This window comes from Hyla sarda, chromosome 3 (genome assembly GCF_029499605.1).
Source record: "Hyla sarda isolate aHylSar1 chromosome 3, aHylSar1.hap1, whole genome shotgun sequence".
NCBI lineage: Eukaryota > Metazoa > Chordata > Amphibia > Anura > Hylidae > Hyla > Hyla sarda.
The window spans coordinates 438,491,087-438,614,945 of record NC_079191.1 but is presented as its reverse complement, the minus strand read 5'-3'; the positions used below and the strand labels follow the sequence as shown (position 1 = coordinate 438,614,945).

Below are 123,859 nucleotides of genomic sequence, written 5' to 3'. Positions count from 1 at the left end.
TTGTAGAGCTATTTTTTGAATTTTTACAAGGGGTAAAAGGAGAGAATCCTCCTCCCCCCCCCCCCCCCCCAAAAAATTTGTAACCCAATTTCTCTTGAGTAAGGAAATACCTCATATGTAGATGTAAATTGCTCTGTTAGTGCACTATAAGGCTCAGAAGAGAAGGAATGACAATGGGATTTTGGAGAGTGAATTTTGCTGAAATGGTTTTTAGGGGGCATGTCACATTTAGGAAGCTCCTATGGTGCAAGAACAGCAATAAAAACAACACATGGCATACTATTTTGGAAACTACACCCCTCAAGGAACGTAACAAGGGGTCCGCTGAGCCTTAACACCCCTCAGGTGTTTGACAACTTTTCGTAAAAGTCAGATGTGTAGAAAAAAAAATGTTTCTCTAAAATGCTGGTTTTTCACCAAATTTTTCATTTTTACAAGGGGTAATAGGAGAAAACACCCTCAAAAATGTGTAACCCCATTTCTTCTGAGTATGGAAATACCCCATATGTGGATAAAAATGCTCTGCGGGTGAACTACAATGCTCAGAAGAGGAGGAGCGCCATTGGGCTTTTGGAGAGATAATTTGTTTGGAATGGAAGTCAAGGGCCATGTGAGTTTACAAAGCCCCCCGTGGTGCCAGAACAGTGGACCCCCCCCCCACATGTGACCCCATTTTGGAAACTACACCCCTCACAGAATTGAATAAGGGGTGCAGTGAGCATTTACACTCCACTGGCATTTGACAGATCTTTGGAACAGTGGGCTGTGCAAATGAAAAATTACATTTGTGGGGTGTAAATGCTCACTGCACCTGTGGGGTGTAAATGCTCACTGCACCCCTTGTTACATTCTGTGAGGGGTGTAGTTTCCAAAATGGGGTCACGTGTGGGGAGGGGGTCCACTTTTCTGGCACCATGGGGGCTTTGTAAACGTACACGGCCTTCAATTCCATCCAAATTCTCTCTCCAAAAGCCCAATGGCGCTCCTAGTCTTCTGAGCATTGTAGTGCGCCAGCAGAGCACTTTACATCCACATATGCGGTATTTATATACTCAGAAGAAATGGGGTTACAAATTTTTTGTGACTTTTTTCCTATTACCCTTTGTGAAAATGAAAAATTTGGGGTAACACCAGCATTTCAAGGGGAAAAAATAAATTTAAAATTTTCACATCCAAATTACTGAAAATTCGTCAAAGACCTGTGGGGTGTTAAGGCTCACTATTCCCCTTGTTACGTTCCTTGATGGGTATAGTCTCCAAAATGGGGTCACATGTGGGTTTTTTTTTTTTTTGCGTTCATGTCAGAACTGCTGTAACTAAATACCCCATGCTGTAACAGAAATACCCCATATGTGGCCCTTAACTGTTGCCTAGTGATGTCATCACCTCAGGTCAGCCACTACAGCCTAAATTACAATCTCTTTGTTATATACACATATATCTTTATTGGGATATTCTGGGAGAACGAGGTATATTAACAGCATGCTGCCTCTTGCTAAGCAATGACACAGGCAGAGGAACAGACACATAAAATACAGCAGGTGCTGCAACCTCACTGATTGTGCAATAGTATGCCATGAAATTAGATGTTCTCCAACAGATCGGTGCAGGGAACTAACAAGACTGCTATGAAGCAATGCATTCTGGGAATTGTAGTACAGAGTAACAGCTCAATCAGCAATAGGAAAATAAACTACAGAGCAACAAAAAGTGATTTGTGATTTTTGGTGGTAGGCAGGAGTGCAATGTATATATATATATATATATATATATATATATATATATATGATTCTGCCCATTTTTATGTTTCTTTTTTGTTCCTCACATCGGAGTAGTCAGTTGTCTGGGGATTTTTTTTTTTAAGTTATGTTTTTTTCAAAGTTAAATGTGTCCAGGCTTGGGTAAAAAAAAAACAACAAAAAATAAATAAAGAAAAACTGTACTCCTCTAACCCAATCTCCTGCTGCTCTAACAGTGCCTAATTCTTCTGCACTTTCTGGTCTCAGTCTTAACACTGGTAAATGCCCCCTCAGCCAATCACTGGAGGTGGGTCACTGCTGTGGGCTACTTCCTTATGTTGAGACAGAGACCTGATTAATAGATCCCTCCCTTTACCCAAATAGGGAAAGATTTATCAGTCAAGGCCAGAGGGGTGGGGAGAAGCCAATGGGCACCACCCAGATGACACATGGCTCAGACAGAAGGACGACAAGTTTCCTTTAAGTTTATGTAGTTGAGGATTAGACCAGTTACAGACGACTTGTAGGATCATAGTTTTCTTTTTTCACCTGGTAAGTCAGAGTGTATACACGGGAAAGACTGTGCATAAAACTCTGGACAGGTTTTGATAAATCTCGCCCTTAATCTTATAGGATAAACTGGAAACCGCACTTTTTACTACTCTGCATTTGACCACTGTAGGGACTCACCTACTATATCACTGCCCTCCTGCTCCCTTAGATAAGGGAGGCATTATCACTTCAACAACATTCTGTATATGGAGAGAAATACAGACAAACAAAGGGCGGATCTTGGTTGGGAGGGGAGGAGTCATAGCTCTCAGGAGGTATTTGACAAATTATGATTAAAGAAAGAAATATGACCATGAATATATGGTACTGGGCTGGGGAAATAGAAAAAACGTATACTTACTTAAACCTGGTCCGCACAGCTCCATCCAGCCCCGATCTTTTGTCTTCTTCCTGCTCCCAACATGAGTGCTTGGTGCAGGACCTGCCAGCACAGCCAATCACTGGCCAAGACAGGACACAGCTGCAGCCATCGATTGGTCGGTCCAGGACCTACTGGCTCGGCCATTCATCTCAGAAGCAGAAAGAGGATTTGGAGATCAGACAGAGGTGAACAGGATCTGCAGGGGACCAGGGAGAGGCACGTATATGGTGAACCTCGAGCCCTTGATAAAGCCAGCAATCCTGGCGAAACGTCGGGGAGGTTAACCAAGGATGCAGCAGACTAATAGTCACTGAGATTAAGCCTTGATGATGAAAAAGGTTCAACATGTACAGAATTAACTGAGCTAAAATGACACAAATTACACTGCAGGAATATTCAGGTGAGTTAGCATTATATATGGAAAAATTAAAATTTCTGAAGTGCCACATTAACGTCTAAAGGTATTTATTTATGCGGACAATAGTCTCTGAATACAAACTATAAAGGTTTATTTTGTTCTTAATAACTTTGTTTTGTATGAGTTCACCCAATTCTACAACTCATCATGAGAGGTGTAAGACCAACAACCATCAATTCAGGATGCAATAGCAATATAAACATCAATAAGTCTAGGAATGTTAATTGTCCCAGTCCATTCCAGTTACATTTTCCTCATCTTTTTCTTTGGTCGCTGGTTAAACACCGGAGAAGACCCCATGAGACTGTCTGGAGACTGGGATCCATAGCTGGCCTCAGATCCATTGGGGCTTCCAGGCATGGCAGAATCGCTCATCCCAGACATGGGCTCCTCAAAGACGTCATTTCCCAGAACGCTGTGCCCGTGGACCGCCCCTTCCTCATTGTCTTGAGGTTCCATTTTCACCTGCGTAAGGCTCCATAAGGGGGAGGTGTTGACTTCTGACCCTGTAAAACACAACAGAAGGAGGATAAGAGTCTACACACTGCAGAATAAGATGATCGACTTCTCTTAAAGGGCAAGTCCATTCACACACGATTTCTATATGGATACAACGGCCCAGATTGACCTGTCTGAAACCCAAAGCAGCCAATCACAGCTCAGCTTTTCAATCTTATGGTAACATAAAAGCTGAGCTCTGATTGGTCCCTATGGACAAAACCAAACAGAATGATGAATCGGGGTCAATTATTTATTATTCTGAAATTCGAATTCACAATGTTTTATGGCATCTCTGAGGAGTCTTATGTTATTTACAGGATAGGGGATAAATGGGGGATCAGTGGTGGGCCGGCACCAATCATAAGAACAGAGGCCTATTGTATGGTAGGCCACGGCTCCATTCACTGTCTATGGGACTTGTGAACATTGCCCAGTGCAGAGCTTGGCAATGTTCAGAAGTCCCCTAGATTACAAAGAGAGTAGAGCTGCGCAGTATGACCCAATATGTGTATCACGGTATTTTTGTAACTTATGACGGTTCCACGGTATATAACGGTATTTCTTTCACCCCCACCCCACCCCCAAATCATGTTACCCGCCAGCGCTGTTCTACTCCCCCCCCCCCCCACCAGATCATGTTACCCACCAGCGCTGTTCTGCTCCCCCCCACCAAATCACGTTACCCGCCAGCGCTGTTCTGCTCCCCCCCCCACCAAATCATGTTACCCGCCAGCGCTGTTCTGCTCCCCCCCCACACACACACCAAATCATGTTACCCGCCAGCGCTGTTCTGCTCCCCCCCACCAAATCATGTTACCCGCCAGCGCTGTTCTGCTCCCCCCCCCACCAGATCATGTTACCCGCCAGCGCTGTTCTGCTCCCCCCCCACCAGATCATGTTACCCGCCAGCGCTGTTCTGCTCCCCCCCATCAGATCATGTTACCCGCCAGCGCTGTTCTGCTCCCCCCCCCCCCCCACACCAAATCATGTTACCCGCCAGCACTGTTCTGCTCCCTCCCAATTAATGATCAGCCCAGCGGGGTACTACTCACATGTCACCCACAAGCACTGCCCTACTCCTCTTTGTTGCGGGCCGCTAGAACTCATTGTACGCCAGTGGTCTCCAACCTGCGGACCTCCAGCTGTTGCAAAACTACAACTCCCAGCATGCTGGGAGTTGTAGTTTTGCAACAGCTGGAGGTCTGCAGGTTTGAGACCACTGCTGTACGCTGTATCCCTATGCCCAGGCTGCAAAAGATAAAGAAAATAAACGTTAACTTACCTACGTCGGCCTCACGCTGTTCCTTGGGACTGGAACGTCAGCCTATCACCGGCCGCAGCGATGTCCCGCCCCGGCCATTGATAGGTTAAACGCACTGTCATGTAAGAAGCCAGGCAGAGCTCCTTACATGACAGTGGGCTCAGCCTATCACTGGCCGGGGCGGTCGGTGATAGGCTGACGGCTGTCCGACGTTCCAGTCCCAAGGAACAGCGTGAGGCCGACGTAGGTGAGTTAAAGTTTATTTTCTTTATCTTTTGCAGTCCGGGCATAGGGATACAGCGTACAGCAGTGGTCTCCAACCTGCGAAACCTCCAGCTGTTGCAAAACTACAACTCCCAGCATGCCCGGACAGCCGTTGGCTGTCCGGGCATGCTGGGAGTTGTTGTTTTGCAACATCTAGAGGTCCGCAGGTTGGAGACCACTGGCGTACAGTATAGAGTTCCAGCGCCAGCGGCCCCCAACAAAGAGGAGGAGGGCAGTGCTTGAAGGTGACATCTGTGAGTAGTACCCCGCTGGGCTGATCATTAATTGGGGGGGGCAGAACAGGGCTGGCGGGTCACATAGGATTAGTTCCCCAATGTAGGGACAGCGCTGCGCTGCTAATACATTCCCGAGGGGGAGGGGCCCAACCGGTATTGGGGGAAAATTCATATTGTGCAGCCCAAAAAATTAGGTATTCGGTATGAACCGGTATATCGCCCAGCCCTACTCTGAGGCGTCTTATGTTATTTACAGGATAGGGGATAAATGGGGGATCAGTGCTGGGCCGGCACCAATCATAAGAACAGAGGTCGGGTGAAGGGAACGACATTGTACGGTAGGCCACCGCTCCATTCACTGCCTATGGGACTTGTGAACATTGCCCAGTGCAGAGCTTGGCAATGTTCAGAAGTCCCCTAGATTACAAAGAGAGTTTCTCCAAGTATGCTGCCGCTCCATTCCCTCATAGGGACAAGGGGCCTCCATTGCCAGCAGTCAGACTCCCTTACCCCCCTTCCCGATCAGCTAGTTATCTCTGATTCTGTGGTTATGGAACAACTTTGATGACATGGCTCCTTCTACTCCAGCAAGGAAAATATGTATATACACACTGCTATGAGGCAAAAGGGTTGTGGGATTTTGAAAACCCATTTTCATATACAATTGCCATAGGGGGGGGGGGGGGGGGGGGAATGACCTTTCTAGAATATGCCGGATTTGAAGCTAAATTCCGATGCGACTCCACTCCGTACCAGATGACCTCTGGCTGGTATCCGTAGCAGCTCAACTCTTTAGATCTCATGATCAAAGTCAATCGCTGGACATGAGTCAGGTAAATTACTGATGTCCCATGACCCATTGTACACCCCAGGTCCTTAACCTCTGAAGGACAAAGAGCGTACCTGTAGGCCCTGCGCCCGGTCCCGGTCTATAACGAGGGGACCCTGGGCTAATAGTGTGCGCCACCGATCGTTGTGCCGCGCGCTATTAAAGGAGTAGTCCAGTGGTGAACCCAGTGGTAAACAACTTATCCCCTATCCTAAGAATAGGGGATAAGTTTGAGATCGCGGGGGGTTCGACCGCTGGGGCCCCCTGCGATCTCCTGTACGGAGCCCCGACAGCCCACGGGAAGGGGGCGTGTCTACCTCCGCACGAAGCGGTGGCCGACACGCCCCCTCAATACAACTATGGCAGAGCCGAAGCGCTGCCTTCGGCAATCTCCGGCTCTGCCATAGAGATGTATTGAGGGGGCATGTCGGCCGCCGCTATCTGCCCGGAGAGCCGGGGCCCCGAACAGAGAGATCGCAGGGGGCCCCAGCGGTCGGACCCCCTGCGATCTCAAACTTATCCCCTATCCTTAGGATAGGGGATAAGTTTTTCACCACTGGACTACCCCTTTAACCCTTTAGACGCGGCAATCAAAGTTGATCAGCGCGTCTAAAGTTGAAAAAATTGCATCCCGGCAGCTCAGTCAGGCTAATGGGGACCATCGCTGTGAAATCGCTATGTCCCGATCAGCTAGAACACGAGCAGAGGGTCCGTTACCTGCCTCCGGCATCTCCAATCGGCGATTGACTTCTCCATGCCTGAGATCTAGGCAGGACAAGTCAATCCCAGATAACACTGATCATCGGCATGCAGTTCTATGCTGATGAACAGTGTTAGGAATCAATGTACTGCATATTATAGCCACTAGAGGGGGCTATAACATTTATTTATTTATTTATTTATTTATTTATATAGCGCCTACAGATTCCGCAGCGCTTAACATTAACATTGCAAAAGAAAAGTTGAAAAATAAAAAATAAATAAAAAAAAGTTACTAATGATGAATTAACCCCTTCCCTACAAAAAGTAAGAATCACCCCCCCTTTTCCCCATTTTCAAAAAAAAAAAAAAAGTGTAAATAAAAATAAACATATGTGGGATCACCGCGTGCGAAAACATCCAATCTATAAAAATACATTGTTAATTAAACAGCACGGTCAATGGCGTACACGCAAAAAAATCCCAAAGTCTAAAATCGCGCATTTTTGGTCACTTTTTATAGCACAAAAAAAATTGAATAAAAAGCGATCAATAAGTCCTATCAAAACTCCAGATCACGGCACAAAAAATGAGCCCTCATACCGGCCCGTACACAGAAAAATAACGTTATAGGGGTCAGAAGGTGACAATTATAAACGTATACATTTTCCTGCATGTAGTTATTATTTCCAGAAGCGCGACAAAATCAAACCTATATAAGTAGGGTATCGTTTTAACCGTATGGACCTACAGAAAAAACATATGGTGTCATTTTTACCGAAAAATGTACTGCGCAGAAACGGAAGCCCCCAAAAGTTACAAAATGGCGTTTTTTCTTCAATTTTGTCGCACAATGGGAGAAATTTATCAAAACCTGTGCAAAGGAAACGTTGTCCAGTTGCCCATAGCAACCAATCAGATCGCTTCTTTCATTTTTAACAAGGCCTCTGCAAAATGAAAGAAGGGATCTGATTGGTTGCTATGGGCAACTGGACAACGTTTCCTTTGCACAGGTTTTGATAAATCTCCCCCAATGAATTTAGTTTCCATTTCGCTGTGGATTCTTTTGGTAAAATGACTGATGTCCTTACAAAATAAAATTGGTGGAGCAAAAAATAAGCCCTCATATGGAAATTTAGGTGCAAAACTGAAAGTGTTATGAATTTTAAAAGGTGATTAGGAAAAAATGAAAATGCAAAAACAGAAAACCCTGCGTCCTTAAGGGGTTAAAAAAAACACCCCAAAAATTACAATAAATAAATAAAAACATATTACCTATAAGAGGCCACAAAGTTCCGCGTACGGTGATGCCGCTAGTTTCGGCGTCATTTACAACAGTCTGTACCAAGAGGGAATAACTAGAATCTCTGCGCTGCGCTAATCCCCCCGACAGCCGGAGCCAAAACTTTATTCGTATTTGATTATCAGTCACAAATAGAGGGAGAGAGCGCATTACTGTTTACTGCCGCTTCGTCATTAGCCGATTGCAAATATTTAGGAAAATCAAAAAGAGAAAAAAAAAAAAAAAAAAAGGAAAAAAAATATAAAATAAAATAAAAAATCTGTAAAGCTGATTGAAAGGCAAATTGATTTCAACTACAATCCACTCTCACAGGCAAATAAGTGGTCTGCATAGTAATTTTGCCGAAGCATCATTTCAGCTTAATAGTGCGCTTCACGCTGATGGGGCTCCGACCGCGGCTCCACTTCACATTAAATAATGCTAATAGTCTCCGAGAGAAGAGAGGGGGGGAAATAAAAAATCGCACCCGTCTTTCTATCATTATTAATGGCGTTAAATTACAGATACAACCTCTATTACTACTGCCAGATGCTGATTTAGCAGCCTAGAAAATATCCCAAAAAAAAGTTATAAAATAAAAATATTCAGTTTGAAGCCAAAATCACAGGCCTCCGAGTTTTAACCCCTTATGGACCAAGCTTATTTTCACCTTAAAGGGAAAAAAAGATTTTTTTAATCAACTGGTGCCAGAAAGTTAAACAGATTTGTAAATGACTTCTATTAAAAAATCTTAATCCTTCCAGTACTTATCAGCTGCTGTATGATGCAGAGGAAGTTTTTTTCTTTTTGAATTTCCTTTCTGTCTGACCACAGTGCTCTCTGCTGACACCTCTGTCCATGTCAGGAACTGTCCAGAGTAGGAGCAAATCCCCATAGCAAACCTGGTCAGACAGAGAGGAAATTCAAAAAGAAAAGAACTTCCTGTAGAGCATACAGCAGCTTTCTGGCACCAATTGATTTAAAAAAGTTTTCCAAGGGAGTACCCCTTTAACCTGTTCAGGACGCTGGGCGTATGCATAAGCCCTGCATCCCGAGTCCTTAAGGACGTGGGGGGTATGCATACGCCCGTGGGAATTCCGGTCCCCGCCGCTAGCCGGTTTGGGACCAGACCAGAATGCCTGCTGAAATCATTCAGCAGGCATCCCGGCACATCTCCCAGGGGGGGTCCCCCCCCACCCCCATGTCGGCGATCGCAGAAAATCGCATGTCAATTCAGACATGCGATTTTCTGCTATTCCGGGCTGATCGGGTCTCTGGTGACCCCGATCACCCGGAAAATATTGATGATCGGAGCTGTCAGAGACAGCAACGATCATCCTGAGGGCTAGGACTAGGAGTGAGGTCGCAGTGCTGCGATCTCCTCCTATCCCCTGCCATTGGTCAGAACTGATTCTGACCAATGGCAGAGCAGGACAGTGAGTTGCCATGGCAACCCCCAGTTCTGCCCACCCCTGTTTTGCAACAAAACTGAAAAAAAAATGCCATTTTGTAACTTTTGGGGGCTTCCGTATCTACGCAGTGCATGTTCCGGTAAAAATTTCACCTTCTCTTTGTTCTGTAGGTCCACATGGTTAAAATGATCCCCTACTTATATAGGTGATTTTGTCGCACTTCTGGAACAAATCATAACTACATGCAGGAAAATGTATACGTTTAAAATTGTCATTTTCTGACCCCCTATAACTTTTTATTTTTTCCATGTATGGGGCGGTATGAGGGCTCATTTTTTGGGCCGTGATATGACATTTGTATCGGTACCATTTTGGTTTTGATTGGACTTTTTGATCACCTTTTATTCATTTTTTTATGGTATAAAAAGTGACCAAAAATACGCTATTTTGGAAAAATTTTTGCGCGTACCCCATTGACGTAGTTTAATTAATGATATATTTTTTTATAGTTCTGACATTTACGCACACGGCAATACCACATATGTTTATTTTTATTTACACAAATTTTTTTTTTATTGGGAAAGGGGGGTGATTCAAACTTTTATTAGGGAAGGGGTGAAATGATCTTTATTAACTTTTTTTTTTTCCACTTTTTTTTTTTGCAGTGTTAGTCCCCTATGGGGGTTATATAACATGCAGTACATTGATTCAATACACTGATCACTGCCATTGCATTGCAATGGCAGGGATCAGTGTTATCGGCGGTTGATAGCTCAAGCCTGAATCTCAGGCACGGAGCAGTAATTCGCTGATCGGACATCGAAGAGGCAGGTAAGGGCCCTCCAGGTGTCCTGTAAGCTGTTCGGGACGCCGCAATTTCCCTGCGGCGGTCCCGAACAGCCCGACTGAGCAGCTGGGATACTTGCACTTCAGACGCGGCGGTCAGCTTTGAACGCCGCGTCTGAAGGGTTAATATAGGGCATCAGCGCGATCGGTGATGTTCTGCATTAGCTGCGGGTCCTGGCCGTTGATGGCCGCCGGGACCGACCCGATATGACGCGGTGACACCGCTTGACCCCGCGACATATCGTGGGAGCCGGTGGAGGACGTAAATATACATCCTACGTCGTTAAGGAGTTATTAATTAAGGAGCATTAATAACTCTGGGAATCCTGGTAGAAATAACAGACATGGTCGCACATCTACAATCTTGTATAATGATCTGATTGCTTCTCAGCATAATATCAAAAACTAACAGGTTGTTCTTATACGTTTTGATCAAAAAGTACAAAGCCCACTCGCCACGTCAAGGCCACCTATTTAGAGTGGGTCCCTAAGTTCCCTAGCATAAAATGGCGCAGCACTGGGCGGCGACCACCACCGCCACGACACCAGTGCCCACAGGGGGAACGACCCACTGGCAGAGCGGCCCCAATGCCACCCAAACCAGTTTTTTTTTTACCATGTGTCTGCATTCTGCCCCACCCCCTCAGACCAACCCTATATAAGTAGTAGTTAGCTACACATGGGCCATTTCTTTCCTGGCAGCCTCCCAGTCTGACTGAGAGAGCATGGTAAGTGTGCTGTAACATCCTGTTCACACTGGTGTGGTGCTGTGCGGTGTCCGTTGCTGCCGTGGCGCCGTGTCTCCGGGGGGTGCGGCACATAGACTGGTTTGAGTGGCATTGGGGCCGCTCTGCCGGTCGGTCGTTTCCCCCCCGTGGGCACTGGTGTCGCGGCGGTGGTGGTCGCCGCCCAGTGCTGCGCCATTTTATGCTAGGGACGTTAGGGACCCACTCTAAATAGGTGGCCTTGACGTGGCGAGTGGGCTTGTACTTTTTGATCAAAAATGTATAACAACAACCTGTTAGTTTTTGATATTATGCTGAGAAGCAATCAGATCACTATACAAGATTGTAGATGTGCACCATGTCTGTTTTCTACCCGAATTCACATTAATAACTCTGATGCTTTTACTTATGAATTTGATTCTAAGACAGCTTTTTGTGACATATTCTACTTTATGTTAGTGGTAACTTTTCGGCGATACTTGTATCATTTCTTGGTGAAAAATTCAAAAATGTCATAAAAAATTTGAAAATTTAGCATTTTTCTAACTTTGCAGCTCTCTGCTTGTAAGGGAAATTGACTTTCCAAATAAATTATATATTGATTCCCATATATAATATGTCTGCATCATAAAGGTGACATGTTTATACTTTTTTCATTCAAAGTTTTTATTTTAAGAATAAAATTTAAAAAAAAAGAACAAAAAATTAAAGGCAGAAACACCAATCATATAAAATGCATAGTGCAGTAAGTGTCCAAGGACTATAAAAGTCATAAAGCCGTACACTTATCCACTACACTTTTGACTATAAAAAACGTTCAAACTGTTCTTACATATTGTCCTGGCTGCCAAGACACCGATAGCAAAGTATTGGAAGCATACCCCCATCCGAGGATGACCTCTTGGCTAGAATTCGAGAGATTGAATCTCTTGAATCGCTCACGGTCTCCTTAAACAATACTATTCCATTGTTTCTTTCTGTCTGGGACCCATGGGATAGATTCATTGATAGGCAACCTCCTTAAGCCCTTAAGGACCGAGGGTTTTTCCGTTTTTTCATTTTCGTTTTTTGCTCCTTGCCTTTAAAAAATCATAACTCTTTCAATTTTGCACCTAAAAATCCATATGATGGCTTATTTTTTGCGCCACCAATTCTACTTTGTAATGACATCAGTCATTTTGCCCAAAAATCTACGGTGAAACGGAAAAAAAAATCATTGTGCGACAAAATTGAAAAAAAAACGCTGTTTTGTAACTTTTGGGGGCTTCCGTTTCTACGTAGTACATTTTTCGGTAAAAATTACACCTTATCATTATTCTGTAGGTCCATACGATTAAAATGATCCCCTACTTATATAGGTTTGATATTGTCGGACTTCTGGAAAAAATCATAACTACATGCAGGAAAATTAATACGTTTAAAATTATCATCTTCTGACCCCTATAACTTTTTTATTTTTCCGTGTATGGGGCGGTATGAGGACTCATTTTTTGCGCCGTGATCTGAAGTTTTTAACGGTACCATTTTTGCATTGATAGGACTTATTTTGGACTTTGGAATTTTCTTGCGCGCACGCCATTGACCGAGTGGTTTCCTTAATGATATATTTTTATAATTCGGACATTTCTGCACGCGGTGATACCATATATGTTTATTTTTATTTACACTTTTTTTTTTTATTGGAAAAGGGGGGTGATTCAAACTTTTAATAGGGGAGGAGTTAAATTATCTTCACTTTTTTTTCCACTTTTTTTTTGCAGTGTTATAGGTCCCATAGGGACCTATAACACTGCACACACTGATCATTTTTATCCCATAGGGACCTATAACACTGCACACACTGATCTCTTACACTGATCATTGTTATCCCATAGGGACCTATAACACTGCACACACTGATCATTGTTATCCCATAGGGACCTATAACACTGCACACACTGATCATTGTTATCCCATAGGGACCTATAACACTGCACACACTGATCTCTTACACTGATCATTGTTATCCCATAGGGACCTATAACACTGCACACACTGATCATTGTTATCCCATAGGGACCTATAACACTGCACACACTGATCATTGTTATCCCATAGGGACTTATAACACTGCACACACTGATCTTCATCATTGATCACTGGTTTCTCATAGGAAACCAGTGATCAACGATTCTGCCGCATGACTGCTCATGCCTGGATCTCAGGCACTGAGCAGTCATTCGGCGATCGGACAGCGAGGAGGCAGGAAGGGGCCCTCCCGCTGTCCTGTCAGCTGTTCGGGATGCCGTGATTAGCCGCGGCTATCCCGAACAGCCCGACTGAGCTAGCCGGCAACTTTCACTTTCGCTTTTAGCCGCGCGGCTCAGCTCTGAGCGCGCGGCTAAAGGGTTAATAGGGCGCGGCGCCACGATCGGCGCTGCACGCTATTAGAGGCGGGTCCCGGGTTCACTATGACACCGGGCCCGCCGTGACATGACGCGGGGTTACTGTGTAACCCCGCATTATATCAGGAGAGCAGGACCAAGGACGTACCGGTACGTCCTTGATCCTTAAGGGGTTAAAGGGGTATTCCAGGCCAAAACTTTTTTTTATATATCAACTGGCTGCGGAAAGTTAAACAGATTTGTAAATTACTTCTATTAAAAAATCTTAATCCTTCCAATAGTTATTAGCTTCTGAAGTTGAGTTGTTGTTTTCTGTCTAACTGCTCTCTGATGACTCACGTCCCTGTGAGTTCCTATGGGGATATTCTCCCATCATGCACAGCTCCCGGGACGTGACATCATCATTGAGCAGTTAGACAGAAAACTTCAGAAGCTAATACCGTATTTTTCGCCCTATAGGACGCACAGGCGTATAAGACGCACCCAATTTTTAGGGGCAAAATCTAAAAAAATAAAGATTTTGAACCCAATAGTGGTCTTCAACCTGCGGACCTCCAGATGTTGCAAAACTACAACTCCCAGCATGCCCGGACAGCCGTTGGCTGTCCGGGCATGCTGGGAGTTGTAGTTTTGCAACATCTGGAGGTCCGCAGATTGAAGACCACTGGTATAGGAGGTAATACTCACGTGTCCCAGCCGCTCCGGACCCATCACCGCTGCCCTGGATGTCGCTCCATCGCTGTCGCCGCGTCCCCGTCGCTCCGGAACGTCTCTGCTGCCGGCCAGGTATCCTCGCTCTCCGTCGCCGCCATCACGTCGTTACGCACGCCGACGCACGTACGCGACGACGTGATGACGAGGAAGGAGAGCGCCGGCCATACAGGGGATCCCTGAACGGAGAAGACACCGAGGAGGCAGGTAAGGTCCCTCCCGGTGTCCTGTAAGCACTAACCCGGCTATTCAGTCGGGCTGTTCTGGACGCCGCGGTGAAATCGCTGAACAGCCGGGTTAGTGTCACTTTCCCTTCAGACGCGGCGGTCAGCTTTGATCGCCGCCTCTGAAGGGTTAATACAGGGCATCACCGCGATCGGTGATGTCCTGTATTAGCCGCGGGTCCCGGCCGTTGATGGCCGCAGGGACCGCCGCGATAGGGGTGTATTCGCCGTATAAGACGCACCGACTTTTTCCCCCCAGTTTTGGGGAAGAAAAAGTGCGTCTTATACGGCGAAAAATACGGTAACTATTGAAAGGATTAAGATTTTTTAATAGAAGTAATTTACAAATCTGTTTAACTTTCCGGAGCCAGATGATCTAGAAAAAAAAAGTTTTTGCCTGGAATACCCCTTTAATCTCTCTCACCTGGGTTCGTTCTCTTTTCTACTCTCTCTTTCCTGTTCATTGTTTTTCCGTATTCAGTGTTGTCCCCCCCCCCCCCTTTTGTGGTTTGTAGGCGTTGTGTTCCCCATTCCTTCTGTTCCCTCCCTTCTCCTTCGTCCCCCCCGTCCCCCTCCCCTATTTTTTCTTTGTTGTCCTTTGATAGTATTGGATTAGTTGGATTTGTTACTGACTTAGCGTTATTTGTGTCCTCTGTACACATTTTGTTCCACCTTGATGCTCGTATTTTATGCTATGCCTTATGCTGTGTTTTATGCCACGGGGACTTGTTCTCCCTTGACTTTGTCTATGTATGTTCTCTATTTCAAAAAATTAATAAAAACTACAGTTTAAAAAAAATTTCATAAAACCGTAATAAAGGCAACAAGGGCAAGTCAAACATTGCACATAATAACATCCCGAGCACAATAAATTGCGGTAAGAACAGAGTAATGTAAACAGTGGCAACTGACAAAAGGTCCACTGGAAATTGCAAAGACTTAAAAGGGGTACTCCGCTGCTCAGCGTTCCGAACGCTGGAGCCTAGAGAGAGGGAGGAAGGCGCCTCATGTGCGGGATCAGTAGATCTTGCAGGTGGGGGTAGGGGACGGTGATTCCCAAGCCGCTTACCAAAGTTGGTTGTGCGCCCACACACAACAAGGTTAGGAGCAGAAGAGATATGGAAGAAGGTCCACTGCAGCCCTCCTGGGTAAGAGTAAAATCAAAACCGAATGACCAGGGAGTCAGGAGTTTGTCTGGCACAGAGAGGAACCATCAGGCAGCCAAGTGAAATCAATGGATTTATCAGATGCAACGCGTTTCGCTGCGCATGCGCAGCTTCATCAGGCAGGAGCCGGGAGCTCGTGACGTCATAGCTTGTTCCAAATGCTGAGCAGTGGAGTACCACTTTAAGAGAACGCAGGCCCAACACAGTAGGCACAAAGATGAAGCAGCATGTGCCAAAGTAAAAAAAAAAAAAAAACAAACATGTAAATTAGGACAAAAAAGAGGGAGCATGAGAAAAGTAAGGGAGAGAAGGAATCGGGAGGAGGGGGGGGGGTGTAAGGGAAAGGTCAGCGATAGAAGAGACATTAAGAGATGAAAGAGAGGAAAGGAAACTTACAGAGATGGGAGGCCAGAAAAGAAGGAAACATTAGAGAGCCGCGGGGGGCGTAGAGTCCAGAAGCGCCCCATAGCCTGAGGATTCTCGAAATGTTAACCATTCAGACCAAGTTTTAGCGTAACGTTCATTCTCCGCAGGAGTCAGAGCCAATAGCTCCTCCATCCGCTGAGTGTTCGCGATCTCCGCCAGTCACTCAATAACAGTAGGGGGCTCAGGAGAACCCCACCTACCAGGAATCACCATTTTTGCTGCTTGAAGCATATGGCTAAGGAGGAATTTACCAAAAGAGGTGGAAGATAATGATAATTGAAACAATAAGGCCGCCTCCGGTGAGCTAGGAACAGAGATCCCGGTAACCTGCCTGGTAATGCGTAGAACATCCGACCAGTGCTGGGCCAGTATGGTGCAATCCCACCATATATGCAACATGGTGCCCTGTGATAACCCACAGCGCCAGCAAACTGAGGACACTGTAGGATACCAACGATGACGTTGTACAGGGGTCCGGTACCAACGTGACAAAATGTTATAGTTGGTCTCCTGACCCTTATTAGCAATGACAGATTTATGAGTGAGGTGGAAACATTTTGACCATTGGGCGGGAGTGAAACATTTCCCCAGTGACATGTTTTTACTTTTTAAAGACATTAGAGGGCTTCAAAGTTTAGCAGCAATTTTCAAACTTTTCACGAAAATTTCAAAATTAGAATTTTTTTAAGGAACCAGTTTAGTTTTGAAGTGAATTTGAGGGTCTTTATGTTAGAAATACCCCATTAATGGTCCTAATTATAAAAACTGCACCCCTCAAAGTATTCAAAATGACATTCAGAAAGTTTGTGAACCCTTTATGTGTTTCACAGGAATAGCAGCAAGGTGGAGGAGAAAATTCAAGATCTTCATTTTTTACACTAACATGTTCTTGTAGACCTATTTTTGTTCATTTTTGCAAGGAGTAAAAGCCACCCCCCTCCCCCAAAAAAAAAAAATTTGTAACCCAATTTCTCTCGAGTAAGGAAATCTCTCATATGTAGCGCACTACAGGGCTCAGAAGGGAAGGAGCGACAATGGGATTTTGGAGAGCGAGTTTTGCAGAAATGGTTTTTGGGGGACATGTCACATTTAGGAAGCCCCCATGGTGCCAGAAAAGCAAAGGGGAAAAAAAACCACATAGCACACTATTTGGGAAACTACATCCCTCAAGGAACGTAACAAGGGGTATAGTGACACCTCACAGGTGATTGACAAACTTTTGTAAAATTTGGATGTAAAAATGAAAAATTTTATATTTTTTTCTAAAATGCTGGTGTTACCCCAAATTCTTCATTTTCACAAGGGGTTATAGGAGAAAAAGATCCCCAAAATTTGTAACCCCATTTCTCTTGAGTAAGGAAATACCCCATATGAGGATGTAAAGTGCTCTGTGGGTGCACTACAAGGCTCAGAAGGGAAGGAGTGACAATGGGATTTTTGGGAGCAAATTTAGGAAGCCCCCATGTGCCAGAACAGCAAAAAAAACACATGGCACACAATTTGGGAAACTACACCCCTCAAGGAGCGTAACAAGGGGTATAGTGCACCTTAACATCCCACAGGTGATTGACAAATTATCGTTAAAGTTGGATGTGAAAATGAAAAATTAGTTGTTTTTTTTCACTAAAATGCTGGTGTTACCCCAAATTTTTAATTTTCACATAGGGGTAAAAGGAGAAAAGCCCCCCAAAACTTGTAGCCCCATTTTTTTCTGAGTATAGAAATACCCCATATGCGGATGTAAAGTGCTCTGTGGGCGAACTACAATGCTCAGAAGAGAAGGAGCGCCATTGAGCTTTTGGAGAGAGAATTTGTTTGGAATAGAAGTCGGGGGTCATGTGCATTTACAAAGCCACCCGTGGTGCCAGAACAGTGACCACCCCCCCTCACCCGGCCACATGTGACCCCATTTTGGAAACTACACCCCTCACAGAATTTAATAAGGGGTGCAGTGAGCATTTACACCCCACTGGCGTTTGACAGATCTTTGGAACAGTGGGCTGTGCAAATGAAAAATTACAATTTTCATTTTCACAGACCACTGTTCAAAAAACCTGTCAGACCCCTGTGGGGCGTAAATGCTCACTGCACCCCTTATTTCATTCTGTGAGGGGGGGGTAGTTTCCAAAATGGGGTCACATTTTAGGGGGGGGGTCCACTGTTCTGGCAGCATGGGGGCTTTGTAAACACACATGGCCTTCAATTCCATCCAAATTTACTCTCCAAAAACCAAACTTTGCTCCTTCTCTTCTGAGCCCTGTAGTGCATCCGCAGAGCACTTTACATCCGCATATGGGGTATTTCCTAACTCAGAAGAAATGGGATTACACATTTTGGGGGGGCTTTTTTTCCTATTACCCCTTGTGAAAAAGAAAATTTGGGGAAAAACCAAAATTTTAGTGAAAATTTTTTTTATTTTATTTTCATGTTCAACTTTTACAAAAATTCGTCAAACACCTGTGGGGTGTTCAGGCGCACTATACCCCTTGTTACGTTCCATAAGGGGTGTAGTTTCCAAAATGAGGTCACATGCGGATGTTTTCTTTTTTTTTTCGTTTATGTCAGAACCGCTGTAACCAGCAGCCACCCCTGTGCAAATCACCAGTTTTGGCAACAAATGTACATGGTGCCCTCTCACTCCTGAGCCTTGTTGTGCGCCCGCAGAGCATTTTACATCCACATATGAAGTATTTCCATATTCAGGAGAAATTGTGTTACAAATTTTGTGAAAATGAAAAGTATGGGACACCACCAGCATGTTAGAGTAAAATATTAAATTCTTTTACACTAACATGTTGGCATAGACCCCAACTTTACCTTTTTCATAAGGGGTATAAGGAAAAAAAAAAGCCCCCCAAAATATGTAGTGCAATTTCTCCCGAGTACGGAAATACCCCATATGTGGCCCTAAACTGTTGCCTTGAAATACGACAGGGCTCCGGTGTGAGAGAGCGCCATGCGCATTTGAGGCCTAAATTAGGGATTTTCATAGGGACAAACCCAGATGCAAGCATGGTGCCTACTCCCCCAAAATACCCTACGGCAGTGTTCCTAAACAGGGTGCCCCCAGCTGTTGCAAAACTCCCAGCATGCCTGGACAGTCAATGGCTGTCCGGCAATACTGGGAGTTATTTTTTAACAGCTCCGTTTTGGAAACACTGCCGTATGAGACGTTTTAAATTTTTATGGGGGGGGGGGGGGGGGGGGGGGGGAGTTTGATCTGCAGCGGAAAATATGCCGCAGCTCAAACTTAAAAGCAGAAAGACTTGCTGTAAACCCGGGAAGGCTCCTGGTAGATATCAGCAGCCATCCAGTTCCGATCACCGCCCCGTGTGTCGTGGTGAATGGTTACGTCCAGGGTGTACAGGTACGCCCTGTGTCCTTAAGGGGTTAAAGGGGTACTCTGCCCAGAGACATCTCATCCCCTATCCAAAAGGATAGGGGATAAGATGTCTGATCACGGGGGTCCCGCCGCTGGGGATCCACACAATCTCCCTGCAGCACACAGAATTCTAAACAGTATGTTTAGAATGCTGGGTTTCCGCAACCGGAGACGTGACGTCACCCACACCCCCTCCATTCATGTCTATGGGAGGGGGCATGATGTGACGTCACTATGGGGCGTGAACGTAATTAATATTTTTTTTTCTTCTATATTTTTTGATATATTCATCTATTCAGGTTATTATATTTATATTGTATTTTTTAGTGTTTAAATTTTAAAAAGCAAAAATTCTATTTGAGACTTCCTGCTTGAATATATATCTATACACACACACTTTATAGTATTATTATCTGCATTATATAACAGAGTTTTTGAAAATGACAGGTCCCATTTACGGCATTAAAGGGGTACTCCAGTGGGAAAAAAATTAAAATCAACTTGTGCCAGAAAGTTAAACAAATTTGTAAATTACTTCGATTTAAAGGGAACCAATCATCAGATTTTACCCTATATAACGCTTGGTAAAGCGTTATATAGGGTAAAATCTTTATTTTTGCCATTCCCGGGGGACGCTGCTTCCCCCAGGGATGGTGAAGATATGAAGATATGAACTAGTCACCGCCGCCGCCGTAAGTAGTCACCTGGGCGGGGAGCTCTTTTCATCTAATCCCTTTCTTCGGCCGGCAGCGACGCCCCCTCCGCTTGATTGATGGGCCGCGTCATCGCTCTGCTCCGTCTGTTCAGTGAGCGGAACGATGACGCTGCCCATCAATCAAGCGGAGGGGGCGTCGCTGCTGGCAGAAGAACGGGAGTAGATGAGAAGAGCTCCCGCCCAGGTGACTACTTACGGCGGCGGCGGTGACTAGTTTATAACTTAATATCTTCACCATCCCTGGGGGCAGGAGCGTCCCCCGGGAATGGCGAAAATAAAGATTTTACCCTATATAACGCTTTGCCAAGCGTTATATAGGGTAAAATCTGATGATTGGTTCCCTTTAAAAATCTAATTCCTTCCAGTACTTATCAGCTGTTGTATGCTCTACAGGAAGTTCCTTTCTTTTTGAATTTCCTTTCTGTCTGACCACAGTGCTCTCTGCTGACACCTCCGTCCATGTCAGGAACTGTCCAGAGTAGGAGCAAATCCCCATAGAAAACCTCTCCTGTTAAAGACAGTTCCTGACATGGACAGAGGTGTCAGCAGAGAGCACTGTGGTAAGACAGAAATTAAAAAACAAAAGAACTTTCTGTGGAGCAGCTGATAAGTACTGGAAGGATTACGATTTTGTAATAGAAGTAAATTTACAAATCTGCTTTACTTTCTGGCACAAGTTAATTTTTTTTTTTAATTTCCACCGGAGTACCCCTTTAAGACATCTTCCTTCTATGTGATGGCCTTTGTGATTCCTAACATATTTGTCAATCACTTCATTTATCAAAAATGACTCCTTAGCCCAGAAAAACAGCTCTGAAGCCTTGGCCACTAGGTGTCACATTTCCCTGCAAACTGCTGTCAACTGCCTGTCGTCCAGGATTTCTGTCTCTAATAAAACAGACACTTAGACAAAACATAGGAAGTGGGGAAGAGCTTAGCATGTGCTATGGGCAGGAGAAGGAGAAAGCAGGAGAAAATCTGGGCTGACCATATATATACACATATATAATATATATATCTATATGGGATAAGATGCCTGATCGCTTAACGCAGCACCCCGTTACCATCAGCCCCCGGAGAATGTTCGCTCCGGGTCTGATGACTGGCGATCACGGGGCCGGAAGTATTGTGCCGTCACGGCTCAGCCCCCGTGTGACGTCACACTCCGTTCCCTCAATGCAAGCCTATGGGAGGGGGCGTGACAGCTGTCACGCCCCCTCCCATAGGCTTGCATTGAGGGTGCGGAGTGTGACGGCACACGCGGCGGAGCCGTGATGTCACAATACTCCCGCCCCGTGATCGCCAGTCATCAGACCCGGAGCGAACATGCTCCGGGGGCCGATGGTAACAAGGTGCTGCGTGAAAGATCACGGGGGTCCAGAGCGGCGGGACCCCCGCGATCAGGCATCTTATAAGATGCCTTAGCGCCGGAGTACCCCTTTAAGTCTCATAGCACCAGCTAGTGTTACCCCTTTATTGCTGCTGTTTCTTGCATTTCTGTTCAAAATTAATTAACACCTTTTCCCTTTGCATGCCACAAAGTAGTACTGTACTGTGTAAATCATGGCATAAATGTTGTTCTGTAAATGGCTAGGCAACTAAGGAAGGAAGTGCCTGTGTGTGTACTACTGCCAAACAGCTCAGCTGTGGCCCCACGGCCCCTAAACAGGAGAGAATGAAAAAAATTGCTGTGCATCATGATGGAGGCTCTCAATAACAGAAATGAGAAAATTCTAATCCCATTTTTGCCACTTTGAAGAGTTAATCTAACAAGACCATGCAGGTTTTTAAAAATCCTTTGAAAGGAGAGGTACACATTAAACATTAACCCCTTAAGGACCGAGCGTTTCTCAGTTTTTGCACTTAAAATTTTTTCCTCCTTATCTTTTAAAAATCATAACTCTTTCAATTTTGCAGCTACAAATCTATATGATGGCTTATTTTTTGCACCTTTCTACTTTGTAATGACATCAGTCATTTTATCCAGAAATCTACCTCAAAACCCCAAAAAATAAAAAAATAACAATTGTGTGATAAAATTGAAGAAAAAACGCCATTTTGTAACTTTTGGGGGCTTCCATTTCTATGCAGTATTTTTAGGTAAAAATGACACCATATCTTTATTCTGTAGGTCCATAAAATTAAAATGATCCCCTACTTATATAGGTTTGATTTTATCGTACTACATGCTCTAAAATGAATACCTTTAAAATCGTCATCTTCTGACCCCCTATAACGTTTTTATTTTCCCGTGTACGGGGCGGTATGAGGGCTCATTTTTTACCCCGTGATCTGAAGTTTTTATCGGTACCATTTTGTATTGATCTGACTTTTTCATCACTTTTTATTCATTTTTTTCATGATAAAAAAAGTAACCAAAAATACGCTATTTTGGACTTTGGAATATTTTTGCGCCTACACCAATTAACTATATCATTTTTATAGTTCGGACACTTACATACGTGGCAAAACCACATAGTTTAATATTTATTTACACTTTTTTTTTATGGGAAAAGGGGGGTGATTCAATCCTCCTCGCATCCTGCAAGCTGTTCGGGATACCGCGATTTCACAGCGGTGTTCCCGAACAGCAACACTGAGCTAACCGGTAATGTTTACTTTTGTTTTCGACGCTGCGATCAAGTTTGATCGCCACGTCTAAAGGGTTAATGCCAGACATCAGCCAGTCCGCGATGTTCGGCATTAGCCGTGGGTCCTGGTTGCCAATATTTTTACCCATTATATAACTAGTCTATAGTACAGAAGAGAGGATCCTGCTCCTCTATATCTCTATAGTACACCCTCAGAAGAGAGGATCCTGCTCCCCTATATCTCTATAGTACAGAGGAGAGGATCCTGCTCCCCTATATCTCTATAGTACAGAGGAGAGGATCCTGCTCCTCCATATCTCTATAGTACATTCTCAGAAGAGAGGATCCTGCTCCCCTATATCTCTATAGTACACCCTCAGAAGAGAGGATCCTGCTCCACTATATCTCTATAGTACACCCTCAGAAGAGAGGATCCTGCTCCTCTATATCTCTATAGTACACCCTCAGAAGAGAAGATCCTGCTCCTCTATATCTCTATAGTACACCCTCAGAGGAGAGGATCCTGCTCCCCTATATCACTATAGTACACCCTCAGAAGAGAGGATCCTGCTCCTCTATATCTCTATAGTACACCCTCAGAAGAGAGAATCCTGCTCCACTATATCTCTATAGTACACCTTCAGAGGAGAGGATCCTGCTCCTCTATATCTCTATAGTACACCCTCAGAAGAGAGGATCCTGCTCCCCTATATCTCTATAATACACCCTCAGAAGAGAGGATCCTGCTCCTCTATATCTCTATAGTACACCCTCAGAAGAGAGGATCCTGCTCCACTATATCTCTATAGTACACCCTCAGAAGAGAGGATCCTGCTCCTCTATATCTCTATAGTACACCCTCAGAAGAGAGGATCCTGCTCCACTATATCTCTATAGTACACCATCAGAAGAGAGGATCCTGCTCCTCTATATCTCTATAGTACACCCTCAGAAGAGAGGATCCTGCTCCCCTATAACTCTATAGTACACCCTCAGAAGAGAGGGTCCTGCTCCTCTATATCTCTATAGTATATACCCTCAGAAGAGAGGATCCTGCTCCTCTATATCTCTATAGTATATACCCTCAGAAGAGAGGATCCTGCTCCTCTATATCTCTATAGTACACCCTCAGAAGAGAGGATCCTGCTCCTCTATATCTCTATAATACAACCTCAGAAGAGAGGATCCTGCTACTCTATATTTCTATAGTACACCCTCAGAAGAGAGGATCCTGCTCCTCTATATCTCTATAGTACATCCTCAGAAGAGATGATCCTGCTCCTCTATATCTCTATAGTACACCCTCAGAAGAGAGGATCCTGCTCCTCTATATCTCTATAGTACACCCTCAGAAGAGAGGATTCTGCTCCTCTATATCTCTATAGTACACCCTCAGAAGAGAGGATCCTGCCCCTCTATATCTCTATAGTCCACCCTCAGAAGAGAGGATCCTGCTCCTCTATATCTCTATAGTACACCCTCAGAAGAGAGGATCCTGCTCATCTATATCTCTATAGTCCACCCTCAGAACAGAGGATCCTGCTCATCTATATCTCTATAGTACAGAGGAGAGGATCCTGCTCCCCTATATCTCTATAGTACAGAGGAGAGGATCCTGCTCCCCTATATCTCTATAGTACACCCTCAGAAGAGAGGATCCTGCTCCCCTATATCTCTATAGTACACCCTCAGAAGATAGGATCCTGCTCCTCTATATCTCTATAGTACACCCTCAGAAGAGAGGATCCTGCTACTCTATATCTCTATAGTACACCCTCAGAAGAGAGGATCCTGCTCCTCTATATCTCTATAGTACAAACTCAGAAGAGAGGATCCTGCTCCTCTATATCTCTATAGTACACCCTCAGAAGAGAGGATCCTGCTCCTCTATATCTCTATAGTACACCCTCAGAAGAGAGGATCCTACTTCTCTATAGTACACCCTCAGAAGAGAGGATCCTGCTCCTCTATATCTCTATAGTACACCCTCAGAAGAGAGGATCCTGCTCCCCTATATGTCTATAGTACACCCTCAGAAGAGAGGATCCTGCTCCCCTATATGTCTATAGTACACCCTCAGAAGAGAGGATCCTGCTCCTCTATATCTCTATAGTACAAACTCAGAAGAGAGGATCCTGCTCCTCTATATCTCTATAGTACACCCTCAGAAGAGAGGATTCTGCTCCTCTATATCTCTATAGTACACCCTCAGAAGAGAGGATCCTGCTCCTCTAAATCTCTATAGTACATCTTCAGAAGAGAGGATCCTGCTCCTCTATATCTCTATAGAACAGCCTCAGAAGAGAGGATCCTGCTCCTCTGTATCTCTATAGTACACCCTCAGAAGAGAAGATCCTGCTCCTCTATATCTCTATAGTACACCCTCAGAAGAGAGGATCCTGCTCCTCTATATGTCTATAGTATATACCCTCTGAAGAGAAGAGCCTGCTCCTCTATATCTCTATAGTACACCCTCAGAAGAGAGGATTCTGCTCCTCTATATCTCTATAGTACACCCTCAGAAGAGAGGATCCTGCTCCTCTATATCTTTATAGTACACCCTCAAAAGAGAGGATCCTGCTCCTCTATATCTCTATAGTACACCCTCAGAAGAGAGGATCCTGCTCCTCTGTATCTCTATAGTACAACCTCAGAAGAGAGGATCCTACTTCTCTATAGTACACCCTCAGAAGAGAGGATCCTGCTCCTCTATATCTCTATAGTACACCCTCAGAAGAGAGGATCCTGCTCCTCTATATCTCTATAGTACACCCTCAGAAGAGAGGATCCTGCTCCTCTATATCTCTATAGTACACCCTCAGAAGAGAGGATCCTGCTCCTCTATATCTCTATAGTACATCCTCAGAAGAGAGGATCCTGCTCCCCTATATCTCTATAGTACACCCTCAGAAGAGAGGATCCTGCTCCCCTATATGTCTATAGTACAACCTCAGAAGAGAGGATCCTGCTCCTCTATATCTCTATAGTACACCCTCAGAAGAGAGGATCCTGCTCCTCTATATCTCTATAGTACACCCTCAGAAGAGAGGATCCTGCTCCCCTATATCTCTATAGTACAGAGGAGAGGATCCTGCTCCCCTATATCTCTATAGTACAATCTCAGAAGAGAGGATCCTGCTCCTCTATATCTCTATAGTACACCCTCAGAAGAGAGGATCCTGCTCCCCTATATCTCTATAGTACACCCTCAGAAGAGAGGATCCTGCTCCTCTATATGTCTATAGTATATACCCACAGAAGAGAAGAGCCTGCTCCTCTATATCTCTATAGTACACCCTCAGAAGAGAGGATTCTGCTCCTCTATATCTCTATAGTACACCCTCAGAAGAGAGGATCCTGCTCCTCTATATCTTTATAGTACACCCTCAGAAGAGAGGATCCTGCTCCTCTATATCTCTATAGTACACCCTCAGAAGAGATGATCCTGCTCCTCTATATCTCTATAGTACACCCTCAGAAGAGAGGATCCTGCTCCCCTATATCTCTATAGTACAGAGGAGAGGATCCTGCTCCCCTATATCTCTATAGTACAGAGGAGAGGATCCTGCTCCCCTATATCTCTATAGTACACCCTCAGAAGAGAGGATCCTGCTCCTCTATATGTCTATAGTATATACCCTCAGAAGAGAAGAGCCTGCTCCTCTATATCTCTATAGTACACCCTCAGAAGAGAGGATCCTGCTCCTCTATATCTCTATAGTACACCCTCAGAAGAGAGGATCCTGCTCCTCTATATCTTTATAGTACACCCTCAGAAGAGAGAATCCTGCTCCTCTGTATCTCTATAGTACAACCTCAGAAGAGAGGATCCTACTTCTCTATAGTACACCCTCAGAAGAGAGGATCCTGCTCCTCTATATCTCTATAGTACACCCTCAGAAGAGAGGATCCTGCTCCTCTATATCTCTATAGTACACCCTCAGAAGAGAGGATCATGCTCCTCTATATCTCTATAGTACACCCTCAGAAGAGAGGATACTGCTCCTCTATATCTCTATAGTACACCCTCAGAAGAGAGGATCCTGCTCCTCTATATCTCTATAGTACACCCTCAGAAGAGAGAATCCTGCTCCTCTGTATCTCTATAGTACAACCTCAGAAGAGAGGATCCTACTTCTCTATAGTACACCCTCAGAAGAGAGGATCCTGCTCCTCTATATATCTATAGTACACCCTCAGAAGAGAGGATCCTGCTCCTCTATATCTCTATAGTACACCCTCAGAAGAGAGGATCCTGCTCCTCTATATCTCTATAGTACACCCTCAGAAGAGAGGATCCTGCTCCCCTATATGTCTATAGTACAACCTCAGAAGAGAGGATCCTGCTCCTCTATATCTCTATAGTACACCCTCAGAAGAGAGGATACTGCTCCTCTATATCTCTATAGTACACCCTCAGAAGAGAGGATCCTGCTCCCCTATATCTCTATAGTACAGAGGAGGGGATCCTGCTCCCCTATATCTCTATAGTACAACCTCAGAAGAGAGGATCCTGCTCCTCTATATCTCTATAGTACACCCTCAGAAGAGATGATCCTGCTCCTCTATATCTCTATAGTACACCCTCAGAAGAGAGGATCCTGCTCCCCTATATCTCTATAGTACAGAGGAGAGGATCCTGCTCCCCTATATCTCTATAGTACAGAGGAGAGGATCCTGCTCCCCTATATCTCTATAGTACAATCTCAAGAGAGGATCCTGCTCCTCTATATCTCTATAGTACACCCTCAGAAGAGAGGATCCTGCTCCCCTATATCTCTATAGTACAGAGGAGAGGATCCTGCTCCTCTATATCTCTATAGTACACCCTCAGAAGAGAGGATCCTGCCCCTCTATATCTCTATAGTACACCCTCAGAAGAGAGGATACTGCTCCCCTATATCTCTATAGTACACCCTCAGAAGAGAGGATACTGCTCCCCTATATCTCTATAGTACACCCTCAGAAGAGAGGATTCTGCTCCTCTATATCTCTATAGTACACATTCAGAAGAGAGGATCCTGCTCCTCTATATCTCTATAATACACCCTCAGAAGAGAGGATCCTGCTCCCCTCTATATCTCTATAGTATACCCTCAGAAGAGAGGATCCTGCTCCTCTATATCTCTATAATACACCCTCAGAAGAGAGGATCCTGCTCCCCTATATCTCTATAGTACACCCTCAGAAGAGAGGATCCTGCTCCCCTATATCTCTATAATACACCCTCAGAAGAGAGGATCCTGCTCCTCTATATCTCTATAGTACATCCTCAGAAGAGAGGATCCTGCTCCTCTATATCTCTATAGTACACCCTCAGAAGAGAGGATCCTGCTCCACTATATCTCTATAGTACATCCTCAGAAGAGAGGATCCTGCTCCTCTATATCTCTATAGTACACCCTCAGAAGAGAGGATCCTGCTCCCCTATAACTCTATAGTACACCCTCAGAAGAGAGGGTCCTGCTCCTCTATATCTCTATAGTATATACCCTCAGAAGAGAGGATCCTGCTCCTCTATATCTCTATAGTATATACCCTCAGAAGAGAGGATCCTGCTCCTCTATATCTCTATAGTACACCCTCAGAAGAGAGGATCCTGCTCCTCTATATCTCTATAATACAACCTCAGAAGAGAGGATCCTGCTACTCTATATTTATATAGTACACCCTCAGAAGAGAGGATCCTGCTCCTCTATATCTCTATAGTACACCCTCAGAAGAGAGGATCCTGCTCCCCTATATCTCTATAGTACAGAGGAGAGGATCCTGCTCCCTTATATCTCTATAGTACAGAGGAGAGGATCCTGCTCCCCTATATCTCTATAGTACACCCTCAGAAGAGAGGATCCTGCTCCCCTATATCTCTATAGTACACCCTCAGAAGAGAGGATCCTGCTCCCCTATATCTCTATAGTACACCCTCAGAAGAGAGGATCCTGCCCCTCTATATCTCTATAGTCCACCCTCAGAAGAGAGGATCCTGCTCCTCTATATCTATAGTACACCCTCAGAACAGAGGATCCTGCTCCTCTATATCTCTATAGTACACCCTCAGAAGAGAGGATCCTGCTCCCCTATATCTCTATAGTACAACCTCAGAAGAGAGGATCCTGCTCCTCTATATCTCTATAGTACACCCTCAGAAGATAGGATCCTGCTCCTCTATATCTCTATAGTACACCCTCAGAAGAGAGGATCCTGCTACTCTATATCTCTATAGTACACCCTCAGAAGAGAGGATCCTGCTCCTCTATATCTCTATAGTATACCCTCAGAAGAGAGGATCCTGCTCCTCTATATCTCTATAGTACACCCTCAGAAGAGAGGATCCTGCTCCTCTATATCTCTATAGTACACACTCAGAAGAGAGGATCCTGCTCCCCTATATGTCTATAGTACACCCTCAGAAGAGAGGATCCTGCTCCCCTATATGTCTATAGTACAAACTCAGAAGAGAGGATCCTGCTCCTCTATATCTCTATAGTACACCCTCAGAAGAGAGGATCCTGCTCCCCTATATCTCTATAGTACAGAGGAGAGGATCCTGCTCCCCTATATCTCTATAGTACAGAGGAGAGGATCCTGCTCCCCTATATCTCTATAGTACAATCTCAGAAGAGAGGATCCTGCTCCTCTATATCTCTATAGTACACCCTCAGAAGAGAGGATCCTGCCCCTCTATATCTCTATAGTCCACCCTCAGAAGAGAGGATCCTGCTCCTCTGTATCTCTATAGTACACCCTCAGAAGAGAGGATACTGCTCCCCTATATCTCTATAGTACACCCTCAGAAGAGAGGATACTGCTCCCCTATATCTCTATAGTACACCCTCAGAAGAGAGGATTCTGCTCCTCTATATCTCTATAGTACACATTCAGAAGAGAGGATCCTGCTCCTCTATATCTCTATAATACACCCTCAGAAGAGAGGATCCTGCTCCCCTCTATATCTCTATAATACACCCTCAGAAGAGAGGATCCTGCTCCCCTCTATATCTCTATAGTATACCCTCAGAAGAGAGGATCCTGCTCCTCTATATCTCTATAATACACCCTCAGAAGAGAGGATCCTGCTCCCCTATATCTCTATAGTACACCCTCAGAAGAGAGGATCCTGCTCCCCTATATCTCTATAATACACCCTCAGAAGAGAGGATCCTGCTCCTCTATATCTCTATAGTACACCCTCAGAAGAGAGGATCCTGCTCCACTATATCTCTATAGTACACCCTCAGAAGAGAGGATCCTGCTCCTCTATATCTCTATAGTACACCCTCAGAAGAGAGGATCCTGCTCCACTATATCTCTATAGTACACCCTTAGAAGAGAGGATCCTGCTCCTCTATATCTCTATAGTACACCCTCAGAAGAGAGGATCCTGCTCCCCTATAACTCTATAGTACACCCTCAGAAGAGAGGGTCCTGCTCCTCTATATCTCTATAGTATATACCCTCAGAAGAGAGGATCCTGCTCCTCTATATCTCTATAGTATATACCCTCAGAAGAGAGGATCCTGCTCCTCTATATCTCTATAGTACACCCTCAGAAGAGAGGATCCTGCTCCTCTATATCTCTATAATACAACCTCAGAAGAGAGGATCCTGCTACTCTATATTTCTATAGTACACCCTCAGAAGAGAGGATCCTGCTCCCCTATATGTCTATAGTACAAACTCAGAAGAGAGGATCCTGCTCCTCTATATCTCTATAGTACACCCTCAGAAGAGAGGATCCTACTTCTCTATAGTACACCCTCAGAAGAGAGGATCCTGCTCCTCTATATCTCTATAGTACACACTCAGAAGAGAGGATCCTGCTCCCCTATATGTCTATAGTACACCCTCAGAAGAGAGGATCCTGCTCCCCTATATGTCTATAGTACACCCTCAGAAGAGAGGATCCTGCTCCTCTATATCTCTATAGTACACCCTCAGAAGAGAGGATCCTGCTCCTCTATATCTCTATAGTACACCCTCAGAAGAGAGGATCCTGCTCCTCTATATCTCTATAGTACACCCTCAGAAGAGATGATACTGCTCCTCTATATCTCTATAGTACACCCTCAGAAGAGAGGATCCTACTCCTCTATATCTCTATAGTACACCCTCAGAAGAGAGAATCCTGCTCCTCTATATCTCTATAGTACATCTTCAGAAGAGAGGATCCTGCTCCTCTATATCTCTATAGTACACCCTCAGAAGAGAGGATCCTGCTCCTCTGTATCTCTATAGTACAACCTCAGAAGAGAGGATCCTACTTCTCTATAGTACACCCTCAGAAGAGAGGATCCTGCTCCTCTATATCTCTATAGTACACCCTCAGAAGAGATGATACTGCTCCTCTATATCTCTATAGTACACCCTCAGAAGAGAGGATCCTACTCCTCTATATCTCTATAGTACACCCTCAGAAGAGAGAATCCTGCTCCTCTATATCTCTATAGTACATCTTCAGAAGAGAGGATTCTGCTCCTCTATATCTCTATAGTACACCCTCAGAAGAGAGGATCCTGCTCCTCTGTATCTCTATAGTACAACCTCAGAAGAGAGGATCCTACTTCTCTATAGTACACCCTCAGAAGAGAGGATCCTGCTCCTCTATATCTCTATAGTACACCCTCAGAAGAGAGGATCCTGCTCCTCTATATCTCTATAGTACACCCTCAGAAGAGAGGATCCTGCTCCTCTATATCTCTATAGTACATCCTCAGAAGAGAGGATCCTGCTCCCCTATATCTCTATAGTACACCCTCAGAAGAGAGGATCCTGCTCCCCTATATGTCTATAGTACAACCTCAGAAGAGAGGATCCTGCTCCTCTATATCTCTATAGTACACCCTCAGAAGAGAGGATCCTGCTCCCCTATATCTCTATAGTACAGAGGAGAGGATCCTGCTCCCCTATATCTCTATAGTACAATCTCAGAAGAGAGGATCCTGCTCCTCTATATCTCTATAGTACACCCTCAGAAGAGAGGATCCTGCTCCCCTATATCTCTATAGTACACCCTCAGAAGAGAGGATCCTGCTCCTCTATATGTCTATAGTATATACCCACAGAAGAGAAGAGCCTGCTCCTCTATATCTCTATAGTACACCCTCAGAAGAGAGGATTCTGCTCCTCTATATCTCTATAGTACACCCTCAGAAGAGAGGATCCTGCTCCTCTATATCTTTATAGTACACCCTCAGAAGAGAGGATCCTGCTCCTCTATATCTCTATAGTACACCCTCAGAAGAGATGATCCTGCTCCTCTATATCTCTATAGTACACCCTCAGAAGAGAGGATCCTGCTCCCCTATATCTCTATAGTACAGAGGAGAGGATCCTGCTCCCCTATATCTCTATAGTACAGAGGAGAGGATCCTGCTCCCCTATATCTCTATAGTACACCCTCAGAAGAGAGGATCCTGCTCCTCTATATGTCTATAGTATATACCCTCAGAAGAGAAGAGCCTGCTCCTCTATATCTCTATAGTACACCCTCAGAAGAGAGGATCCTGCTCCTCTATATCTCTATAGTACACACTCAGAAGAGAGGATCCTGCTCCTCTATATCTTTATAGTACACCCTCAGAAGAGAGAATCCTGCTCCTCTGTATCTCTATAGTACAACCTCAGAAGAGAGGATCCTACTTCTCTATAGTACACCCTCAGAAGAGAGGATCCTGCTCCACTATATATCTATAGTACACCCTCAGAAGAGAGGATCCTGCTCCTCTATATCTCTATAGTACACCCTCAGAAGAGAGGATCCTGCTCCTCTATATCTCTATAGTACACCCTCAGAAGAGAGGATCATGCTCCTCTATATCTCTATAGTACACCCTCAGAAGAGAGGATACTGCTCCTCTATATCTCTATAGTACACCCTCAGAAGAGAGGATCCTGCTCCTCTATATCTCTATAGTACACCCTCAGAAGAGAGAATCCTGCTCCTCTGTATCTCTATAGTACAACCTCAGAAGAGAGGATCCTACTTCTCTATAGTACACCCTCAGAAGAGAGGAACCTGCTCCTCTATATATCTATAGTACACCCTCAGAAGAGAGAATCCTGCTCCTCTGTATCTCTATAGTACAACCTCAGAAGAGAGGATCCTACTTCTCTATAGTACACCCTCAGAAGAGAGGATCCTGCTCCTCTATATGTCTATAGTACACCCTCAGAAGAGAGGATCCTGCTCCCCTATATGTCTATAGTACAACCTCAGAAGAGAGGATCCTGCTCCTCTATATCTCTATAGTACACCCTCAGAAGAGAGGATCCTGCTCCTCTATATCTCTATAGTACACCCTCAGAAGAGATGATCCTGGCTCCCCTATATCTCTATAGTACAGAGGAGAGGATCCTGCTCCCCTATATCTCTATAGTACAGAGGAGAGGATCCTGCTCCCCTATATCTCTATAGTACAATCTCAGAAGAGAGGATCCTGCTCCTCTATATCTCTATAGTACACCCTCAGAAGAGAGGATCCTGCTCCCCTTTATCTCTATAGTACAGAGGAGAGGATCCTGCTCCTCTATATCTCTATAGTACACCCTCAGAAGAGAGGATCCTGCCCCTCTATATCTCTATAGTCCACCCTCAGAAGAGAGGATCCTGCTCCTCTGTATCTCTATAGTACACCCTCAGAAGAGAGGATACTGCTCCCCTATATCTCTATAGTACACCCTCAGAAGAGAGGATCCTGCTCCTCTATATCTCTATAGTACATACTCAGAAGAGAAGATCCTGCTCCTCTATATCTCTATAGTACACCCTCAGAAGAGAGGATCCTGCTCCTCTATATCTCTATAGTACATACTCAGAAGAGAGGATCCTGCTCCCCTATATCTCTATAGTACACCCTCAGAAGAGAGGATTCTGCTCCCCTATATCTCTATAGTACACCCTCAGAAGAGAGGATCCTGCTCCTCTATATCTCTATAGTACATACTCAGAAGACAAGATCCTGCTCCTCTATATCTCTATAGTACACCCTCAGAAGAGAGGATCCTGCTCCCCTATATGTCTATAGTACAACCTCAGAAGAGAGGATCATGCTCCTCTATATCTCTATAGTACACCCTCAGAAGAGAGGATCCTGCTCCTCTATATCTCTATAGTACACCCTCAGAAGAGAGGATCCTGCTCCTCTATATCTCTATAGTACACCCTCAGAAGAGAGGATCCTGCTCCTCTATATCTCTATAGTACACCCTCAGAAGAGAGGATCCTGCTACTCTATATCTCTATAGTACACCCTCAGAAGAGAGGATCCTGCTCCTCTATATCTCTATAGTACACCCTCAGAAGAGAGGATCCTGCTCCACTATATCTCTATAGTACACCCTCAGAAGAGAGGATCCTGCTCCTCTATATCTCTATAGTACACCCTCAGAAGAGAGGATCCTGCTCCCCTATATCTCTATAGTACAGAGGAGAGGATCCTGCTCCCCTATATCTCTATAGTACAGAGGAGAGGATCCTGCTCCTCCATATCTCTATAGTACATTCTCAGAAGAGAGGATCCTGCTCCCCTATATCTCTATAGTACACCCTCAGAAGAGAGGATCCTGCTCCACTATATCTCTATAGTACACCCTCAGAAGAGAGGATCCTGCTCCTCTATATCTCTATAGTACACCCTCAGAAGAGAAGATCCTGCTCCTCTATATCTCTATAGTACACCCTCAGAGGAGAGGATCCTGCTCCCCTATATCACTATAGTACACCCTCAGAAGAGAGGATCCTGCTCCTCTATACCTCTATAGTACACCCTCAGAAGAGAGAATCCTGCTCCACTATATCTCTATAGTACACCTTCAGAGGAGAGGATCCTGCTCCTCTATATCTCTATAGTACACCCTCAGAAGAGAGGATCCTGCTCCCCTATATTTCTATAATACACCCTCAGAAGAGAGGATCCTGCTCCTCTATATCTCTATAGTACACCCTCAGAAGAGAGGATCCTGCTCCACTATATCTCTATAGTACACCCTCAGAAGAGAGGATCCTGCTCCTCTATATCTCTATAGTACACCCTCAGAAGAGAGGATCCTGCTCCACTATATCTCTATAGTACACCCTCAGAAGAGAGGATCCTGCTCCTCCATATCTCTATAGTACACCCTCAGAAGAGAGGATCCTGCTCCCCTATAACTCTATAGTACACCCTCAGAAGAGAGGGTCCTGCTCCTCTATATCTCTATAGTATATACCCTCAGAAGAGAGGATCCTGCTCCTCTATATCTCTATAGTATATACCCTCAGAAGAGAGGATCCTGCTCCTCTATATCTCTATAGTACACCCTCAGAAGAGAGGATCCTGCTCCTCTATATCTCTATAGTACATCCTCAGAAGAGAGGATTCTGCTCCTCTATATCTCTATAGTACACCCTCAGAAGAGAGGATCCTGCCCCTCTATATCTCTATAGTACACCCTCAGAAGAGAGGATCCTGCTCCTCCATATCTCTATAGTACACCCTCAGAAGAGAGGATCCTGCTCCCCTATAACTCTATAGTACACCCTCAGAAGAGAGGATCCTGCTCCCCTATAACTCTATAGTATATACCCTCAGAAGAGAGGATCCTGCTCCACTATATCTCTATAGTACACCCTCAGAAGAGAGAATCCTGCTCCTCTATATCTCTATAGTACATCTTCAGAAGAGAGGATCCTGCTCCTCTATATCTCTATAGAACAGCCTCAGAAGAGAGGATCCTGCTCCTCTGTATCTCTATAGTACACCCTCAGAAGAGAAGATCCTGCTCCTCTATATCTCTATAGTACACCCTCAGAAGAGAGGATTCTGCTCCTCTATATCTCTATAGTACACCCTCAGAAGAGAGGATCCTGCTCCTCTATATCTTTACAGTACACCCTCAGAAGAGAGGATCCTGCTCCTCTATATCTCTATAGTACACCCTCAGAAGAGAGGATCCTGCTCCTCTATATCTCTATAGTACACCCTCAGAAGAGAGGATCCTACTTCTCTATAGTACACCCTCAGAAGAGAGGATCCTGCTCCTCTATATCTCTATAGTACACCCTCAGAAGAGAGGATCCTGCTCCTCTATATCTCTATAGTACACCCTCAGAAGAGAGGATCCTGCTCCTCTATATCTCTATAGTACACCCTCAGAAGAGAGGATCCTGCTCCTCTATATCTCTATAGTACATCCTCAGAAGAGAGGATCCTGCTCCCCTATATCTCTATAGTACACCCTCAGAAGAGAGGATCCTGCTCCTCTATATCTCTATAGTACACCCTCAGAAGAGAGGATCCTGCTCCTCTATATCTCTATAGTACACCCTCAGAAGAGAGGATCCTGCTCCTCTATATCTCTATAGTACACCCTCAGAAGAGAGGATCCTGCTCCTCTGTATCTCTATAGTACAACCTCAGAAGAGAGGATCCTACTTCTCTATAGTACACCCTCAGAAGAGAGGATCCTGCTCCTCTATATCTCTATAGTACACCCTCAGAAGAGAGGATCCTGCTCCTCTGTATCTCTATAGTACAACCTCAGAAGAGAGGATCCTACTTCTCTATAGTACACCCTCAGAAGAGAGGATCCTGCTCCTCTATATCTCTATAGTACACCCTCAGAAGAGAGGATCCTGCTCCTCTATATCTCTATAGTACATCCTCAGAAGAGAGGATCCTGCTCCCCTATATCTCTATAGTACAACCTCAGAAGAGAGGATCCTGCTCCTCTATATCTCTATAGTACACCCTCAGAAGAGAGGATCCTGCTCCTCTATATCTCTATAGTACACCCTCAGAAGAGAGGATCCTGCTCCCCTATATCTCTATAGTACAGAGGAGAGGATCCTGCTCCCCTATATCTCTATAGTACAATCTCAGAAGAGAGGATCCTGCTCCTCTATATCTCTATAGTACACCCTCAGAAGAGATGATCCTGCTCCTCTATATCTCTATAGTACACCCTCAGAAGAGAGGATCCTGCTCCCCTATATCTCTATAGTACAGAGGAGAGGATCCTGCTCCCCTATATCTCTATAGTACAGAGGAGAGGATCCTGCTCCCCTATATCTCTATAGTACAATCTCAGTAGAGAGGATCCTGCTCCTCTATATCTCTATAGTACACCCTCAGAAGAGAGGATCCTGCTCCCCTATATCTCTATAGTACACCCTCAGAAGAGAGGATCCTGCTCCTCTATATGTCTATAGTATATACCCACAGAAGAGAAGAGCCTGCTCCTCTATATCTCTATAGTACACCCTCAGAAGAGAGGATTCTGCTCCTCTATATCTCTATAGTACACCCTCAGAAGAGAGGATCCTGCTCCTCTATATCTTTATAGTACACCCTCAGAAGAGAGGATCCTGCTCCTCTATATCTCTATAGTACACCCTCAGAAGAGATGATCCTGCTCCTCTATATCTCTATAGTACACCCTCAGAAGAGAGGATCCTGCTCCCCTATATCTCTCTAGTACAGAGGAGAGGATCCTGCTCCCCTATATCTCTATAGTACAGAGGAGAGGATCCTGCTCCACTATATCTCTATAGTACACCCTCAGAAGAGAGGATCCTGCTCCTCTATATGTCTATAGTATATACCCTCAGAAGAGAAGAGCCTGCTCCTCTATATCTCTATAGTACACCCTCAGAAGAGAGGATTCTGCTCCTCTATATCTCTATAGTATACCCTCAGAAGAGAGGATCCTGCTCCTCTATATCTTTATAGTACACCCTCAGAAGAGAGAATCCTGCTCCTCTGTATCTCTATAGTACAACCTCAGAAGAGAGGATCCTACTTCTCTATAGTACACCCTCAGAAGAGAGGATCCTGCTCCTCAATATATCTATAGTACACCCTCAGAAGAGAGGATCCTGCTCCTCTATATCTCTATAGTACACCCTCAGAAGAGAGGATCCTGCTCCTCTATATCTCTATAGTACACCCTCAGAAGAGAGGATCATGCTCCTCTATATCTCTATAGTACACCCTCAGAAGAGAGGATCCTGCTCCTCTATATCTCTATAGTACACCCTCAGAAGAGAGAATCCTGCTCCTCTGTATCTCTATAGTACAACCTCAGAAGAGAGGATCCTACTTCTCTATAGTACACCCTCAGAAGAGAGGATCCTGCTCCTCTATATATCTATAGTACACCCTCAGAAGAGAGGATCCTGCTCCTCTATATCTCTATAGTACACCCTCAGAAGAGAGGATCCTGCTCCTCTATATCTCTATAGTACATACTCAGAAGAGAGGATCCTGCTCCCCTATATGTCTATAGTACAAACTCAGAAGAGAGGATCCTGCTCCTCTATATCTCTATAGTACACCCTCAGAAGAGAGGATCCTGCTCCTCTATATCTCTATAGTACACCCTCAGAAGAGAGGATCCTGCTCCTCTATATCTCTATAGTACATACTCAGAAGAGAGGATCCTGCTCCCCTATATCTCGATAGTACACCCTCAGAATAGAGGATCCTGCTCCCCTATATGTCTATAGTACAACCTCAGAAGAGAGGATCCTGCTCCTCTATATCTCTATAGTACACCCTCAGCAGAGAGGATCCTGCTCCTCTATATCTCTATAGTACACCCTCAGAAGAGAGGATCCTGCTCCCCTATATCTCTATAGTACAGAGGAGGGGATCCTGCTCCCCTATATCTCTATAGTACAACCTCAGAAGAGAGGATCCTGCTCCTCTATATCTCTATAGTACACCCTCAGAAGAGATGATCCTGCTCCTCTATATCTCTATAGTACACCCTCAGAAGAGAGGATCCTGCTCCCCTATATCTCTATAGTACAGAGGAGAGGATCCTGCTCCCCTATATCTCTATAGTACAGAGGAGAGGATCCTGCTCCCCTATATCTCTATAGTACAATCTCAGAAGAGAGGATCCTGCTCCTCTATATCTCTATAGTACACCCTCAGAAGAGAGGATCCTGCTCCCCTATATCTCTATAGTACAGAGGAGAGGATCCTACTCCTCTATATCTCTATAGTACACCCTCAGAAGAGAGGATCCTGCCCCTCTATATCTCTATAGTCCACCCTCAGAAGAGAGGATCCTGCTCCTCTGTATCTCTATAGTACACCCTCAGAAGAGAGGATACTGCTCCCCTATATCTCTATAGTACACCCTCAGAAGAGAGGATACTGCTCCCCTATATCTCTATAGTACACCCTCAGAAGAGAGGATTCTGCTCCTCTATATCTCTATAGTACACATTCAGAAGATAGGATCCTGCTCCTCTATATCTCTATAATACACCCTCAGAAGAGAGGATCTTGCTCCCCTCTATATCTCTATAGTATACCCTCAGAAGAGAGGATCCTGCTCCTCTATATCTCTATAATACACCCTCAGAAGAGAGGATCCTGCTCCCCTCTATATCTCTATAGTACACCCTCAGAAGAGAGGATCCTGCTCCTCTATATCTCTATAGTACACCCTCAGAAGAGAGGATCCTGCTCCCCTATATCTCTATAGTACACCCTCAGAAGAGAGAATCCTGCTCCTCTATATCTCTATAGTACATCCTCAGAAGAGAGGATCCTGCTCCCCTATATCTCTATAGTAAACCCTCAGAAGAGAGGATCCTGCTCCTCTATATCTCTATAGTACATACTCAGAAGAGAGGATCCTGCTCCCCTATATCTCTATAGTACACCCTCAGAAGAGAGGATCCTGCTCCTCTATATCTCTATAGTACATACTCAGAAGAGAAGATCCTGCTCCTCTATATCTCTATAGTACACCCTCAGAAGAGAGGATCCTGCTCCCCTATATGTCTATAGTACAACCTCAGAAGAGAGGATCCTGCTCCTCTATATCTCTATAGTACACCCTCAGAAGAGAGGATCCTGCTCCCCTATATCTCTATAGTACACCTTCAGAAGAGAGGATCATGCTCCTCTATATCTCTATAGTACACCCTCAGAAGAGAGGATCATGCTCCTCTATATCTCTATAGTACACCCTCAGAAGAGAGGATCCTGCTCCCCTATATATCTATAGTACACCCTCAGAAGAGAGGATCCTGCTCCTCTATATCTCTATAGTACACCCTCAGAAGAGAGGATCCTGCTCCTCTATATCTCTATAGTACACCCTCAGAAGAGAGGATCCTGCTACTATATCTCTATAGTACACCCTCAGAAGAGAGGATCCTGCTACTCTATATCTCTATAGTACACCCTCAGAAGAGAGGATCCTGCTCCTCTATATCTCTATAGTACACCCTCAGAAGAGAGGATCCTGCTCCTCTATATCTCTATAGTACACCCTCAGAAGAGAGGATCCTGCTCCTCTATATCTCTATAGTACACCCTCAGAAGAGAGGATCCTGCTCCTCTATATCTCTATAGTACACCCTCAGAAGAGAGGATCCTACTTCTCTGTATCTCTATAGTCCACCCTCAGAAGAGAGGATCCTGCTCCACTATATCTCTATAGTACACCCTCAGAAGAGAGGATCCTGCTCCTCTAAATCATTACAGTACACCCTCAGAAGAGAGGATCCTGCTCCTCTATATCTCTATAGTACACCCTCAGAAGAGAGGATCCTGCTCCCCTATATCTCTATAGTACACCCTCAAGAGAGGATCCTGCTCCTCTATATCTCTATAGTACACCCTCAGAAGAGAAGACCCTGCTCCTCTATATCTCTATAGTAAACCCTCAGAAGAGAGGATCCTGCTCCTCTATATCTCTATAGTACACCCTCAGAAGAGAGAATCCTGCTCCTCTATATCTCTATAGTACACCCTCAGAAGAGAGGATCGTGCTCCTCTATATATCTATAGTACACCCTCAGAAGAGAGGATCCTGCTCCACTATATCTCTATAGTACACCCTCAGAAGAGAGGATCCTGCTCCTCTATATCTCTATAGTACACTCTCAGAAGAGAGGATCCTGCTCCTGTGTATCTCTATAGTACACCCTCAGAAGAGAGGATCCTGCTCCCCTATATCTCTATAGAACAGCCTCAGAAGAGAGGATCCTGCTTCTCTATATCTCTATAGTACAACCTCAGAAGTGAAGATCCTGCTCCTCTATATCTCTATAGTACACCCTCAGAAGAGAGGATCCTGCTCCCCTATATCTCTATAGTACAACCTCAGAAGTGAAGATCCTGCTCCTCTATATCTCTATAGTACACCCTCAGAAGAGAGGATCGTGCTCCCCTATATCTCTATAGTACACCCTCAGAAGAGAGGATCCTGCTCCTCTATATCTCTATAGTACACCCTCAGAAGAGAGGATCCTGCTCCTCTATATCTCTATAGTACACTCTCAGAAGAGAGGATCCTGCTCCTGTGTATCTCTATAGTACACCCTCAGAAGAGAGGATCCTGCTCCCCTATATCTCTATAGAACAGCCTCAGAAGAGAGGATCCTGCTTCTCTATATCTCTATAGTACAACCTCAGAAGTGAAGATCCTGCTCCTCTATATCTCTATAGTACACCCTCAGAAGAGAGGATCCTGCTCCCCTATATCTCTATAGTACAACCTCAGAAGTGAAGATCCTGCTCCTCTATATCTCTATAGTACACCCTCAGAAGAGAGGATCGTGCTCCTCTATATATCTATAGTACACCCTCAGAAGAGAGGATCCTGCTCCCCTATATCTATATAGTACACCCTCAGAAGAGAGGATCCTGCTTCTCTATATCTCTATAGTACAACCTCAGAAGTGAAGATCCTGCTCCTCTATATCTCTATAGTACACCCTCAGAAGAGAGGATCCTGCTCCCCTATATCTCTATAGTACAACCTCAGAAGTGAAGATCCTGCTCCTCTATATCTCTATAGTACACCCTCAGAAGAGAGGATCGTGCTCCTCTATATATCTATAGTACACCCTCAGAATAGAGGAGCCTGCTCCTCTATATCTCTATAGTACACCCTCAGAAGAGAGGATCCTGCTCCACTATATCTCTATAGTACACCCTCAGAAGAGAGGATCCTGCTCCCCTATATCTATATAGTACACCCTCAGAAGAGAGGATCCTGCTCCTCTATATCTCTATAGTACACTCTCAGAAGAGAGGATCCTGCTCCTGTGTATCTCTATAGTACACCCTCAGAAGAGAGGATCCTGCTCCTCTATATCTCTATAGCACACTCTCAGAAGAAGGAGCAGCAGCAGCATGGAGGACAATATACAGCAGTACTGATCACTTTAAGCCGTAAATTCAGCGCTGGGTAAGACAGTAAGCATTCGTACTGTCTGATTGGGGAGTCTCCATTTGTTTCTCACTCTCTCAATTTATGCCCCTTCCATCTCCCTCTTCATTCCTTTCCTCTCTATAGTTTTATATGGAAACTAATCCCTCAATAAAATAAACTTAAATGTAAGGGTTTTTTTCAATTTTATGGGGGGGAAAAAAAAGCTAAACATAGGGACGGTCTCTATGAACCACTTGGTTTTCCCATCTCTATGCAGAGCTTTGCAGCTATTAGAGCTTGTACGTGAGCCTCCCCCGGTAGGATGGTTAAACCTGTCCACACGCCCCCTCCATTTAGGAGAAGGTCCTGCACCACACTAGCCTGCAGGAGAAGGTCCTTTACCACTGACAGAGCGGAGGATGTAGAGTCCTCAGTGCGGGAGCGGAGGGAAGGCGAGCAGGATTTTTATTAACAAATTGGGGGAAACTACTTGGAGCGTCAACCTAATAGGGAAACCCCTTACCTACCAACTGAAGGCTTCTACCTAATAGGGAGAAACCCTACCTAAATACTGGGAGTTTCTAGCTCATAGGGGGCGGGGAGAAATTCCTACCTACCTATGTTCTGGGGGCTTCTACCTAATAGGGGGATTTTCTACCTCCCAAGCTACTGGATTCTACCTAATGGGGGGAGGGGGGGGGAATCCCTACCTAATCACTGGGGACTTCTACCTAATGGTGGGGGAAGGGGAGATTCCATACCTCATTGCAGGGGGCTTTTACCTAATTGGGTGGGATTCCATACCTAAATACTGGGGGCATATCTTAATTGTGAATGTCAGGGTTTCCCGTATCACTTTAATGTTTCATAAAGTCTACAGCTGCCTCTGCTGTCACATGACATTAAAAATAGAGGATGGGTAACTGGTATCGGTAAGTAGTTACTAACTGGGAGAAATTAAAATGGTGGATTTTAGAACATGGTGCTTATTCACATGTTCTATTTTTGATGTTCATGGTAAAAGTCGGTTCGCATCTGTTTAAACAAGATGGAATCCAAGATGGAGACCCCAATATAAGTGAATAGCACACGTTGGGCACCGTTAGTATTCGTCATGTGGCGGATCCGGCAGAGTTGTTATAATGGAGGCCGCTGCTCACTTCACAGATTAACTATTTTTGTCCAACAAAACTGTCAGGACTGAAATCCTGCTTCTAATAATTTGGAAACTAAACCCTATAAATACACACAGTCAGCCGTACAGCTCGGGGCCCCAGATGGCGACAAAAATGTTATATAGAAACCGAAGGTTTTAGTGGCTAAAAGAAAACAGATCAGAAGCTATAGGGATTATATTGTCTCCACCATAGTGTTCTAGGATACATCAGTACTGTGTGTGACATAGTATACTAGTTATATTCTTGTATATAGGAGACCGTATTATACTAGTTATATTCTTGTATATAGGAGGCACTATTATAGTAGTTATATTCTTGTATATAGGAGCAGTATTATAGTAGTTATATTCTTGTATATAGGAGCAGTATTATAGTAGTTATATTCTTGTATATAGGAGCAGTATTATAGTAGTTATATTCTTGTATATAGGAGGCAGTATTATAGTAGTTATATTCTTGTATATAGGAGCAGTATTATAGTAGTTATATTCTTGTATATAGGAGCAGTATTATAGTAGTTATATTCTTGTATATAGGAGCAGTATTATAGTAGTTATATGAATCCAAAAAGCAAGTAAAGAAAGAAGTACCGCACTCACCCACTGTCAAAAGCCGGGAACGGAAGAGGTTTATTTCAGATCATAAGATCGGAATAACAGGTGCAGGACGTGGAGGAGGGAAGAAAAGCCACACACGACTAGTTTCACGCCGGACGGCGCTTTCTCTGGCTGACTTGGCTGCATCAGTTGGCAGGAAAAGGAGGGGTTTAAAACGCCAAACTGATGACGTATACAGATGCAAAAAAGATATTATTAAGGCTCGTACACAGAAAAAAATATATCCAATCGAAAAAGCAAAAAAGTAGGGGGGAGGGGAGGGGGGGAAAAAAGAATTAAAAAGGAGAAAAAATGTATATATCAGGACCAACAAAAGAAAAGAAAACAAAGTTATAAGAAGACACTGAGGTCTTGGCGGTCATTAAGTCCAGTTCCTTCAAGCGCTCTTGTGCGCATGATCCATCTCTCTTCTTTGCGTAGCAATGTTTTGTGACGATCAATTCCTGGTGAGCAGGTTTTAACTCTTTCGATCCCGAAGAAGCGCATAATGTTGGCGTCTCCCGAGTGCACTGAATTGCTTTACTTTTCAAGACCAGTGGTATGCCCAGTGTACAGGGACGGCCATGGGGACGCCAGTAGCATGTTCATTTGCTATTATTTTTCTGGCTATTTTTGAAAGCAGGTATATCTTGAACAATACCAATCCATTCTTCCATCATATCATAAAATACTTCCGTTATGTAGACGACATCCTGATAACCTGGGACAGTACCACCAAGGACTTTGAAGAATTTGTTGCCTTTATAGGGGAGAATCATATGAATATGAAATTTACTAAAAAAATCAGTGAATCTACCATGGAATTTCTAGATGTTCTACTTATAGTCGAAAATAATCAGTTTTTCACCAAGGGCTATCGTAAGCCCACAGCTTCCAGCAACCTTCTGCACTTTAACAGTTTTCACCCCTCCCATACCAAACAGGCTCTCCCCTACAGTCAGTTTTTGAGGCTTAGGAAAATAAACAAAAATGAAGAAGATTTCCAACTACAATCAAAAGATTTATATAATCGATTCCTAAAAAGAGGCTATCCTCCATCTGAACTAAATAAGGCACTTGAGAAAGCCACCAAAATCCCAAGATTGGATTTAGTCAAAAAAACTTATAAAAAAAATCGCAACAAAAAAGAAAAAACTATAGATAATTCCCTACAACCTCAATTTATTTTTTCATTCAGATACAACGTGTTGGCGGACACAATAAAACAAGTAATTAAAAACAACTGGTTTCTCATAGAAAACGATCCTTTGTTCAAAGAAGCAGCGGTTAAAAAACCAATAATATCGTTTAGAAGGAGCAAAAGCATCTCTAATGTATTAGTTCGCAGTGCACTCCCTTCCACTCAAAAAGAAAAGGACTGGCTATCGGCAACAATCCCTTCAGGCAATTACAAATGTGGTAACTGTTCACACTGTAAATTCTTCTTACCTGGTAAAGAATATCAGCTCGCTGGGAAGGAAATAAGAATCACCGACTTCATCTGCTGCAGGACCGAATATGTCGTTTACGCTATAGTCTGCCCGTGTATGTGCTTTTACATTGGATCCACTATTCGACCGCTGAAAATCAGATTCCGGGAACACTTGAGGTCAATTCACACCGGACACGGCTGTGCCCGCCTCATAACGCACATACGATCAGTGCACTCGGGAGACGCCAACATTATGCGATTCTTCGGGATCGAAAGAGTTAAAACCTGCTCACCAGGAATTGATCGTCACAAAACATTGCTACGCAAAGAAGAGAGATGGATCATGCGCACAAGAGCGCTTGAAGGAACTGGACTTAATGACCGCCAAGACCTCAGTGTCTTCTTATAACTTTGTTTTCTTTTCTTTTGTTGGTCCTGATATATACATTTTTTCTCCTTTTTAATTCTTTTTCCCCCCCCTCCCCTCCCCCCTACTTTTTTGCTTTTTCGATTGGATATATTTTTTTCTGTGTACGAGCCTTAATAATATCTTTTTTGCATCTGTATACGTCATCAGTTTGGCGTTTTAAACCCCTCCTTTTCCTGCCAACTGATGCAGCCAAGTCAGCCAGAGAAAGCGCCGTCCGGCGTGAAACTAGTCGTGTGTGGCTTTTCTTCCCTCCTCCACGTCCTGCACCTGTTATTCCGATCTTATGATCTGAAATAAACCTCTTCCGTTCCCGGCTTTTGACAGTGGGTGAGTGCGGTACTTCTTTCTTTACTTGCTTTTTGGATTCATATGAATACTATACCGTTACCTGCACCTCCAGGTCTAGCCTGGATTATCAGTCCACCTGCACAGCCTCGTTTTGTATGCTAAGAACTTTACCTGTTACTAAGGGAAACCACACAATAGTGCCACTCATCTTGTTGGACTGTTTGAATTTTGCTTTTTTTCGGAGTTGAGCACATTGGATTACCTACAGGATCGTTCAATCAGCAACAGCTGTTTATATCACGTTTCTTCCTCATCTCCTCTCTTTTTGGAATGGAAGAAATGGAGGCCCCCCCTGCAGAGGACTCTGGACATTTTTTATCATCAGGTCGAGAGGACGTGGAGGAGTTTTTTGAAAGATGCAATTTAAAGGATTCCATTCAATCTTTAAGCACTAAAACACTTGAATTTAAGATTACACAACTGGCTGAAAAAGAAACTAAGTTATTTTGGTCAGTTCAATCATTAAAATCATATGCAAGATGTAACAGGGTGCCCAGGGGCTTAAGGGTGTTTAAGGAGCCATCACAATTTTTACAGGATGCAGCATTTATCAAGGAATGGGAACAAGCTAATTTACAACACTCGTTCACACTTCTCTCTCTTACTTTAAAACGCAATGAAAAAGAATACGAAAAAGTGACCATGGATCTATGTCGAGCTAGGACTGAACTTAGAACCCGTCATACAGAAAGCCAATACTCAACTTTTATAAAGAAAGTTGAGAAACGTCTCATCCCTATACAATCCGATTTAAAAGAAAGGAAAAAAGATAAATATATTCGGGATAAACAAGATTACGAAGAGAATAAAGTGTTCACATGGAATAAAAATCAGCAGAAGAAAAATATAAAAAAACGCACTTACCCACGTCAAAAAGCCTCACGGGATTATTGGACTACGGAGTCGGACTCCAGTAATTCAGACGAACAAACAGACCTAATCTTAAAAAAAACTCAGAAGAAAAAAACAAGTTTTTCTGATAAAAAATCGCAACAGCAAGATGAAACCGCATCTGCTCCTCAAAAAATGCCAACCTCCGAAACTGGCCCTTTAGGAGGAGAACCAGAAGAGGAAGAGGAGGAAGAAACCGCAAATCTACGAACAGCCAGGAAAAGGAAACAAGTGAAGTGGTTCCCACATTAGAAAAATATTCCGTCATAAATCTCACGCAAGAAACCTTAGATGCCGCAACTCTTAATGTCCTCACAAAAGGCCTTAATTTTTGTCTCCCAGTCGACTTCGATCCAGTCGAATTTGAAATTGATTTATACAAGAATATAAGAAAAATGAATCTTTTCCGTTTCTTCAATAAAAAGGAAGCCGAACCAACTCACGTTGTCACGAAGAAAAATACAAGTACTCAGATCAAAGAAAAAATAGGGAATTTAGGATTTTTCGCCAAAAAAACTCTCACTGATTTTAATTGGGAAGATGTGGCTCTACTCATGAGTCTTACAGAAAATGAAGGACTGGAACACGATTCTCATAAAAGTTCACAAAAAACTTTTTTTGGAGGTGGAGTAAAATCCACTTTCAATCCCCCTATCCAACAAGGAAGTTGTTTGGATGTTTTTTCTAGGCAGGTGTCTAAACAAATGCAGGCATTAATATATCCCAAAGCCTTACCTAATATATCAACAGAGGAAGCCATGGCCTTAAAAAAGCTACAAAAACGCGATGATTGGATTATCAAAAAAGCAGATAAAGGTCAAAATGTCGTAATAATGACAAAGGATTATTACATCAAAGAAGCGATTCGACAACTCCATGACCGCAATACATACACCCCCCTTAAATCTGATCCCACTAACCATATCAGTAACAAAATTAAAAATCTACTAAGGAAGTACACAGAGAATGGATTTTTAAAGCAAAAGGATGCGGAAAAACTCTTACCTGCCCATCCTATTAACCCCAAATGGTACTTTCTCCCAAAAACCCACAAAAACCTGGAGCACCCCCCTGGACGGCCCATAGTGGCCGGAATAGGAGGAGTGACAGAGCCACTCTCACAGTTTGTGGAATGGCTCTTGCACCCCCTATTGGCTGATATTCCATCTTACGTGAAAGATACTGACCATCTTTTATTGTCTCTTGAAACATTAGAGTGGCACAATTCTTATAAATTGACATCAATAGATGTCGAAGGTTTGTACACAAGAATTCCGCAGGAGTTAGGTGTCCTTGCCGTTCAAGAATTTTTGAATAATGCCGAAAAAGATGACCTGTTTGTATCATTTGTCTGTGAGGCACTTCAGCTAATTTTGCAAAATAATTGCTTTACTTTTCAAGACCAGTGGTATGCCCAGTGTACAGGGACGGCCATGGGGACGCCAGTAGCATGTTCATTTGCTATTATTTTTCTGGCTATTTTTGAAAGCAGGTATATCTTGAACAATACCAATCCATTCTTCCATCATATCATAAAATACTTCCGTTATGTAGACGACATCCTGATAATCTGGGACAGTACCACCAAGGACTTTGAAGAATTTGTTGCCTTTATAGGGGAGAATCATATGAATATGAAATTTACTAAAAAAATCAGTGAATCTACCATGGAATTTCTAGATGTTCTACTTATAGTCGAAAATAATCAGTTTTTCACCAAGGGCTATCGTAAGCCCACAGCTTCCAGCAACCTTCTGCACTTTAACAGTTTTCACCCCTCCCATACCAAACAGGCTCTCCCCTACAGTCAGTTTTTGAGGCTTAGGAAAATAAACAAAAATGAAGAAGATTTCCAACTACAATCAAAAGATTTATATAATCGATTCCTAAAAAGAGGCTATCCTCCATCTGAACTAAATAAGGCACTTGAGAAAGCCACCAAAATCCCAAGATTGGATTTAGTCAAAAAAACTTATAAAAAAAAATCGCAACAAAAAAGAAAAAACTATAGATAATTCCCTACAACCTCAATTTATTTTTTCATTCAGATACAACGTGTTGGCGGACACAATAAAACAAGTAATTAAAAACAACTGGTTTCTCATAGAAAACGATCCTTTGTTCAAAGAAGCAGCGGTTAAAAAACCAATAATATCGTTTAGAAGGAGCAAAAGCATCTCTAATGTATTAGTTCGCAGTGCACTCCCTTCCACTCAAAAAGAAAAGGACTGGCTATCGGCAACAATCCCTTCAGGCAATTACAAATGTGGTAACTGTTCACACTGTAAATTCTTCTTACCTGGTAAAGAATATCAGCTCGCTGGGAAGGAAATAAGAATCACCGACTTCATCTGCTGCAGGACCGAATATGTTGTTTACGCTATAGTCTGCCCGTGTATGTGCTTTTACATTGGATCCACTATTCGACCGCTGAAAATCAGATTCCGGGAACACTTGAGGTCAATTCACACCGGACACGGCTGTGCCCGCCTCATAACGCACATACGATCAGTGCACTCGGGAGACGCCAACATTATGCGCTTCTTCGGGATCGAAAGAGTTAAAACCTGCTCACCAGGAATTGATCGTCACAAAACATTGCTACGCAAAGAAGAGAGATGGATCATGCGCACAAGAGCGCTTGAAGGAACTGGACTTAATGACCGCCAAGACCTCAGTGTCTTCTTATAACTTTGTTTTCTTTTCTTTTGTTGGTCCTGATATATACATTTTTTCTCCTTTTTAATTCTTTTTTCCCCCCCTCCCCTCCCCCCTACTTTTTTGCTTTTTCGATTGGATATATTTTTTTCTGTGTACGAGCCTTAATAATATCTTTTTTGCATCTGTATACGTCATCAGTTTGGCGTTTTAAACCCCTCCTTTTCCTGCCAACTGATGCAGCCAAGTCAGCCAGAGAAAGCGCCGTCCGGCGTGAAACTAGTCGTGTGTGGCTTTTCTTCCCTCCTCCACGTCCTGCACCTGTTATTCCGATCTTATGATCTGAAATAAACCTCTTCCGTTCCCGGCTTTTGACAGTGGGTGAGTGCGGTACTTCTTTCTTTACTTGCTTTTTGGATTCATATGAATACTATACCGTTACCTGCACCTCCAGGTCTAGCCTGGATTATCAGTCCACCTGCACAGCCTCGTTTTGTATGCTAAGAACTTTACCTGTTACTAAGGGAAACCACACAATAGTGCCACTCACCTTGTTGGACTGTTATAGTAGTTATATTCTTGTATATAGGAGCAGTATTATAGTAGTTATATTCTTGTATATAGGAGGCAGTATTATAGTAGTTATATTCTTGTATATAGGAGCAGTATTATAGTAGTTATATTCTTGTATATAGGAGCAGTATTATAGTAGTTATATTCTTGTTTATAGGAGCAGTATTATAGTAGTTATATTCTTGTATATAGGAGCAGTATTATAGTAGTTATATTCTTGTATATAGGAGCAGTATTATAGTAGTTATATTCTTGTATATAGGAGCAGTATTATAGTAGTTATATTCTTGTATATAGGAGACAGTATTATAGTAGTTATATTCTTGTATATAGGAACAGTATTATAGTAGTTATATTCTTGTATATAGGAGCAGTATTATAGTAGTTATATTCTTGTATATAGGAGCAGTATTATAGTAGTTATATTCTTGTATATAGGAGACAGTATTATAGTAGTTATATTCTTGTATATAGGAACAGTATTATAGTAGTTATATTCTTGTATATAGGAGCAGTATTATAGTAGTTATATTCTTGTATATAGGAGCAGTATTATAGTAGTTATATTCTTGTATATATGAGCAGTATTATAGTAGGTATATTCTTGTATATATGAGCAGTATTATAGTAGGTATATTCTTGTATATAGGAGCAGTATTATAGTTATATTCTTGTATATAGGAGCAGTAGTATAGTAGTTATATTCTTGTATATAGGAGCAGTATTATAGTAGTTATATTCTTGTATATAGGAGCAGTATTATAGTAGTTATATTCCTGTATATAGGAGCAGTATTATAGTAGTTATATTCTTGTATATAGGAGCAGTATTATAGTAGTTATATTCTTGTATATAGGAACAGTATTATAGTAGTTATATTCTTGTATATAGGAGCAGTATTATAGTAGTTATATAAATCCAAGAAGCAGGTAAAGAAAGAAGTACCGCACTCACCCACTGTCAAAAGCCGGGAACAGGAGAGGTTTATTTCAGATCATAAGATCGGAGTAACAGGTGCAGGACGTGGAGGAGAGAAAAAAGCCACACACGACTAGTTTCGCGCTGGACGGCGCTTTCTCTGGCTGACTTGGCTACATCAGTTGGCAGGAAAAGGAGGGATTTAAAACGCCAGACTGATGGACGTATACAAATGCAAAAAAGATTATTACTTAGGACTCATGCACAGAAAAAATATCCAATCAAAAAAGTGAAAAAATAAGAAACAAAGGGGGGAGGGGAAGTAAAAAGGAGAAAAAAAAAAAAAGATTATATATATATATATATATATATATATATATATATATATATATATATATATATAAAAGGGGTCAGTACTTTCCTCAGGGAGAGGACACCTCTTCAGGTGTAACGGAGATTCAGGTTAGGCCATTTAGCACTCCGCAGGCATTCTGGGTAGGGGAATATGCAAAGCAGCTCATTACACAACCTTTTCAGGTAGTGTTCCCTGGTATCAGCTTAGCTCCTGTTAAGGAATATAAAATATCTCAGGACCAAAAAAAGAAAAAAGGGAAAGTTATAAAAAAAACACTGAGATCCTGACGATCATTAAGTCCAGTTCCTTCAATCGCTCTTGTGCGCATGATCCATCTCTCTTCCTTACGCAGCAATGTTTTGTGACGATCAATCCCTGGTGAGCAGGTTTTAACTCTTTCGATCCCGAAGAAGCGCATAATATTGGTGTCTCCTGAATGCACTGATCGTATGTGCGTTATGAGGCGGGCACAACCCTGTCCGGTGTGAATAGACCTTAAGTGCTCCCGGAATCTAATTTTCAGCGGTCGAATGGTGGATCCAATATATAAGCACATACACGGGCAGACTATAGCGTAAACGACATATTCGGTCCTGCAGCAGATGAAATCGGTGATTCTTATTTCCTTTCCAGCGAGCTGATATTCTTTACCAGGTAAGACAAATTTACAGTGTGAACAGTTACCACATTTGTGATTGCCCAAAGGAATTGTTGCCGATAGCCAATCCTTTTCTTTTTGAGTGGAAGGGAGTGCGCTGCGAACTAGTACATTGGAAATGCTTTTTCTATAAGAAACCAATTATTTTTTATTACTTGTTTTATTGTATCTGCCAACACGTTGTACCTGAATGAAAAAATAAATTGTGGTTGTGGGGAATTATCCATAGTTTTTTCTTTTTTGTTGCGATTTTTTTTATACGTTTTTTTGACTAAATCCAGTCTTGGGATTTTGGTGGCTTTCTCAAGTGCCTTATCCAATTCAGATGGAGGATAGCCTCTTTTTAGGAATCTACTGTATAGATCTTTTGATTGCAGTTACAAGTCTTCTTCCTTTTTGTTTATTTTCCTAAGCCTCAGAAACTGACTGTAGGGGAGAGCCTGTTTGGTGTGGGAGGGATGAAAACTATTAAAGTGCAGAAGGTTACTAGAAGCTGTGGGCTTTCGATAGCCCTTGGTGAAAAACTGATTATTTTCAACTGTAAGTAGTACATCCAAAAATTCCATAGTAGATTCACTGATTTTTTTAGTGAATTTCATATTCATATGATTCTCCCCTATAAAGGCAACGAATTCTTCAAAGTCCTTGATGGTACTGTCCCAAATTATCAGGATATCGTCTACATAACGGAAGTATTTTATGATATGATGGAAGAATGGGTTGGTGTTATTCAAAATATACCTGCTTTCAAAAATAGCCAGAAAAATAATAGCAAATGAACATGCCACCGGCGTCCCCATGGCCGTCCCTGTACACTGGGCATACCACTGGTCTTGAAAAGTGAAGCAATTGTTTTGCAAGATTAGCTGAAGTGCCTCACAAACGAATGATACAAACAGGTCATCTTTTTCGGCATTATCCAAAAATTCTTTAACAGCAAGGACACCTAACTCCTGCGGAATTCTTGTGTACAGACCTTCGACATCTATTGATGTCAATTTATAGGAATTGTGCCACTCTAATGTTTCAAGAGACAATAAGAGATGGTCAGTATCTTTCACGTAAGATGGGATATCAGCCAATAGGGGGTGCAAGAGCCACTCCACGTACTGTGAGAGTGACTCTGTCACTCCTCCTATTCCGGCCACAATGGGCCGTCCAGGGGGGTGCTCCAGGTTTTTATGGGTTTTTGGGAGAAAATACCATTTGGGGTTAATAGGATGGGCAGGTAAAAGTTTTTCCGCATCCTTTTGCTTTAAAAATCCATTCTCTATATACTTCCTTAGTAGATTTTTTACTTTATTACTGATGTTGTTAGTGGGATCAGATTTAAGGGGGGTATATATATTAAGGTCGTCAAGTTGTCTAATCGCTTCTTTGATATAATATTCCTTTGTCATTATTACGACATTTTGACCTTTATCTGATTTTTTAATAATCCAATTGTCGCGTTTGTGTAGTTTTTTTTAAGGCCATGGCTTCCTCTGTTGATACATTAGGTAAGGCTTTGGGATATATTAATGCCTGCATTTGTTTAGACACCTGCCTGGAAAAAACATCCAAACAGCTTCCTTGTTGGATGGGGGGATTGAAAGTAGATTTTACTCCACCTCCAAAAAAAGTTTTTTGTGAACTTTAGTGAGAATCGCATTCCAGTCCTTCATCTTCTGTAAGACTCATGAGTAAAGCCACGTCTTCCCAATTGAAATCAGTGAGGGTTTATTTGGAGAAAAATCCTAAATTCCCTATTTTTTCTTTAATATGAGTGCTTGTATTTTTCTTAGTAGCAACGTGAATTGGTTCAGCTTCCTTTTTATTGAAAAAACGAAAGAGATTCATTTTCCTTATATTTTTGTATAAATCAATTTCAAATTCGACTGGATCAAAGTCGACTGGGAGACAAAAATTAAGGACTTTTGTATGGACACTGAGAGTTGCGGCATCTAAGGTTTCCTGCGTAAGATTTATAACAGAATATTTTTCTAATGTGGGAACCACTTCACTTGTTTCCTTTTCCTGGCTGTTCGAGAATTTGCGGTTTCTTCCTCCTCTTCCTCTTCTGGTTCTCCTCCTAAAGGGCCAGTTTCGGAGGTCGGCATTTTTTGGGAGGCAGACGCGGTTTCATCTTGCTGTTGCGATTTTTTGTCAGAAAAACTTGTTTTTTTCTTCTGAGTTTTTTTTAAAATTGGGTCTGTTTGTTCGTCCGAATTACTGGAGTCCGACTCAGTAGTCCAATAATCCCGTGAGGCTTTTTGATGTGGGTAAGTGCGTTTTTTTATATTTTTCTTCTGCTGATTTTTGTTCCATGTGAACACTGTTTTCTTCGTAATCTTGTTTATCCCGAATATATTTATCTTTTTTCCTTTCTTTTAAATCAGATTGTATAGGGATGAGACGTTTCTCAACTTTCTTTATGAAAGTTGAGTATTGGCTTTCTGTATGACGGGTTCTAAGTTCAGTCCTGGCTCGACATAGATCCATGGTCACTTTTTCGTATTCCTCTTCATTGCGTTTTAAGGTAAGAGAGAGGAGTGTGAACGAGTGTTGTAAATTAGCTTGTTCCCATTCCTTAATAAATGCTGCGTCCTGTAAAAATTGTGATGGCTCCTTAAACACTCTTAAACCTGCCGGTAGCATGTTCATTTGCTATTATTTTTCTGGCTATTTTTGAAAGCAGGTATATTTTGAACAACACCAACCCATTCTTCCATCATATCATAAAATACTTCCGTTATGTAGACGATATCCTGATAATTTGGGACAGTAATATCAAGGACTTTGAAGAATTTGTTGCCTTCATAGGGGAGAATCATATGAATATGAAATTCACAAAAAAAAATCAGCGAATCTACTATGGAATTTTTAGATGTACTACTTACAGTCGAAAATAATCAGTTTTTCACCAAGGGCTATCGAAAGCCCACAGCTTCTAGTAACCTCCTGCACTTTAACAGTTTTCATCCCTCCCACACCAAACAGGCTCTCCCCTATAGTCAGTTTCTGAGGCTTAGGAAAATAAAAAGGAAGAAGACTTCCAACTACAATCAAAAGATCTATACAATCGATTCCTAAAAAGAGGCTATCCTCCATCTGAATTGAATAAGGCACTTGAGAAAGCCACCAAAATCCCAAGACTGGATTTAGTCAAAAAAAAAGAAAAAACTATGGATAATTCCCCACAACCACAATTTATTTTTTCATTCAGGTACAACGTGTTGGCAGATACAATAAAACAAGTAATAAAAAACAATTGGTTTCTTATAGAAAACGATCCCTTGTTTAAAGAAGCTGCGGTTAAAAAAACGATAATATCGTTCAGAAGGAGTAAAAGCATTTCCAATGTACTAGTTCGCAGTGCACTCCCTTCCACTCAAAAAGAAAAGGATTGGCTATCGGCAACAATCCCTTCAGGCAATCACAAATGTGGTAACTGTTCACACTGTAAATTTGTCTTACCCGGTAAAGAATATCAGCTCGCTGGAAAGGAAATAAAAATCACCGATTTCATCTGCTGCAGGACCGAATATGTTGTTTACGCTATAGTCTGCCCGTGTATGTGCTTCTATATTGGATCCACTATTCGACCGCTGAAAATCAGATTCCAGGAACACTTAAGGTCTATTCACACCGGACAGGGTTGTGCCCGTTTTATAACACACATACGATCAGTGCATTCATGCGCTTCTTCGGGATCGAAAGAGTTAAAACCTGCTCACCAGGGATTGATCGTCACAAAACATTGCTGCGCAAAGAAGAGAGATGGATCATGCGCACAAGAGCGCTTGAAGGAACGGGACTTAATGATCGTCAGGATCTCAGTGTTTTTTTATAACTTTCCCTTTTTCTTTTTTTGGTCCTGATATATATATATATGTATATATATATCTTTTTTTTTCTCCTTTTTACTTCCCCTCCCCCCTTTTTTTCTTATTTTTTGCTTTTTTGATTGGATATTTTTTCTGTGCATGAGTCTAAGTAATAATCTTTTTTGCATATGTATACGTCATCAGTTTGGCGTTTTAAATCCCTCCTTTTCCTGCCAACTGATGTAGCCAAGTCAGCCAGAGAAAGCGCCGTCCGACGCGAAACTAGTCGTGTGTGGCTTTTTTCTCTCCTCCACGTCCTGCACCTGTTACTCCGATCTTATGATCTGAAATAAACCTCTCCTGTTCCCGGCTTTTGACAGTGGGTGAGTGCGGTACTTCTTTCTTTACTCGCTTCTTGGATTTATATGAATACTATATTGTTACCTGCACCTCCAGGTCTAGCCTGGATTATCAGTCCACCTGCACAGCCTCGCTTTGTATGCTAAGAACTTTACCTGTTACTAAGGGAGACCACACAATAGTGCCACTCATCTTGTTGGACTGTTTATAGTAGTTATATTCTTGTATATAGGAGGCAGTATTATAGTAGTTATATTCTTGTATATAGGAGCAGTATTATAGTAGTTATATTTCTGTATATAGGAGCAGTATTATAGTAGTTATATTCTTATATATAGGAGCAGTATTATAGTAGTTATATTCTTGTATATAGGAGGCAGTATTATAGTAGATATATTCTTGTATATAGGAGCAGTATTCTAGTAGTTATATTCTTGTATATATGAGGCAGTATTATAGTAGTTATATTCTTGTATATAGGAGCAGTATTATAGTAGTTATATTCTTGTATATAGGAGCAGTATTATAGTAGTTATATTCTTGTATATTGGAGCAGTATTATAGTAGTTATATTCTTGTATATTGGAGGCAGTATTATAGTAGTTATATTCTTGTATATAGGAGCAGTATTATAGTAGTTATATTCTTGTATATAGGAGCAGTATTATAGTAGTTATATCCTTGTATATAGGAGCAGTATTATAGTAGTTATATTCTTGTATATAGGAGCAGTATTATAGTAGTTATATTCTTGTATATAGGAGGCAGTATTATAGTAGTTATATTCTTGTATATAGGAGCAGTATTATAGTAGTTATATTCTTGTATATAGGAGAAGTATTATCGTAGTTATATTCTTGTATATAGGAGCAGTATTACAGTAGTTATATTCTTGTATATAGGGGCAGTATTATAGTAGTATATTCTTGTATATAGGGGCAGTATTATAGTAGTATATTCTTGTATATAGGAGGCAGTATTATAGTAGTTATATCCTTGTATATAGGAGCAGTATTATAGTAGTTATATTCTTGTATATAGGAGCAGTATTATAGTAGTTATATTCTTGTATATAGGAGCAGTATTATAGTAGTTATATTCTTGTATATAGGAGCAGTATTATAGTAGTTATATTCTTGTACAGAGGGGGCAGTATTATAGTGGTTATATTCTTGTATATAGGAGGCAGTATTATAGTAGTTATATTCTTGTATATAGAAGCAGTATTATAGTAGTTATATTCTTGTATATAGGAGGCAGTATTATAGTAGTTATATTCTTGTATATAGAAGCAGTATTATAGTGGTTATATTCTTGTATATAGGAGGCAGTATTATAGTAGTTATATTCTTGTATATAGGAGGCAGTATTATAGTAGTTATATTCTTGTATATAGAAGCAGTATTATAGTGGTTATATTCTTGTATATAGGAGCAGTATTATAGTAGTTATATTCTTGTATATAGGGAGCAGTATTATAGTAGTTATATTCTTGTATATAGGAGCAGTATTATAGTAGTTATATTCTTGTACAGAGGGGGCAGTATTATAGTGGTTATATTCTTGTACAGAGGGGGCAGTATTAAAGCATTACCTGAGGGTTGGGGTGAAGAATCTACTTCCATATTAGAAGAAAACCTCTCGCTTTGGGCTCCTAATACCCCGACTGGCAGTGACTGGTCCCCAGGAGCCAGGTCGCCTTCCAGCTCCTCGTTGATGGGGAAAGTAATATCAGTGAGTGGCTCCTCTTTAATCTTCACAGGCTTTGAGTCTTCAGATACCCGCTCAGGATGAACGATCTTCTCATACTCCTCAGACAGTTGTTTACTGACCTGTGAACAGACAGAGGATTAATCTCCCGTGTCAATCACTGCCGTGCAGAGCTTCCGGATCTCTGATACAACGATAAAGGGTGAGGAGATAATCCCCAATATAATCACTGCAGCAGGAGATACAGACACAGGATGGACACAGTTATAGGAGTTGTCAAGTTTACCGAATCAAGTCCATACACCCTATTAGGGAATTCTGAGTTGATAAAGGGGGGGGGGGGAGGGGAATTCTGCTCAGGATCTTTATCTCCTGGTCAGAGTAAAGAGCAGCTACTATGAGCATATCTCTCTCTCCATGGAGGACCTGTCCTATCCTGCATGGCATAATGCAGACAGTCTATTAATGTGAACTAGCACTATGTAATGCTTTACTTCCCTTGTGGTTGTACTGCAGGGAAGCTGAACCCTTGCTGACGGGAAGCTGAACCCTTGCTGACGGGAAGCTGAACCCTTGCTGACGGGAAGCTGAACCCTTGCTGACGGGAAGCTGAACCCTTGCTGACGGGAAGATGAACCCTTGCTGACGGGAAGCTGGACCCTTGCTGACGGGAAGCTGGACCCTTGCTGACGGGAAGCTGGACCCTTGCTGACGGGAAGCAGAACCCTTGCTGACGGGAAGCAGAACCCTTGCTGACGGGAAGCAGAACCCTTGCTGACGGGAAGCAGAACCCTTGCTGACGGGAAGCAGAACCCTTGCTGCAAGGTTTCCCTACACTGTACACCTGATCACTGAGAGACAAGCAGGAGAAACTATGGCATCTGCTTATTGATGTCAAGGGAGCTAGACTTTGTCCAAAGCAGAGGACTTCTTTAGAGAAAACATCCAGTCCTTTATATTGGGCTACTGTCCCTCAGTTTACGTGCATCTTGCTGATAACCTTTTTTTTTTTTTTTCTAACTTGGTTTTTCCCAACCATTGTGTCTCCAGCTGCAGCAAAAACTACACTCCCAGCATGCTCGGACAAGTGTAGTTTTTTCAACAGCTGGAGGCCCAATGCTTGGGACAGATTGTACTAAGTAGTAGTTTAGTTACCTGTATAATCATTGTAGTCTTGCTTAAAGGAAATCACCATTCACTGACTTCCAGCTGTATCTACCTTATACACAGCAGCCAATATATGAACAAACCACTCTGCAGTGTAAAGCATGGTGGAGTTTTAAGGGGGGGCTGTACTATAAAGCCCCTTTAGGGTAGATTACATATTCTGCTGCAAGCAGACACACAGGGCTAGCCTCCAAACCTTACTGCACACACAGGGCTCCGTGAAATACGCTGCAGATGCGGTATGTGTGGCCCTACTCTAAAGGGGTGCTCCAAAAAATTTAATAAAATTATTTTTTTTTCCCCATCAACTGGTTGCAGAAAGTTAGAGAGATTTGTATATTACTTCTATTTAATATTCTTAGTCCTTCCTGTACTTATCAGCTGCTGTGTACTGCACAGGAAGTTCTGTAGTTCTTTCCAGTCTGACCACAGTGCTCTCTGCTGCCACCTCTGTCCGTGTCTGGAATGGCCTAGATTAAAAGCAAATCCCCATAGAAAACCTCTCCTGCTCTGGACAGTTCCTGATATGAACAGAGGTGGCAACAGAGAGCAATGTGGTCAGATTGGAAAGAACTACACTTCCTGTAAAGCATACAGCAGCTGATAAGTACTGGAAGAGTTAAGATTTTTAATAAAGAAGTAATTTACATATCTGTATAACTTTCAGGCACCAGCGGATTTGATAAAAAAAAAAAAAATACATATACATACTTTTTTTTTCTCTCTCTCTAGAGCACCTCTTTAATAGTGACCCTAAAAAGTCGAATTGATCAAAAGGATTTAAAGGAATTTTTCACCTGTACTTTGCATGACAGAATCCCCCGTACACCTGTGTAGATGGGGAGCGGCGCAGTTCTGTGCTCACCTGCAGCATGTACGTGTGATAATCCTTGATCCGCTGCTGCCAGAACTTCTGAAGAGAGAGGACGCTGCCGATCCCCATCTCATAGAAAACCTGCTCCATGACATCGGGGAAGGGCGTCTGGCCCAGCCGGGCCTCCCGATCCACATTGAACCTCAGCATCTTAGTGAACTTCTGGCAGTACTCGTGGGCGATGTCCGTCAGGGTCTCCAAGACACTTTCATTGGCAGAATCAAATCCGGCGTGGGCGAGGATGGTGGCCACAGACTGGTACATGAGCTGGCGGCACGAGTGGTAAGTGAGCTCTGTCACAGGCTCACCTTTACCCCTGACATCAAGAATAAGGAGAATTTGTTGGATGAACGAGGCGACAGGGGGCAAATCTATTTGGAATAATCAGTCTAACACACTGGAGGAGCTGCCCAGGACTACAAAAACATGGCTGCCTTCTTCCTCAAACAACACCACTGAAGCGCCATTCAATTCTATGGGCCAGTGCTGCAATACCAGACACAACTCATAGAACAAGGCAGGACATATCTTGGAAGAAAGCAGCCATGTTTTAACCCTTTGTGAACACAGCCAATTCCCATTTTTAGTGTTTTCATTTTGGTCTCCTTGCCTTCTAAGAGCCATAACTCTCAATTTTCCATCTACAGAGCCATATGAGGGTTTGTTTATTATGGGAACAACTTTACTTTAAAGGGGTACTCCGGTGGAAAACAATCTCCGGTGGAAATACTTATCAGCTGCTGTATTCTCCGCAGGAAGTTCTTTTCTTTTTGAATTTCCTTTCTATTTGACCACAGTGCTCTCTGCTGACACCTCTGTCCATGTCAGGAACTGTTCAGAGCAGGAGAGGTTTTCTATGGGGATCTGCTCCTACTCTGGACAGTTCCTGATATGGACAGAGGTGTCAGCAGAGAGCATTGTGGGCAGACAGAAAAGAAGTTCAAAAAGAAAGGAACTTCCTCTGTAGCATACAGCAGCTGATAAGTACTGGAAGGATTAAGATTTTTCAATAGAAGTAATTTACAAATCCGTTTTTAAAAGGTTGGTTTTCCCCTGGAGTACCCCTTTAACTTTACCAAAAAATCTATAATGAAACCAAAACAAAATCAGTTGTAGGGTGAATTTGAAGAAAAAAAGAAAAGAAAAAAACAATTGCACTTTACGGCTAAACTAAACATTTGGTGGGTTCCCACCACGATTTTTCTCTACGGTTCAGCAATACTTTAAAAACAAAACAAAAAAAAAACGTATGCAACTGTACAGGAAACCGTGGCCATAGACTTCCCATTCAAAACCGTATTTGCCATAATTCATACGGTTGTATCAGGTTTTCAAACCATACGGTTTTTAACTTTTTTTTTTCCCCGAAAAAAAAAATGTGGCCTACCACGGTTTTTGGTCCTGTTCAAAAACCGCATTTTAACTGTATACGGTTATTTTAACATAGGACTCTATGAGAACCGTATGTTATTGCGGTTCTGTCCGGGTTTGTCTATACGGTTTTTAACCTATTTGCAAACCCCTCCTACTTCCCTTGAAATTTCAGTAGAACAACTGAAACTTTATTGAAATTTTAAAGAAAACAATTTTTCAATATAAAAACTGTATACAACCGTATGTAACCGGACTACTAATTTGTAACCGTTTACTGTTTTAAACCGTATACGGTTGATTTTTAACCTCTTCAGGATGCCGGGCGTATGCATAATCATTCAGCAAGCACCCCGGCACATCGCACAGGGGGGTTCTGAGACCCCCCCACCCCCACCCCCCACCATGTCGGCGATCGCAGAAAATCGCATGTCAATTCAGACATGCGATTTTCAGCTATTCGGGGCTGATCAGGTCTCTGGTGATCCGATCACCCGGAAAATAGGGATGATTGGAGCTGTCAGTGACAGCCCCGATTATCCTGAGGGCTAGGAGCGAGGTCGCAGTGCTGCAATCTCCTTCTATCCCCTGCCATTGGTCAGAACCAATTCCGACCAATGGCAGAGCATGGCAACCCCCCCCCCCCCCCCCCGTTCTGCCCACTTCTGGCTGTCGAGGGGAACATGGGGAAAAGATGGAGGCCGGTACCTGGAGGAAAAGATGCCTGGGAACCGCTGATCGTCGCTGGAGACTGCAAAGATCCTGGCTTAGGTAGGGAAACGACGGTGGGGGGGGAATGAAAGTGAAAGTAAAGTGATCTTTACTGTGGCAACAACTAGGAAGGCCAAACTGCAACTCCCAGCATGCCCAGACAGCCAAAGGCTGTCTGGGCATGCTGGGAGTTGTAGTTTTGCAACATCTGGAGGGTCACAGTTTGGAGACCACTGTTACAGTGGTGCCCAAACGGTAGCCATCCAGATGTTGCCAAACTGCAACTCTCAGCATGCCTAGACTGCCCAGGCATGCTGGGAGTTGTAGTTCTGTAACATCTGTCCCTTCAGATTTAGTAATTTTCATGAAATTTTTGAAAATTGCTGCTCTACTTTGAAGCCCTCTAATTTTTTCAAAAAGCAAAAATGTGTCCATTTTATGATGCCAACATGAAGTGGACATATTGTATTTGTGAAGAAAAATAAAATGTATTTGGAATATCCATTTTCCTTACAAGCAGAGAGCTTCAGAGTTAGAAAAATGCTAAATTTTCAACATTTTCATGAAAATTTACCACCAAAATAAAGTAGAATATGTCACGAAAAAACTATCTCAGAATCAGAATATTCGGTAAAAGCGTTTGAGTTATTAATTCGTAAAGTGACGGTGGTCAGAATTGCAAAAAAGGGCTCAGTCCTTAAAGGAGTACTCTAGTCCAGAATATTCCTGCTCCGTTCTGCCCGGGTTGCAAAATAAATGAAAATGTACCATCACTGGGTTCCCGTGGAGCGCCACTACAGCTGTTCGGTCCTCCGGTCCATCCTCTTCATACTTCCGGGTGTAACAAAGCGTCACATGGCGATCAGCCTATCGCCGGCCGAGGCTGAACATCGCGGTGACCGGCGATAGGCTGAGCGCCATGTCACGCTTCGTTACACCCGGAAGTATGAAGAGGATGGACCGGAGGACCGAACAGCTGTAGTGGCGCTCCGCGGGAACCCAGTGATGGTACATTTTCATTTATTTTGCAGAACGGAGCAGGAATACTCTGGACTAGAGTACTCCTTTAAGATGAAAAAGGGCTGCGTCCTTAAGGCATACGGTTGAGTACGGTTAGGTCCGTTTTTTAGAATTTTTTTTTTTTTTTTTTTAAACGTATCCAAAAACTGTATAGAAAAATCGTGGTGTGAACCCACCCTTATATAGGTTTAGTATTGTGCTACTCTTAAATATATCTATATTTTTTCAAAGAAAATATCAAAATTGTCCTCTTCTGACCCTATAGCTATTCTATTTCCGTATACGGGGATGTATAAAGGTCATTTTTTGCACAGTCATCTGTAGTTTTTATCAGTAGTATTTTTGTTCAAAGAAGAAAAATCTGCAATTCTGGTATTCGTCCCTCCCCTCCCCTCCCCCCCCCCCCCCCCCTTTACTCCATTCACCACAAGGGATCAACATTATATTTTAGTAGTTCTGACAATTACGCATGCAGCGACACCAAATAAAGACTGGCAGGATTTGTCTAGTTTACCATTAGGATTATTATAAATTACAAAAGCGTCTATTACAGGGCCCTTGCCATAAACGTATTGTGCATACATAAAATAGCAATAAAAATTGTGCTAAAAATTAAAGGGGTATTCCAAGAAAACTGGCTCCAGAAAGTTAAACAGATTTGTAAATGACTTCTATTAAAAAATCTTAATCCTTCCAATAATTATCAGCTGCTGAAGTTGAGTTGGTGTTTTCTGTCTGACAACAGTGCTCTCTGCTGACACCTCTGCATGTCTCAGGAACTGCACAGAGTAGAAGAGGTTTGCTATGGGGATTTGCTTCTACTCTGTGCAGTTCCTGAGACACGTGTCCTCAGAGAGCACTTCAGCAGCTCATAAGTACTGAAAGGATTAAGATTTTTTTAATAGAAGTAATTTACAAATCTGTTTAACTTTCTGGCACCAGTTGATTTATACTAATTTTTTTTTCCAGAGGAGTACCCCTTTAATGTTGTTTCCTATTAATTACACACTTAGAGGTATACTGGAAAATTATACTAACCCATGTGTCAGATGTAATCGTCAAATCCAGTCCACGGCTTATAATGGCAGAGATACCTGTCAATCAAAACCTGCAGACTATATAAGACCCAAATTCCATATGGGGACTGCTATATACTGCTACTGAAGAAGGGGACCCCCCCAAAAAAACGCGTTTAGCATTGCTGTATATACCCCAATATCACCAGACCACCTGTATATGAACTTTAGGGTAGTTTCTAATCTGCAGTTACAAATCCTGCGCATCAAATCTGCGCAGGATCTTGTACGCGTAAACGTACCCTAAAGGGGTACTCCGGCCCTAAGACATCTTATCCCCTATAAAAAGGATAGGGGATGTCTGATCGCGGGGGTCCTGCCACTGGGGCAATCTCTCATGCAGCACCCATCTGTCTCAGCTGCAGGGAGCCTTAATCGCTGTGTCTGAAGACTCACGACCACGGGGCCGGAGAATCGTGACGCAACGACTCCGCCCCCTTTTGACGTCACGCCCGCCCCCTCAATGCAAGCCTATGGGAGGGGGCGTGACGCCCCCTCCCATAGGCTTGCATTGAGGGGGCGGCTGTTATGCCCCTCCCATAGGCTTGCATTGACGGGGTGTGACTTTACAAGGGGGTGTGGCTTGATGTCATGACTCTGCCCCCTAGTGATGAAACGCCCTGTCCCCTCAATGCAAGCCTATGGGAGGAGGCGTGACAGCTGCCCCCTCAATGCAAGTCTATGGGAGGAGGCGTGACAGCCGCCCCCTCAATGCAAGCCTATGGGGAGGAGGCGTGACAGCCGCCCCCTCAATGCAAGCCTATGGGAGGAGGCGTGACAGCTGCCCCCTCAATGCAAGTCTATGGGAGGAGGCGTGACAGCCGCCCCCTCAATGCAAGCCTATGGGAGGGGGCGTCACGCCCCCTCCCACAGGCTTGCATTGAGGAGGGCGGGGAGTGACATCACAAGGGGGCGGAGTCGTGACGTCACTAAACCCCCGACCCCGTGGTTGCAAGTCTTCAGACACGGAGCGGTCATCGCTCCGTGCAGCTGAGACAGGTGGGGTGCTGCATGAGAGATTGCGGGGGTCCCCAGTGGCCGGACCCCCACGATCAGACATCTTATCCCCTATCCTTTGGATAGGGGATAAAACATCTTAGGGCCGGCGGGTGGCGAGTGGTGCGGCGCACCTTATCTATATATTCATAGTCTACTAGTGACTGTTCATTTTCAACGATTGAACCATAACTCCTACAGGTGGTCTTAAAGGAGTACTCCGGTGTTTTTTTGTTTTTTTTTTAACCCTCTGTGCCCCGGCTGCCAAGCGAAACAAAACAAACTTTAACTCACCTTCCTACCTTAATATCCAAGTGGAAACAGCTCACCTCCGGACTGTTAGCACCCGTGGATAAGTTTTGGATAAGATTCTTTTATGTTCAGGTAAGTTTTGTGTTTTTATCCTTGCTTTGAATATTTTGCCACCTATCCTGGTTGTTACGTGCTCAGATGTAGTAGATATCTCTGGTCATTCTAAAATTCGCAGGTGTGAACAGGTACTGAGGAATTGTACGGCTGCCATTACATTCCTGGTTTTAGATTTATCAGAATCCAGTACGGATTTTCCATGTGTTCGTTTGCAACATGATCATGTGATCGAATGGTTTTAGTACTTAAAAGTGTATTGTATCACTGTTTAATTACTCTATGACTAAGCGCTAACATGCGAAACGCGTCAGAGTTATACGTGTATTTGCTGCCTCCAATAAAGTATACCCTTGGAACTTACCTGGATGCTGGATATTTCTTCTCTGCACCTTCCTACGTTTCCCCCCCCCCCCCCCCCATTGCGTTGATATCGATGTCCCGTTCTCCGGTCCCCGACTTCTTCCGCTTCCTGTAAGGCGAAGAGTCACGTGACGCTCAGCGTATCACTGGCCGCAGCAGTGTCCCTCTGCGGACGGTGATACGCTGAGCGTCACGTGACTCTTCGAAGAAGTCAGGGACCGGAGAACGGGACATCGATATCAGCGCAATGGGGGGGGGGGGGGAACGTAGGAAGGAGAGTTAAAGCTTGCTTTGCTTTGCAGCCGGGGCACAGAGGGTTAAAAAAAAATTAAACTTAATTTAGAATAAATAATATTTCGCCATATCCTACCAGTCTTTATTAAGAGATATATATATATATATATATATATATATATATATATATATAACTTAACACAAGGGGAAAAAGGGGTGGATTATAATTTTTGATAGTTTGGGGGGCTTTCATTTTATATATATATATTTTCAAAAGTTTTTTTATGCGTCCCATAAGGTTCTTTTTATAAGAAATCAGTGGATTGCTTATACTGATCAATGCTATTTCATTGGACAGCATTAATCAGTTAGATCAGTGCTCTGCCTGTTTTAGGTGAAACAATATGGCTGGTACACAGGTCTTCCGAAGGTCCCAATCCGCCATATTAACTGATCGACACCCTGCGACTGCATTGCAGGGGCACCAATCAGACTACCTAAAACCACGCCGCATGTTATTTGGCCCTATGAATGCAGCGCTATTGATCACAATATTAAAGGGTTACTCCGCTCCCCAGCATTCGCAAAATTCCACCTCGCACCGGAACATTGAATTCCTGAACGCTGTGTGTGGGCTTCCGCCCGCCCCCTCGAGACGTCATGGTCTGCCCCATCAATGAAAGTCTATGGGAAGGGGGCGTGACGGCCGTCACGCCCCCCCTCCCATAGACTTTCATTGAGGGGGCGGGACGTGATGTCACATGACGGGCGTGACGTAACGAGGGGGCGGGCGTGAACACGGAAGCCCACACACAGCGCTCAGGAACTCAATGTTCCGGACGCTGGGGAGCGGAGTAACCCTTTAAAAGGGATAAACAACCAACATCAATGTGATCGCTGATAGCAGCCGGAACCTGATGTGAGCTCTGATGCAAACAATGCACTTTTGGGCGGGGCTTTGCAGCAAAAAGTGGGCAGGGCCACTGCAGCTCACCAGATTCACTATAATTTACACCAGTAGTGGGCGTACGTTATCTGGCATGGGTTTTTAAGGCTTCTACGTGGGATGCACAGGGTCGCCATACCGGTAGAAGTCGCTCTCCGGGTCGCTGTGTCGGAGCTGGAATGGCAGTCGGGGCGTCTTGCAATCCTGCGGTAACAGGTCGTCCGGGAGGGCCGGAGAGGGCGGTCGCTGGGGGAGGGGCTCGCTTTCCTCCACCTTTATTCCTTCCACCGGTTGCTGGTTCTGGGTCTGAGCGGCGGCGATGAGACCTCGCAGTTTGCGGTTGTGCTGGATGAGCTGGATGGTGTGTATGGTGAGGCTGCAGGGCTCCGAGGGGATGTCCAGCATGGTGGTGGCCCGGGGCCGGTTGGCAGACGGCTGGTGCAGCGGGGGCTCCTGCATCTCCACCGTGCGAAACTCCCTCTGCAGGAGGTCAAAGGAATTGCGGCTGGCCTGCCCGGCGGGCACCGGGATCTCTCCCCAGTATCGCATCATTTTTTTTATAAGAGGTCGGGGGATCGTCCAATACTCAGAGACCTACACTAAGCCCATGGATGAAGAATGGTGCAGGTTACCATGGTGATCCAGGAGATAACAGAGGAGCGGCCGCCGTCATTTACCTGTGAGACAAAAGAGACAACACATCATTATTATCCACTTATCAAGCGAGGATATTTACATGGGACTGTACGTAGGAGGAGTCTGAGGGGAGTATTTACATGGGACTGTACGTAGGAGGAGTCTGAGGGGAGTATTTACATGGGACTGTACGTAGGAGGAGTCTGAGGGGAGTATTTACATGGGACTGTACGTAGGAGGAGTCTGAGGGGAGTATTTACATGGGACTGTACGTAGGAGGAGTCTGAGGGGAGTATTTACATGGGACTGTACGTAGGAGGAGTCTGAGGGGAGTATTTACATGGGACTGTACGTAGGAGGAGTCTGAGGGGAGTATTTACATGGGACTGTACGTAGGAGGAGTCTGAGGGGAGTATTTACATGGGACTGTACGTAGGAGGAGTCTGAGGGGAGTATTTACATGGGACTGTACGTAGGAGGAGTCTGAGGGGAGTATTTACATGGGACTGTACGTAGGAGGAGTCTGAGGGGAGTATTTACATGGGACTGTACGTAGGAGGAGTCTGAGGGGAGTATTTACATGGGACTGTACGTAGGAGGAGTCTGAGGGGAGTATTTACATGGGACTGTACGTAGGAGGAGTCTGAGGGGAGTATTTACATGGGACTGTACGTAGGAGGAGTCTGAGGGGAGTATTTACATGGGACTGTACGTAGGAGGAGTCTGAGGGGAGTATTTACATGGGACTGTACGTAGGAGGAGTCTGAGGGGAGTATTTACATGGGACTGTACGTAGGAGGAGTCTGAGGGGAGTATTTACATGGGACTGTACGTAGGAGGAGTCTGAGGGGAGTATTTACATGGGACTGTACGTAGGAGGAGTCTGAGGGGAGTATTTACATGGGACTGTACGTAGGAGGAGTCTGAGGGGAGTATTTACATGGGACTGTACGTAGGAGGAGTCTGAGGGGAGTATTTACATGGGACTGTACGTAGGAGGAGTCTGAGGGGAGTATTTACATGGGACTGTACGTAGGAGGAGTCTGAGGGGAGTATTTACATGGGACTGTACGTAGGAGGAGTCTGAGGGGAGTATTTACATGGGACTGTACGTAGGAGGAGTCTGAGGGGAGTATTTACATGGGACTGTACGTAGGAGGAGTCTGAGGGGAGTATTTACATGGGACTGTACGTAGGAGGAGTCTGAGGGGAGTATTTACATGGGACTGTATGTAGGAGGAGTCTGAGGGGAGTATTTACATGGGACTGTATGTAGGAGGAGTCTGAGGGGAGTATTTACATGGGACTGTATGTAGGAGGAGTCTGAGGGGAGTATTTACATGGGACTGTATGTAGGAGGAGTCTGAGGGGAGTATTTACATGGGACTGTATGTAGGAGGAGTCTGAGGGGAGTATTTACATGGGACTGTATGTAGGAGGAGTCTGAGGGGAGTATTTACATGGGACTGTATATAGGAGGAGTCTGAGGGGAGTATTTACATGGGACTGTATGTAGGAGGAGTCTGAGGGGAGTATTTACATGGGACTGTATGTAGGAGGAGTCTGAGGGGAGTATTTACATGGGACTGTATGTAGGAGGAGTCTGAGGGGAGTATTTACATGGGACTGTATGTAGGAGGAGTCTGAGGGGAGTATTTACATGGGACTGTATGTAGGAGGAGTCTGAGGGGAGTATTTACATGGGACTGTATGTAGGAGGAGTCTGAGGGGAGTATTTACATGGGACTGTATGTAGGAGGAGTCTGAGGGGAGTATTTACATGGGACTGTATGTAGGAGGAGTCTGAGGGGAGTATTTTCATGGGACTGTATGTAGGAGGAGTCTGAGGGGAGTATTTTCATGGGACTGTATGTAGGAGGAGTCTGAGGGGAGTATTTTCATGGGACTGTATGTAGGAGGAGTCTGAGGGGAGTATTTTCATGGGACTGTATGTAGGAGGAGTCTGAGGGGAGTATTTACATGGGACTGTATGTAGGAGGAGTCTGAGGGGAGTATTTACATGGGACTAGGGATGCCCCGATACCAATACTAGGCAGAGAAGTGACTGGAAATACCGGATTATATCCAGCAATGGACGAGTGGAAGCAAAGAAGTAAAAAGCCAGGTAGGTGAATTCAACATTCGCAGCGAAACGCGTTACATCCTTGTTGAACAAACCTACCTGTGTTTTTAGTTGCTGCTTCTTTGCTTCCACTCGTCCATTGCTGGATATAATCCGGTATTTCCAGTCACTTCTTTGCCTTCTATCTCCCAGGATTTTCTTACTTTCTTCATGCTCGGTCCATTGTTGTGTATGAACTCACACAACCTAATCTAGTAAGTGACTGTGGATTGTTCCCTCCCCCACCGCTCTCATCCGGAGGTTCTACACACGGAGCCAATTCTATCTTTCTCTTTCCGATACCAATACTGGACTTATACACAAGAACTTGTACTCGCACAAATGTCCCCGATACCTAATCCGATACCTGACGGAGACTCCCGCTGGCAGGTATCATGGTGATGCAGAAAGCCGACAGCACTCTCCGCGCAAAGCAACTCCAAGGTATGCAGCGCACTCAGCAGCGTCACAGCCAGGACCTGCATTAACTCTTAAACGCCGCGATCAATGTTGAAGGCGGCATCTAAATGTCCTGAGATTGACTGCTGGATAGCTCCGGGATCGGAATCATCTTGGTGAACTCACGATGTCCCAACCAGCTGTGAGGACGGCCGGAGGTCCCTTACCCTGCTCCATTAGTAAGGAGCGCTGATAACACTGATGAGTGCTATGCTGTGGCATAGCATTGATCAGTGTATGCAATCTACAGATTGCATGTAATGGTCCTCTATGGGGAGTTAAAAATTGTGAAAAAAAATGTGTAAAAAATTGTAAATAATTTTTTTTCGAAATTTGAATTACCCTCTTTTCAAAAAGTTTAAATAAAAACTTTAAAAAAATTATATATATTAATATAAAAAAAGCCCTTTCTCTTATAAAAGCTAAAAAAAAAAAAAAAAATACCTTTTTCCCATTAGAGAACAAAAGAATAACACAAAAAAAAACTGTCACGTGACAATGAACAAAAAGTAATAGTAGTTGGTATAAGCGAGTACTTAAAAGTATCAGTACTTGTATTCTGTCAAAAATGGTATCAGGACATCTCTGGGGCTGGATGCAAGAGGGTGAGGGGGAACGGAGTGATGGTGTTTACATGGGACTGCATGTAGGAGGGACCTTAAGGGAGGGGAGTAATGTTTTTTAGGGACTGTATGTTGGAGAAGGCCGAGGGTAAGGAAAGGGATGGTATTTACATAGGACTGATATTATTCATATTGGACTATATATATATAGGAGAAGGCCGAGGGTACGGAAAGGGATGGTATTTACATAGGACTGATATTATTCATATTGGACTATATATATAGGAGAAGGCTGAGGGGTGTTATGCTATTTACATGGGACTGTATGTAGGAGGAGGCTGAAGGGGAGTGATGTTATTTACATGGGACTGTATGTAGGAGAGGAGTGATGTTATTTACATGGGACTGTATGTAGGAGAGGAGTGATGTTATTTACATGGGACTGTATGTAGGAGGGGAGTGATGTTATTTACATGGGACTGTATGTAGGAGGGGAGTGATGTTCTTTACATGGGACTGTATGTAGGAGAGGAGTGATGTTATTTACATGGGACTGTATGTAGGAGGGGAGTGATGTTATTAACATGGGACTGTATGTAGGAGGAGCTGAGGGTAGTGGTTGTATTTGCATGGGACTGTATGTAGAAGGAGGCTGAAGGGGGTGAAGTTATTTGCATGGGACTGTATGTAGGAGGGGAGTGATGTTATTTACATGGGACTGTATGTGGGAGGGGCTAAAGGGGAGTGATGTTATTTACATGGGACTGTATGTAGGAGGAGCTAAAGGGAGTGATGTTATTTACATGGGACTGTATGTAGGAGGAGCTAAAGGGAGTGATGTTATTTACATGGAACTGTATGTGGGAGAGGAGTGATGTTATTTACATGGGACTGTATGTAGGAGGGGCTAAAGGGGAGTGATGTTATTTACATGGGACTGTATGTAGGAGGGGAGTGATGATATTTACATGGGACTGTATGTGGGAGAGGAGTGATGTTATTTACATGGGACTGTATGTAGAAGGAGGCTGAAGGGGGTGATGTTATTTACATGGGACTGTATGTAGAAGGAGGCTGAAGGGGGTGATGTTATTTACATGGGACTGTATGTAGGAGGTGCTGAGAGTAGTGGTTGTATTTACATGGGACTGCAAAAGGCTAAAGGGAGGGAATTTAGTTTTGCATATGTGACAAGATCGGGCAGGTGATACTTATGCGGTCTCTCAGGCTGTTCATGCTGGGACTTGTAGTTCTTTCATACATCCCTGTTCTACACTTATCCTTGTAACATTATTAAAAATAATCTACACAGCAGCGCCCCCTCCCACCACCCGGACATCCCGCTCACCGGCTCCGCCGACTTCGTGTCTTGTGTAGTCGTTCCCAGTCGGTAAATGTCACTGGCAGGGCCTCAAAGCAGAGTAAACGGTAAATCTCAAAGGGCTAAAGGACCTTTGATGATGTCATGGTCATGTGATCAGCAAACATGCGGGGAAGAATAAAGTCCTCGTTCAGCACTTCCTGTCATGTGACCTCACTGAAGGTCCTTTAGCCACTAACATTTAGTTACCCTCTCGTCACATCCATCCCGTGCGGTTGACTGATCACATGACTTTGACGTCACCAAAGGTCCTATAACTGCTGATATTTTCAACGTCTGTTCCATTTGTAACCAATCACGTGACTGTGACATCAAAGGTCCTAAAACTATTAATATTTACAACACGTATTCCATTTGTAACTGGTCACATGACTGTGACATCACCAAAGGTCCTACAGTTCCTAGGATGTTGCCCCTGCATATCAGGTATGTGGGACTTGTAGTGCCTTTTGTTTTTATACTACTTTATTTTATTTTTTTTGATACCCAGGCAGGATTTCTGAGCAGTGGATGTCAGAATGAGTGAGCAGCAAAAGAGAGAGATTTATGAGCCAAATACAGAAGCTAGCTAGACACATAAAAAAGACATGTAAAGCATCTGCATGACCTAGTGCAGTGGTCTCCAACCTGAGGACCTCCAGATGTTGCAAAACTACAACTCCCAGCATGCCCGGACAGCCGTTGGCTGTCCGGGCATGCTGGGAATTGTAGTTTTGCAACATCTGGAGGTTCGCAAGTTGGAGACCACTGACCTAGTGAGTAACATATATTTTCAACAAAGTCTCCTCCAAGAAGGACGCTCTGAATGTGGATCTGATGGCGTCCATGGTTACCAGGGAATCCCAACCCTTGTGATGGACACTCTCATCCTTCTTGGTGTTGTTTCAGTCTTCTCTCTATTTTCCTCTCATTTGCAGGATTGCTCAGGCCTTTGCCCCTCTAGGACAATCCGTGCTCTCAAGGACAGCTTTTCCATCAGAGACTTGGAGCATTAGAGCATTACCTCTGGGTAAAGGAAGAATTTGAGATTTTGTGTAGCCTGGATGACCAGAGTGTGGAGGTAATGCATCGCAGTGTGTACGGTATTCACTACATCGCATGTCTGTCAGACGTTCTCCCATATGTGATTCTGCTCAGTCCTTATTGTTTTCCCTCAGGTCCAGGACTCTCACAGCTGAAGTTTTCCAATGAAGTACAATGGTCCTTATCACCAATGACCGACCAAGGATGGACGATGCCAGAAACCACATGTCTGGGAGGATATTAGACCTCACCCTGGAGATAATCTACTGGATCACTGGAGAGGTGAGAGGTCACATGACGTCTTATCTCTATAATAAAACAGGGAAATGTCTGGAGAGGTGAGAGGTCACATGACGTCTTATCTCTATAATAAAACAGGGAAATGTCTGGAGAGGTGAGAGGTCACATGACGTCTTATCTCTATAATAAAACAAGGAAATGTCTGGAGAGGTGAGAGGTCACATGACGTCTTATCTCTATAATAAAACAGGGAAATGTCTGGAGAGGTGAGAGGTCACATGACGTCTTATCTCTATAATAAAACAGGGAAATGTCTGGAGAGGTGAGAGGTCACATGACGTCTTATCTCTATAATAAAACGGAAATGTCTGGAGAGGTGAGAGGTCACATGGCGTCTTATCTCTATAATAAAACAGGGAAATGTCTGGAGAGGTGAGAGGTCACATGACGTCTTATCTCTATAATAAAACAGGGAAATGTCTGGAGAGGTGAGAGGTCACATGACGTCTTATCTCTATAATAAAACAGGGAAATGTCTGGAGAGGTGAGAGGTCACATGACGTCTTATCTCTATAATAAAACAGGGAAATGTCTGGAGAGGTGTCGGATTCTTAGTGTCTGTAGTGATCAGTGTCTCCCCATACACAGGATTACACAGTAGTGAAGAAGTCGTCTGGTGAGTGTGTGACCCCCCGTGTGTCAGGAGGGCGGGGCAGGATTCAGAGCCCCGCCCCCGAGGAGCCTCCACCTCATTCACTGATACATGAGCAGAAGATCCTAGAACTTACCTCCAGGATCACTGAGCTGCTGACTGGAGAGGTGAGCGCTGCTGGGAATGCTGGGACATTATACAATAAGGGAGGTGTCTGGAGGATGACGGGATCATTGTGTGTGTCAGGTTCCTATAAGGTGTCAGGATGTCGCTGTCTATTTCTCCATGGAGGAGTGGGAGTATTTAGAAGGACACAAGGATCTGTACGCAGACATAGTCATGATGGAGGATCAGCAGCCCCTCACATCACCACTGGGTAAGAGGAGACCTTCCCTGATTGGAGAGAAGAGATCATGTGATCATCACATATAGACAATGGATTCAGTCACTGTCTTTATTTCCTATAGATGGATCCAGTCAGAGAAATCCCCCAGAGAGATGTCCCCGTCCTCTATATTCCCAGGATTGTAAAGAGGAAGAGCAGAATGTCCCTGTGGATCAGTCGGTCATATATAATATACAGGTCAGTCATATATAATATACAGGTCATATATATAATATACAGGTCAGTCATATATAATATACAGGTCATATATATAATAATATACAGGTCAGATATATAATATACAGGTCTGTCTTGGCCCCAGAAGTCATTTTACCCTGATTAGAAGATAAATTTGTCTCCTTTCCCTTTTCTCTTGTCTTCTATGTTGGATCCTCGCAGGAAAGTGATGGAGGAACAATGGATGGACCGGATGTCTTGGTGTCAGTGGATGGTAAGAGCCGCCCGTAAATCCTCGTTCTACCCTATGGCTGTGTTCACACATTGTAAGATGAAAGAAACACTGTAAATCATATTTTTCCAAAGATTTTAATAAAACGCACAGTAATTATTTCCCATGAATATCTCCACCACATTTTATCACCAGTCCGGCATTTATGGCGCCAGCTTCATCACCATACGAGGGCAGGATCGTAACATCTGTGGGGAAATGTGCTGCAGGATGTTATATAGGACCTGTATCCTCCATGAGGAGAGGGATTTAGGAGTAATTATTTCAGAAGACTTAAAGGAAGGAAGACAATGAAATAGAGCAGCAGGAAACGCTAGCAGAATGCCTGGATGTATAGGGAGAGGTATAAGCAGTAGAGGTAAGTGCTCATGGGTGTATAGGGAGAGATATAAGCAGTAGAGGGAAGTGCTCATGCCGCTGTACAGAACACTGGTGAGACCTCACTTGGAGTATTGTGCGCAGTACTGGAGGCCGTATCTCCAGAAGGATATAGATTCTCTAGAGAGAGTTCAGAGAAGATACTAAACTAGTTCATGGATTACAGGATAAAACTTACCAGGAAAGGTTAAAGGACCTTAACATGTATAGAAGAAACAAGAGACAGAGGGAGATGATAGAGACTTTATATACATAAAGGGAATCAACACGGTAAAGGAGGAGAAGAGATTTATAGAGGAGAAAAGCTACCACGAGGGCATAGTTTTAAATTAGAGGGGAAAGGTTTCTGCAGTAATATCAGGAAGTATTACTTTACTGAGAGAGTAGTGGATGCATGGAATAGTCTTCCTGCAGAAATGGTCGCTGCAAATACAGTGAAGGAGTTTAAACATGCATGGGATAAGCATAAGGCTATCCTTCATATAAGATAGGGATAGGTATAAGGCTATCCTTCATATAAGATAGAGATAGGTATAAGGCTATCCTTCATATAAGATAGAGATAGGTATAAGGCTATCCTTCATATAAGATAGGGATAGGTATAAGGCTATCCTTCATATAAGATAGGGATAGGTATAAGGCTATCCTTCATATAAGATAGGGATAGGTATAAGGCTATCCTTCATACAAGATAGAGATAGGTATAAGGCTATCCTTCATATAAGATAGAGATAGGTATAAGGCTATCCTTCATATAAGATAGGGATAGGTATAAGGCTATTCTTCATATAAGATAGAGATAGGTATAAGGCTATCCTTCATATAAGATAGGGATAGGCATAAGGCTATCCTTCATATAAGATAGGGATAGGTATAAGGCTATCCTTCATATAAGATAGGGATAAGCATAAGGCTATACTTCATATAAGATAGAGATAGGTATAAGGTTATCCTTCATATAAGATAGGGATAGGCATAAGGCTATCCTTCATATAAGATAGAGATAGGTATAAGGCTATCCTTCATATAAGATAGAGATAGGTATAAGGCTATCCTTCATATAAGATAGGGATAAGCATAAGGCTATACTTCATATAAGATAGAGATAGGTATAAGGTTATCCTTCATATAAGATAGGGATAGGTATAACACTATCCTTCATATAAGATAGGGATAGGTATAAGGCTATTCTTCATATAAGATAGAGATAGGTATAAGGCTATCCTTCATATAAGATAGAGATAGGTATAAGGCTATCCTTCATATAAGATAGGGATAGGTATAAGGCTATCCTTCATATAAGATAGGGATAGGTATAAGGCTATCCTTCATATAAGATAGAGATAGGTATAAGGCTATCCTTCATATAAGATAGGGATAGGTATAAGGCTATCCTTCATATAAGAGAGGGATAAGCATAAGTCTATTCTTCATATAAGATAGGGATAGGTATAAGGCTATCCTTCATATAAGATAGGGATAGGTATAAGGCTATCCTTCATATAAGATAGAGATAGGTATAAGGCTATCCTTCATATAAGATAGGGATAGGTATAAGGCTATCCTTCATATAAGATAGGGCCAGGGACTATTGATGGGATTCAGATTATTGGGCAGACTAGATGGGCCAAATGGTTCTTATCTGCCGACACATTCTATGTTTCTATGTATCCCAAACGTATCTCTTATTGTATCTAGGCCACAGGGGCCCAACAAGGTACTAGAGCCTCCATGTATCCCAGCCGTATCTCATCTTGTATACAGTCCAGACCAGTGTTTCCCAAGCAAGGTGCCTCCAGCTGTTGCAAAACTACAACTTTCAGCATGCCCGGACAGCCTTTGGCTGTCCGGGCATGCTGGGAGTTGTAGCTTGCAACAGCAGGAGGCAACCTGGTTGGGAAACGCTGGTCTAGAGGCACCCAACAGGGCACTAGAGCCTCCATGTATCCCAACCGTATCTCATCTTGTATCCAGGCTCGATGTCTCCTTTCCTTCTAAATTCCAATAACTCTATAGAAAAACCAAAATACCCCCCAAAACATTTCCTATAGTGGACAAGCATCGGGCAGGAGGAATCTTAGACTCTTCCACCGATACCGCCGGTCACCAGGAACCTTCCTCTCATTGATCACCGATCAGCAAAGAAAGGACTGAAAAGAGGCCTTTGATGGATGGAAGAGTTAATAGAGATAAATGTCTGTTCATTTGTCTGTTCAGAATGTGGTAAATCTTTTCCCATGAAATGTGATCTGGTTTCACATCAGAAAATTCACACAGAAGAAATACCATATACGTGTTCAGAATGTGGGAAATGTTTTACCCAAAGATAAAGTATTCTACAACCAACATAGGCTGCTGCAAGTAAATTCTGCACGGAATAATTCAAAGCAGGATTTCCTAGTGTGTATGGGCCCTAAGTCCTCTGCTGCTCCAGCTCTGCCATCCTTTTGTTACTTTGAGTGATACATTGATTCTTTGCTCAGATATGTTGTTATTTTGCCTTTTCTCTATATGTCTGATTGTGGGAGGGAAATTAAAAAAAATTTTTCTTTTCCCAGGCGACACCTGTATGAGCGGTTTCCATGGACGTCCCCATTTATCTCCCTATTATGAAGGAGAAGATAACAATACCACACAAGCTAAGGTAATAAGTTCTGACGTCCCTTTAGACAGCAGTGATCTATCCACCGATACCGCCGGTCAACGCGAACCGTCTTCTCATCGATCTCCGATCAGCAAAGAAAGAACTAAAAAGAGGCCTTTGATGGATGAAGGAGTTAATAGAGATAAAAGTCCATTTGTCTGTTCAGAATGTGGGAAATCTTTTCCCATGAAATGTAATCTTGTTTCACATCAGAAAATTCACGCAGAAGAAATACCATATACATGTTCAGAATGTGGGAAATGTTTTACCCAAAGATCAAGCATTCTTAAACACCGGAGATCTCACTCAAGGAAGAGGCCGTATTTATGTACAATATGTGGGAAATGTTTTAACTATAAATCAGTTCTTGTTGACCATCTAAAAATTCACACAGGTGAAAAGCCGTTTACTTGTACCGAATGTGGAAAATCTTTCAGTCAAAAAGCACATCTTAGGTTACATCAAAGAACTCACACAGGGGAGAAGCCGTTTCCATGTCCTAATTGTGGAAAGTGTTTTGTTAAGAAATCTGATCTTCTGGCACATCAAAGATGTCACACAGGGGAGAGGCCATTTTCATGTTCCGAATGTGGGAAATGTTTTACCTGGAAAACAAGTCTCATTCAGCATCAGAAAATTCACACTGGAGAGAAGTCATTTTCATGTCCTGAATGTGGGAAATGTTTTAGTCAGAAATCAAATCTTACAACACATATAAGGATACACGTAGGGGAGAAGCCATTTTCATGTTCAGAATGTGAAAAACGGTTTAATACTAAATCACGTCTTGTTGAACACCAGAGAACTCACACAGGGGAGAAGCCATTTTCATGTCCTGAATGTGGTAAATGTTTTAGTAATAAACCCAGTCTTATTACCCATCGAAGAGTTCACTTAGGGTAGAAGCCATTTTCATGTTCTACTCTGTGTATATTCAAAGGCAGTGAATGCTAAAGGGGGCGATACTGAGGAGTGCCGGAATGATCCAGGGGCAGTAGTAGCCTCAGATCCAAATGTTTTTTTTTTTTAACAGAAATAAATGGGCGGTGGAAACATAAAGGTAAAAGAGAAGATTTGTTTAAAAACTGTTCATACGTTTCTTCTGTTGTATAATATAGGGTTAAAGTCGTAATTATCACCTTATTCTGCAAATAAACATAAAATGCAAAATAACCGAGCAGTGGTCAAGTCTCAACTGTGGCAAGCGGTTAAAGGGTTACTCCACTGCTAGACGTCTTTTCCCCTATCCAAAGGATAGGGGATAACATGTCTGATCGTGGGGGTCCCGGGTTCTTGCGGCAATGGTCGTGACGTCCAGCCCCGCCCCTCCATTCATGTCTATGGGAGAGGGCGTGTCAGCCGACACGCCCCCTCCCATAGACATGAATGGAGGGGGGGGCGGGGTGTGACTTCACTAGGGGTGTGGCCCGGAGCACCAGAGTACCCCTTTAACAAAAGTGCAATAAGGATCTAAATATTTTAATACCTTTGATGTCTCCAGATGATGGCCCCGCCCACAAAGCAAAATGTATTATTATTGTTTCAATAAAACAGCGATTTAAAATGTGATTATTTTTATAAATATTTTTGGGCACATTTCTGTTTTTCTAGTAAAGAAAACATACCAGAGCTGGTATAGACTCTATAAGCTAAGACCTATACCTGTGTGCAGATGTAAGTTTTAGTAAATATGGTGGGTGTGCAAGGCCCATTCCCCTACTCATTAGGCCCCACCAGCTGAGTTGGCGAGGGCAGTATATACCCCAAAAAATCCAAAAAATAAAAAACTAAATCGGCATAAATGAAAGTCTTCCCCAATATGTATGTATACATGTGTATGTAGGCAGGTGTAGCAGAGCTGTGTGTGGGTATGTAGGGTACCAGTAAGAATATAGCTGCAGCGGGTGAAATACGTCTTATTCACATCACCATTTTTCTCACTAAATATAGTTTCCGGTGCTATTGACATAAAATTCTGGTAACCACCCTAATAATCCATTTGTTAGTATTGACTGCTTCAATACGCCTCTTGTATGGAGACACTAGTGCCCTGCATTGTTCTGAAGGTATTTTGGCCCATTCTTTCACACAGTCTACAAATCCTGAAGGTTCCGCGGGCCTCTTCTATGAATCGTGATCTTTAGTTATTTCCATAGATTTTTTTAATGGTATACAAGTCATGTGATCGGCCATTGTAGTAGCTCTGATTTCTTTCTATGAAACCATTTGATAATGTTTTTTCCTGTGTGTTTGGGATCATTGTCTTGTTTCATCTTCATCATCCTGGTAGATGGCAGCAGATTTTTGTTACAATGTCTCGGTAAATTTGCACATTCATCCTTCCTTCAGTTTATGTGAAGTTGGCCAGAACCATTTGCTGATAAGCTGCCCCCACCATGATGTTTCCATCTCCAACCTGCACTGTTGGTGTTTTTAGGGTGATGTGCGGCCATTTCTCCCCCATACAAGGTTTGTTTTATGGCACCTAACAGTTCTCTGACTGCACAATATTCCAGGATTTCACCGGCTTTTCCAAATGTGGTGCAGCAAACTTTACACAAGCTTTACCATTATTTATATTCAAAATGGAGTCTTGTGTGGTGAGCGTGCATACAGGCCGTAGTGGAGTGTGGTGAGTGTGCATACAGGCCATGGCGGTGTTTGCTGAGCATACATGCAGGCCATGGCGGTGTGTGATGAGCGTGCATACAGGCCATGGTGAGCGTGCATACAGGCCATGGCGGTGTCTGGTGAGCGTGCATACAGGCCATGGCGGTGTCTGGTGAGCGTGCATACAGGCCATGGCGGTGTGTGGTGAGCGTGCATACAGGCCATGGCGGTGTGTGGTGAGCGTGCATACAGGCCATGGCGGTGTGTGGTGGGCGTGCATACAGGCCATGGCGTTGTGTGGTGAGCGTGCATACAGACCATGGCGGTGTGATTTGCCTTTGTCCACAGTGCGCAACATTATCCAGAAGTTTGCAACCCATGGCACTGTAGATAATCTCCCTGGGCGTGGACGGAAGAGAAAACTTGATGAAAGGTGTCAACGCAGGATAGTCCGGATGGTGGATAAGCAGCTCCAAACAAGTTCCAAAGATATTCAAGCTGTCCTGCAGGCTCAGGGAGCATCAGTGTCAGCGTGAACTATCCGTCAACATTTAAATGAAATGAAACGCTATGGAGGAGACCCAGGAGGACCCCACTATGGAGGAGACCCAGGAGGACCCCACTATGGAGGAGACCCAGGAGGACCCCACTATGGAGGAGACCCAGGAGGACCCCATATGGAGGAGACCCAGGAGGACCCACTATGGAGGAGACCCAGGAGGACCCCACTATGGAGGAGACCCAGGAGGACCCCACTATGGAGGAGACCCAGGAGGACCCCACTATGGAGGAGACCCAGGAGGACCCCACTGCTAACACAGAGACATAAAAAAGCAAGACTACATTTTACCAAAATGAACCTGAGTAACCAAAATCCTTCTGGGAAAACGTCTTGTGGACAGATGAGGCCAATATAGAGCTTTTTGGTAAAGCAAATCATTCTACTGTTTACCGAAAACGGAATGAGGCCTACAAGGAAAAGAACACAGAACCTACAGTGACATATGGTGGAGGTCAGTGATGTTTTGGGTTGTGTTGCTGCCTCTGGCACTGGGGGCCTTGAATGTGTACAAGACATCATGAAATCTGAGGATTACCAATGGATTTTGGGTCGCACTGTACAGCCCAGTGTCAGAAAGCTGGGTTTGTGTCCAAGATCTTGGGTCTTCCAGCAGGACAATGACCCCAAACATACGTCAAAAAGCACCAGAAATGGATGACAACAAAGCGCTGGAGAGTTCTGAAGTGTCAGCAATGAGTCCAGATCTAAATCCCATTGATCACCTGTGGAGAGATCTTATAATTACTGTTGGGAAAAGGCGCCTTCCAATAAGAGAGACCGGGAGCAGTTTGTAAAGGAAGAGTCCAACATTCCGGCTGAGAGGTGTAAGAAGCTTATTGATGGTTATAGGAAGACACTGATTTCAGTTATTTTTTCTAAAGGGTGTGCAACCAAATATTACATTAAGGGTGCCAATAATTTTGTCCAGACCATTTTTGGAGTTTGGTGACATTATGTCCAAATTGCTTTTTTTTTGTCTCTTTTTTGGTTTAGTTCCAATACACACAAAGGGAATAAATGTGTGTATAGCAAAACATGTGTTACTGCAATCCTTTCCTGTGAGAAATACTTCATTTCCTAGAAAAATTTCAGAGGTGTCAACATTTACGGCCTTGACTGTAGGTGGAATATCAGGTTTTTCAAAATGTGATAGTGACCCTTATGGTAATGGCTCGGACAGCGCCGTTCCATAATATGAACCATAGGTGAATCTGGTGCGTACTCGGTAAGAACGCTCTGCAGTGCTGTGATACCCCTATTTGTTGCCCACCCTACCCTGATAGCACTGGGCTAATGTGAAAATGTTCTTGAGTGGGATGGGGGCCAAGCAGGTGCGCTTTGCAGCGCTGGAATCCCTCCATTTTTGTCCCTCTTTACCCTGACAGCACAGGGATAACTAAGGAGAAGTCCGAAGTGGGGTAGGCACCAAGTGCCTCTTACCGGCAATACCAATATCAGATGAAAAGGTAGTCGCTTCAGGTCACGCTTTCTTCAGACATCGCATCCAGCGGAGTGAATAAAGTTCACTGAGCGCGTGCTCTGCTTCCAAAACTTGCGGTCATGATTACAGTAGTGTGGGTCCTCCAGTTATGCCAAGATTGAGGTATAGATGCGTATAAATTCTGGCTAGACGCGTTTTGGGGAACCACGTTCCCTTTTTCAATAGCTGACAGAAGTAGTTGTATAGATAAACCTTTTATAATGTTTTCATAATTCTCTTCCTAAATGCCTGTGTGGTGAGCCACAGGGTGTGAAGGGGAGGTGTATGGGGCAGATGTTGTAGCCCAGGGGCAGGTGTAACACAGAAGGACCTCACAGCTTGCTGGGACTTGAAGTGACTTTGACAGACTTTAGGACAGCCACGCTGACTATAATAGACTTGACTTGACTGTAGGTAGTGACAGCAGACATAGATGACTTACTGACTTGTGGCTGTAATTTAGGCTTGAGACCTCCAGTGGTGTGGATCGCCCCCCAATTCCCAAAGCAGCGCAATCGCGGTGGTGCGATCCACTGCTGAGGTAGCCTGAGGGCTTACCTTATGTCCTGTGCTTCGGCGCTCAAAATGATAAAGCCTGGCAGGACCAGGCTTTATCAATCGAGCGCAGAGCACACAGATCAATGTGGTTTTATACAACCACATTGATCTGTATGAGGAATCAAATGATTCCTCATAAAAGTCCCCTAAGGGGACTAAAAGTTAAAGAAAAAAAAAAAAAGTTTAAAAACACACACATTAACCCCTTCCTTATTAAAAGTTTAAATCACCCACCTTTTCCCAAATTCCATATAAAAAAAATATAATAAAAATAAACATATGTGGTATCGCCGCGTGTGTACATGTCCGAACTATAAAAATATCTAATTAATTAAACTGCACGGTCAATGGCGTACACGCAAAAAAATTCCAAAGTCTGAAATAGCGTATTTTTGGTCACTTTTTATACCATAAAAAAAAAGGATCAAAAAGTGATCAAAAAGTCCGATCAAAACAAAAAATGGTACCGATTAAAACTTCAGATCACGGCGCAAAAAATGAGCCCTCATACCGCCCTGTACGAATAAAAATAAAAAAGTTATAAGGTTCAGAAGATGACAATTTTAAATGTATTAATCTTCCTGCATGTAGTTATGATTTTTTCCAAAAGTCCGACAAAATCAAACCTATATAAGTAGGGGATCATTTTAATCGTTTGGACCTACAGAATAATGATAAGGTGTAATTTTTACCGAAAAATTTACTACAAAGAAACGGAAGCCCCAAAAGTTACAAAATGGTGTTTTTTCTTCAATTTTGTCGCACAATGATTTTTTTCCCCATTTTGCCGTAGATTTTGGGGTAAAATTACTAATGTCAGTGCAAAGTAGAATTGGTGGCGCAAAAAATAAGCAATGATAGGGATTTTTAGGTGCAAAATTGAAAGGGTTATGATTTTTAAAGAGCACCTATTATCAACTAAACTTTCCCTAATCCCCTCCCCATCTGTCCCTGTCTCTAAATCTATCTATCCTAGCGTTCATTTTAATTCTAAACCCCATAAAAATACCTTTTTATGTTCATCTTCGGTAGCTCAGATAGGAGCGCCTGAGAAGGGAGGAAGTGGGCGGGGCCCGGCAGGCGCGACGTCATCTGAAGCCTTGCCGGGCCGCTTCCGCCCTTCTTCCTGTATGCAGGCGGAGTGCAGGGCAGAGACTGTGTGAGGTGGAATTTTGCACGTTTGCATGGGTCGCAAAATTCCACCTCACACCGGCTCTCCTTGTCAGTGGGGGTAGCCTGACGACGACGCTGGCCGGCAGAGTCAGGAGCGCGCCTGGCAGGGATGCGCGCACATCGCTCACTCCCGCCTGTCTGATTGACAGGCGGGAGCTGCGCTGAGTATCAGATTTCGGACTCAGCCGCCAGGCCGGCGTGAGTCCGAAATCACCAAAAAAGGGACTCCTAGGGAGACCCTTAGTGGTTAAAAGTTTAAACACCAAAAACACATAGAAGAATATATTTTTTTTTTATAGAACCCTATTAGAAAAGTGTTCAATATATTATAAACTATAAAATATGAAAAACATTTTTTGATGAGAGGTAATCTTTAAAACGTGAGGAGGAAAAAATGAGAATGCAAAAACAGAAAAATGCTTGGTTCTTAAAAGGGGTACTCCGGCACTAAGAAATCTTATGCCCTATCCAAAGGATAGGGGATAAGATGCCTGATCGCGGGCAGGGGCGGATCCAGAGTGGAGTCTCGGGAGGGGCACTATTAGAGTATTTTGTGTTGGCGGACAGAAAACAAGATGTTGCTTACGGAACTTACAATATTATTAAATGTATCATACAGTCCTAACCTTGTTTAAGACTCTTAGGCCATGTTCACATGTCAGAATAATTATCAAATATACCAACTGCCGCAGAATGGGAAAGTGCTAAAGAGGTTTTTACCATTTAAAACTACAGCTTCCAGTATGACCTAAGTAGTGGTAAGGGGATGCTGCGAGTTGTTGTTTCACCCATCATTACTGCAGAACTTACAAGTGACTCCAGCTCTGATGGGACACACACAGGAGGATACAGAATGATATCAGTGACTACAGGTGACGTCTTCTCTATAGTGAGGAGAATACACAATGATATCAGTGACTACAGGTGACGTCTCTATAGTGAGGAGAATACACAATGATATCAGTGACTACAGGTGACATCTCTATAGTGAGGAGAATACACAATGATATCAGTGACTACAGGTGACGTCTTCTCTATTGTGAGGAGAATACACAATGATATCAGTGACTACAGGTGACGTCTTCTCTATAGTGAGGAGAATACACAATGATATCAGTGACTACAGGTGACGTCTTCTCTATAGTGAGGAGAATACACAATGATATCAGTGATTACAGGTGACGTCTTCTCTATAGTGAGGAGAATACACAATGATATCAGTGACTACAGGTGACATCTTCTCTATAGTGAGGAGAATGTACAATGATATCAGTGACTACAGGTGACATCTTCTCTATAGTGAGGAGAATGTACAATGATATCAGTGATAACAGGTGACATCTTCTCTATAGTGAGGAGAATACACAATGATATCAGTGACTACAGGTGACGTCTTCTCTATAGTGAGGAGAATACACAATGATATCAGTGACTACAGGTGACATCATCTCTATAGTGAGGAGAATACACAATGATATCAGTGACTACAGGTGACGTCTTCTCTATAGTGAGGAGAATACACAATGATATCAGTGATTACAGGTGACGTCTTCTCTATAGTGAGGAGAATACACAATGATATCAGTGACTACAGGTGACATCTTCTCTATAGTGAGGAGAATGTACAATGATATCAGTGACTACAGGTGACATCTTCTCTATAGTGAGGAGAATGTACAATGATATCAGTGATAACAGGTGACATCTTCTCTGTAGTGAGGAGAATACACAATGATATCAGTGACTACAGGTGACGTCTTCTCTATAGTGAGGAGAATACACAATGATATCAGTGACTACAGGTGACATCATCTCTATAGTGAGGAGAATACACAATGATATCAGTGACTACAGGTGACGTCTTCTCTATAGTGAGGAGAATACACAATGATATCAGTGACTACAGGTGACGTCTTCTCTATAGTGAGGAGAATACACAGTGATATCAGTGACTACAGGTGACATCTTCTCTATAGTGAGGAGAATGTACAATGATATCAGTGATTATAGGTGACGTCTTCTCTATAGTGAGGAGAATACACAATGATATCAGTGACTACAGGTGACGTCTTCTCTATAGTGAGGAGAATACACAATGATATCAGTGTATAGAGAAGATGTCACCTGTAGTCACATTATTTTATGTGAGGGGCGCATGACGGGGGCATTATATGTGAAGGGCGCATGATGGGGGCATTATATATGAGGGGTGCATGATGGAGGCATTATATGTGAGGGGTGCGTGATGGGGGCATTATATGTGAGGGGTGCATTATGGGGCATTATATGTGATGGGCACAGCACAGGGGGCATTATATGTGTGGGGCAAAGCACGGGGCATTATATGTGTGGGGCACAGCACAGGGGGCATTATATGTGTGGAGCACAGCACAGGGGGCATTATATGAAATAATGCCTCCTGTGCTGTGCCCCTCACATATAATGCCCCCTGTGCTGTGTCCCACACATATAATGCCCCCTGTGCTGTGCCCCACACATATAAATTATATGTGTGGGGCACAGGGGGCATTATATGTGAGGGGCACAGCACAGGAGGCATTATTTCATATAATGCCCCCTGTGCTGTGCCCCACACACATAATTTATATGTGTGGGACACAGCACAGGGGGCATTATATGTGTGGGACACAGCACAGGGGGCATTATATGTGAGGGGCACAGCACAGGGGGGCCCCCTGCCATGTGCTCTTCCCATATAATGCCCCCTGTGCTTTGCCCTGTAGCCCCTCACATTAAATATTCCCTTTTTCCAAGTTTTTAAATCCCCCTCCCCCTCCTCTATATAGTTTCCCCAAATCCCCTGGGCCCTGAGCATACTATTCACTACTTACAGTATGCGGGCTGCGGGGACAGGATCTCCGGGCGCCGGCGCGATGATGTGACGTCATCGCGCCGGCCTCTAGTGGATCGCGTCCCCGCAGCTCACACACTGTAATCACAGCGTGTGAAAGTTCAGTGAATGGTGGAGCTGGAGCTTCGGCTCCACCATGCAAGGTGGTGGGGCGGGTTCTGCGTGCGGCAATCTCGGGGGGGGGGGGGGTTGGGGCATTGCCCCGTTGCCCCCCCCCTGGATACGCCACTGATCGCGGGGGTCCCGCTGCTGGGGACCCCCGTGATCTTGCAGGCAGCACCCCGTTAGAATCAGTCCCCGGAGCACGTTCGCCGTTGGCTGTCCGGGCATGCTGGGAGTTGTAGTTTTGCAACATCTGGAGGTCCGCAGGTTGAAGACCACTGATCTAGACCTTGGGCATCAGCCTACTCATTATTTACTGATATTTAGTACCACAAAAGCATCACTAGATGGCGGAGTTGCCCATCACATGCAGCTCTATGTAGGGTATATGGGGGTTAACCATTTCACCGCCTGTCAGGATCTCCGAACAAAAGCAAATAACAATAAATAATAATTATTTTTAATATATTTAAGCACATCAAAAGGCTGGCGTGAACAGGAACCATCAGACCCCATTACAATGAGATGTCCCGCAGACAAAGGACGAATCATCTGCAGATTATATATCAGATTTATTACAGTCCAGAACCAGAGGAGACACAAGATCCCCTGCACCCTATTATACAGAAAATCCCCGAAATATAACCCTCAAAGGGTTAAAATAAGAGGAGGAGCCACGCCTCATGGGGATGATGTCACTGGAAGGGCGGGGCCTCGCAGGATTATACCACAGTTCATTGTATGTCATAGAGGGCTATAGGACCTTTGATGATGTCATGACCATGTGATCAGTCACGTGTGTGGGAGGAGTCAGAATTTACGCTGGATGATTAGATGAACATCTACAATGCAAGTACTATATACTGTATACACACAGCTCTGCAGTATATACTGTATACACACACAGCTCTGTACTATATACTGTATACACACAGCTCTGCACTATATACTGTATACACACAGCTCTGTACTATATACTGTATACACACACAGCTCTGTACTATATACTGTATACACACAGCTCTGCACTATATACTGTATACACACAGCTCTGTACTATATACTGTATACACACAGCTCTGCACTATATACTGTATGCACACAGCTCTGCACTATATACTGTATACACAGCTCTGCACTATATACTGTATACACACAGCTCTGCACTATATACTGTATACACACAGCTCTGCACTATATACTGTATACACACAGCTCTGCACTATATACTGTATACACACAGCTCTGCACTATATACTGTATACACACAGCTCTGCACTATATACTGTATACACACAGCTCTGCACTATATACTGTATACACACAGCTCTGTACTATATACTGTATACACACAGCTCTGTACTATATACTGTATACACACAGCTCTGTACTATATACTGTATACACAGCTCTGCACTATATACTGTATACACACAGCTCTGCAGTATATACTGTATACACACACAGCTCTGTACTATATACTGTATACACACAGCTCTGTACTATATACTGTATACACACAGCTCTGTACTATATACTGTATATACACAGCTCTGTACTATATACTGTATACACACAACTCTGTACTATATACTGTATACACACAGCTCTGTACTATATACTGTATACACACAGCTCTGCAGTATATACTGTATACACACATCTCTGTACTATATACTGTATACACACAGCTCTGCACTATATACTGTACACACACAGCTCTGTACTATATACTGTATACACACAGCTCTGTACTATATACTGTATACACACAGCTCTGTACTATATACTGTATATACACAGCTCTGTACTATATACTGTATACACACAGCTCTGCACTATATACTGTATACACACAGCTCTGTACTATATACTGTATACACACAGCTCTGCACTATATACTGTATACACACGGCTCTGTACTGTATACATACAGCTCTGCACTATATACAGTATACACACAGCTCTGCACTATATACTGTATACACACAGCTCTGCACTATATACTGTATACACACAGCTCTGTACTATATACTGTATACACACAGCTCTGTACTATATATTGTATACACACAGCTCTGCACTATATACTGTATACACACAGCTCTGTACTATATACTGTATATACACAGCTCTGTACTATATACTGTATACACACAGCTCTGCACTATATACTGTATACACACAGCTCTGCACTATATACTGTATACACACAGCTCTGTACTATATACTGTATACACACAGCTCTGTACTATATACTGTATACACTCAGCTCTGCACTATATACTGTATACACTCAGCTCTGCACTATATACTGTATACACACAGCTCTGTACTATATACTGTATACACTCAGCTCTGCACTATATTCTGTATATACACACAGCTCTGTACTATATACTGTATACACACAGCTCTGCACTATATACTGTATACACACAGCTCTGCACTATATACTGTATACACACAGCTCTGTACTATATACAGTATACACACAGCTCTGTACTATATACAGTATACACACAGCTCTGTACTATATACAGTATACACACAGCTCTGCACTATATACTGTATACACACAGCTCTGCACTATATACTGTATACACACAGCTCTGCACTATATACTGTATACACACAGCTCTGCACTATATACTGTATACACACAGCTCTGTACTATATACTGTATACACACAGCTCTGTACTATATACTGTATACACACAGCTCTGTACTATATACTGTATACACACAGCTCTGTACTATATACTGTATACACACAGCTCTGCACTATATACTGTATACACACAGCTCTGCACTATATACTGTATACACACAGCTCTGCACTATATACTGTATACACACAGCTCTGTACTATATACTGTATACACACAGCTCTGCACTATATACTGTATACACACAGCTCTGCACTATATACTGTATACACACGGCTCTGCACTATATACTGTATACACACGGCTCTGCACTATATACTGTATACACACGGCTCTGCACTATATACTGTATACACACGGCTCTGCACTATATACTGTATACACACGGCTCTGTACTATATACTGTATACACACAGCTCTGTACTATATACTGTATACACACAGCTCTGTACTATATACTGTATACACACAGCTCTGTACTATATACTGTATACACACAGCTCTGCACTATATTCTGTATACACAGCTCTGCACTATATACTGTATACACACAGCTCTGCACTATATACTGTATACACACAGCTCTGCACTATATACTGTATACACACAGCTCTGTACTATATATACTGTATGAGATGAACTGATTGTATATAACATTCGGGGTTGGGTCATATATATTGGCTGATCAGGTACTTCCTGTCTCTAAACCAAAGCAGGAAGTGCTGATCCGTCAGGAGGTGCATGTGAGCGCTCGCTTCAGGGGACCTGTCTATATCAGGAACTGTCCAGAGCAGGAGAGGTTTGCTATGGGACTTTGCTCCTACTCTGGACAGTTCCTGAGACAGACTGAGGTGTCAGCAGAGAGCACTGGGGTCAGACAGAAAGGAAATTTCCAGGGGAGTACTCCTTAAAGGGGGTACTCTGCACCCAGACATCTTATCCCCTATCCAAAGAATAGGGGATAAAGTGTCTGATCTTGGGGGTCCCTCGGCTGGGGACCTCAGCAATCTCCGTGCCGGAGGCAGTCATGTCCCCTCCCATAGACTTGCATTGAGGAGGCGTGGCTGTGACATCACAAGCCTCCGCCCCGCATCGTCAGTCATCAGGCACGCAGCAAAGTTCACTCCATACACCGGATGTCTGTGGTGCCGCAGCAGAGATTGCTGGGATAAGGATAGGGGATAAGATGTCAAGGGGAAGAGTTCCCCTTTAACCTGTTAAAGGAGAAGTCTCACGTATAAAGAAAAAATTCCTATAATGCCCTGCAAATAAAACAATAAACAGGACTCAGCTGCCTCCGCTCTCCCGATGTCAGAGAAGTGGAGCAAGATACCGAGTGAGCGGAGGCAGGTGAGTCCTGTTTATTTTTAGATTTTATACATGAGACTTCTCCTTTAAGGGCCGATCAGTGTTGGAGAGTCCACTACTTCTGCTAATGTACCGGGAGGATAAGGATAGGGGGGTATGAGGTTTGTAGTGACCTGCACACTGCAGTAGGGATCCTGTGCACAGCTGTATACACTATATATCACCATATACTCCTCTACAGACAAATCCTCTCCATTGTGAGATATTATTAGTCATTTATAATCCATAAACCAGGAGACATCGCCCCTCATATAAGACGTTCTTCCATATGTGATTCTGCTCAGTCCTTATTGTTTCCCTCAGGTCCAGGACTCTCAGAGCTGACGTTTTCCTATGAATTACAATGGTCCTTATCACCAATGACCGACCAAGGATGGACGATGCCAGAAACCACATGTCTGGGAGGATATTAGACCTCACCCTGGAGATAATCTACTGGATAACTGGAGAGGTGAGAGGTCACATGACGTCTTATCTCTATAATAAAACAGGGAAATGTCTGGAGAGGTGAGAGGTCACATGACGTCTTATCTCTATAATAAAACAGGGAAATGTCTGGAGAGGTGAGAGGTCACATGACGTCTTATCTCTATAATAAAACAGGGAAATGTCTGGAGAGGTGAGAGGTCACATGACGTCTTATCTCTATAATAAAACAGGGAAATGTCTGGAGAGGTGAGAGGTCACATGGCGTCTTATCTCTATAATAAAACAGGGAAATGTCTGGAGAGGTGTCGGATTCTTAGTGTCTGTAGTGATCAGTGTCTCCCCATACACAGGATTACACAGTAGTGAAGAAGTCGTCTGGTGAGTGTGTGACCCCCCGTGTGTCAGGAGGGCGGGGCAGGAGCCAGAGCCCCGCCCCTGAGGAGCCTCCACCTCATTCACTGATACATGAGCAGAAGATCCTAGAACTTACCTCCAGGATCACTGAGCTGCTGACTGGAGAGGTGAGCGCTGCTGGGAATGCTGGGACATTATACAATAAGGGAGGTGTCTGGAGGATGACGGGATCATTGTGTGTGTCAGGTTCCTATAAGGTGTCAGGATGTCGCTGTCTATTTCTCCATGGAGGAGTGGGAGTATTTAGAAGGACACAAGGATCTGTACGCAGACATAGTCATGATGGAGGATCAGCAGCCCCTCACATCACCACTGGGTAAGAGGAGACCTTCCCTGATTGGAGAGAAGAGATCATGTGATCATCACATATAGACAATGGATTCAGTCACTGTCTTTATTTCCTATAGATGGATCCAGTCAGAGAAATCCCCCAGAGAGATGTCCCCGTCCTCTATATTCCCAGGATTGTAAAGAGGAAGAGCAGAATGTCCCTGTGGATCATCAGGTAGATGAAGCGGAGATTTCTGTAAATCCTCTATAGATTGATGTCATGGAGCTTTCTCCTAATCTTCTCCAGCAGTGGAGTATACAGTATACGCTCTATATCCTCTTCTCCAGCAGTGGGGTATACAGTATACACTCTATATCCTCTTCTCCAGCAGTGGAGTATACAGTATACGCTCTATATCCTCTTCTCCAGCAGTGGAGTATACAGTATACGCTCTATATCCTCTTCTCCAGCAGTGGGGTATACAGTATACACTCTATATCCTCTTCTCCAGCAGTGGAGTATACAGTATACACTCTATATCCTCTTCTCCAGCAGTGGAGTATACGCTCTATATCCTCTTCTCCAGCAGTGGGGTATACAGTATACGCTCTATATCCTCTTCTCCAGCAGTGGAGTATACAGTATACACTCTATATCCTCTTCTCCAGCAGTGGAGTATACAGTATACGCTCTATCCTCTTCTCCAGCAGTGGAGTATACAGTATACGCTCTATATCCTCTTCTCCAGCAGTGGAGTATACAGTATACGCTCTATATCCTCTTCTCCAGCAGTGGAGTATACAGTATACGCTCTATATCCTCTTCTCCAGCAGTGGAGTATACAGTATACGCTCTATATCCTCTTCTCCAGCAGTGGAGTATACAGTATACGCTCTATATCCTCTTCTCCAGCAGTGGAGTATACAGTATACGCTCTATATCCTCTTCTCCAGCAGTGGAGTATACAGTATACGCTCTATATCCTCTTCTCCAGCAGTGGAGTATACAGTATACGCTCTATATCCTCTTCTCCAGCAGTGGAGTATACAGTATGCGCTCTATATCCTCTTCTCCAGCAGTGGAGTATACAGTATACGCTCTATATCCTCTTCTCCAGCAGTGGAGTATACAGTATACGCTCTATATCCTCTTCTCCAGCAGTGGAGTATACAGTATACACTCTATATCCTCTTCTTATTGGGGCCTGTGGACGCTCTGTAGAATAGTTCTTTGTATAGGAAGAGTCTGTGAGGTAAATAATTGTCATGTTGTGAAAATCCTTAGCGAAGCCTCATATATAATATACAGGTTGGTCATATATTATATACAGGTCATATATAATATACAGGTCATATATATATATATAATATACAGGTCACATATATAATATACAGGTCATATATATAATCTATAATATACATGTCATATATATAATATACAGGTCAGTCATATATATAATATACAGGTCAGTCATATATATAATATACAGGTTGGTCATATATAATATACAGGTCATATATAATATACAGGTCAGATATATAATATACAGGTCTGTCTTGGCCCCAGAAGTCATTTTACCCTGATTAGAAGATAAATTTGTCTCCTTTCCCTTTTCTCTTGTCTTCTATGTTGGATCCTCACAGGAAAGTGATGGAGGATCAATGGATGGACCGGATGTCTTGGTGTCAGTGGATGGTAAGAGCCGCCCGTAAATCCTGTTTTTAAAATGAAACAAATGCAGTAAATTCTTCTTTTCCTTAGACTTTAATGGACCCCATGGTGAACGTGTCACACTGCTGATCAGAGAATCCACGGCCGCAGTGATGTTTCACCTTAGTCGTCTATAGGTTGTGCCGCGCTGTGAGGCATTGAGCGCCAGGAAGAAGACGGCAGCGGCCCGTGCACACTACGGAAATCCCACCGGGAATTATTCAGAGAGGAACTCCACTTGCAGCAGCCTAAAGGGGTGCTCCAGTAGAAAACAATTATTTTAAAACCAACTGGTGCCAGAAAGTTAAACAGATTTGTAAATCTTAAAGCGCAGCTGTCATGACATTTTGGTGCAATAACCTGCAGCCTTTGTACTTTGCAGGTGGTGGGAATAGTAATATTTTTACCTCATATTTGGCGACTTTCATGACTGCAAAAAAGGCTTTTATTCAAAGCCACTGACGGTCAGATAGGCACGGCGCGAGGTACGCGATGCCCCGCCGCCGCCACGACCACCCCCACGCCTAGCAGAATGCTTGGATGTATAGGGAGAGGTATAAGCAGTAGAAATAGGTAAGGGCTAATGGGTGTATAGGGAGAGGAATAAGCAGTAGAAAGAGAGAAGAGCTCATTGTTGTATAGGGAGAGGTATAAGCAGTAGGGAGAAGTGCTCATGGGTGTATAGGGAGAGGTATTAGCAGTAGAAATAGGGAATGGCTAATGGGTGTATAGGGAGAGGTATAAGCAGTAGAGAGAAGTGCTCATTGTTGTATAGGGAGAGGTATAAGCAGTAGAGAGAAGTGCTCATGGGTGTATAGGGAGAGGTATTAGCAGTAGAAATAAGGAGGGGCTAATCGGTGTATAGGGAGAGGTATAAGCAGTAGAAAGAGAGAAGAGCTCATTGTTGTATAGGGAGAGGTATAAGCAGTAGAGAGAAGTGCTCATGGGTGTATAGGGAGAGGTATTAGCAGTAGAGAGAAGTGCTCATGGGTGTATAGGGAGAGATATTAGCAGTAGAGAGAAGTGCTCATGGGTGTATAGGTAGAGGTATTAGCAGTAGAGGGAGATGCTCATGGGTGTATAGGGAGAGGTATAAGCAATAGAAAGAGAGAAGTGCTCATGGGTGTATAGGGAGAGGTATTAGCAGTAGAGGGAGATGCTCATGGGTGTATAGGGAGAGGTATAAGCAGTAGAAAGAGAGAAGTGCTCATGGGTGTATAGGGAGAGGTATAAGCAGTAGAAGGAAGTGCTCATGCCGCTGTACAGAGCACTGATGAGACCTCACTTGGAGTATTGTGCGCAGTACTGGAGACCGTATCTCCAGAAGGATATAGATTCTCTAGAGAGAGTTCAGAGAAGATACTAAACTAGTTCATGGATTACAGGATAAAACTTACCAGGAAAGGTTAAAGGACCTTAAAGGGGTACTCTGGTGGAAAACTTTTTTTTTTTTTTTTTTTTTATGAACTGGTGCCAGAAAGTTAAACAATTTGTAAGTTACTTCTATGAAAAAATCTTTACCCTTCCAGTACTTTTTAGCAAGTGTATACTACAGAGGAAATTCTTTTCTTTTTGAATTTCATTTTTGTCTTGTCCACAGTGCTCTCTGATGACACCTGATGCCCGTATCAGGAACTGTCCAGAGTAGCATAGGTTTGCTATGGGGATTTTCTCCTGCTCTGGACAGTTCCTGATATGGGCATCAGGTGTCAGCAGAGAGCACTGTGGACAAGACAAAAATGAAATTCAAAAAGAAAAGAATTTCCTCTGTAGTATACAGCTGCTAAAAAGTACTGGAAGGGTAAAGATTTTTTTAATAGAAGTAATTTACAAATCTGTTTAACTTTCTGGCACCAGTTCATTAAAAAAAAAAAGTTTTGCACCGGAGTACCCCTTTAACATGTATAGCTTGGAAAAAAGAAGAGACAGAGGGATATGATAGAGACTTTTAAATACATAAAGGGAATCAACACGGTAAAGGAGGAAAAGATATATAAGAGAAGAAAAACTACCACAAGAGGACATAGTGTTATATAGAGGACATAGTGTTATATATAGAGGACATAGTGTTATATAGAGGACATAGTGTTATATATAGAGGACATAGTGTTATATATAGAGGACATAGTGTTATATATAGAGGACATAGTGTTATATAGAGGACATAGTGTTATATATAGAGGACATAGTGTTATATAGAGGACATAGTGTTATATATAGAGGACATAGTGTTATATATAGAGGACATAGTGTTATATATAGAGGACATAGTGTTATATATAGAGGACATAGTGTTATATATAGAGGACATAGTGTTATATAGAGGACATAGTGTTATATATAGAGGACATAGTGTTATATATAGAGGACATAGTGTTATATATAGAGGACATAGTGTTATATATAGAGGACATAGTGTTATATAGAGGACATAGTGTTATATATAGAGGACATAGTGTTATATATAGAGGACATAGTGTTATATATAGAGGACATAGTGTTATATATATAGAGGACATAGTGTTATATATATAGAGGACATAGTGTTATATATATAGAGGACATAGTGTTATATAGAGGACATAGTGTTATATATAGAGGACATAGTGTTATATATAGAGGACATAGTGTTATATAGAGGACATAGTGTTATATAGAGGACATAGTGTTATATATAGAGGACATAGTGTTATATATAGAGGACATAGTGTTATATATATATAGAGGACATAGTGTTATATATATAGAGGACATAGTGTTATATATATATATATATATAGAGAACATAGTGTTATATATAGAGGACATAGTGTTATATATAGAGGACATAGTGTTATATAGAGGACATAGTGTTATATATAGAGGACATAGTGTTATATATAGAGGACATAGTGTTATATATATATATATAGAGGACATAGTGTTATATATATATATATAGAGGACATAGTGTTATATATATAGAGGACATAGTGTTATATATAGAGGACATAGTGTTATATAGAGGTCATAGTGTTATATATAGAGGACATAGTGTTATATATATATATATATAGAGGACATAGTGTTATATATATATATATATAGAGGACATAGTGTTATATATATATAGAGGACATAGTGTTATATATAGAGGACATAGTGTTATATAGAGGACATAGTGTTATATAGAGGACATAGAGTTATATAGAGGACATAGTGTTATATATAGAGGACATAGTGTTATATACAGAGGACATAGTGTTATATAGAGGACATAGTGTTATATAGAGGACATAGTGTTATATATAGAGGACATAGTGTTATATATAGAGGATATAGTGTTATATATAGAGGACATAGTGTTATATATAGAGGACATAGTGTTATATATAGAGGATATAGTGTTATATATAGAGGACATAGTGTTATATATAGAGGACATAGTGTTATATATAGAGGACATAGTGTTATATATAGAGGACATAGTGTTATATATAGAGGACATAGTGTTATATAGAGGACATAGTGTTATATAGAGGACATAGTGTTATATATAGAGGACATAGTGTTATATATAGAGGACATAGTGTTATATATAGAGGACATAGTGTTATATATAGAGGACATAGTGTTATATATAGAGGACATAGTGTTATATATATATAGAGGACATAGTGTTATATATATAGAGGACATAGTGTTATATATATAGAGGACATAGTGTTATATATAGAGGACATAGTGTTATATATAGAGGACATAGTGTTATATAGAGGACATAGTGTTATATATAGAGGACATAGTGTTATATATAGAGGACATAGTGTTATATATATAGAGGACATAGTGTTATATATAGAGGATATAGTGTTATATAGAGGACATAGTGTTATATAGAGGACATAGTGTTATATAGAGGACATAGTGTTATATATAGAGGACATAGTGTTATATATAGAGGACATAGTGTTATATATAGAGGACATAGTGTTATATATATAGAGGACATAGTGTTATATATAGAGGACATAGTGTTATATAGAGGACATACTGTTATATAGAGGACATAGTGTTATATATAGAGGACATAGTGTTATATATATATATAGAGGACATAGTGTTATATATATATATATATATATAGAGGACATAGTGTTATATATATAGAGGACATAGTGTTATATATAGAGGACATAGTGTTATATATAGAGGACATAGTGTTATATATAGAGGACATAGTGTTATATATAGAGGACATAGTGTTATATAGAGGACATAGTGTTATATATAGAGGACATAGTGTTATATATATATAGAGGACATAGTGTTATATATATAGAGGACATAGTGTTATATATATAGAGGACATAGTGTTATATATAGAGGACATAGTGTTATATATAGAGGACATAGTGTTATATAGAGGACATAGTGTTATATATAGAGGACATAGTGTTATATATAGAGGACATAGTGTTATATATATAGAGGACATAGTGTTATATATAGAGGATATAGTGTTATATAGAGGACATAGTGTTATATAGAGGACATAGTGTTATATATAGAGGACATAGTGTTATATATAGAGGACATAGTGTTATATATAGAGGACATAGTGTTATATATATAGAGGACATAGTGTTATATATAGAGGACATAGTGTTATATAGAGGACATACTGTTATATAGAGGACATAGTGTTATATATAGAGGACATAGTGTTATATATATATATAGAGGACATAGTGTTATATATATATATATATATATAGAGGACATAGTGTTATATATATAGAGGACATAGTGTTATATATAGAGGACATAGTGTTATATATAGAGGACATAGTGTTATATATAGAGGACATAGTGTTATATATAGAGGACATAGTGTTATATAGAGGACATAGTGTTATATATAGAGGACATAGTGTTATATATATATATATAGAGGACATAGTGTTATATATATATATATATATAGAGGACATAGTGTTATATATATAGAGGACATAGTGTTATATATAGAGGACATAGTGTTATATATATAGAGGACATAGTGTTATATATAGAGGACATAGTGTTATATATAGAGGACATAGTGTTATATATATATATATAGAGGACATAGTGTTATATATATATATATATATATAGAGGACATAGTGTTATATATATAGAGGACATAGTGTTATATATAGAGGACATAGTGTTATATAGAGGACATAGTGTTATATATAGAGGACATAGTGTTATATATAGAGGACATAGTGTTATATATATAGAGGACATAGTGTTATATATATATATATAGAGGACATAGTGTTATATATATATATATATATATAGAGGACATAGTGTTATATATAGAGGACATAGTGTTATATAGAGGACATAGTGTTATATATAGAGGACATAGTTACATAGTTACATAGTTACATAGTTAGTACGGTCGAAAAAAAGACATATGTCCATCAAGTTCAACCAGGGAATTAAGGGGTAGGGGTGTGGCGCAATATTGGGGAAGGGATGAGATTTTATATTTCTTCATAAGCATTAATCTTATTTTGTTCCAGGAATGTATCTAATCCCGTTTTAAAGCTGTTAATTGTTCCTGCTGTGACCAGTTCCTGAGGTAGACCGTTCCATAAATTCACAGTCCTCATGGTAAAGAAGGCGTGTCGCCCCTTTAGACTAAACCTTTTCTTCTCCAGACGGAGGGAGTGCCCCCTCGTCCTTTGGGGGGGTTTAACCTGGAACAGTTTTTCTCCATATTTTTTGTATGGGCCATTAATATACTTATATACATTTATCATATCCCCCCTTAAACGTCTCTTCTCAAGACTAAACAATTGTAACTCCTTTAATCGCTCCTCATAGCTAAGATGTTCCATGCCCCATATTAGTTTAGTCGCGCGTCTCTGCACCCTTTCCAACTCCGCAGTGTCCCTTTTATGGACAGGTGCCCAAAACTGAACAGCATATTCCATAGTGTTATATATATATATATATATATATATATAGAGGACATAGTGTTATATATATAGAGGACATAGTGTTATATATAGAGGACATAGTGTTATATATATAGAGGACATAGTGTTATATATATAGAGGACATAGTGTTATATATATAGAGGACATAGTGTTATATATAGAGGACATAGTGTTATATATATAGAGGACATAGTGTTATATAGAGGACATAGTGTTATATAGAGGACATAGAGTTATATAGAGGACATAGTGTTATATATAGAGGACATAGTGTTATATATAGAGGACATAGTGTTATATAGAGGACATAGTGTTATATATAGAGGACATAGTGTTATATATAGAGGACATAGTGTTATATAGAGGACATAGTGTTATATATAGAGGACATAGTGTTATATAGAGGACATAGTGTTATATAGAGGACATAGTGTTATATATAGAGGACATAGTGTTATATATAGAGGACATAGTGTTATATATATATAGAGGACATAGTGTTATATATATAGAGGACATAGTGTTATATATATAGAGGACATAGTGTTATATATATATATATAGAGAACATAGTGTTATATATAGAGGACATAGTGTTATATATAGAGGACATAGTGTTATATAGAGGACATAGTGTTATATATAGAGGACATAGTGTTATATATAGAGGACATAGTGTTATATATATATATATATAGAGGACATAGTGTTATATATATATATATATATATAGAGGACATAGTGTTATATATATAGAGGACATAGTGTTATATATAGAGGACATAGTGTTATATAGAGGTCATAGTGTTATATATAGAGGACATAGTGTTATATATATATATATATAGAGGACATAGTGTTATATATATATATATAGAGGACATAGTGTTATATATATATAGAGGACATAGTGTTATATATAGAGGACATAGTGTTATATAGAGGACATAGTGTTATATAGAGGACATAGAGTTATATAGAGGACATAGTGTTATATATAGAGGACATAGTGTTATATACAGAGGACATAGTGTTATATAGAGGACATAGTGTTATATAGAGGACATAGTGTTATATATAGAGGACATAGTGTTATATATAGAGGATATAGTGTTATATATAGAGGACATAGTGTTATATATAGAGGACATAGTGTTATATATAGAGGATATAGTGTTATATATAGAGGACATAGTGTTATATATAGAGGACATAGTGTTATATATAGAGGACATAGTGTTATATATAGAGGACATAGTGTTATATAGAGGACATAGTGTTATATAGAGGACATAGTGTTATATATAGAGGACATAGTGTTATATATAGAGGACATAGTGTTATATATAGAGGACATAGTGTTATATATAGAGGACATAGTGTTATATATAGAGGACATAGTGTTATATATATATAGAGGACATAGTGTTATATATATAGAGGACATAGTGTTATATATATAGAGGACATAGTGTTATATATAGAGGACATAGTGTTATATATATAGAGGACATAGTGTTATATATAGAGGACATAGTGTTATATAGAGGACATAGTGTTATATATAGAGGACATAGTGTTATATATAGAGGACATAGTGTTATATATATAGAGGACATAGTGTTATATATAGAGGATATAGTGTTATATAGAGGACATAGTGTTATATAGAGGACATAGTGTTATATATAGAGGACATAGTGTTATATATAGAGGACATAGTGTTATATATAGAGGACATAGTGTTATATATAGAGGACATAGTGTTATATATAGAGGACATAGTGTTATATATATAGAGGACATAGTGTTATATATAGAGGACATAGTGTTATATATAGAGGACATAGTGTTATATAGAGGACATACTGTTATATAGAGGACATAGTGTTATATATATATATAGAGGACATAGTGTTATATATATATATATATATATAGAGGACATAGTGTTATATATATAGAGGACATAGTGTTATATATAGAGGACATAGTGTTATATATAGAGGACATAGTGTTATATATAGAGGACATAGTGTTATATAGAGGACATAGTGTTATATATAGAGGACATAGTGTTATATATATATATAGAGGACATAGTGTTATATATATATATATATATATATAGAGGACATAGTGTTATATATATAGAGGACATAGTGTTATATATAGAGGACATAGTGTTATATATATAGAGGACATAGTGTTATATATAGAGGACATAGTGTTATATATATATATATATAGAGGACATAGTGTTATATATATATATATATATATATATAGAGGACATAGTGTTATATATATAGAGGACATAGTGTTATATATAGAGGACATAGTGTTATATAGAGGACATAGTGTTATATATAGAGGACATAGTTACATAGTTACATAGTTAGTACGGTCGAAAAAAAGACATATGTCCATCAAGTTCAACCAGGGAATTAAGGGGTAGGGGTGTGGCGCAATATTGGGGAAGGGATGAGATTTTATATTTCTTCATAAGCATTAATGTTATTTTGTTCCAGGAATGTATCTAATCCTGTTTTAAAGCTGTTAATTGTTCCTGCTGTGACCAGTTCCTGAGGTAGACCGTTCCATAAATTCACAGTCCTCATGGTAAAGAAGGCGTGTCGCCCCTTTAGACTAAACCTTTTCTTCTCCAGACGGAGGGAGTGCCCCCTCGTCCTTTGGGGGGGTTTAACCTGGAACAGTTTTTCTCCATATTTTTTGTATGGGCCATTAATATACTTATATACATTTATCATATCCCCCCTTAAACGTCTCTTCTCAAGACTAAACAATTGTAACTCCTTTAATCGCTCCTCATAGCTAAGATGTTCCATGCCCCATATTAGTTTAGTCGCGCGTCTCTGCCCCCTTTCCAACTCCGCAGTGTCCCTTTTATGGACAGGTGCCCAAAACTGAACAGCATATTCCATAGTGTTATATATATATATATATATATATATATATATAGAGGACATAGTGTTATATATATAGAGGACATAGTGTTATATATATAGAGGACATAGTGTTATATATAGAGGACATAGTGTTATATATATAGAGGACATAGTGTTATATATATAGAGGACATAGTGTTATATATATAGAGGACATAGTGTTATATATAGAGGACATAGTGTTATATATATAGAGGACATAGTGTTATATAGAGGACATAGTGTTATATAGAGGACAGAGTTATATAGAGGACATAGTGTTATATATAGAGGACATAGTGTTATATATAGAGGACATAGTGTTATATAGAGGACATAGTGTTATATATAGAGGACATAGTGTTATATATAGAGGACATAGTGTTATATAGAGGACATAGTGTTATATATAGAGGACATAGTTATAAATTAGAGGGGAAATGTTTCTGCAGTAATATCGGGAAGTATTACTTTACTGAGAGAGTAGTGGATGCATGGAATAGTCTTCCTGCAGAAGTGGTCGCTGCAAATACAGTGAAGGAGTTTAAACATGCATGGGATAAGCATAAGGCAATCCTTCATATAAGATAGGGATAGGTATAAGACTATCCTTCATATAAGATAGAGATAGGTATAAGGCTATCCTTCATATAAGATAGGTATAAGGCTATCCTTCATATAAGATAGAGATAGGTATAAGGCTATCCTTCATATAAGATAGAGATAGACATAAGGCTATCCTTCATATAAGATAGGGATAGGTATAAGGCTATCCTTCATAAAAGATAGAGATAGACATAAGGCTATCCTTCATATAAGATAGGAATAGGAATAAGGCTATCCTTCATATAAGATAGAGATAGACATAAGGCTATCCTTCATATAAGATAGGAATAGGTATAAGGCTATCCTTCATATAAGATAGGGATAGGTATAAGGCTATCCTTCATATAAGATAGGTATAAGGCTATCCTTCATATAAGATAGAGATAGGCATAAGGCTATCCTTCATATAATATAGGGATAAGTATAAGGATATCCTTCATATAATATAGGGATAAGTATAAGGCTATCCTTCAAATAAGATAGGGACAGGGACTATTGATAGGATTCAGATTGTTGGGAAGACTAGATGGGCCAAATGGATCTTATCTGCCGACACATTCTATGTTTCTATAGCAAACCTCTCCTGCTCTGGACAGTTCCTGACATGGACAGAGGTGTCAGCAGAGAGCACTGTGGTCAGACAGAAAAGAAATAAAAAAATAAAAAAAGAACTTCCTCTGGAGCATACAGCAGCTGATAAGTACTGGAAGGATTAAGATTTTTAAATAGAAGTAATTTACAAATCTGTTACATTTTCTGGCACCAGTTTATTTAAAAAAAAAATAGATTTCTACCGGAGTACCCCTTTAACCCCTTAAGGACACATGACGTACTGGAACGTCATGTGTCCGCTCCCGATCTATAACACGGGGCCATGGCGTGGCCCCACGTCATAGCGGGTCGGGCCCAGCCTCTAACAACGGCCGGGACCCATGACTAATAACGCGCGGCATTGATCGCTGTGCTGCTCGCTATTAACCCTTTAGACGCGGCGTTCAAAGTTGAACGCCGCGTCTAAAGTGAAACTGAAACCATGCCGGTTAGCTCAGTGGGCTGTTCGGGATAGCCGCGGAGAAATCGCGGCATCCCAAACAGCTGACAGGACAGCGGGAGGGTCCCTACCTGCCTCCTCACTGTCCGATCGCCGAATGACTGCTCAGTGCCTGAGATCCAGGCATGAGCAGTCATGCGGCAGAATCGTTGATCACTGGTTTCTTATGAGAAACCAGTGATCAACATAGGAGATCAGTGTGTGCAGTGTTATAGGTCCCTATGGGATAACAATGATCAGTATAAGAGATCAGTGTGTGCAGTGTTATAGGTCCCTATGGGATAACAATGATCAGTATAAGAGATCAGTGTGTGCAGTGTTATAGGTCCCTATGGGATAACAATGATCATTATAAGAGATCAGTATGTGCAGTGTTATAGGTCCCTATGGGATAACAATGATCAGTATAAGAGATCAGTGTGTGCAGTGTTATAGGTCCCTATGGGATAACAATGATCAGTATAAGAGATCAGTGTGTGCAGTGTTATAGGTCCCTATGGGATAACAATGATCAGTATAAGAGATCAGTGTGTGCAGTGTTATAGGTCCCTATGGGATAACAATGATCAGTATAAGAGATCAGTGTGTGCAGTGTTATAGGTCCCTATGGGATAACAATGATCAGTATAAGAGATCAGTGTGTGCAGTGTTATAGGTCCCTATGGGAGCTATAACACTGCAAAAAAAAAGTGAATAAATACCATTTAACCCCTTCCCTATTAAAAGTTTGAATCACCCCCCTTTTCCCATTAAAAAAAAACACAGTGTAAATAAAAATAAACATATATGGTATCGCCGCGTGTGGAAATGTCTGAATTATAAAAATATATTGTTAATTAAACCGCTCGGTCAATGGCGTGCGCGCAAAAAAATTCCACTTTTTATATCATGAAAAAATGAATAAAAAGCGATCAATAAGTCCTATCAATGCAAAAATGGTACTGTTAAAAACTTCAGATCACGGCGCAAAAAATGAGTCCTCATACCGCCCCAAACACTGAAAAATAAAAAAGTTATAGGGGTCAGAAGATGACAATTTTAAACGTATTAATTTTCCTGCATGTAGTTATGATTTTTTCCAGAAGTCCGACAATATCAAACCTATATAAGTAGGGGATCATTTTAATCGTATGAACCTACAGAATAATGATAAGGTGTTATTTTTACCGAAAAATGTACTACGTAGAAACGGAAGCCCCCAAAAGTTACAAAACGGCATTTTTTTTTTTCAATTTTGTCTCACTTATTTTTTTTTCCGTTTCACCGTAGATTTTTGGGCAAAATGACTGATGTCATTACAAAGTAGAATTGGTGTCGCAAAAAGTAAGCAATCATATGCATTTTTAGGTGCAAAATTGAAACAGTTATGATTTTTTAAAGGCAAGGAGCAAAAAATGAAAATGCAAAAACGGAAAAAACCCCGGTCCTTAAGGGTTTAAAGGGGTACTCCACTGCCCAGCGTTGGGAACACTTTGTTCCCAACGCTGGGTGAACTCATGTTGTCATGCCACGCCCCCTCCCATGGACTTGCATTGAGGGGGCATGGCGTGACTTTACGAGGGGGTGGCCATGATGTAACAACCAAGCATTCGGAACTGAAATGTTCTGGATGCTGGGGCAGTGGAGTACTCCTTTAATGACCACCCGGGCAGTAAGTGCCATCCTTTTGATGCCAATGCAGTTCTTGGCCAATTCCAGAGAAAGATTCTTTTGGCGGAATCTGCATCCGTTGCAGAACCTCTGAAGTGTGAACAGTGTGTCAGAAAATAATGGGGGGCTGCTGCAAGCGGAATTCTGCGCATAATAATTCAGAGTGGAATTTCTGCAGTGCGTATAGGCCCAAAATCCTATGCAGCTCCAGCGCTGTCATCCTCCTGTATTACTTTTAGTCATATATTGATTCTTTGCTCCGATATATTATTTTGACTCTTTGTGTCTCATTTTTGGAAAGAAGGAGAAGAGAACAATACCACACAAGCTAATATAATAACCTCTGATGTAGCAATACACAGCAGCGATCTATCCACCGATACCACCGGTTACCAGGAACCGTCTTCTCATCAATCACCGATCGTCAAAAAAAGAACTGCAAAGAGGCCTTTGGATGAAAGAGTTGATGGACGCGAAAGTCCATTTGTCTGTTCAGAATGTGGGAGATCTTTTCCCAGGAAATGTAATCTTGTTTCACATCAGAAAATTCACACAGCGGAAATACCATATACGTGTTCAGAATGTGGGAAATCTTTTACCAAAAGATCAAATTTTGTTAAACACAAAAAAATTCACTCAGGGGTGAAGCCATATTCATGTACAACATGTGGGAAATGTTTTAACAGGAAATCAATTCTTGTTGACCATCTAAAAACTCACACAGGGGAAAAGCCGTTTACATGTACCGAATGTGGGAAATGTTTTAGTCAGAAAGCACAACTTTGGATACATCAAAGAACTCACACAGGGGTTAAGCCGTTTTCTTGCCCTGAATGTGGAAAGGGTTTTCTTAAGAAATCAGATCTTCTTGCACATCAAAGATGTCACACGGGGGAGGAGCCATTTTCCTGTTTAGAATGTGGAAAAGGTTTTAAGTGGAAATCGAGTTTTGTTCAACATCAGAAAATTCACACGGGAGAGAAGTCATTTTCATGTCCTGAATGTGGGAAATGTTTTAGACAGAAATCAAATCTTACGACACATATAAGGATACACTTAGGGGAGAAGCCATTTTCATGCTCGGAATGTAAGAAACTGTTTAATACTATATCGTGTCTTGTTGAACACCAGAGAACTCACACAGGGGAGAAGCCATTTTCATGTCCTGAATGTGGTAAATGTTTTAGTAATAAACCCAGTCTTATGACACATCAAGAAGTTCACTCGGGGTAGAAGCTATTTTCATGTTTAGAGCTTCTACTCTGTGTATATTCAAAGGTATAGACCCGTGATTGCCAAAGGGGCGATATTGATCCAGCTTTCCAGATGATGGGCTGCCAACAAAGCAAATTGTATTTTTGTTTTAATAAAATATTTTTATACTTTTTTTTTTTTGTACATTTCAGTTTTTTTCTAGTGCAAAAATCACATTCCAGAGCTGGTGAAGACTAAAACCTCCGCCTGTGTACAGATATAAGTTTTAGTAAATATGGCAGGTGTGCGAGGCCCATTCCTTCTATAACTAGTCCCCACCAGCTCAGTTGGAGAGGGCAGCGTAAAACCCCAAAAATACCAAAGCATAAATGAATGATAAAGTCTCCCAAATATGTATGTGTGTATTTGCAGCAGAGCTGTGTATGTAGGGAGGTCAGGGGTGTGGAAATTTTATAAAAAACTACTTGTCCACGGGACTAACATGGAGCAAAATCTACTTGTCCCTCATGACGATCCACTTGTCCCGGCCAATTTTCGCTTTTACGCTCTGATTTTTTTCTTTCTCGCCCTTACATCTTTGCAAAACAATAGTTTTTCTAAAAATCAAATTTTATTGAAGAAAACTGCCACCGAAAATCCCATCACTAGGGGTCCCCATACCTCCGGGGACACTGATGAGTCTGACAGCATGAGGGTGTCCAGGGGTCATGGACACGAGATGGCTGATTGAGAAGGAACACAGCCTGCAACAACACTGCTTTAACACAGAGTTTTAACAAATATGTGCCTCCAGCTGTTGCAAAACTACAACTCCAAGCATGCCTGGACAGTGAAAGGATGTCTGGGCATGATGGGAGTTGTAGTATTGCAAAATCTGTAGGCAAACAGCTGAAGGCAACACTACTGTAAAAAAAAAAAAAAGTTATCCAAACACTGTACCTCCTACTATTTCAAAACTACAAGTCCCAGCATTATAGGACTGGCAAAGGATGACACACATGAATGACACAGGGAGATTTAAGTTATACACTCACCATATTGTCTTTGGTGGTAGAGTACAGGCAATCTCCAATAATCATTGTGTGTGTGTGTACAGAATGAAACCAGAGAGGGTTACAGAGCAGGGCTGCCAGGCTCCCAAGAGCAGTGAGTCAGCAGAGTGAGTGAGAGGGAGGAGTCATCACAGTGCAATCACAGGTCTGCAAGATAATCCAATAAAAGGATTCAATAATAAGCAAGATAATCCAATAAAGGATCTCCCCACTGGGGTTCGCGATGTCACGGCCACATCCCCCTTGATCTTGCACGAGGCACCCGTTTGTAATCAGTCCCCGGAGCGTGTTCGCTCCGGGTCTGATTACCGGCGACTACAGGTCGGGTGGCATGTGACGTCACGCCTCCGCCCCTCAATGCAAGTCTATGGGAGGGGGTGTGACAGCTATCATGCCCCCTCCTGTAGGCTTGCATCGAGGGGCGGAGCGTGACGTCACACGCCTCCCGCCCTGTAGTCGCCGGTAATCAGACCCGGAGCGAACACGCTCCGGGGACTGATTACAAACGGGTGCCGCGTGCAAGATCACAGGGGTCCCCAGCGGTGGGACTCCCACTATCAGCCATCTTATCCCCTATCCTTTGGATAGGGGATAAGATGTCTAAGCACCGGAGAACCCCTTTAATGTATTGCATTAATGTGTTAATAAGCGTTTGTACCTTTAAATCCTGTTGTTAAGCCCAATGTAACCCAGGAAGGTGTAAGTGACCAGGTGATTTGTTGGTGACCTATAGGACCCCTCCAAATTGCTTCCTTTTATAGCAGGGAGGATCTAGCCTAGTCTGAGGTGCAGTTGAGTGAAGACCTGAGAGTGTCTGGTGTTCCTGAGGGAGACCAAGGCCTAACCACGCAGCCACTATCTGTGGAACCCCCTACAGGTGAAAGTCAAAGCCTGGTAAGCATAAAAACAGGGGAGAAGTCTAGTCAGCATAGTCAAGTCTAAAATTAGTACGGGGCTTGCATAATTGAGTCCAAGTCCACTATGTGGTGTCTGGGAGAGTAAACGGTGACTAGGGTGTCACGGCAAACGGCAGGGAGAAATAACGCAGATTTTATGAAGTAAACTGAAGAAACTTTACTTGCAGATTTTATGCAACGGTATTGAACATAACAGTCTTTTTAAGAGTGAAGCGGGATACAGGTTCCTCACAGGTTTGCTGGGACTTGTAAGCAATGAGCTTTTCATGCAGGCCACTGTGCTACTATTTTATAATATTTGAGCTGATAGTAGTCACACAGGATTCAGTAGTTTGAGCTTTGAGCCTCAGGTTTGTGGCTGCAGGTTCTTAGGCTTTGGGCCCAGCTTGAATTGAATTGATGCTGATGAGATGATGAGATGTGCTTGGCTTTGTAGTGCAGGAACAAGAGATTGACTACAGCCCATTTTCCTGCATGTAGTTATGATTTTTTCCAGAAGTACGACAATATCCAACCTATATAAGTAGGGGATCATTTTAATTGTATGGACCTACAGAATAATGATAAGGTGTCATTTTTACTGAAAAATGCACTGCGTAGAAACGGAAGCCCCCAAAAGTTACAAAATGTCATTTTTTCTTCAATTTTGTCGCACAATGATTTTTTTTTCCTGTTTCACCATAGATTTTTGGGTAAAATTACTGATGTCATTACAAAGTAGAATTGGTGGCGCAAAAAAAAATAAGCCCTCATATGGATTTTTAGCTGCAAAATTGAAAGGGTTAGGATTTTTAAAATGTAAGGAGGAAAAAACGAAAGTGGAAAAACTGGAAAACCCTCCGTCTCCAAGGGGTTAAAGGGGTACTCCGCTGGCCAGCGTTTGGAACTAATTGTTCCGAACGCTGGAGCTGGCTCTGGGAGCTTGTGATGTCATAACCCCACCCCCTTATGACATCACACCCCTCCCCCTCAATGCAAGTCTATGGGAGGGGGTGTGACAGCTGTCACGCCCCCTCCCATAGACTTGCATTGTGGGGACAGGGCGTGACTACACAAGCTTTTGGTGCTAGCTCCAGCATTCAGAACACTTTGTTCCAAACACTGAGCAGCGGAGTACCCCTTTAATTTGTCTCCGGATTTGTCTCAGCGTAAATTGACACTTTTTGGGACTTTTGGTTTACACAAGAAATCAAGGTACATTGTGATACTTAGAGTACCCCTTTAACCCCCAAAAAATTGGTAAATACTTTGATAAATTTCCTCCATGGAGAACAGAAATAATGATAAATCTGTGGTATCCTGGTACAGGACCTTGTCCTGTCCCTTGTCTAAAGTCCCCTCAGCTAGAGTCCCTCCATTCATATAGGGCTCTCCTGCAGGTCTTACCCTTGGTCACCTCATGTAAAGTGTGCTTATATTTATTTAATGCATAGAAAATATATGTACAGGACCTTAGTGGTCACATGTTGTGATATATAAAATGTTCAAGGACCTTAGAGGTCATGTGATGTACCCAGAGTTCACTGGGTTCAGGACTTACAGGTTTGCTGACCAATGAGCTTAGTCCAGCCCCTTATTATATAAAGGGCTGTAGTCAATCAATTCTCACTCTTATTTCCTGGCTACAAAGCCAAGCACATCTCATCATCATCAATTCAAGTCATCTAGGCCAAAGCCTAAGCATCTGCAGCCACTAAACGTGAGTTACCAAAAGCCCAATCTATCAAATCCTGTGTGACTACTACCAGCTCAACATTATAATTAGTAGCACAGTGGCCTGCATAAAAGCTCATTGCTTCAAAGTCCCAGCAAACCTGTGAGGAACCTGTATCCCGCTTCACTCTTGAAAAGACTGTTATGTTAAAGACTGTTTCATAAATTCCGCAAGTAAAGTTTCTTCAGTTTATTCCTAAAATCTGCTGTGGACATTCCGTTATTTCTCCCTGCCCTTTGTGGGACGGTTGGTGGTAGGATCATTAACACTTAGAAAACCGCACCCTGGCATCACGACATTCAAGGGTTAATACCACCAGACCCTACACTACTACTGCAACACCCCAGTCACCATTACTCTCCTGGTTCACCACAAATCAACAATCGAAGAAAATAGGTACCTGTGCACTCACCAGGTAACTCTGTCACTTGATCAGCGGCAGTCTCCGGATCAGAACATCCTCGGACAGGAGGGTCTGAACTCCCCCGGCACAACGGTCGCCTCCCCGCTCCCGTCCGAGGATGTTCTGATCCGGAGACTGCCGCTGATCAAGTGACAAAGTTACCTGGTGAGTGCGCCGTATATTTTCTTCTATTGTTGATGTAGGGAACAAACCAAGGTAGAACTAAGGCACTATATGCCAGGGGTATATAGTGAGGAGCTGCAGATCCTTTCATCTATCACCATCGTTCCTAATACGATCCCCTGCACCCTATTATACACAAGATCCCCTGCACCCTATTATACACAAGATCCCCTGCACCCTATTATACACAAGATCCCCTGCACCCTATTATACACAAGATCCCCTGCACCCTATTATACACAAGATCCCCTGCACCCTATTATACACAAGATCCCCTGCACCCTATTATACACAAGATCCCCTGCACCCTATTATACACAAGATCCCCTGCACCCTATTATACACAAGATCCCCTGCACCCTATTATACACAAGATCCCCCGCAACCTATTATACACAAGATCACCCGCACCCTATTATACACAAGATCCCCTGCACCCTATTATACACAAGATCCCCTGCACCCTATTATACACAAGATCCCCTGCACCCTATTATACACAAGATCCCCTGCACCCTATTATACACAAGATCCCCCGCACCCTATTATACACAATATCCCCCGCACCCTATTATACACAATATCCCCCGCACCCTATTATACACAATATCCCCTGCACCCTATTATACACAAGATCCCCCGCACCCTATTATACACAAGATCCCCCGCACCCTATTATACACAAGATCCCCTGCACCCTATTATACACAAGATCCCCTGCACCCTATTATACACAATATCCCCTGCACCCTATTATACACAATATCCCCCGCACCCTATTATACACAAGATCCCCCGCACCCTATTATACACAATATCCCCCGCACCCTATTATACACAAGATCCCCCGCACCCTATTATACACAAGATCCCCTACACCCTATTATACACAAGATCCCCCGCACCCTATTATACACAAGATCCCCTGCACCCTATTATACACAAGATCCCCCGCACCCTATTATACACAAGATCCCCTGCACCCTATTATACACAATATCCCCCGCACCCTATTATACACAATATCCCCCGCACCCTATTATACACAAGATCCCCCGCACCCTATTATACACAAGATCCCCTGCATCCTATTATACACAAGATCCCCTGCACCCTATTATACACACGATCCCCCGCACCCTATTATACACAAGATCCCCTGCACCCTATTATACACAAGATCCCCTGTACCCTATTATACACACGATCCCCCGCACCCTATTATACACACGATCCCCCGCACCCTATTATACACACGATCCCCCGCACCCTATTATACACACGATCCCCCGCACCCTATTATACACAAGATCCCCCGCACCCTATTATACACACGATCCCCTGCACCCTATTATACACACGATCCCCCGCACCCTATTATACACAAGATCCCCTGTACCCTATTATACACAAGATCCCCTGCACCCTATTATACACAAGATCCCCCGCACCCTATTATACACAGGATCCCCTGTACCCTATTATACACAAGATCCCCTGCACTCTATTATACACACGATCCCCTGCACCCTATTATACACACGATCCCCCGCACCCTATTATACACAAGATCCCCTGCACCCTATTATACACAAGATCCCCCGCACCCTATTATACACAAGATCCCCTGCACCCTATTATACAGAATGGAAAACAATAAAAAAATATTTGAAAAAAAGAAAAAAAAAACTCAAGGGGTTAAAATTAGAGGGGAAGGAGGGGCTATGCCTCATGGGGAAGGGGCGGGGTCTCTCGGAATTATAAAACAGCACTTCATTGTAAATCCTAGAGAGCGTCAGGACCTTCGATGATGTCATGAGCATGTGATCAGTCACGTGTGTGGGAGGAGTCAGAATCTAGGCTGGAGCATTATATCAACATCACCTAACAAGTAATAATGTGTATACACAGCTCTGCACTATATACTGTATACACACAGCTCTGTACTATATACTGTATACACACAGCTCTGTACTATATACTGTATACACAGCTCTGCACTATATACTGTGTACACACAGCTCTGTACTATATACTGTATACACACAGCTCTGTACTATATACTGTATACACACAGCTCTGCACTATATTCTGTATATACACAGCTCTGCACTATATACTGTGTACACACAGCTCTGTACTATATACTGTATACACACAGCTCTGTACTATATACTGTATACACACAACTCTGCACTATATACTGTATACACACAGCTCTGCACTATATACTGTATACACACAGCTCTGTACTATATACTGTATACACACAGCTCTACACTATATACTGTATACACACAGCTCTGCACTATATACTGTATACACACAGCTCTGTACTATATACTGTATACACACAGCTCTGCACTATATACTGTATACACACAGCTCTGCACTATATACTGTATACACACAGCTCTGCACTATATACTGTATACACGCAGCTCTGCACTATATACCGTATACACACAGCTCTGTACTATATACTGTCTACACACAGCTCTGCACTATATACTGTCTACACACAGCTCTGCACTATATACTGTATACACACAGCTCTGCACTATATACTGTATACACACAGCTCTGCACTATATACTGTATACACACAGCTCTGTACTATATACTGTATACACACAGCTCTGCACTATATACTGTATACACAGCTCTGTACTATATACTGTATACACACAGCTCTGCACTATATACTGTATACACACAGCTCTGCACTATATACTGTATACACACGGCTCTGCACTATATACTGTATACACACAGCTCTGCACTATATACTGTATACACACGGCTCTGCACTATATACTGTATACACACGGCTCTGTACTATATACTGTATACACACAGCTCTGTACTATATACTGTATACACACAGCTCTGTACTATATACTGTATACACACAGCTCTGCACTATATACTGTATACACAGCTCTGCACTATATACTGTATACACACAGCTCTGTACTATATACTGTACACACAGCTCTGCACTATATACTGTATACACACAGCTCTGTACTATATACTGTATACACACAGCTCTGCACTATATACTGTATACACACAGCTCTGCACTATATACTGTATACACACAGCTCTGCACTATATACTGTATACACACAGCTCTGTACTATATACTGTATACACACAGCTCTGTACTATATACTGTATACACACAGCTCTGTACTATATACTGTATACACAGCTCTGTACTATATACTGTATACACACAGCTCTGCACTATATACTGTATACACAGCTCTGCACTATATACTGTATACACACAGCTCTGTACTATATACTGTATACACACAGCTCTGTACTATATACTGTGTACACACAGCTCTGCACTATATACTGTATACTCACAGCTCTGCACTATATACTGTATACACAGCTCTGCACTATATACTGTATACACACAGCTCTGTACTATATACTGTCTACACAGCTCTGTACTATATACTGTATACACACAGCTCTGCACTATATACTGTATGCACACAGCTCTGCACTATATACTGTATACACACAGCTCTGCACTATATACTGTATACACACAGCTCTGCACTATATACTGTATACACACAGCTCTGTACTATATACTGTATACACACAGCTCTGCACTATATACTGTATACACACAGCTCTGTACTATATACTGTATACACACAGCTCTGTACTATATACTGTATACACACAGCTCTGCACTATATACTGTATACACACAGCTCTGCACTATATACTGTATACACACAGCTCTGCACTATATACTGTATACACACAGCTCTGCACTATATACTGTATACACACAGCTCTGCACTATATACTGTATACACACAGCTCTGCACTATATACTGTATACACACAGCTCTGCACTATATACTGTATACACACAGCTCTGCACTATATACTGTATACACACAGCTCTGCACTATATACTGTATACACACAGCTCTGCACTATATACTGTATACACACAGCTCTGCACTATATACTGTATACACACAGCTCTGCACTATATACTGTATACACACAGCTCTGCACTATATAAACTGTATACACACAGCTCTGCACTATATACTGTATACACACAGCTCTGCACTATATACTGTATACACACAGCTCTGCACTATATACTGTATACACACAGCTCTGCACTATACTGTATACACACAGCTCTGCACTATATACTGTATACACACAGCTCTGCACTATATACTGTATACACACAGCTCTGTACTATATACTGTATACACACAGCTCTGCACTATATACTGTATATACACAGCTCTGCACTATATACTGTATACACACAGCTCTGCACTATATACACAGCTCTGTACTATATACTGTATACACACGGCTCTGCGCTATATACTGTATACACACGGCTCTGCGCTATATACTGTATACACACGGCTCTGCGCTATATACTGTATACACACGGCTCTGCGCTATATACTGTATACACACGGCTCTGCGCTATATACTGTATACACACGGCTCTGCGCTATATACTGTATACACACGGCTCTGCGCTATATACTGTATACACACGGCTCTGCGCTATATACTGTATACACACGGCTCTGCGCTCGCTCGCTCGCTCTCTCTGTCGCTCTCGCTCTGTCTCTCTCTCTGTCGCGCTCGCTCTCTGTCTGTCTGTCGCTCTCTGTCTGTATGTCTGTCTGTATGTCTGTCTGTCTCTCTGTCTGTCTCTCTCTCTCTCTGTCTCTCTGTTTGTCTGTCTGTCTCTGTCTGTCTGTCTGTCTGTATCTCTCTCTCTCTCTCTGTCGCTCTCTCTCTCTCTCTCTGTCGCGCTCTCTCTCTCTCTCTGTCTGTCGCTCGCTCTGTTAGCCCTCGTTCTGTCACTCTATTTCACTGTCTCATTTTGTTTGGATAAAAAAGATAATGTTTTTTCTCGCAGGTGCAGACTGGACGAGCGGCTCCCATGGACATCTCCTTATATCTCCTTATTATGAAGGAGAAGATAACAATACCACACATGCTGAATCAAGAACTTCTACTATACCCTCAGTCTCTGACAGCAGCGCTCTATCCGCTGATACCGCCGGTCATCTAATCCAGAGACTTTCTGTGCATAAGGGAGTTCACAGAGATGAAAGGTCATTTATATGTTCAGAATGTGGAAAATGTTTTAGCAGAACCTTTGGGTCTTGTAAAATTCACACAGGGGAGAGGCCATATTCACATCCTGAATGTGAGAAATTTTGTGGTCATAAGACACATTGTGCCACTGCTCAATTGTACCACTATTGTTAGTGCCGCTAAGAGTGCCAATATTAAAATATGATAGCCTCCTAAACTAACGTTTCGCCCGTATACCGGGCTTTCTCAAAGTAGTGAGGTTTGGATCTCACTACTTTGAGAAAGCCCGGTTTACATGTTTACCCTTTAGACCAGTGTTTTCCAAACTGTGTGCCTCCAGCTGTTGCAAAACTATAACTCCTAGCAACCCAAAAATTGTGAAACTCAAACTCTGCGCAGTGATGAGGTAAGAATGGGAGGTCACCAGTAAGGATTAAGGCAGACGTTATATATCCAGCATGACAGGAAGAACTTCAGAGGTATTTGGAAACAAGAAGGGGGGATCGGCACCGGAAATACTGAGTCTTCACATTAACCTCATGTATTTGTAGATAAAAGTTTAATAACTTAGGCCGTTCTTCCGTTTTAAAGAGCCGTTATAATGTTCCGTTATGAAAACCCTTACAAACTGCCGCTAAAAAAATCCCATTAAAGTCTATGGGATGTTTACATTATTCGTTTTACCCCGTCATAGCCCATTATTAATAACGGGCTATGACAGGTTAGAACGGATAATGTAAACATCCCATAGACTTTAATGGGATTTTGTAACAGCAGTTTTTAACCCCTTCACGATGAGTGACGTACATGTACGGCGCCCGCGAAGTGTCACTTGCCGCGCGGCGATGTACATGTACGTCGCGGGGTTCCGGGAGCGCCGCGTCACCGGTAGCGGTGATCGGGCCGGGATGACTGCTGTTATCTAACAGCAGGCATCCCGGCACAGCGCCGTGGGGGGTCCTGAGACCCCCCCATGATCGCTATGGGCACAAATCGCAGGTCAATTCAGACCTGCGATCTGCGCGATTCCGGGTCATACGGGTCACTGGTGACCCGGAAAATAAGAGGGATCCGGGGGTGTCCGAGTCCTTGAAGGGATAGGAGTTTGGTGGCAGGGGTGCCACCCCTCCTATCCCTGCTATTGGTCGGCCGAGCGACCGAAACGGGGGAACTGTCCTGGGAAGGTCGGCGCCGAAGGTCCCTTACCTGGATCCCGGAGCGCGATCCTCCATGCGGGGATCTTCCAAGTGCGGCGGCGGCAGCAATACATCCGGGTCCTGCTAGGTGAGTTGTTGCCTAGCAACACCCGGAGGGCCACAGTTTACAGTGGTCTCTAAACTGTGGCCCTCCAGATGTTGCAAAACTACAACTCCCAGCATGCCCAGACAGCTTTTTGCTGTGTGGGCATGCTGGGACTTGTAGTTTTGCAATATTTAGAGGGGTTCAGGTTGTAGATCACGAAGTGGTCTCTAAACTGTAGCCCTCCAGATGTTGCAAAACTACAACTCTCAGCATGCCCAGACAGCAGTTTTGAGACCACTGGACAGTGATTTACAACCTGAACCCCTCTAAATCTTGCAAAACTACAACTCCCAGCATTCAGGAACAGCATAAGGCTGTCTTGGCATGCTGGGAGTTGTACTTGCCTGCCTCCAGCCATTGCATAACTACATCTCCCAGCATGTCCTTCCGCAATCAGTACATGCTGGGAGTTGTAGTTTTGCAACAGCCGGAGGCACACTGGTTGGAAAAAACTGAGTTAGGTCATAGAACCTAACTCAAGGTTTTCCAACCAGTGTGCCTCCAGCTGTTGCAAAACTACAACTCCCAGCATGCATGGTCTGTCAGTGCATGCTGGGAGTTGTAGTTTTGACCCCCCTCCCATGTGAATGTACAGGCTACATTCACACTGGTGGCAGATTACAGTGAGTTCCCCGCTTCAAATTTGAGCTGCGGCAAATTTTCCACCGCAGCTCAAACTCCTAGCGGGAGACTCAGTGTAATCTGCCTCCAGTGTGAATGTAACCTAAAAACACTACACTACACTAACATAAAATAAAGAGTAAAACACTACATATACACACGTACACTGCCCCCCCACCCCCCTTCTCCAATAAAAATGAAAAACGTATTGTACGGCAGTGTTTCTAAGATGGAGCCTCCAGCTGTTGCAAAACAAAAACTCCCAGCATTTCTGGACAGCAATTGACTGTCCAAGCATGCTGGGAATTTTACAACAGCTGGAGGCACCCTGTTTGGGAATCACTGGCGTAGAATACCCCTATGTCCACCCCTATGCAATCCCTAATTCAGGCCTCAAATGCGCATGGCGCTCTCTCACTTCGGAGCCCTGTCGTATTTCAAGGCAACAGTTTAAGGCCACATATGGGGTATCGCCGTACTCGGGAGAAATTGCCTAACAAATTTTGGGGGGTCTTTTTCTCCTTTTACCCCTTATGAAAAGGAACAGTTGGGTTCTAAACCAGCATGTTAGTGTAAAAAAAATAAACATTTTTACACTAACATGCTGGTGTTGCCCTATACTTTTCATTTTCACAAGAGTTAAAAGGGGAAAAAGGCCCCCCAAAATTTGTAACGCAATTTCTCCCGAGTACGGAGATACCCCATATGTGGGCGCAAAGTGCTCTGGGGGCGCACAACAAGGCCCAGAAGGGAGAGCGCACCATGTACATTTGAGGTGATTTGCACAGGGGTGACTAATTGTTACAGCAGTTCTGACAAACGCAAAAAAAAAAAAAACACCCACATGTGACCCCATTTTGGAAACTACACCCCTCACGGAATGTACTAAGGGGTGCAGTGAGAATTTACACCCCACAGGTGTCTGACGGATCTTTGGAACAGTGGTCCATGAAAATGAAAAATGTTGCACAGCCCACTGTTCCAAAGATCTGTCAGACACCAGTGGGGGGTAAATGCTCACTGTACCCCTCATTACATTCTGTGAGGGGTCTAGTTTCCAAAATGGTATGCCATGTGGGGGTTATTTTGCTGTTCTGGCACCAGAGGGGCTTCCTAAATGCGACATGCCCCCCGAGCAAAATTTGCTCTCAAAAAGCCAAATATGACGCCTTCTATCCTGAGCATTGTAGTTCGCCCGCAGTGCACTTCAGGTCCACTTATTGGGTACCTCCATACTCAGAAGAGATGGGGTTACAAATTTTGGGGGGTCTTTTCTGCTATTAAACCTTGCAAAAATGTGAAATTTGGGGGGAAACCCACATTTTGGTGAAAAAATATATATATTTTTTTTTACATATGCAAAAGTTGTGAAACACCTGTGGGGTATTAAGGCTCACTTTATTCCTTGTTACGTTCCTCAAGGGGTCTAGTTTCCAAAATGGTATGCCATGTGGTTTTTTTTTTTTCTGTTCTGGCACCATAGGGGCTTCCTAAATGCAACATGCCCCCCAAAAACCATTTCAGAAAAACGTTCTCTCCAAAATCCCCTTGTCGCTCTTTCCCTTCTGAGCCCTCTACTGCGCCCGCCGAACACTTTACATAGACATATGAGGTATGTGTTTACTCGAGAGAAATTGGGCTACAAATATAAGTATAAATTTTCTCCTTTTACCCCTTGTAAAAATTCAAAAATTGGGTTTACAAGAACATGCGAGTGTAAAAAATGAAGATTGTGAATTTTCTCCTTCACTTTGCTGCTATTCCTGTGAAACACCTAAAGGGTTAAAACACTTACTGAATGTCATTTTGAATACTTTGGGGGGTGTAGTTTTTATAATGGGGTCATTTGTGGGGTATTTCTAATATGAAGAACCTTCAAATCCACTTCAAACCTGAACTGGTCCCTAAAAATAGTGAGTTTGAAAATGTTGTGAACAATTGGAAAATTGCTGCTGAACTTTGAAGCCCTCTGGTGTCTTCCAAAAGTAAAAACTCGTCAATTTTATGATGCAAACACAAAGTAGATATATTGTATTTGTGAATTTAAAAAAAATTATTTTGAATATCCATTTTCCTTACAAGCAGAGAGCTTAAAAGTTAGAAAAATGCAACATTTAAAATTTTTTCATAAAATTTTGGGATTTTTCACCAAGAAAGGATGCAAGTTACCACAAAATTTTACCACTATGTTAAAGTAGAATATGTCACGAAAAAACAATCTCGGAATCAGAATGATAACTAAAAGCATTCCAGAGTTATTAATGTTTAAAGTGACAGTGATCAGATGTGCAAAAAAGGGCTTCGTCCTAGAGGTGAAAATGAGCTGCGTCCTTAAGGGGTTTCATAACTGGAACATTATAACGGCTCTTTAACCTCTTAAGGACTCAGGACATACCTGTACGCCCTGAGCCCGGTGTGAAAAACAGGGTCACGCCGTGACAGTCCCGGCTGCTAATCATAGCCAGGACCCTAGGCTAACAGCGTGCGGCACCGATTTAACCCTTCAGACGCGGCGATCAAAGTTGATCGCCGTGTCTGAAAATGAAAGCAAATGTTTCTCGACAGCTCAGTCAGGCTGATCGGTACATTGCGATAAAATTGTGATGTTCCGATCAGCTGGGACGCAGGCGGAGGTCTCCTTACCTGACTCCGCGGCGTCTGATCGGGGTTTGATTGCTCCAAGCCTGAGCTACAATCGAGACCCTATCTCGCTGATCCATGCAAAGCTATGGCTTTGCAGGGATCAGTGTAAGAGATCAGTGTGTGCAGTGTTATAGTCCCCTATGGGATAACAGTGATCAGTGTGTGCAGTGTTATAGTCCCCTATGGGATAACAATGATCAGTGTGTGCAGTGTTATAGTCCCCTATGGGATAACAATGATCAGTGTGTGCAGTGTTATAGTCCCCTATGGGATAACAGTGATCAGTGTGTGCAGTGTTATAGTCCCCTATGGGATAACAATGATCAGTGTGTGCAGTGTTATAGTCCCCTATGGGATAACAGTGATCAGTGCGTGCAGTGTTATAGTCCCCTATGGGATAACAGTGATCAGTGCGTGCAGTGTTATAGTCCCCTATGGGAGCTATAACACTGCAAAAAAAAAGTGAAAAAAAAAAAAAAAGTTAACAAAGGTCATTTAACCCCTTCCCTATTAAAAGTTTTAATCGCCCCCCTTTTCCCATATAAAAAAAATGTAAATAAAAATTAACATATGTGATATTGCCGTGTGCGTAAATGTCCGAACTAAAAATTATATCATTAATTAAACCGCACGATCCATGTCGTACGCGCAAAAAAATTCCAGTCCAAAATAGCGTATTTGTAGTCACTTTTTATATCATAAAAAAATGAATAAAAAGCGATTAAAAAGTCCGATCAATACAAAAATGGTACCGCTAAAAACTGCAGAACATGGCGCAAAAAATGAGCCCTCATACCGGCCCGTACGCGGAAAAATAAAAAAGTTACCGGGGTCAGAAATTCCAATTTTACACATATAAATTTTCCTGCATGTGGTTATTTTTTTCAGAAGTGCGACAAAATCAAACCTATATAAGTAGGGGATCATTTTAACCGTATGGACCTACAGAATAAAGAGAAGGTGTCATTTTGACCAAAAAATGCACTGCATAGAAACGGAAGCCCTTAAAAGTTACAAAATGGCGTTTTTTCTTCAATTTTGTCGCACAATGATTTTTTTTCCGTTTCGCCGTGGATTTTTTGGTAAAATGACTAATGTCACTGCAAAGTAGAATTGGTGGCGCAAAAAATAAGCCATAATATGGATTTTTAGGTGCAAAGTTGAAAGCGTTATGATTTTTAGAAGGTGATGAGGAAAAAATGAAAATGCAAAAATGGAAAAACGCTGAGTCCTTAAGGGGTTAAAATGGAAGAACTTTATAGTGTGAATGCGGCCTTATGAAATGTTTATAATTGTCCGTCAGTAACCATAGAAACATCCGATTAAAAGATCTAAAGCCAGAATCAGTGTCGGTCTCAGTACTCTAGGCCACGACTGTAGAGTAGGAGGAGCTACACCTCATGGAGATGATGTCACTGGAAGGGGCGGAGCATCACTGGATTACAGGACAATGGAAATCTTACAGGGCTAAAGGACCTTTGATGATGTCATGGTCATGTGATCAGTCACATGTTTGGGAGGATTCATGATTCCGGGTGTTCTGGAGAATATTCTTGTGATACTGGATTATATGAACATCTCCTAATAATCAGGTAATAATCTATATACACAGCTCTGTACTATATACTGTATACACAGCTCTGTACTATATACTGTATACACAGCTCTGTACTATATACTGTATACACAGCTCTGTACTATATACTGTATACACAGCTCTGTACTATATACTGTATACACACAGCTCTGCACTATATACTGTATACACACAGCTCTGTACTATATACTGTATACACACAGCTCTGTACTATATACTGTATACACACACAGCTCTGCACTATATACTGTATACACACAGCTCTGTACTATATACACAGCTCTGCACTATATACTGTATACACACAGCTCTGCACTATATACTGTATACACACAGCTCTGCACTATATACTGTATACACACAGCTCTGTACTATATACTGTATACACACAGCTCTGCACTATATACTGTATACACACAGCTCTGTACTATATACTGTATACACACAGCTCTGTACTATATACTGTATACACACAGCTCTGTACTATATACTGTATACACACAGCTCTGTACTATATACTGTATACACACAGCTCTGTACTATATACTGTATACACACAGCTCTGTACTATATACTGTATACACACAGCTCTGCACTATATACTGTATACACACAGCTCTGTACTGTATACACACAGCTCTGCACTATATACCGTATACACACAGCTCTGCACTATATACTGTATACACACAGCTCTGTACTATATACTGTATACACACAGCTCTGCACTATATACTGTA

General features: G+C 42.4%; 2 protein-coding genes and 1 long non-coding RNA gene across 3 annotated transcripts; 1 reads left to right on the top strand and 2 right to left on the bottom strand.

Annotated features, from left to right (window-relative positions):
- Positions 1 to 3,121: 3,121 nt before the first annotated feature.
- SUPT7L (SPT7 like, STAGA complex subunit gamma) lies at positions 3,122 to 72,204 on the bottom strand. The gene is made up of 5 exons (XM_056568620.1): positions 72,072 to 72,204; positions 67,083 to 67,620; positions 59,852 to 60,176; positions 57,704 to 57,941; positions 3,122 to 3,597 (listed from the first exon to the last, which is right to left on the bottom strand). The coding sequence occupies exons 2-5, from the start codon at positions 67,493 to 67,495 to the stop codon at positions 3,335 to 3,337; spliced, it is 1,239 nt and encodes a 412-aa protein (XP_056424595.1). The 5' UTR covers positions 67,496 to 67,620; positions 72,072 to 72,204; the 3' UTR covers positions 3,122 to 3,334.
- A 172-nt stretch (positions 72,205 to 72,376) lies between these two features.
- LOC130363182 (zinc finger protein 260-like) lies at positions 72,377 to 108,925 on the top strand. Its single transcript, XM_056568623.1, has 9 exons — positions 72,377 to 72,530; positions 73,022 to 73,164; positions 73,262 to 73,409; positions 74,016 to 74,186; positions 74,266 to 74,395; positions 74,487 to 74,602; positions 74,804 to 74,855; positions 77,810 to 78,794; positions 106,810 to 108,925. The coding sequence occupies exons 3-9, from the start codon at positions 73,302 to 73,304 to the stop codon at positions 107,579 to 107,581; spliced, it is 2,334 nt and encodes a 777-aa protein (XP_056424598.1). The 5' UTR covers positions 72,377 to 72,530; positions 73,022 to 73,164; positions 73,262 to 73,301; the 3' UTR covers positions 107,582 to 108,925.
- On the bottom strand, positions 92,542 to 107,258 carry LOC130363184 (uncharacterized). Its single transcript, XR_008891752.1, has 3 exons — positions 107,153 to 107,258; positions 93,983 to 94,119; positions 92,542 to 93,649 (listed from the first exon to the last, which is right to left on the bottom strand). It is a non-coding gene; the product is annotated as an uncharacterized LOC130363184 (long non-coding RNA).
- Positions 108,926 to 123,859: the final 14,934 nt, after the last annotated feature.

What these genes read in the sequence shown, in the direction of transcription:
- SUPT7L (XM_056568620.1), bottom strand. Translation starts at nt 67,495, where the DNA reads ATGATGCGATACTGGGGAGAGATCCCGGTGCCCGCCGGGCAGGCCAGC. An exon ending in CCGGAGAGCGACTTCTACCG is followed by an intron (nt 60,177 to 67,082) that starts GTATGGCGACCC and finishes TCTTGATGTCAG; the next exon opens with GGGTAAAGGTGAGCCTGTGA. An exon ending in TTCTTCACCCCAACCCTCAG is followed by an intron (nt 3,598 to 57,703) that starts GTAATGCTTTAA and finishes TGTGTTTTACAG; the next exon opens with GGTCAGAAGTCAACACCTCC.
- LOC130363182 (XM_056568623.1), top strand. Translation starts at nt 73,302, where the DNA reads ATGGTCCTTATCACCAATGACCGACCAAGGATGGACGATGCCAGAAAC. An exon ending in CTGAGCTGCTGACTGGAGAG is followed by an intron (nt 74,187 to 74,265) that starts GTGAGCGCTGCT and finishes TGTGTGTGTCAG; the next exon opens with GTTCCTATAAGGTGTCAGGA. An exon ending in CATCGAAGAGTTCACTTAGG is followed by an intron (nt 78,795 to 106,809) that starts GTAGAAGCCATT and finishes TTTGGATGAAAG; the next exon opens with AGTTGATGGACGCGAAAGTC.